General features: G+C 28.3%; 2 protein-coding genes across 3 annotated transcripts; one reads left to right on the top strand and one right to left on the bottom strand.

The window, feature by feature from the left end:
• The first annotated feature begins 19,959 nt into the window (after positions 1 to 19,959).
• LOC129960237 (putative hydroxypyruvate isomerase) lies at positions 19,960 to 47,730 on the top strand. 2 transcript variants are annotated; one of them, XM_056073499.1, is made up of 10 exons: positions 19,969 to 20,082; positions 26,398 to 26,571; positions 26,875 to 27,096; positions 34,250 to 34,373; positions 38,276 to 38,378; positions 40,185 to 40,260; positions 40,344 to 40,393; positions 41,623 to 41,692; positions 45,910 to 46,044; positions 47,485 to 47,730. In XM_056073499.1, exons 3-10 carry the CDS (start codon positions 26,898 to 26,900, stop codon positions 47,529 to 47,531), a joined length of 804 nt encoding a protein of 267 aa, XP_055929474.1. In that variant the 5' UTR covers positions 19,969 to 20,082; positions 26,398 to 26,571; positions 26,875 to 26,897; the 3' UTR covers positions 47,532 to 47,730. The 2 variants fall into 2 exon arrangements, with proteins under 2 accessions (XP_055929475.1, XP_055929474.1); XM_056073500.1 differs by lacking the exon at positions 26,398 to 26,571 and having other exon boundaries at positions 19,960 to 20,082.
• A 15,876-nt stretch (positions 47,731 to 63,606) lies between these two features.
• On the bottom strand, positions 63,607 to 141,308 carry LOC129960429 (L-asparaginase 1-like). Its single transcript, XM_056073854.1, has 14 exons — positions 140,938 to 141,308; positions 118,390 to 118,510; positions 99,712 to 99,823; positions 97,519 to 97,644; positions 95,577 to 95,660; positions 94,507 to 94,633; positions 89,575 to 89,687; positions 80,848 to 81,033; positions 76,332 to 76,445; positions 72,975 to 73,085; positions 71,923 to 72,018; positions 70,550 to 70,797; positions 70,351 to 70,450; positions 63,607 to 70,257 (listed from the first exon to the last, which is right to left on the bottom strand). The coding sequence occupies exons 1-14, from the start codon at positions 141,140 to 141,142 to the stop codon at positions 70,096 to 70,098; spliced, it is 1,905 nt and encodes a 634-aa protein (XP_055929829.1). The 5' UTR covers positions 141,143 to 141,308; the 3' UTR covers positions 63,607 to 70,095.
• Positions 141,309 to 144,179: the final 2,871 nt, after the last annotated feature.

Here is a 144,179-nt window from a genome sequence, read left to right as displayed (position 1 = left end):
ATCAATTCCCATCTCCTTTCCCAGTAGTAAATATCCGAAAATACTGTCATCTGCAATCAATCTTTTACTAATCTTTATATTCCTTTCGCCTAAAACCTCTGAAATATAATCCGAACCAATCAAGATATCAATCCTCTCAGAAGTACTAACATCTGCTAACTCAATTTCCTTTTCCAACGCTATGTTTCTAGCAAACTGCGATGGAGTATGAATTTTCGCCGAAATAATCGAGGCAAAAACAACCGCTTGTATTTCAACACACCGAGTCGGGTGTTACACATTCCTTAACGTAATCTCTACTATATCGTAAACACGACGCTCAGCGGTTTCACTTCCGAAAGTGTGAATAGCTATAACTTCCCTGCTCACTGTTTTCAATTCCAATTCCTCGACCACCTCTCTCAAGATGACGGATTTATTGGCCCCGCAATCCAACATACAACGCAAGTGCGTCCTTCCCCCCTCTGCCGCACTACAGCTGAAAATGTTTGTAATAAAACCGATCCACGGACCCTATTTTTTCCTTTTATTTTATTCGGTGCTGAAAGATATCATGGTAGAAGCAGTATTATTTTCTTTTGGGATAAAAGTCCCTACTTCGACTGGAGGGGAAATATTCTTAGTTTCAGTTTCGGACTGCGGTCTTTCGCAAATTAAAGAATTATGTGAAAAAGAACAACAGAGCTTACAATTTTGATAATTACTGTTGCAGAATTTTCTTATATGATTTTTAAAACATATGAAGCATTTTCATTTAGCCATTAACGATTTTTTCTTTTCATTAATACTAAGTGAGCAATCATGACTCATGTGTTTTTTAGTACAAAAGATGCATTTTTGATTACTCAGGCTGTCATTGGAAGAAGGATAATAGTTTCTTTTTGGATTAAATTTACGATTTGATTCATATTTATGGTGAAATGAGTCAGTGTGTGTCGTTAAGGCATTCGTATGCGAAGACCATCTATTTTTGTAACCTTGATCAGTTTTGTTTCTAAATGAATATTCTTTTGCATTAGAAATTTTTGGATTTGCTAATAATAACGAAACTTCCCTGCATTCTACTTCAAATCTTATGAATTCTATTAAATTAGTGATATCAAACAATTCACTTGCCTTACGTTGACGATTATAATTTAAATTTAATTCTTCGGGTAGCTTTTGTAGTATTACAGGGCACAATAGGTTAAAGTACCTGTAGCTACATTTAATGATTGCAACGATCTAATTTGAGTTTCTATTGTATCATACATTTTGCATTAATCAAAAATCTTCTAATTCTAGAAATGTGTCGAGGATATTTCTTGCTGATAGCAAAAGTGTAAAGTGTATATTGTGTTCTGAAAATAATCACCCTTTATATAAATGTAAAAATTATATGGCGTTGCCTGTTTCTGAAAGAGTAGAAGTAATTAAGAAAAATAGTTATTGCTTTAATTGCTTTGGCAAACATTTAGTAAATAATTGTAAATCCCATTTTTCATGTTCTTAATGTAAAGGAAAAGAAAAAATGAAGCTCATCATTTTTCTTTACATTTTTTTAGATGTTCTGAGTCATTGCGTAATGAATATGAAATCAATGCGAGTGGGCTGGAATTTCTTTCCCACCTTCGAGAGTCTGCAGTTCCTCCCCTCCATCAAGAGTCTGAGCTTTCACCAAACGCTCCGATGTTTCAACCAGCTATCACTTATCAAAACAATAATTCTGTACTCTCTACGAGAGTAATAAATCAATCAAAAACTGTTTTGCTGAGTACTGTGAATTTCTTCCGAAGAGATGATAGAGGAAATACTAATCCAGTGCCCGCGATTTTAGATCAAGGAGCAGTGAATAATTATGTGACTTCAGACTGTGCGAATAGTCTTCATTTAAAAAGAAAGAAAACTAATTTAACAGTTTGTGGTAGTGGAGATACATGCACAAAAATTAAATATGTTGTTAATGCTGCGATTTCTAACTTTGAGGGAAACTTTGTAAAAGAGTTGGAATTTTTGATTGTATCTAAAATAACGGATTTCATGCTGTCAAAAATATTAAAGATTAATATGCCACAGTTAAAATATATAAAACTTGCAGATGAGAACTTTAATGTGCCAGGTCATGTAGATTTGCTTGTAAGTGCCGAAATTTATTATGAATAGTTGTGGCCAGGTCAGATTTGTCCGGCTAATAATAATCTAATTTTCCAAAATTCTGTTTGTAGATATGTAACTAGTGGAAGTGTTCCCGTTGAAACTCAGAGAAGGGCTTCATTGAGAATAATGCTACTTTAAATAAAACTATACAGAAATTCTGGGAATTAGAAAACGTGTAGATTGAGGTACCCAAAGATGAAGAAGCAATAATTTGCGAAGAGCGTTTTAAGAAAAACGTTAAAAGAGATTGTACAGGAAGGTACGTTGTAAAATTGCCGTTAAAAGATGACCCAATGTATTTAGGTAAATCTAGAGATTAAATTCGTTAAAAATTAAATTCGTTGTGGAATCGGTTTTTAAAGAAACCTGAGTATTTAGCATTATATAAGGAATTTTTACGCGAGTACGAAAATTTGGGTCACATGACAGAGATTTCGGAATGTGAGGAACAAAAAGGCACATATTATATACCACATTTAGGAGTCTGGCGCCCTGATAAAAGTACTACAAAGCTTAGAGTGGTTTTCAATGCCTCCTCACAAACACCATTAGGGAATTCCAACGGTGGGGTTATTCAGAAAGACTTGTTTAATATAACAAGATTTCGTAAACATATTTATGCATTCACGACTGACATTAAACAGGTGTATAGGATGATTTTAATTGATCCGATCCAAACAAAACTTATGAAAATTCTTTGGAAACAGGGAGTGAATGAACCAGTTAAAACCTACGAGCTCAAAACTGTTACTTATGGAACTTCCAGGAAATGCAAGTTCTATGAGTTTATTGGAATAGCAAAAAGGACAGCCTTTACTTTAAAGTCAATTTCAAGGCGTCTCAAGGAAAAGACTGTCGAGTCACAAAACGTTGCGTTTTATCCACTATAGCAAGACTTTTCAATCCTCTTGTATTACTAGAACCTGTAGTGACAAAGGCAAAAATATTTTTTTACTACAATTATGGTCTTTGAAGCTGGACTGGCATGAGGTACTGTCCGAGAAACTAACTAAAGAGTAGTCAAAGTTCGTCGAATCATTACAGAGTGTTAGTAGCATTGAATTTGAAAGATGTATACAGTAGACTCTCGATTATCCGCGCCTGTCGCACAAAGTTTTTTTTTTTTTTTTTTTTGACTGATTTTTTCAAAAAGGTGCAGTTTTACAGTTATGCTTTTGTAATTACATAATACATTACAGTATTAAAACAGTACATATGTATTAATTTTTCTGTGTATCCTTGCCGCCTCTAGTAAATACAAAACACTTTTCCGTTTTCATTAACAAAATGCATTTTAGGTTAGTTTTGAGTGATATAATAAAATATTAAGCGTTAGTTAAACATTTCCTGCTGTTTACTTTACGTTTTATTGTACATAAAATGATTTTTCAAAGTTGGAATGACTGTTTTCTTTTTTGCTATACCTGTTTTTAGCTTTTTTCGGATTATCCGCGTCAGCCAATTCCGCGGATAATCGGGAGTGTACTGTACTTACTGAGGAAGCTGGCATGATAGAAATTCATGGGTTTATCCGTTTTCCGTGCCTTTCTCCAATTTTAGGACCAAAGACTGATAATCAGAGAAAATGTTTTTGCCAATAGATGTGGCTTTTCAGATGATTATTATTTTTCATTTTCAGAAAGTAGTATAATATTCGTACAACAATTAGGACTTTTTTCCCCCACTAATGGTAAGTCGTATTGTTGCATTCGATATCAGTGAATACTTTATTACTTACAGTTATGTTGAGTACTTTAATGTGAAGAATTAGTTGTGATATTTTTTTCAGTGTAAAAGAGTTTAATATCAAAATGTGTGTGTGTATGTGTGTGCGTGCGCGTTTCAAATTAAATTACGTTCAAAGAATAATTTCTTAATCACTTGACTTACGCCTTCACTTTAACTTTTGACTTGCGAGGGCTATTATTATTTTTCCTGCGGAATCAAAACACTATCTCGCAAAATTCTTTTCAAAAGTTATATAAGTTCAGAATATTATCTCAGGCTTTCTTTTTCTGGCTTTCTACTTTCCTATTCTGTACGCTACATTGTGCTCGTCTTGGCTTGGACAAAGAAATCCTGACAAAAGATAAAAATTTGACTATTTCTTTGAAATTAGGAAGATTAAAAATCGTTAAAGAACTTCATGACTATTTCTTCAAAGCATGTTTTACAAAAAAACCGCCAGGATTATCACCTGTGTGGTAAAAAAAAAAAAAAACTCGGAATGTCGGTTCTATTGACCGACCATACCCGGAAATTTTTTTTCAATGTGCTGCCATCTCACATCTTCAGTGTTGTCAATGTTTTAATAATATTAAAAGAAATCTTAACTGTATAGTTAAAGTTATTCAGATAAGATTAGAATTACGACGACGCCTCATCGCTTTTTTGCTGTCCTCTAAGTAATTCACAAAAATGTATTGATATCAAAGAAAAATATAAATAATTCAATGCCAACAAGATATTAAGTAATTTCTTGTATAAATGAAACTGATAAATATTTACTTCAATATTCTTCAGAATTTGTATGCCAACAAAAATGAAATAGTTTCTTCGATAAAACGTATTGTATTCAAACCCTACAGTGATATATTCTCACGAACATACACATATATATATGTGTAGCATAATTTTGGCAGATGCGTGACCAAAAAGAAAGCACTTTTCGGGTAAACTTCAATATATTTTTCCTCGAAACTCATGTTTTCTACATGGGGAAGAGCGATAAGGCGAAGAGTCTGTCTAATCGCTACACAAGAGCAGACAGAAATTTTCCCAGAGCGTAAATTTTCCCAGAAGTAATTAAATAAAGAAGTGGGACCTGGATCAGGAATTAAGAGAAAATCCTAGAATAAAGTAATATGGGCCAGTGCAAGACAAAGACCAGGAAATCAATCAAGATTTAAATTAAATCAAGAGACATCGTTACAATCTCCCCCTCCCCCCACCACACACATCAAGACATGGAACTGCGCCGGTGCCTTTCAACACGCAACCCTACCTTACAAAGGTGCCCAAGTAAGAGATTAAAATTTAAATGTATATTAAATGTGATACCAAAGTTTCTTTTACCTTTATATTAATATAAAAATCTATTTTAACAAAGATATTAGAGATATAAAGAAGATAATTATGAGTTGTACTTATAAAAATATTAAGTAAACATAGATGATCAATTATTATTAATAACTATTAATAAAATAGAAAGTAGAGTATACAAATGTGTTCAATGCATTTTTCAGCAGAAGCTCAACTTATAAACGTTACTTCGTGAGGATAGTCTGTGGTATATTTACATAATCCTTAAATATTGAGAAATTTGACTCAACAAAATTATCAACTTAGAAATAATATAATAAACTATTGAATTAAATACCAATATAGTTATGATTTCATTTAAATAAAATATCAATATGATTTTATATAAAACATTTGGAACTAAAAATAATAAATACAAGGTTCAAAAATTTCATATAAAGCACTTGGAAATGAAAATAATAAACACAAGATTCAAAATACTATTATAATAAACATTAGTTTTGTAATAAATGGTAAAAAAATATTTGTTTCTGTTTCAAAACGAAATATTTGTGTTGTGAATCATGAGCGTATTCTGAAACAAGAGATAGCACAGGATAGTTTAATTACAATCAGAGGTGGAAAAATTTCCTCTGAGAAATTCACTACCTTATTCTGATTATCTTCAGTATCATTAGCAAGTATTAGAACTTAGGATTATCATTTTTTTCAATTAAAAGGCTACTTTCATTTTTATCTTTAATGTCATTAATTTTATTTTCTTTTAAAACACTGAAGTTTAGGTAAATCTAATTTAGCGAGATCAGTCATTTTTCCTGATCTTAATATAAATCACAGTTAGAACTAATTTTAAAATTATAGATACAATAAAATGTGAATTATGAATTTGCTAAAAAATTTAGAAACTCACAATATTTTAAAAATAATAATTAAAAAATATTTACAATTATAGTATAATTTAGATATGCTATTTAATAATATAATCAATAAAACACAATATAAATCTTCATTTGATGAAAGGGCATAGTGATATTATTGTATGAATTCAGAAACACTATTTCACTGTTTGAGTATACTGGAGATTTCTTTACTTTCTTTTTTCTTTTCTTTCTTTTTCGCATTGTAAAAATTCTTGAGCATTTGAGTCACCACAATCACAGAAAAACAACAAATGTAGAGCACCTTTATAGAAAGTAACATAGGTAAACTCCAGCACGGCGAGGGATATGAATACTTCATGATGTCGACATGTGGTTGGTGGGAACTCCATGTCGACATCCATGTTTCTCCAAGTTGCCAGGATCCGACTTAGCCCTAATTGGTGCCCGGGGCAACAACTTCTTTGGGGCCCCCCTCTGCTTCACTACTTCAGTAATGAAGAACCGAATTCTACGGAAGTATTCGAAATTTTCACCTCATTATAAATAGATATGTAACAAGAAAATTGACTAGAACCTAAAATAGCTATAAATAACATAAAATAAACTTTCTATTCGATTTGGGGCCCCCTATGATGTGGCGGCCTCGAGCAACTTCCCCGTATGCCCTTGTCTTAGTCAGGCTTTTCAAGTTGCGAAACTCGCAACAGCACGTGGAATATTCACAGCGGAAATGCAGCGCAGGAAGGGATACGGATAAATTAGGGACTCAGTCGGCGGTGGAAGCTAGTATGCACGGGCATGGACGTTCGTACGGGAGGAAATCGAATCTCTGAAACCGCCATGTTACTTCAGGCAAGCGGGACACATGACATGGCTTCAGCTAGATAGACACGGCCAACCATGAATAGGGGCTTCTCCAGCTCCACGGTAAGCACTCGGTGAGTCGCTGTACAATTATAGGAGTGGATCGTTGAAGAGCTGTGTTTTGTTTACACTTCTCCTGTCGAAATTTTATCATTAATCTTTTAAAGATTTTTTTAAAAAGATATTATCCTCTTGACTCATCTTATTGTAGCATAACTTTGATAGATATACAGCCAAAAAGAAAACAATTTTGGAATAAACATTTTTTATTTCACGGGAGGTATAGTTTGTATAAAGGGAACAGTGAAAGGATAAAACGTCTTCTATATCACTACACAAGAGCAAAGTGACAGAAATTTTCCACGTTTGTGATTTCATCAAAATATTCCGAAGGGACCTCCCCGACCCAGGAAAAGAATCTCGGGTATCTTTAAAAGTAATGTCTTAGCGCCAGAGTCCCCCATCTCTTCAACCGCGGTGTGGGATCTAAAGCATCAGCAATTTCCCAGAACATGTTTCAGAAATAATTAAATAAATCAATGGGACCTGGACAGGAAACCAGAGAAAATCCTGGAATAAAGCAATCTGGATCAATTCAAGGAAATCAATCAAGATCAACACACACACACGCACGCACGCACGCACGCACACACATACACACACATACAAGTGTTTATCATTCTCAGAAATTTCTAAGTAACGTCATGTCACTGATATGTTAACAATTATGAAAAAAAAAAGTAAAATTGGAATAAATTTACTTACTTCATAACAGAGAAATAAATTGCACCAAAGATAATTAGTTTAAGTGACTATACATTTAGAACTTTAAATGATAAAGAAGATACTGCTAAATATTTCTGTGCAAAATTTAATTTAAACAGATGAACTATCAAAACCCATGGATGGTATAATCATCAACAATTAGAAGAGTTTACAGATAGCTTATTTATTATTCTCTAACAAGTTTTCTTAGTAAATGCTCCCAGCTCCCTCACAGACTAGTTGATAGCTGCAACTAAAAAAATGAAGATTTAAAAAGTTATGATATCAAAATTGAAAATTCTGGCTCTAGTAAAAGTACAAATTTGTTTTTAATAACTTTTGTTTTGTTTCAAATCACTTTCAAAATAAATTGCCACCTACTCCTTGCAGACTTTGTGAAAACCAGTGGATTCAAAATACCTATCACTGGGTGCAGACTTGTCCTTTCAGACTACCTAATTAGGGATTGCAATACCAGACCAAAATTTCAATACCGGTATTCGGTATTTTTTAAATCTTAATACCGGGATACCGGTTTTAATACCGGTATTAGAAATTTTAGAAAAAGAAAGAAAACACAGGTGTTTCTTTGTTTTATTTGCCAGTTTTATTAGAGAGTGAAAATATCACAAAAAATAATTTATAACTTATAAATTATAACAGTATATAATCACAAAAAAGTAAAGGAACATCTTATTTATTTAAATCACAAAAAAAGTGTAAATATGACTATTCAGTCTGTGGTACTATTACAAATTTTTGAAATGTGATCTTAAAAAAACATAATGTATCCATTGTACTGTCATTAAGCCTGAAAAGTAATTTTGTGTAAAAATGACCAGATGTCGAAAACGCTCTTTCGGCATCTACGCTAGCTGGTGGTGCTGTTAGCAATGCGCGATATTTTTTTTTCAAGTATTTACCTCTAAATCCCTCATCTTCAAATAAATCGATTTCTTGTCGGATGGTTTTGGATATAGCTGGTTTCTGTATTGAATTTTGGTTCGTTGAAATTTTTTTTATTTATCACTAATTCTAATTTTTGTTCAAGAGACAATTCATTTTCACTATCGACAGTAGTGACATCCTAATCTTCGATAATTGAACCGAATTCTTCTGAATGTGGATAGGTTTGTGGGTAAAAAATTTTAAGAAAATTTACTCTAAACTTGATCAGATTTGATCTGGTTATTTTTTTTCTTCTTTTTTATTTTCCTTTTTAAAATCATTATAATTATGTAAATACCATAAGACATTTTCTATTTCGGTATGCCTTTCTTTTGTGCGATTTTTCAATGTAATATATAATTCTTTAGATAATGATGTGTGCTGTTCTTTCAGTGATTGCAACATGAAATTTATTGTTGCATTAGCTGTTATTAAAATCTCTCCTACATAATGCCTCAATAGTCAGTTTTATTGGAAGTAGAGCTGATATAGTTCTGGATATTAAGTCGCATTCGCTATCTGAAAAAAATAATTTACGGGTTTAAGTCGATTATTGCTTTTTGGATTGGATTTCTCAGTTTCAAAAATCGTTCCATCATTAGGAGTAAACTGTTCCAACGTGTTTTAGAATCTAATATTAACATATATTCTGTTTTATTTTCAGTTAGTATATATTTTAGTAATATATCCTTTTTTATAGGGGAACGTTTAAATATCTTAACAATTTTTCGAACTTTATAAATGACAGGAAGCAATTCTTGATAGATTAATATTTTATCATCATTAGCAATATCTTCTTCAACAATTACATTGTCATTATCTTCACTGTCAATATCACTCTCACTCTTACTCTCTTCAAAGTTGGAATTCAAAGTTTCTATATCCACAGTATTTGGATTCTTGTGTTCTTTATTTATTTTTATTTTTTTTTTTTTTTTGGTATAATACATCTATTACTCCTAATTGAATTCCATGTGCATAGCACAATTGCTTATTTGCACCAATCAACTTTCCAACTTTTTTCATAATTGTTGCCCCATTAGTCGCTATGGATACAATATCTTCTTTCATTAATAATCCATGTTTCGCTAATTTAGATTCAAGCAATTAATCAAGCCATTAATTAGCTAATTAATTCCTTCGTTAGGGAGACATAAAAACAAAAACGTATACTATTTTGCTATGTTGGCGATCTCTGAACATATAGTGGAGACCATTTTAAAAATACCGAAGTAAATACCGAAAAACCGGTATTTAAACTTGTGAATACCTGTGTTACAAAATTGTACAAATGGCTCAATATACCGGTATTTGGTATCCCGGTATACCGGTATTGCAATCCCTATACCTAATGCACCACTAAACCCTCCTAACTCCTACTTGATATAATATTGACCCTACAAAGAAGGAAAACCAAGATAGACAATTATTAAAGGAATCCGGATAAAAATATTAAAAGTATCAGTATATATAAATTATTAAAAATATTCATAATAAAAATAACCCCCTACCATGCATCCTAGATACTAGCTGGACAATTTTCATCATACCACAATATTCTGTCGGAAGATATCTGAAAACGACAAATGTATAAGTCATAGCTGTATAGTAAACCGATTGTACATTTAACCCGAAAAGGACAACTTCGTTTTTTCTAAAAAATGGTACCATTTCACAGAAAGGCAGCATAAGAAAATATTCTGTGTTTATACAATTTTTGAAAAGAATTTCTCAACACAATTTCGTTGATTTCGTGGGAAGAATAATAGCCCGCATAACTCAGAAATTAAAGCTACAGTGAAACACTGAAATTTGAGTAATTAGGAGAGTATTTTTAAAACTTCATTAGTTAGGAATTTTTATACACACGCATATACATCTATGTAATGATATTTTTAAATCTAAATTAAATTTTAATTAATTTCCTAGTTTTCATTCCAATTTAGCTTATGTTAAAAAATGCAATTCTAAAATGTTCTCTTATTTCCCGATCCAATTCCCACTTTTATTTATTTAATTAATTCTAACACTCTCTTAACAAAATTGCTGATTTCGTCGTTCCCACACCATTAGCGAAGGTATAAAATTCTTTAACACTTACACATACTTTTCAAAGATACCTAAGATTTCCTTTCCTAAAACTACTCGTGTCAAAGATATCCCCCTCAAAATTCTCACCCATTGGCTTTTATTCATCTTACAATGAAAATAGAAAATTAAGATAATCAACGAATTAATTAAAAATTATTTTAAATTCCATTTGTATTACAAATATATATTTATCTATATATTTTACAAATGTATTACAAATATATATTCATCTAAATATATATTATTAAGCCATAATATTTCTGAATTAAAAGACAGTATTGTTTTTTTTTTATTTTGACGTTAATTATTAGATCTTTTCTTTTACTACTTTTTTTGTTGCATGTTTTCGTGTATTTTTTTATTTTTTTATTTCATGATCCCCTTAAAAAGACGATACCCTCTGGTCGACAGCCATTTCTTTAATTTAAAAAAAGTGTTATCAATGCAAGGGGAAAAAATATTAAACATTATAAAAAAATTCTTACAGACAAATTAATTTCGATAGTTATTTTATGTCGAATTGCAGCACATGAAATTAAGGAAAATTTTAACTATCCCTATCGTCAACATAAACTGCGTTTAGGTGTAGATGAAGTTTATTTTCTACAAAGAAGTGATACACTGTTGCTCGAAATTCGTTAGACAGCGATTCTTTTTTGAACGAATAATCTATAGCAATCATTAAAACTAATTTTATTAGCTTTTATAAGGGTTTTTATAGTAGAATATGACTAGGACTTTGAACAGCATTACGATAAAATTGTTACCCTTTCTTAAAAAAAAATGCATCAAATATCAGTTTGCATAAAATCTTGTAATGGCCGTTAGCTTATCTGCCCCTTTTAGTTACGCCACTGCTGTTTACCACTGTTCGTTTCTGTAAAGATAATTTACTACAGTAAAATAAAATTCAAAATTTTCATCAATGTTCCAGGAGAAACCTAAAGGGGGGGGGGCGAAAATCGTTGCTATGACAAAATAAAGCAAAATTTTTTTCAAATGTGACGTGCTTTATTAAGTGAATTGTATTGCTCTCATTTGTAACTAGTAATTTCATTTAATACTATCATAACAAATACTAATTACACAGATCAACATTGATTATACTTTATTTGGATACTAATAGCCATTTCATATTAATTTCTTTCTTGAATTAAAAAAGATCTTAATTTTTTCAATCCATTCATTCTTTTTTAAATTTCAAGCATTTTTGAAAACAACGAAATAAAATATTATTGAAATATTATAGAAGAAATCCCAGCTCCATTCCAAAAATCCTGAAAATTAGCGCGTTGCAAAAATCCGCCATGATTTCGAATGATTAAAAATGTTAACGAGATAGATATGCATGCATATGGATTTGATAACAATTTCATTAGCAAGACAAAAAAAAGTTTTGAAAAAAATTAAGAAAAATTAATTAATATTTTATTAATGATATAATTTCATGATAAACATATATACACTCTTATTTTCTAACGTTTTCATTTACCAAAGCAAAAGTACGATTTCGAAAAGTACGAAGATTATAATTACACATTATAATTCATTAATAATTATAATTATATTAATCACATTATAATTCATAATTATAATTCATTAATAAGTACACATTAATTATAATTCATTATACCGGCGATGGAGGACACGTGCTATCAGGAAAAGAAAAATTGTATAAAAATAAAAAATTGGCAAGCTATCCAGCATTCAATAAATTTTCCCCAAAATATGTACCTTTTATAGGCTTGTGAAAAAACTTAAGCATATTAACTTCACATACAATTTTGTTCAACGGAAATAAATCGTTGAAAATAAACAATCTACTGTAATATTAATTTTCAGAAATGTTTTATACCCTGTCATAATACCACCCATATAAGTGAATGCACTTTAAACAATATGGCCGCAACAGCAGGTTAAAATAAATATAATTCATTTTTCTTTCCAAGTTAACTTCCTGTTTCAATGCGAGACAAATGACTTCATATATCTGTTTGAACAATTTTTGACACCTTGACCTGATAGAAACTTTTCATTATTTGAAATTACATTTATCAAACGTCAGCCATTTTCATCAAAAAAATGAAAGTATTATTTACCATTTTATTGCAGGTGATATCAGGCTACTAAATTTGCTATAGATAATTCTTTAGAATTAAATTTTTCTGCGTATAAACAACACAATCTTAAACGTTTCTCTGAGAATGGATTTAAAACCTTTTCTAAATGAATTTTCCTTTCTAAAATTCCTTATAGTTTTTGATACTTCCGTTGCAATAAAACGCCGGGAAGAAATTCTGGGAAATCGGAGCGTCTAAATAATTGCAGAGGAGATTCGTCGCCAAGCTAGGAGAACGTTCGCCAAATGTCGCCATCACTTGCTGATTGCCATATTTGGCAAACTATCGCCAAGAAAAATATTAAGCTTGATGATCTGATATAATTTTAAATATAATCAAAGCTATCACATAAGAAAATTTCTAGAATTTCCGTATATGTAAAAGTAAAAAATCCGAAACACAATTACTCCTGAATATTTTCTAAAATGAATTATTTATTTTAAACTCTTTAAATAATTCATTTGACTAGGTAATTCAATGAGCTTACACGAGTTTGTTAACTGCTAAAGATTGTTATAAATATTAAAGTTATTTTTAAAGTTCAACGCCCAATTTTTTTTTTTTTGTGTTCATTAGTAGCGTATAGTTCCTTGAACATGGAAATCAATTTTTTTAATAGTAATTATCCTGATATCCTGTACATAAATAGCGCGTTTGTTCTTTCTGCCCTAGACTTTCTTGTATACTGGGAAAACAAAATGGTGTGTTTTAGCATTTGCACCTCTTTCTGTTGTTTGATATATACTAAAATTTGATACAAATCTAAAATTTTAGTGAAAAGAAGGCATACCAAATTTTGTTTATCTAAATCGTAGTGCATTTTATTATCGCGTTCCCATATGCGTGAATATATAGACTGACAAACAGTCAACCTTTCAACAGATTTGATCTAAAATTTGATAGATATTTTCATTTCTAATGATAAACCCATATGATATGTTTCATCCCTCTAATTCTGCAGTTTTTAAAATATGTGTACATGAAAATGATTGGATATACAAACAGACTCTTCGTGGAAGAATTTCATTTAAAATTTGACTGAAATTAAAAATTTTGGTGTAAAGGTCATATATTAAATGTAATTCTTCTAGATTTTTATGTTTTTTGAGTTGTCGTGTTCACAGACACATGAATAAATATCTAAAAATTATTTTTTTCCCGATTTAAACGGATATAATATATTTTGCAAGAAACATCATCAAAATCTTGTTGTTTATATTTCATATGCTTCTTGTATGAGAAAGAAAAAAATATTTTATGTCGATTAACTGCAGTGCAAATATTGAGATTCTATCTGAAGAGAAAGAAGCCAATTTAGATATTAATATCTGTAAAATAATAGCTGATAAAGATAGGTTTCTTCTGAAAATTGATTTAATTTTAATATTAAATGTACTTTTAAAATAAGAATCGATTTTAGCATCAAACAAAAAGCATCGATGTAATACAGGGTATTCTGTCCTAAATATTTCAATAAACTTACAGAGTTGATTTTTTTCTTCGGAAATAAAATAGAAAATAATGTTTAGCTTTTTAATACAATGAATATGATTGAGATTATGCTGCAATTTTTTTAAATAAATAATTACTGAACTTATTTATTCAATGTTTTGGGCTTTTTTTTAGTTACTTCGACTTAGATAATGATTCGAATTTATAATATCTTCAGTGATAAAAAAAATTATATGGATAAGCTGTGATTGAAAAGGATGTGAATGATAACAGTTGCTGCATTTACATTTCTGAAATAATATTTCAAAAAAAAATTATCATTTCAACAAAATGGAATGTCAAATTTGTTTGCCTATCTCTTAAGAAAAACATTCTCGGAATCGAAATTAGGAAAACAAAAAGTAAAGACAAGAGTTTCAGTTCACATAATGTTTCGAATATGTAAAAACTTCCATTTCTGATTATTCGTGTATTTTAGATTTTGTTTGATTGTAGACATCTTATCTCATTTTTTTTCTTCTTAAATGCTCATTTTGCATTGAATGTTTTTACATCCTTTTCACATATATTATCATTTAGAGTAATTCTCATTCTTATTGAAGCACATTTCCTAAAGATACTTTTAAGAACCGAAACCCTTGAACTTATCTACCATCTCTAAAAAAAAGTGCTTGATTAAACAATTAAACAATAATTAATTATTGTTAGTAACAAGTTATTGTTGTTAACAATAATATAAAATCAGAATTTGTCCAGAAATAGATTGGTTTTTATTTATACATACTGTTACGGATGAGACTAAAATTGCCGCTGTAATAAAAAATAATAAAAACTTTATTGACACACAAAAATGCAGTTGATTATGTATTCCTGTTAAAGTAGTGCTTCTTGAACTCTTTCCACTCCTGACACCATTTCAGGTGTAAAAAAATATTTCGCTACCTTACTTCCATTAGAAAATGTTTTCCTCAACCCATAAGTAGGGAATAAATAAGAAAACGATGTTCTAATTAACTTTAACAGCGTAACATCTTCCCTGCCGTTAAAGAATGAATATTTATTTATTCTTCCGAAATCACCGGAACCGTCATTATAGGGTCAATGGCCATTAAAACGAAATTAATTAAAAAACGGCTTACTTAGCAAAATTAATTGAAATATTAATTGATTTTTTTAAACTATATTTGATTACAAATATAGAAGAATTTGTGAGAAAGTCCTGGGGAAATTTTACGAACCTATTATATTTCTATGTGTGGGGGCACGAACTCACGGTTGAAGAAATCCTTTCGTGAAGTGGAAAAAAATTCAGTTCGGTCCCTTTTATGATGAGGGAGTAGGGGAAGTGCTCGAAAGGTTCAATTGACAAGCCGATGAACATTGAACAAGAATGAGTTCTGGTCCCAACAAAGAATACCACCAACTCCTCTATTTGGGGGGGGGGGGACTTGGGGATTTCTGAAACCTGATATATCGAAAGTCAAAAACAGTAAACCATCCAGAGGTTGTTTACAAGGAAAGAATTCTTTGCGAGCCAGCCTTTTAAATAAGGATCAGACGTACCGTATTTTCATTCTTAATTTTGAAATTTGAATAAATGTTCTAGAATGTTACGATTTTTAATTATAATTAATCACTCAAGTTTAAAAATATCAGCAGATTTATATTTTAAAATGTTAGAATGAAAAAGTTAATTTTACTAATTCGATATTTTGTGTTAGCTTGGTCATTCGTGATTTCAACTGATATGAGTTGATTGTTCCTCTTGTAAACATCAATTAATAATTATAAGTGTTTAATTAGATTTAATTTATTTCAGAATCTTCTGAAGAATTATGTTTCCCAATTTTATTGTGGAAGAAATATAGTCACCCTAATATGAGCAATGTAGATGAATTAGTCTAAAGGGGTGGGGAGAACATCAAAATCTGATATGTTTAATTTTTAAATATCACTTCCAAGTTTTTGAAATCTTTTAAATGGTTTTCTTTCTTTTTGTTGTTAGTTGTAAATCTTTTTAGTTGTTAAAAAATAGTCGTAAATCTTTTTAATAGTAGTATAATAATATTTTAGAATTTTTTATGTTATTCATTTATTAACATATTATTTATTTATTATTACTATTTTTTTTAATTTTTCAAACACCTCCATTTATTCCGTTATTCAGTGTCTTAGATTGAATCTCAGATAATCTGGTCATTTTAGTTGAAATGAAGTTCAGTAATTAAATATTTTGATATGATATTAAATATTTTCAATGTCTAAACTAAGTTCAGACGTTCTGAATTAGATGGAGTACTTTTTCACTTTAATTTTCCGACTTCGAACTAAATGTCTCAATTTTAATTTAAACATAAATAGATCAGATTCGTAAATAAGTAACTGTATAACATTTAATTTTAATTTTACATTTTCTGTTATCTAATGAAGACAGCAAATGACAGCACGAGTTCTGGTTCTTATAAATTTAACCTTACATAGAAATATTATTTCTTTATTTAAGGCCTAAATAAAGCTCGTTTTTAGAAAGGAAAGATTCAATGTTTTTTTAGTCAATTGCTCGAGAATGTGAATAGTTGCACAACTTGAACTTATTACATTTTTAAATACAGTGACTCCTAAAATTGGATATATTTATTTTTAAAATATAAGTTCAAGAAAATTCAATGAAAGCAGAGCGTCAGATAAGACAAATGATCAAACGTCGCAACCCTATATGTTTAAAACATGTGATCTTCATTTCTCCTGAAGAATAATAACATATTAACTCGCATATAAATATCAATTAATAAAAAGAATAACAAAAGCTTGACTTTACTGAATTCAGAGTACAGATAAATGTGTTTTTGTATAAAAGTAAATAAGCAAGGAAATATTTTATTAACTACTTTTAATTGTCATAACATCGAAACCCCCGATTTCTGGTTATTTCAGCAAAATTTTTCTCCCTGTCTTCTAGTAATTCAGATTTTAAATGGTTTTTGTGATCTGATGTTTTTGCCAATTTTTTCTAAGATAGAACCACAAAATCTTTGTAACATTAAAGTCAGGAGACTGAAGGGATGCTTATTTCTGTAATGATGCAGCAGCTATTCTTTTTATAATGTATATTATACGCTTCAGAACATTTTGCTCCTACGTGATATATGATTCTAGTTCTAGTATGGCAGCATCATCTTTCCAATTATGTTTTCAATTAAGGCATACCATTTTGTCCCCGATTCCCTTTCACAAACATAATCCCCCTCACCCCTGATGATGTCATACACTTCCGAAGTATTAACGACTCCCCTCCATGCTTCATGTTCAGGGTGGATTAATTTCTTTAGGGGTTCCTGAAGCAATGCAGGTATCGGATATCCCATTTTTTCCCTTGCCACTCTCCAAAATAATTATTTTTATGTGGATTATTTTTATTTTAATCTCTATATAAGCAATTTTAAGTAGAAAATATCGAGAAACTGATGTAGTAAAACATTTGATTTGGGGTCACTTTCAATAATGTTGGTTTTTATAACTCGCTTATAAGAAATTCAAAATAAGAATTTAGAAGTAATTTTAAACAAAGTTGTAAAAAAATAGCAAACTTTTTAAACATAACCCAAATACTTTTTAAGTTGATGTTATGACATTTTTTTTTAGTTATAAAACTGCATAGCCTTTTAAACTTGAAAAAGTCATTAATTAGGAATACTATTCGAATAGTGTTACAAAATTTAAGCAATGATTTTATATGAAGAAGTTCAAATTCACAACCATTGTAAATGAAATAAAAGCATAAAAATAAATTCATCTGAAATCCTTCCCCGAATTACGAAACCTTTAGGCCGGTGCTTAATTTACATATTTATTAATACCTCTTTGTTCACTAGTAGATTTTTTAAAATCTTGTGTTGTGATTGGCTTACGCCACGTCATATGACTATCGCCAGTTCCAAAATATTGAGCTTACTTTCATCTATGAAAATAATTCCATTTCAGAGCTATTTAGACTTTTAACTATTGCCTTTGGAAAATTGCATTATCTTCATTCTATTCCTTTTATTAATAAAAGGGGTGGTATATTCTGCCATTCCAACCAGCATTCCTTAGGTATTATATCTGCAGTGACAGATTTATTCAAAATTCTGCAAGCATTTGAAGTAATTTTTAGATCAAACATTAAGTGCTGTGCAATCTTTTTAATGTCAATCTAATTTGTGTACCATTTTTTAATGTACCGTCGATTAAAATTTATAGCATTTAAAGATTTAAAAAATCTTTGAAGGCTTTTAATTTTAGTTGATTTTACATGTTAGATTTAATATGCATTTAAACTTAAAATACAGTAAACTTTAGATTAGACGGAATAATTGGGGCGAATTTATGTCTGTAAAATCTTGAATGATATAAATGAAAAATGTCTATATAAAATGTCTGCAATATACATAGTTTAATTTTCATAATGATTCAAGATGTGGATTTTAATTTTAAATCACATATTGCTGTTCATTAGTGAATCAAGTCATATATCTTTTATGTCCAGAAAGCAGTATGAAAGAATGATTGCGGTAATCAACTGAAACGGTTTGAAAAAATCCTGCATGTAATGACAATACCAATAAAAGTCAAGATTATCAATCAAGCTATGAAGTAGTTGTAAACATCTGGTATATTTATACAATATTTGCGTCTTAAGTAAAAGGAGGAAAATGACATATTTGATCTGTGTAATTTTAACAAACAAGATATGAAAGTACTTGTAAACATCTTGTGTATTTAAATGATTTTGGAGATTAAAGTAAAAGAAGAGAAGTGACATATTTGGTATGTGTAATCCTAATCGGAAGTGTGTTAAGAATCATCCGTGTTATCCTGATTCCCGTCGAATCCTCTTTCTGCTGATTTAGCATGGTATGATCTTCTATTGCAATTCAAAAGTACGAAGCTCGTTCCAAGATAGATTTCGCATAGTTTCAAAACAGGATGTTAATCTAGCTAAAATTGTTTAAAGGTATTGAATTAATACTATTTTCAGAAGAATAAGAAAAGGCCAAAAAGTTGCTGATGTATGGAAAAATTTCCTGAAAAGGAACGAAACAATAATATACGTATATGAGTATATTAAAAATAATTATGCATATGAGTTTTTGAAATATGATTAAAAATAAACCTTTATAAAAACAAAGTAGAATCCTTACCATTTAAAGCTTGTGGTACAAATTAAAATTTCAAAAAAACACACAATCAGTTCAAAAAATACGATCAGTAATCTGTTTCAAATTTACAAAAAAAAATCACACATAAAGATTAATCAAATGAAAAATGCTTTAATCTTATTTTAAACTTAAATTTTAAAAATCATGTCTATTTTATTTAAACAGCGAATCAAAAATTAGTTGAAAAAAGATTTTTCTTATTTCAAGTTCGTTTAAATTCTTCTTTTTATAAAAACTCATAAACTATAAACATATGCAATACTTCCCTTACAATGAAATCTACTACCAGTTGTCTGGAAAGGATCTAAAAACTCATATTTTTAGTTTGCGACCTTGCAACTTCTTTTGAATATGTGATATCAACTGATAAACTCTCAGAAAGATACTGAAAATGAGATTACCAATCAGATAATCTAACTATTGAATGCTAAGTTCATTTTTATTCAGTTGTTGGAAGACAGATTGAAGATCGAATAAGCAAATTCATTCTCAAATGCCGATAAAACTCCATAGTAGAAATTTAATTTTTTTATATTAGATTTTATGTTACGAATTTGAAAATGACTGCATAAAATTACGTGAAAAGTGAGTTTTGTATTTTCATAATATTAGATAAAATTAATCTATCAGAGAAGTATTAATGCGAAAGTAAATGCAGTAATCTTAAACGGATTTATTTCTTTCCTTTCGAAAACAAAACAGTAGTCTTTTAAAATCTATAAATGTTAGTCAATAATTTTTTTAATTCGTAAGAAAAAGCAATAATCTTAAACGGATTTCTTTCTTTCTTTTAGAAAACAAAACAGTAGTTTTTTAAAATCTATAAATGTTAGTCAATAAGTTTTTTTTTAAATATTTTATTTTACAAGTTAGAATAACGGAAACTTGATTACAAATATACAATATATCAAATTATCACCCTGAATTAAATTGGCAAGAAAAAATTATCCATATCGGAGATTAAAAAAATATAAATAATGTATAATAATATAGTGAAACTTTTAACACCTTCAAGGCACAACTCTTAAACGGCATTTTAATGAGATTGGTAACTGTCGAACCATGGATCAAACTACTATAATCTATTTATTTTTGCCATATCTACTTTTTCGTAATCATTTAAATACATTATAATACTTATGAAATCAGACAATGTTAATTAATTTAAAAATATTTTAAACTTTTGAAATTTCAATTTTTAAATAAACGGACGATTTGTAATGATAATTTAAGTACTTTTATTCCAATAAACAACCATAACAGATCCACAATAAATAGAAATTAAAATAACTTCCAACTAATCTCTTTTAATCTAACTAACAACTAATCTCTTTTAATGAGTTTACAAGAATGTGTTTAAATTTTAATTTTGTCTGCTAATATATAAAAAAAATCAAGCTTCCTTGGTTGTTTTGTTTCAAATTTATAACGAAATTATTTTCATTCAAAAAGCAGAAAATATCCACTTAATATCACCTTTATCCACGCTTCTTCGATCATATACGGGGTTTTTTTTTTTTGCTTATAATTTCTATGCTAGGAATTTTTATTATTAATGAAATTTATTCTCAGTTCGTCCCATTCAGTTTTGTTTACAGTAATTCTAAGCAATTTTTGTAGGTATTTCAAAACGTTAATAATCTTTTCTGATTGATAATAATGTTTAGTGAATAGGAATATAACCGTCTGAGCTTATACTAAGCCCGATTTCACTTGAGTCTAGTTTATGAAATATTACTCGTATGATTAGCTTACATTATGAAGATATATTTGTCTTTACTAATTGATCAAAAAAAGTATTTTCAAACATTCATGTCTGGCTTGTCTAAGTCAGAAATAATGCTTACATGCTGAACTTAAATAGTTAATTTGTTAATTAATCGAAATAATTGAATTTATATAAATATTAAAATGAGAGAAAAATATTCATTGTTATTTTTAAAAAAGTTTTATTTTAGTTCTGGGGAATAAAATATTTGTTTTTCTTTTTTTTTTTTAATTCGGATAGTTTATTCCACGATTTTGCTCCCCCTGGTATAAGTGGCCAGGCCCTGCTTGCCTCATTCTAGTTACGCCAATGGCCTCTGCGTCTGTGTAAAATAAAAACGATAAATCTATCCTCATAAATAAAGGAAACACAAATAAACGAACTTAAATTAGTATTGACAGGCGATAAAGCGCCAGATATAAAGTTCGGAGAGACATAAAAAATAATTTTTCTCAGAACGTGTTAGGATCAAATTTCTATTCACGGAATTCAGATAGAAGGCGGGAAAAAAATCTAAATGAAATTAAATAACATTTTATTTGAAAATAGATTTTTATTAGAGAAAATATACGTAATCAGATGTAGGATTATTGCAGAATTATATTAAATCCAGCTTCCAAATTATTTTTGTTAATCTAATTGAATTAGATTTATTTTAGCACCACTTTTAAATTAATTAAGTTAGGTGTATTATTTTGTTCTTCTTTCGTAATTATCTCTTTCCTTTTAATAGATAAGTGTTTTAGATCGAACGTTCATTGTTTTTGAAATATTTAAGTTCCTAATATTTAAAAACAGTTTTGGCCATTCGTATGCTTTGCATTTACAGTTTAGGATATATTGGCAGCATAATGAATTATTCAATACGGAAATAATGGAATAGACTATTTGATTGGACAAAATGCTAAGATCTCTAGCTTTTACTGTAAAGTCAAGAAAACTTGTCTTGGAATTTAATGTAGTTTAGGGCAGAGCAAATTTTGTGTTTCAGTGCCAGGAAGTTTTTTTTTTTTTTTTTTTTCCCAAAACTTTTTGAAATTTTTAATAAATAATGTTAAGGAAAATGTTTTTTTTTTAATTTTTCATACATTTGCATGGTTTTTAACCTCATTTTGTATGTAAAACATTTTTAATGCGTTTTAAAACGAAGAAAGTAATCTTTCTATTGATATTAAAGTTAGAGGGGTTGAGTATTTGGCGAATTGTTATTCTCTACGTAATATTACAAAATTACAAATACCATTGATAAGTACTACTGATAGGGACTGGACCAATCTGGCAGGATCTGGTGCAAAGGTGATTTGCGGGGTCTTGAAACAAGTATTTTATTTCATTTCGTTGTTTATTGCATCGCACAAATGAATGTAATGAAGACTTAAGGAATAAATGAAAGTTACAAAGTTAATACTTTTTTCACAAAAGTAGTCGTTGATAAAACAAAAGACAAAAGTGACATTATACAGTACAACTTGATATGCGAATTACTAGAATACATAATAATTGTATTATTTTCTTACAAGTTTTAGGTAATTTCATTAATTTAGGGGAGAGTTGTCTGATTCGAATCCGAGGTGGCGATTCGCCTTTGACTAATGCTGGATCTCAAATACTTTTTCCTTCTCGAGAAAGATCCTTTGGTAGATGCCGCAGTATTTGTTAAGGCCATTGTAATTATCAGAGCAGTAACAAAATTTAAATACATTTGAATCAAATTATTTTTAAACAAATATTGTGATCCTAGAAATCACAAATCGACGACAAACTTTGATTTAGTTTTGATTTTTTTTCTTATGGTGTAAAAGCCACGAAATTGACTATGCTGTGCAAAAATAAATCAATATAAAATGTATGGCCAATTTTGATTTCATTTCATAAATCAATACAATCGGTTTTATGCGAGAAATGTGCCTTAAGTCTCTGCAATATTTGAGAATATTGTCTTCAATTCAATGTCTTGAATATTTTCCGAATTATATTTTTAAAAAAAAACAATAAAAGTCACATATTTGTGATAAATTTTGAATTTTTCTTTTCAAAGAAATAATGGCACTTTCGATTATGACTAGAACTAAGTAGTCGGTGCTATCTATTTATCTACTTTTATCTTAGATTAGTGGACGTCAGGTACTGATAATATTCAAATGCATGCATATTCGGATTACAGTAGCAGAAAAAAAGAAGGCTTTTTTTTTTTTTTTTTTTTTGTTAAATAGTCAGTGATGTGAAGTTCTCAAAAATGCAATCCACTGTGAGCTCCCGCCGGCTCTGGACAAACAAATATAATGCAGTTATCAATACGAATTTAGTGACAACTTTGTCGATTCTTGATACAATCCATCGGCAAAATTCGATCTGTTCAATCTGGTTAACCTCGCAGACAAAACTCTGTGGATGTTTAGGAGATTATTTTTCTCAACACAGCCCTTACTGGTTCACTTTATTTATTTATTTTGTTATCTTATCATTTCTTTTTTTTTTTTTTTTTTGCCCTGAAGTACATTATATGCCGAACGATTTTTTTCAACAAGCTCAATTTAAATACCATAAACAAAAAGGAATAGATAATTGGACAATAAATTAAAGAGGGATTTAAGTAGTTTTTGCTCATGTATTTTCTGATTGTACTTAATTTTTTTTTTAAATTTTGCTTCAAGTTAAAAGTATTATTGCATTTTTTTTCAACTAATGCCTTTTAAATTTTTATGCTATTTTTACTTCAAATTAAAATGCGTTTCAAATTGTTTTAAGAACATGACAAAACGTTCAAGTCATTATTCGATAAGTAAGAGCAAAGAATTCAATTATTTACAATTTTGTGAACCTCTCTCTATATAAAATGCTTTTCTGGACGCAAAATGAGGGCGAATCTATTAATCATCATTTGGTAGCAGCTCACACATTCGGTATGTTCGTGCTACATGCTTGCTATGCCTTTTTTTTTTTTTTTTTTTTTTTTTTTTTTTAGTGATATGAAAAAATGAGTATAAATCGAGCAGTTTCGATTAGAAATCGAAATCGTCGTAAACGAGAAGTTAGGGCAAATAAAAGTATTGAAAAATCATTTACAAGAAGATCCACGTTAGTCGGGTGGAAAGGTCTCGGCTTCGGGACAGGAGGGCTTCAGGTTCGAGACCCGATTCCATCGAAGAACCGTCGTGTAAGCGGGTCTGGTGCACGCTAATCCGTCGGAGCCAAACGCCTTCCTGCTGGTGAGGTGTGGACGTTTGTAGAGGGGTTGCCACCTCAGGTGTCATCCTCGTCTTTTGACCGCGGCTCAAAATTACTAAGTCTGTTCCAAAATAGCCCTAGTGTTGCTTTAAAATGGGACGTTAATATAACTAAACTAAACTAATTAAACCAGTCGGATTGAAAAAATAAATAAGAGGTGTATATGCTTTAGTTTATTGAACGAAGTTTCAGAACCACAAGAGCATCGTCAATTAATTTCGCTTCGATTCGCGCGATATTTTTTAAGAAATTTAACTTTTAAGCGTCGTGCACTGGCACATGTTCTAATAAACTTCAGTAACATTTAAATTTAGGATTATTATTTTTATAGCATTCCTAATTAATTACCGTTTGTAAGTTTTGTATTGAATTTATTTTAAGATTCTACCATGATAATTTTTAAATTATAAAACAACATTTTAATATTATGTTGCTTTATGATTTAAAAACTATCCGATCATTAATTAAATAGTATTTAGATTGTCAAAAAAAGACAAACAAAAATTTAAAAAATTATTTTTAAGTTTTAGTTTAGAATTTTTTTTATGAGCGAAAGCAGAAACCAATTTTCTTGAAAATAATCAGAGATTAAATATTTCGTTATTTCATTTTATCAGACATTTATTACTTAAAACTGCTTACATAGAAATCGTAATTAAAATCAATAAAGAAATAGCTCGCTTTTACATTTGAAGAGAGGAAATGCGCCCGGCGATTTGCATTGCCTTAGTATTCCTAGTGCGTTTAATCCGACTCTCCTTACAATCATTGTATATTTTAAGTTAATTTAATTTTAACTACAAAAATTTTATCCAGTGTAATATTAGAAAAGATTAATTAGCAATAATGAATTTTATTTATCAAAAAAAGCACTGCAAAAATTAAATCTAGATAAATTTATTGTTTAGCCATTTTTCTACGTATTCAAATGTCTCCGACATCTTTCTCTCTTTTTAATCTACTTTGTTTTATTTTCCCCTTATTAAATTTTTTTATTATAAAGAGCATTATTTCTAAATGATAATTACTTTATGATTTCAGAAATAGAGCTGATATTTCAAGAACTATAATAAATGTCTGCTGCTCTGTATTCATTCACTTTTCTTTGTATTTAGAAAATGTATGAATTTATAGTAAGTAAATAAGTTAATGAACTAAATGTGCTCATTAAAAAAAAACTGCATTTGGGATATTTTAAAAGCTGCCGCAATATGAGATAATTCCACAAATTATAACTTAAAAATTTCAAAGTGCTTTAATCGAAATTTTATGAGCTTTAGTTGTTTCGACCTATTTCTCTCTTTCTGATCCACTTGGTTTTGTTTTGCTGTAATTAATTTTTTTTTTAATAAAAAGCATTATTTCCTGATGATAACTACTTTATGATTTCAGAAATAGAGTTGATATTTCAAGAACTATAATAATTTATATAATTAATATTTTCGAGACAACGATTTTATTACCTCTGATATCATAATTGTTAACAGAAATTTTGGAAGAATTTTCCATAGGTTAAAATTAAAAACAAACTTTTCATTTATAATAAAAACTGTCCTGTCGCGAAATTCTAGGGATACCATTTTTATTCAATTTTCTCTGAAGATTTGAATTCCATGATATTTTTTTGACGTTAATTCGAACATTTGGTACATTTATTAATAAAGAGCTATGATGCACTTTTAAAAATTTGCTATTCCTAATTCGGATGTTATGTACTGCATTGTAGTCAATTTGGGAATGGTATTTTTTTCATTAAAATCAGTTAAACCAGAAAATTAATTGTCATATACTAAATGTATTTAATAACTCCAAATTTTAGGACTTTTTAATGATTTATTTCAATAAATGTTAAAATAATTTAAGGATTTCCATAGCTTGTTTAACGTTAAAAAATTTTTTTCCAGCCAGAATTATGATCCGCATCACATTGGCGCGGAATAATAATCTTGGCGACTTACTATTCTTAGCGCTAAGTTTCTTGTGGCAACCCCCTCAGTTGTCAGTTGAACGTTCCGCCATTGTGTGACATATTGTAGTTAGAGCGGTAGTGTGCTGGTGAGAGGATCGTTAAATTTAAGGTAATTATCATATATAAGCAACTTTTGAAATAATTATTTGCTTGGTTGGCTTGCTATTGTAGTTTGACGAGTGAATTTCCTTAATTTTATTCTTTAAACATTAGACTTGTATCTTAACTCCATTGTTTCTATAAGAAGCTTTGAAATTTCTGGCAACATGAATGCATTTTACTTTTCGATGCCGGCCTGTTGAATGTTATAAAATGTTTATTTCAAAAAAGTTTTGTACCTGCTTCCCGATTCGAGTAAAAAATGTATTTTTGGTAAGTTTTTATAATTACTAATTATTTGTTTCGATTTCAGGTCTGCAGATTGAGTTTATCGAAATGCCATTTATTTATAAATTTGCTGCAAATCTGTCGACTTTGTTCGACGAAGATGATTTTTCTGAACGATTCAGGCGAGCCAAGCAACTTGGGTTTCAAGCAGTAGAAGCTCAAAACTTATATCATCTGAATCTTGACGATTTAAAAGCTGTGAAAAAGGAAACTGGCTTGGAAGTGGCTTTAATCAACTCTCCTAAAAGTATTATATTTTATTCATTGTTTAGGTTTTATAATATACATATACATTTCAAACACCAGGAAAGGATTACATTTTTTTATCATGTTAATTATTTTTACTTCAGTTAAAGTAGCTGTATTATTTTCTAAATATTCCTATATTTACTAGTAATTATTGAAATTAATTCTGTATCAAAAACATGTAGTTAATATCAAATTGTTTTTTAATTTTTATTTTGAATTTTAAATTTCAAACATATTAAATGGAATAAAAAATTAAAGAAACTTAAACTATACAATTTGAATTAAAATTAAAGTTGATACATGATGCAAAATAAAGTTGGTAAAAAGAAAGAAGGCAAATCATTTAAACATGTGGAAAATTTTAACTTTAGATACATTTGTTGAGGAAAACAAAAATATTGTTTTCACATATTAAGGTATAGCAAGTCTAGCTGACTTGCAGCTTTTGATGTCATTTCATTCCAGTTCTTCTGTTTTACAGAATTAGTTCAGATTTACTCTAAAGATGACAGGGTTTATAGTTTTTGCAATATGATTGTATGAATTTTGTGAATGCAATTTGATAGGGAACAAGTTTTGGTAATTCCAAATAATTGGAATACATACTTAAACTTTGCTAATATACTTAGGTGTTTATTTTTTAATAGAAAATCAGAAAAGAAACATATACATAATATGAAAACAGAAGGTTAATAAAACTTAAGTTGTGTAACTTCAGGAATTTTACCTCTGTTTTTTTTATTTTTTTATTTTCCCCATTACACGTACTTTCTGCAAAAAAAAAGTTTTTTTCATAATTTGAAAAATGATTTTAAAAAACTAAGATATATGGATTGTGGGAAAAAATTGAAAGTTCCCAAAGATTGCTGTATTTGGACAGCAATCTTTGGATAAAGATAAAAATATGGATAGAGATTTTGAAAAAATAGTATCAGATATATAAAAAAATGTACATATTCAATATTCCGTGTTAGTGAAGTATGCTTTTAAATTTTAAGAGGCAGTTTTTAGGTTTTCTGATCAGTTTACTTTAATACTAAATTTTTTAAAATTGTTTATCTGTTAAGAATGATTATTATTTAGTCTTAAATTTTAACTTTATTCAATGGGTGTATATGTTTTTTAATTTTGTATTGCAAAACAGAATTCTATCATTTGAAAGAACCAGGTCTACCACTTTACATGTCTCAGGTTCTTTCAGTGCAACTCTAATATTCTTTTGCGATGCATTAATAAAAATGTATCAAGTTACTTTAAGGTTATATCATTTTAAATCAGGTTTTACTATTGGTATTTCTTATTTTTTCAACAACATTTTGTCATTCATCAGATGATTTAAATTTAACATCTTTTTTTCAACATTTTATTCAAAGGATGTCTAAGTTTAGCATATTGTGGAATAAAGTGATTATAAACTTAACAAAATCTAAGAACCTAGTTTCTATGTTAGCATTATTTGGAGTAACTTTACCTAACTCAATTTCATTACCTAAAAAGTTAATTTTAATTTCAACAAAAATACATTTAGATAGTTTTAACTCAATGTTGTCTTTGATAAATATCAGAAATAGTATTAAGATGATTCTTATTCAGATGAAGACAATGATATCCTAGAAATAATTGCAAGCAAAATCAAATTTGTTTAATATTCTTCAATTGAATCTTTTAAGAATTGAATGAGTTACTTTAATACCATTTAAAGAGCTGGTCTACACCCAATAACAGGATTTTATACCCTGTGGTTTCCACAAAACTTGCTGGAAGTAGGTGGCAATTTATTTACAAAATGCATATAAGTTTTGGGAAAAAGCTTGATATTTTATCTGAGTGTAAGTGTTGATTTGAAATTATGTGGTTTTCAATGTTAATGATTATTTGTGTTTGAGATTAAAATTGGATTTTTATTAAAGTCAGAATTTTCAATTTGGTTCCTTGAATTTTAATAAATTTTGTTGTAACTGTTAACTATTCTATGAGGTTTTAGGGAGGATTTACAGACAGAAATTGATAAATAGATGTTGTATATTAACCCTTTGAATACCATTGATGTAGATAATTTCAGTTCTCTGCCTAAACTAAGTATTCTATGGGAAGTATTCAGCTATATCTAAATAGTTAGGCATGTTTTAAAAATTGTTTTGTCATATAAATCAAGTTGCTGGTATTTATCATTAAAATGTCAGCCAAGAATTTATATCCACGCTATTATTAGAGTTATAGAAAAACTAAATTAATGGACTAGATTACTAGGATTTCCTAAATTATTTTGATCTTCATCTATTTTAAAATCTTTATTTTTTAATGTTTCATAAACAAAAAGTATTTTTAACAAGACTGAAATTAAAATAAAGATTTCCAAAAGAATACAAATAATTTTAAATATATTAAAATTTAAGATATCAAAATGTAAACATTCATAATAAAGAGTTTGTTTTTTTCAATTAAATATGTTATATTTCAAAATTTAAAACATACAATGTAATCAGAAATTTTTTTTGAAAAAAGTACTATTTTAATGTTTCAAATGTGAAAACTTTATATCAATAGATTTCATAAACATAAATTTAAAAAATCAATGTGTCAGATAAAAGGAATTCAAATGTTTTTAAAAGATTACAATAGTATTGGACTTAACTTAGCAGCTGTATTTTTTTTCCCCCATTGCTCTTTTTATGCACACCACTAATTTTGAAGATATTAGAAATAATTTTTCATTTATTTCTCACTTTATCTTGATAAATTACCTGCAGTATATTTTTTGTTAGTTTTCTTCTCTTATTCTATTTTTTTTAAATACATGCTTGAATAATTTTAAATGTTTTAGGTTTTTTTTATTTGTAAAATGTATCACTTTTTAAAAACACTTGAATCTGAAATGCAACACATTTTAATAAAGTTTAAAGAAAATGACTTTTTACTTGTAAAATAAGCTCTTGTTGGAATAGAAAGGCACTCACTTTTCCTTGATATTGATGGATTTTATAAAATATCTGGAAGGAAGCAGAAAATGTTAGAAACAATTTTAAGTTTCATGAAGTTGCTGACGAATCAGCAAATTGAAGGAAGAAGGTCACTGGAGTTGAATTTCCTAGGGGTTTCCAAGCAGGTCATATTCTTGCTTCTTTTTGTAAAACATTCATTGGAAAAAAAATTGTTCAATTCTTTAACAATTTTTATTCTCATTGATTTAAGGATATAATCTAATTTTTATCTGTTAACAAGATTTCTTTTTTAAAGCCACTAAGAGCACAGTCTAGAAAACTAAATAAGAAGGCAAAAAGCAGGAAAAAGGGATTGATAGAAAGTATTTTGAATTTATGTAGTTTTAAAAAAAAATTTGCCAACTTCATTTTGGTCACTGTGAGAAAATTATAGCCTTAAACTTCAGAAAGCTTCAATTCACACTTTCTGCTTACCAAAAAGAAAATAGTACATGTAACTAAATTCCTACAATCAATATGATGGGAGAATCAGCTAGTGAACACGGCAAGTAAAGGCAGATATTAAGAATAAATTTTTTTTATTATTTGTTAAGAATAATTATTTTGATTTGCCTTCTCATATCATTCTTTTCAAACCCAAAAGAACTTCAATTACATAATAGCATATTTCGAATGAATATTTTTAATGATAATAACATATTCAAAATTAGCTTTATAATGTAGAATGAAAATTTACTTTATAATGTAGAATTGAAAAGTATAAAAATTGTCTAAGTATAATGTATAATAGAATGGCTCAGATACACTTCATGATTTTAATTTACATCTTCTAATTTTTAAGCCTTAAGTTTTTTTTTGGAAAAATCTCAATATCTTTAAGTAAATTAATACAAGCATGAACTTTACATCATTTAATATTTTACTTGAAGGGGGTAATTTGTGCTGAAAAGGAAACTTATTTAATTTAAAATGCAATTTCTGTCATCTCCTAAAGTAGTATTTCAAAAAAACTTAGTCTTTGAGTGTACAATAATTGTAATGAAATTCTTATGCAAGTATAAAACTTGTGAATAATATAAAAAAATGACTATTGTATGTATAACAAATTTGGCTGGTAAGATATATTAGTAAATGGTAGTATCTAATTCAAGTTTTTCTGTGAAAGATATGATTCATTTATGATAATTGTATAACGAGCTTGTGGTGCAGAGGAAATGCTTTAGGATTTGGCCAAAATTGAATTTTTAATAATTATATATGTATAATGTAAAACACATAGTTTGGAAGCAGAGCCATGGCCAAAGAGAGAGAAGACTTTGAATTTTTAAAACTCTGCTTTATTTTATCCCGAGTGGCATAATTTATGTATAAGCAAACAGGGATGAGGTACGTCAATCTGCAGCATGTCATAAGAGCGAAAGAGAAAAAAGAGCGCACAAAATATTTATCCTAATGATTATATACTGTGAGATTCTGATAGGAATTTCTTTACACATGTCAGTTTAGATAAGGGAATTATAGGGATCTTTTAAAAGAATTTGTTTAGATCGACAAATTTTTATCCCTTTACTTGGAGCATGAGAACCGCTGATTTAAGCATTTTTACATAGCTTCTGTAGCATTAATTAAAATAAAAAAAGGTGCAATTGGATCAAGAAATAAGCGAACATTTTAAAATAAAGTTAATATGGGTTAAATTGAGATAAAAATTAGGATTATATATTAGTATCTGTATTATATATATATATATATATATATATATATAAATCTGAAACTATTATATTCATATTTTCATTTCAAACCCTGATTTTGTAAACAAATGTTTATTAAATTTTTAAGATGTCCAACTAATAGTATACGATTCCTCCCTTTCAAATATTGTCCCTTATACATTTTAATGTAAAAAAAAAGCAAATGTTTTTGTTTTTTTTACATAGCCTACTTTATGCACTGAAAATAGTCTTTTTTCTTTTCTTATTCTTCTTGAAACCTAGGTGACTATAGATGCTCAATGTTGGAATTGAGATTTTGTTACATAAGTGTTTCTCCATGTTTTGGGGATGTGGAGAAGGAGAGACTTACTACTTTCTTTCCCAAAAAATCTCTCAGTGATCAAGGATAATACCAGACCCTAAATCAAATTATTTTGCATTATTTTTTGTCCAGGTTGTAACATTTTTCGTGGCCCAAAGAATTTCACTTATTAGAAGCTGAATGATTTCATTATTACAGACTAATAAAATGAAGCTGCAAAAAAAGGGAACAGTGGTCTGCACAGAATATCCCTTTATTGTCTCCTGACTGTCTGACCTAAGGAAATTCTTTTTTAATGAAGGGTTCCTTCTCCTCTTCCACTGCCTTGTTCAGCAATATATTTAGACATTTTGCAATCCGAGGCAATGCACATTAGGAGACTCCTAATTTACTTACTGGTCAATTTAACTACATCTTTCAACACATTAATTACTTAATCAACATTTTAATTATTTTGGTTATTTTTTTTTCTTTTAATACCTTTGTGGAATATTTTTATATTTTTTAATGTAAATATATCATGGAAAAGTAATACATTCAAGTTTTTTTTTTATTAGCCATAAATATTAGTTAATGATTTCCTTTATTTGAAAAAATGCTATTTAATATTATAAAGAAATGTTTAATTCAAATATATAAAAATTTATTTTACAGGAACCAGTCAACTGGAATATAACATAATCAATAAATGAATAATTAATATTCAATATATTATAAAGAAATAATTGCTTATTCTTTAATTAAGGATTTTAATAATTCGTTGTGAACCCACACTCTAGTTATATATTTTATAACACAAAAAATGTATTTTTTACGATTTTTTTAAAAACTAGGTTAATAACTTATTTAATTGCCGTTTGCAGTCCCCTTTTCAATCCAGTTACCCTAAGCTGTTGATTAGTTGGAAACTTGATATTTACTTGTTTGCTTGAGAAGCATCCCAAACACCAAGCTATAGAAAAGATAATCCAGTTAGTTTCCCCTCAAAGAGGTACAAATAATCATGGTTGAAAATGAAAAATTCTTTAACTTTCCTAATTGTAAAATAATGAAAACAATTGCAGTTTGGTTTTCTGATATGTAAAAATTGGAAATATTCATTTCATAATACTTTCCTACATTGATGCCCAGGGTATCAGTACTTTTCCCCCCTTCTCCTCTTAATATTCCAGTGATAAATGTAGTTGCATTTAAGTGTAGACTAATTTTGGGGTTTCTAGAAAAACTTAATTGTTAGTAAAAAGCATTGTTTTAGTTTGAAAATGAATTAAAATTTTCAACATATCTCTTTTGTTTGTGTGTACATGCTTTCATCTCAAATGTAATATCATGAAAAAGTTAGGAAATTATATTTTTGCTTTCTGTAATCTATTTGAATTTTTCTTTAATGTGGAATGCCTGGTAGAAGAATTTGAAAAGCTTTTGCAAAAGAGCCTCTATAACAGCATTTAATGGAAGAAATAGTACATTTTTCTTTGAAGTATATTTTAGAAAATATCATTTTTATTTTGCCTGCTTTAATTACTTATAGCAGGGGGAAATAGTTCAGAAAATGGGGGTGGGGAATAGTACTTTACTATTTAGGAGCTAAATAGTGTATGAAACTCTAGAAGTTTACTTCGTTTCGATAAAAACGTAAAAAATTAAATCTTATTTGAATATGAGAAATATATGATAATTGTTTGTCTAAAGCTGAATATGAAAAAAAAAAAAGTAATCTGAAATTTTTTTCTTTCTGTATGTTTAGATGCAGATCACTGTATAAAGTTGTCACCTTGTGGAAAATACTTTCAAGTGTAAAAAACATTACTGTTTCATCATTTTATATTACAGATATTAGGAATTTTTCAAAAACTAGGTGTAGGTAATTGAAACCAACTGCAGCACTGATGACTTTTATCATATGTATTTGTTTGCAAAACTTCACTCATGGATTAATTCAGATTCTTTTGAATAAATATGATTAAAATGTGTATTTTCCCTTTTTTTATTCCGTCAGTAGGAAATATTTGAAATGTAAATTTCAATTTGTATATCAATTCAATATTCTATTAAATGGGAGCTATTTTTTATCTTCATAATATCCATAATGTTTTTTACTAACAACAATAAAGGAAAAATTATAGACTTGATTGCATTGTTTAGTTGTTCTGAGTAATTTTTTTATGGTTATAGGTGGTACTGTTGATTACTTTGAAGGCCAAGGCTTTGGGCTTGCCTGTATTCCTGGACAAGAGGTTGAATTCAACAAGTCTTTACTGAAAGCCATTAAATATGCACATTCACTGGAGTGTAAGAGGTAGGAAATTATTCATTCTATATTATCTAATTCTTGCAAAAACATTTTTCTGCCAATGTAATAATTTATATTTTTCTTCATTTAATAGTGATTTAAAAATGACTTTTTTTCTCCCCGCCTGAAATAGATAAATTTGTAGGTTGGATTTATGTTTTGAATTCTGATGTTCGTATCACTTTATTAACAGGGCTATTTTCCTATGGGTTTATTAGTATATATCATTTTGTTATTTTGGGAACTGTAAATAGAATTTTTTCCACACTCTTTTTGTTATTGTTTTCCTAGTCAGTAGATTGTGACCATAAATTTATATGTTAAGTATTAATTTATTATTCAACTCTTAATTTTTTAAAATGTGAAAAATCATGATTAATCCATTAACATCAAAACACCAAAATATATTTCTGTGGTTATGTCAGAAGTAAGTATCAACAAGTGCTGATTAGTGCTAAAATCTCATTTTCTCATTTATTAAAATATAATTTTTTTTTTAAAGATTTAGTCATCTCTTTTCTTAAAGTTTGCTTTTATACATGACTGGAAATGAAAATGTGAATTTAAAATTTTGGATGTCTCAGTACTTATTTTATGGTTATCAAAAGCAGAAATTCAATTAGTTGTGATTTTTTAAAATAAACTCATTGTAGGAATTTATTATGATTGTCAATAGCAATATGCTGATTATTTCCTATCTAACTTTTTAAACTTATTAATGTTAATGTGTTTAAAAAATTTCATAAATATCCATTTATTTCATTTTTCATTAATTTTTTCTGCCTTGTTGGATTGATTTTGAAAGAATGAATATACAAAATGTATTTAATGCTCTTTTAAATAATTTACTGCTTTTATAATCTGATTAACATAACCAAATTTTGTGAATATCTGCTTTTATTTATATATAAAAGCTATTTCCCTTGTACTGAATATTATTATTACTATTTTATTTTAGATGCATTTATCATTAGTTGCTCAAAAATTATTTTACTCCAACAATAAACATTTGATTGTCAGTTATTCCTAGATTTATAATGTACCATCACTTCGACTTGCATTATTCTCTATCAATGATTGCTTCCCATGCTGAGAAGCTGGTGAGTTTTGCCTCCATCAAGATGCAGGCAGAGAGAAGGGATGTAAAAATGACCTTTGGAAAACTTCATTAATTAGATTGATATGATCTTTTGTGTAAATAAAAAAGAATTCAAGAATAAACCTTGTGTGGCTTATTAAAATTGTGGATAAATCAAAAATATTTTGAAAAATATGTACAATTTGTAATTTATTTACTACAATGATATATTAAGTTTATTGTGTACAAGAATTTTCATCAATATAATTTATTTAAGTTTTTTTTTTCAAGAATATATCATTTTTACTAAATTTATTTACAAAATTATAAAATTTGCTTAATATTTTATTTAAACTACTTGAAAGTAGTATCCTTGTGTGTGTGGGGGGGGGGGAGATCATATAACATCAAACAACTTTATTAACTAATCAACATCTGAAAGATATTTTACAAAATTTCTTAGTGCAATGTTTTTATATTTTGAAGATTTTTACCTAATTAGTCAGAATGTTTAAATGAATATTGTGGATTGTTTCTTAGTATTTAGTTTGCTTCGTAAGTAAGGTGATGTGCAATGAATTTCTATAGTTCTGATCTATGCATTTCTTCCTGATCTATGCATTTCTTCGAACTCTCCAGGTAGGCTAGGTGAAATATTTTTCTACTTCAATCATGGAAAAAATGTATTTAAGAATGCATATCACCATGATGATTTGGTCACAAGGGAAGTGACTATAAATTGATCAAGAAAATTGACTCATTCCCATTTTAATGATTTTCCCATTTTATGAAAGGCAAACAATGGTTTGAAACTTTCACGATGGTTTTATTTGCTTTGGATAGTATTCAAATTCATTTCTGTAAAACTAGCTTAAAAATGCAGGAAAGTATAAAGGTTTTTATTTTAAAAAATTCCAAAATTTTCCAAGAGTTTGCTTATAAATGCAAAATTTTCAATCGGTACCTTTTATATACCTTTATGCTTTGGTTATCTGCAAATATGCTAATTAGGTGGCACTGCATATCTCTTTGAAATGATGGTCTCTACACTTTGAGAAATGCTATCTACAAGTTTTTATTATTATTATTATTTTTTTTTCTGATCTGGATCAATATCTGGGTTCTGACCAATCGAATTAAATTCTTCATTACCTGTGGATTCAATCAAAATCACACTGCCCTACAACAATGAGAGTGCTTTTCTATTTTCTTAAACAAGAATGACATGCAATTCCTGTGGAAATATTCCAGAGAGTTTGTGAACAGCCTTCTTTATAATGCTTGTCTAGGGATTGCTGCAAGAAAAAATGACTCAATGTCATATGAATAATTGATGAATTTGTAGAATTAGCAAAGTATAAATATGATCAGATACTTTTATTATATTGTTAAAATTTTAATATTTGTAGAAATAATAGTCAATAATGTAATAAATTTTTAAGATGCCTAATTTACTGCAATTTATGAATGTTGCCTAATTTATAAGTATGAAGTGTATTTAGTGCTTTTTTTTATAGAATTCAATAATAATTATTCAAGTTTAAAGAATATCACTTCACTATGGCTTCTCTTGGAGAGAAATTGAAAATAAGCTCTTTGCAATGTCGACATGCTTCTGAATATTAAAGGTAAAAGGAATGGAATTTTTATATAAGGTGCCCCATATATGTGACTTTGAATTTAAAAAGAGAAAATCTGAAACTTAAAGACAATTCATCCAACCCTTTTTGGAGAATATTTTGCACATGGTACAGTTAAAAATTATTTATTAATATACTTATATTTTCTTTAATATTTATAAAATTTGCTTTAGATTTTAATATAATGCTTAAATAATACTTTGATATACTCTGTAAGTGTTGTTTAATTTCATAGAAATCTTGTGATAAAGTTTGGGCTTTTTGATGAAAAACCTCTTATCTTTCTGAATTTTCTTGCTGGTTTTACAGAAATGTATGAATAAATTTGTTGAAAGTTTCAAATCCTTTTCTGCTTTCCTGAAAGCCTTGTGAGCCAAAATCCTTTTCGTCGTCAAATTTCGGTCGTATCCCTAAATGAACTTGTAATCCAATCTTCACCATGAAATGGGGTTTAAATTTTTTTTTTTTTTTTTTGCGGTTGAAGCTTGGAGACAATTTTTCCAGCCCTTTGGAAGAATTCTGTTAATCTGAAAATGTATATGCAAAGTTCAATATTAAAGCAAAATAAGTTCAGTTAGTCAATTTCCATGTAAAGTATGATAACTATTAGAATGGAACAATTAAAATTAATCTCCACTGTGATGGATGTGTGATTTGTTAACAAGTACTTGATAGTAATTTAATTTTTTATAACTATGCAAAATTTTATGTTATTAGTTGTATTTATTTTAGGCTTTTTAATGTTTTCACCCTTTCTTAGCAGCTTTGAGTATCAAGCCAATTCAAGCATTGATTCATGCAAAATAAATTTTGATGGTACTTTCTAATTTCTAGAAAAGTCTGTGTTTTATGAGAGCAATTAATATTTTAAAGCAATACTGATTCTTGGCAGTAATAATCCAATAATATATTTTAAAGATGTATGTATTGTCATCGTTGAAATGTTTCTACTGTGCTATCAGTAATGCACCAATAAAATAATATTGTAATTACTCAATATTAAAAACATTGTCAATGGAACCAATTTAAATTAAATTAACACTGACATATTTATTAATTTGAATTGATTTGTTATAAGGTGTTTATAATACTCTAAACATATTCAGGCACAGTTTTATCATCTAAAATTAGATTTACTGGTTCTGCTTGTAGTGAAATTCAGAGTTTTCAATGCCACATTTATTGTTTAGGATTCATATACTTGCTGGTCTCAAACAAGATGGCATTTGTGAGGAAGATTTATTTCGCACTTATAAGCAAAATATGGAAGCTGCAGCTGACTGTTTAGAAGAGGTTTGAAACTTATTTTTTAATTGATTTTGTAACTAGTTTTAGTTTTTTTCACATTTGTTTGGTTAGGAAAGATTTGAAATATTTTTAATTAACTTTATAGTTAGTCTGTTGCTTATTAATATAAATTCATGTTATATTGACAAAATACATATCAGGAATCATTCTTATTGAAAAATTACATTTTAAGGACATTACCTTTTCCATGCTTTGCTCAAGACTTCATTTGTTCATTAACATTATTCGAATGTTGAAAAATGAATTAGGGTTAAATTTCATATTCAAGCTTTCATTCATATTTATTATATTTTAATCAACTATCTTCTGCTATGCAAAAGATGGTAAGATCTCATCTTAGTGATTGATAGATAACAGAAACAAAATTGTGTTCCAGAGTTTCTATTGGTGTGTGGTCTTGGTACATGTTAAAATCTGCTGATCGTAGATGTGTGGCATACACTATTTTAGAGTGACATGCAAATTTAGAGAATAATTTTTCATTCTGTTCTTATCATTTGACTTCTTTGACTAAACTGTTCCTCTAAAACCATTTCATATGCCATGTTTTTTGGTTCTGGAGAGAATTTTTTTAATAATTTTAATGCAAAACTTTAGAAACTGCAGCTCGATATAATGGAAAGTAGAGTTGTTAACTGAACTATCTTTGTAATATATTTTTTGTTGTTGTTGAAAATCCATTAAATTCTTACAGCACTTAATATACATTGAATTAATGTGTTCTAGTTTTTGCATTAACAGTCTCTCTTGAGCTTAACATTTTATTTTTCTTGAATATGTGTTTCTTAAACATATATTATTTGATATTTCTGATTCTTCAGTATTCCCTTTTTGAGATTTTACGTTCTTAAAATTGCTTTGAAAATGCTACTTGCTTTCCACCTTTATTACTTTCAAAAGAAATAACTCTTCTATTAAGAGTTTATTTTTGTTTTTAAAATTTCTAGGAAAATCGAATTTTTTTTAATAAATATGAAAAATATTTAGGAAAACATGTTTTAACATAAAATAAATGGTTTCTTCTGTCAAAAACAGTTCTTGCCTTTTGAAATACTTCAACAAATTAAGGTACCTTTGAGGGGTTTATTAAAAAAAAAATCATAGGTGGATTTTTGTTTTTAAAAATGCTTGAAAATTAAATATTACTTTATTCTACATCAAGTTTGAATGATTAAATATTGCAGTAAATAATCGTTTTCATTTATATATAAAAAATAAAATAACCACATTTGGAAAAATGTGGGCCACGATGGTTTTCAGAACATCAAAAATGCTTAATGAATAACATACTGCTAGAAGTTAGGATATCAAATAAGTAGCTTATTTGAATGACATTCTTATTAACATGACAAAATTTTCTTGGTAATTTTACTTTTCTTTAGAAATATAACCTACTTATAAATGTTATATAAAAAGTTTCAACATGTCTTTAAAATAAATATCTGGAAAAGTGACTTTTTGTGCAAGTCTTCAATTTGTGTAATTTGAAAAATTTCCTTTATACCCAGATGCATATAAGGAACACATTGTGTTAATATGGTAAATGTGAAAAATTTTGTTAACTCTTTTTTTTTTTTTTTTTTTGCTCATTATTCTGCAGAAAATATTGAGGGGAAACTTGATGAACTTGTTCATATTTCTTTCGTAATTTTAAGTCTTGCATGGAATTAAAGCTTTTTGAAGAAGAAATCTTACAACAATCTCTAACATCTTCACAGGTTTCTCAAAAATTTAGGTTTTCTTCTACTTTTTTCATGCTAAAATTTCTGATCTAAAAATATTATCTTTCAGCATAATATTGTGGGTTTAATCGAGCCTATATGCCCTCAAGTGAAAGAATTATACTTTTTGGACAATTTTGATAAAGGTAACTTGTCTTTTCATTAAGCAAACATATGTTTTATCTTGTTAACAACTGGTAACGAAATTATTTTTTTTTTTTATTTCCAGCCATGAATGCTATTTCTGAAATTGGTAGCAGCCATTTGCAGTTATTATTGGTATGTACCATTTAGATTTTTTATATGGGACTTTTTAAAATATTTTCTTGTTGGTTAGTTGTTTTAAAGTGTTATAAAAAATATTTAATACGAAATTGTTAAATATTTAAATTTTGTATGTGGATATCTCTGAATATTTTTTAGATGTATTTTAAAAGAAAATAGTGATATGAATAAAAGGCGTGAGAGATAGAAAATACCAGTGATTTGTAATCAAAATTATATATCATTTTTAACAGTTAGATAAGCACTTTGAATAAAGGAAAGTATATTTTATGTTGTTTAAATCAATAAGTCTATTTCTCTAAAAATTATGAGATCTCATGTTTTTTATGCAATCTACTAGTCTTATCATTTATCTATATTTTGTAAAATATTTTTCGATGCTGTAACATTAAAAGAAAACAAAAAACTCAATTTTTTTGTTATTTAAGCTGATCAAATGTTGAAACCGCTATTTTAGAAAATTTTTACAGAAAAATTTGAAGCCTCAAGAGTTAAGGAATTGTATGCAAATTGAAATTATGTTTTGTTGTTATTCAGATTAGATTTTTCAAATACTTTACATGAGGAGATATTACTGTTTTGAAAATATTTTTAATATATAATTAATTTCAACCAATCTTCTATTTTATTTTCTAAGGGATAAAAATCCTTAATGTATGCACCATTCTTTTAAAAATACCTAAATTTCCCATTCCTAAATCTAAACGTGTCAAAGAAATCCTTATCAAAATCTTGTTAAAAAATCATTGAAGGGAAAATTTAGGTCTCTTATGCTTTTGTGTCGCGATGTAGACTGACGTATCGCATCGCTTCTTCCTTGCACATAATGATTTCTGTGATGAAATAAATCGAAGTTAAAAATTCAGAAGTGTCTTTTTGACTATGCAACTACTAATATTTATATTTCATAAAAAAAAAATCTATCTGTCAGTCTCTAATTATTTATGTACAAATCAATGCTTCAAAGATTTAATAAAATTATTATTGTAACTCATAACTCATATAGTACTTTAGGAAGAAGTCAATTTTAACATTTAATAACTTTGTTAATAATATCTAATTTCACCCTATTTGATTTTTTATGAGTTATAGCTCTATTATTATATTTAAACTTAAAATCTACCATGTACAATCACTGTAGGTCCCCTATGATTTTAGCTACACAAACTGAAAAAAATTATCCACCTTTGATGTTTTAACTTTCTATATTACTGATTTCTTAGGATGTGTATCATCTGCAGATGTTGGAGGGTGATGTCGAAAAGGGGATCAAAAAGTATCTGAAATATGCTGGTAAGAAAAAAAAATTAAATGACTAATTAAACGCTATTTTACTTCTTAATGAATGTGGTTTCATTTGCTGCTGAGTGCAAATTGTATTAATCAAAGATCTGAATATATAATTTTTAAGAACAGAAAAAAAGTTCATTTGATTTCAGTTTCATTTTAATTATTGCCAAAAGTATGTGGAATTGTTCTGCAGAAATGTATTTAGATAACAGACTGTCAATTTTTATTAATTTATTTTCATTATGACTATTATTGTTTCTACCTTATATGAATAAAAATGTTGAATAATGTACTGTCATTTAGGAAAATTGGGCACTAATTTTGCTGAGTTTTTCTTCGCTTTCAAATGATAGTATGAGTTGGAAAACAGGACTGTAATGCATAATCATGTCCTGGGCAGATCATTAAATGATGATTTTTCCAAATAAATTTATTAATTACCCAGTATTAGTTACAGGGATGCTCATAATTACACTGCTTTATTCCCAAATATGGAAGTAATTTATAATACCTGTTTTGGCTTCTGAATGCAATAATGAACCTGATTTGAAGAGAACATATTGGAAATGTTGAGAAACTACTGTTCGATTTTATTTTATTCTCAAGTTCCCAAACTCCTTCTTACTATTTTTCAATAAAAATATATTCACTTTTATGTAATATCACCTATAAACAATAATAACTATTTGATAATGTCAATTTGGAGTTATAATAATCTTTGTTCCCCAATTTTGTTTGGAAAAATCAAGAAATGAGCATTTGAAAAAAAAAAACCGGAAATGGCTGTATTATAGGATATGATGAAATTATTTAAGACTTAGAAACACACGTTAAAATTAATAAGGATGTAAAATACAGGTTCTTATTATAAAAGCCTGGTCTTAACTAACCCATAATGAAAATTGTCAGGAGTAATTGAAAATACTATCCTGATTCTTAGGAAAAAGTTGATAAATGAAAATTGAATCTTACACATAGTCATTATTTCATATATGCCCAAGAAATTTGAAACTTATCAGCTTAACTTGCAAATAACCATTGTAAAGACCGAATAATGAGATTTGGGACAGTTTGTGCTTTCACATTTTCTAATACAATTGCAACTGAATTAAACAGTTTTGTAAATAACTGAAAAAAGCCGGAAAATATTCGTTTTTCTCTAGAGTGCGTGGTAAAATATTTACTTCCCAAATATTCCTATTTAAGAAGGTACTTAAAAAATTTATCTTAATATTTCATTAATATTACACTGATATTTTTGATGTATAGGCTGCAATGACTTATTGGCAGTTAAACCATCAAAATTTGAGGATTGCAGTTTTGGGAAATTACTCTGCTTAAGATTCAATGTGTATATAAGCATAATTCCTATTAAAAAGGAATGAAAGTGATATTATTTCATATAAGAACTAGTTTGAAAATGAAAAGTTGTGATGCTACATCAGAAATCAAGATCAAAGTTGCAAATTATGAGGTCTGTACTTCACTAGTATCCTCTTCTACCTATTACCTCTTTTCTGTGGTATCTTATTTCTTTTAATAGCAACATCTGTGTTTCATATTCTTCAAATAAAATTAACATATTTTATAATAATTGACCTTGTGTGATTTTTTAATTTCTTATATAACCAGTAAATTCCAATTGAAAAAAAAATACCATAATGATTAATGGTGAGTAAAACTTGTGTATTTTAATCATAAATGTTGAATTAATTCCTGTTGTAAAATATTATATCTCTGTTCAAATCATTCTATATAACATTCTGGAAGTAAATTAAATTATAATATATATTATGTTCCTTAGGGTTTAAATTTATATATCAATGAATTGTGTTCTGCAACTCTATTAAAGTTACTATTTCCAAAATAGAAAACGTAGGGGGAATTATATTATACATGATAATCAAAATGTTTCAACAGGCAATTCAAGACTATGAAATAAGAAGAAAGTCGGAAGAATTTAGAATCTTTAAAAATGCATATTTTTGAAAAATTGAGATTTCACAACTAAACACTATTATTTCATATATAAGTTAATTTATTTTTCGCTTTCTAACTCCTTTTCAAAATTTTAAAGAAATTTAAAAAAAAAAGGATGATTATAAATTTTTATTAAAATAGAAAAATAATAAATATTTTGTATGTTTTAAGGATTTTCCCTTACTTTTTTTCCTGCCAAATGGCTTTAAAGTTTTATAGATACTTCACATGTTTAAATAGTGAAATCATTAGGTATTGTTCGAATAATTTGTTTTTGCATGATGTGCCTTCTAACCTGGTCATTATGTAATTTTTAAAAACAGTTTTGCAAAACTTTCAAAATTTTTAAACTAAGAAATTATTTTTTAAATTTTATTTTCAGTTTCCATAAATATTTGTCAAAAGTATGTCATAAGAGAAGAATAATTACCCTGATTACTTTAACCTTGATATCGTTTTAATATTGAAAAGAGTTTATTATTCAATAAAAAATATTAGTTCACACCTTTTGCATGGTAATGATTTATTAAATGTGAATAATTAACTCTTGAAAGTTCACAGATTATACAAAACAAATTAAACTGTCTTTCATTTAATTTAGTCCCCTGTTGTTATTTTTTAGAATTTTTCTCTGAACATAGAATGAATATATGCATTTTGTTTATTCAATTAAAAATGGAAATTTGTTCTTTAAATTTCATCGTAAAGTGTAACTTGTTCTGTTAAGAAAAGTAAGCAAAAATGGTTGGGAAAGTGTGCAACTAAGTTTCTTTAATAGGAGCATTCAGGGTTTTACCTTATAACGGACTGTCTACTCTGTCATCTTGTGTAGTACATTCAAACTGACTGTTTCCAAAGGTTACCCTAATTTAAGAAACTTTCTTCTTTTCTTAAATTAGAGTTTTATAAGTTATCTTTCAATCAGATGAATACTCAAAATAAGTCACATAAAGTAATAATAATAAGTCACATAAGTCACAAAATACTCACATAAAGTCTGGAGTGGAGAAAGGCAGGTAACAGCTTACACTGAATCTTTTGGTGCATAAGATCATCCAAAGAGAACAAGATTGTTTTCTTCTATTTTTCATTATTTTAAACTACAGAAGTCTGTTCTCATGGCAAAAGTGGGAGAAGAAAGCTATAACAGGACATTGTATTCAAATTCTCTTGCTTTTGCAATTTTTGTGTATATTTAAAAAAATATTTAATCATGTTTCTTTTCATTTTTTAAAATTAAATCTTGTTTGCAGAAAAATTACCCGAACATATATAATTTCTTTTTCCCAGACTAACCATTTTTTGTCGACCAGTTTATTCGCCCAGATTGACTTTTTAGCCTGTTAAATAATAAATATGGAATGCATTAAAAAAAATTATTTCACCTTGTTATTTGATACGACTGAAAAACATGAATTCGTTTGTATCAAGTACTGCTAATTTAAAAGTATACATAATACGAAATAAAAGTGGAAGTAAAAATCTTACTTTGGAGTTAATGATTAATAAAAAAAGCGATAGAATATTTTAATGGATGAGTTTGAATCCCAGCATAGCATTTTATAAACACAGATAGTGTATAAAATTGAATAAAAAATATCATTAAAATTAAAAGATAAAATTGACGGAATTGATATAAAGATATTCTTTTGAGTTTTAAGATTAATACAAAAACCATTTTTAAAAAAAGATACTTGTTTTAGAAGATATAAACATCAGTTCCATAGGCATACGCAAGTCATTTGAGATTACCATCGTATAATGGCTAAACCAATTTTTGTGCTCGATTAAACTTTCTATCTGAAGCTTTCTTCATGTATTTTTTATAGCTTCTTCTCTCTGACTCATTGTACTTCATGGTATGTCTAGGACATTTCTGATAATTTTTTGCAGCTCCATTAATTAGTTAAGCGAAACGTTGGATTCAAGATTGGAGAGTTGTAAAATCATTCGATGAAGCAGCTTTAAATTCGTAGATACTTTGTTTAGCATTGATTATTGCCATTCAGCAACAAGTAATAAGCGCGATTTCTGTGCCACATACGTTAGTGTTATATAGGTAGAGAGAGAGAGAGCGAGATAAAACTAATAATGTGCTTTTAATTTTTGTGAGTACTATCGTGAATAACTATATTCTGCTTAATGAAATATTCGATTTATTGAAGACTGGTAAAAGCGTTTCATTTTCATCAAAATTGCCAATGAAAATATGTTTCTTAATTAATTATTTTTATTTGCAGGGCATGTACAAATTTCCCAAGCTCCTGGACGAGAGGAGCCATTTTACCCTGGAAAGATAGATTACGAAAAGATACTAGAAATGCTTGCTGATATGCAATATGATGGTCATATCGGATTGGAATACAACCCAAGTGGTAAGGAAGAAACAAAATTATTTATCAGTTCAAATTTATTTAGAAGCTATTTGTGTATTACAAAATTCTGCCAATGAGCTCTTGACTGAAATTTTTTTAATTAAAATTTTAACTTTAAATAATATTTTTATAAATGGATATTCAATCATGAATTATTGATGCATTGAAGAATTTAAAATCAGTCAAGTGCCTTATCATCTAAAGTCTGTTTCTATATACCTTTTCCAATGTGAATTTTGAATTTTTAAATTTAAATGGTTTCATATTACCTTTACTTTTGAGTAATTATGATATTTCTTCCCTAAAATTTGACAAATCATGGCTTTATTTTAACATATTTTTCTAATATTCAAAATATTAGTTATTTTTAAAAAAATTAATGGCAATCAAGTAGTGTTCTAATGTGAAACATAATTTGTTGATGCTTGGCTGAAAACAAGAAACTTTTGAAATTTACTTCAATTTATTTTACATGGAGTCATAATAGAGGCGATGATAAAATGACATCTGTTATGTTACAACACCAGAGCGAAATTCGTCCCTTCAATGATTTTACTAAGAGAATCTGATCGGGATTTCTGTGACACATGTAGACTTACAAAAAGAAATTTTGCATATCTTTGAAAGGTATGTGTTAGTGATAGGGATATTTATCCCTTCGCTTGGAATGTGAGAAAATGCAAAAGTCGTTGGTTTTCTGGAGCCCTTGTTAGAAATAATAAATTAAAAAGTGAGAATTGGATAAGGAAATAAGAGAACATTTTAGAATGAAGTTAACATGGGCTAATTTAAAATAAAAATTAGGAAATTGATTTAAATTAAATTTAAAAATATCATTTCATTTATATATTTTTACAGTCAGTGTTATAAAATTTTTACTATTTATTTGGGGATATAATTCTGAATTAAAACCGTGCAAACATTTCATAAGATAAATATGATAAATTTATTATTGTTGAGTTGATTTTCATTTATTAATTTAATGAATCTTAAGTTGCAAAATTCTTTTGAATAGATTTTATATCCTTAAATGGTCGGCTAAGACGATTTCTTGTATATAATATATTATGCCGCATTCCATGAATGAGATTCATATTATTATTGAAAATCTTAAAATCATATTACTGTTAAATTTTTTACAATCTTATTTAACAAGACCTTTGTTAAGTGTTGATCATGTTATAAAACGGATTACATGTTGGAATGAAGCAAACAGTTCTTAAATAAACGGGGGGAAAAAACAAGTTTTTCTTTTTAAACTAATGCTCCATGATTTTGGATGCTTTTCTAATGAAACCAAAGATATTTTGCTCAATTGCTATATCTAAAAGCATTTTCTTCTATTCAGTATTAATGGCTCACAAGTATTTTAAAAAAAGATTATTATAATGAACAAATTAACCTTTTTTTATATATAAAATAATACTCTTTTCTTCCCAGATCCTGAAAATGGTTTCAAATGGCTGGAAAGTTATCGAGCTGTCTAAAGTTTTCAGAATTTTAATTGAAGAATATTGTGGAAGAAAAATATTTTGCAATTCTCTCTTTTTTTTTATTGAAATTTTTATCTTAATATACATGAAAACTGAAATTTTTGGAAGCATTTTCTATACTTTTTCATGTACACAAGTCATTTTCTTTTGTCAGTTCCTCTTAAATAAACATTTGATCAGTTTATGATTTTAATTGATTGTCTTTAACTTGATTGAAACAAAAGCATTCCATATGAATTGCAGTGATCCAAAAATTAATTGAAGCAAATATATTTCTGAAAAATCTGTGTTTAAGTATAATTAGAACCTGCTAATCATTCCAAAAATAAATTGTATAAATTTTAATTAATAACAGATTTTCATATAAATATTTACAGTGTTGTTGCACGAATTTAATATTTATACATGTTTCATCAGAAAAGCTATTTTAAATATGCTTGATTGCTGGATACCTGAAAATACATTAATGAAAAGTAGTTGCCAAAAAGTAAGCGAATTATACATGCAAGTTCCCATGATAATAGACATTACTTCAGTAATATACTAAGTAAATGAATGGTTTTGATTGTACATTATTAATAAATGCATCAACATTGGGTTATGAAGATGATAAACAAGCCTTGTATTGTCACTACAAAATCAGTTCTTACATTCAAACTTATTTGGGAATTAAAAAAAAGGCAAATAAAAGTATTGCATGGGCATTAATTTGTTTAATTGGCTGCTTTATATTTATCAAAACTCTTAGCTGAAATATTAAACTAAAATATAAAACATAGATACATCAGTATTATGCAACTTTATAAGAACAACTAGAAATGTCAACGATTTAAATACTCAAGAACAGTTTTAAAGAATATTGGTGAAATTATCCTGACATTTTTTAAATAGTGCAATGTAGTAGTTTAATAGAAAATTTTCTAATGCCTATAATTAATTATTAGAGGTTTTTAAAATTCAAATATTTTTCTATGTTAGCTTAAATCTTGAATACCCCTTTGTAAGCAAGTCCTTAAATTAACAGCACTAATTATTATAGATGATAAGTAATATAACACTTCTTGGTGATTAATTATTAAATAAACTTCTGTATCATTATATGAAAATTTCATCTCAAGTTAAGTGTATTGGCTCTATTTTACTGAAGAAATAGTATTGTCTTACTAGTGAGCTGATGCTGATTTTCAGTTAACCCTTTCTAGGGCCATGGGAAGTATGCTTCCCACCAAATTCATCAATATTTGTATGGAATTATGTAGTTTTGCATAAGTTCTGACAAATTTTCAATCAGACGGAAACTTAGATGCTTCATTTCCTTATCTCACACAAAATGGTGTATCTTGATTTGTCACTTGATTATTAATTTACCAAATTAATTAATGAATCAAAAGAAATTTATCTAATAAGCTAAATGAGTCCCTTTTCTTAAGCCAATCACAATCCTAAAAATATTTTAATATATAATGACTAGAAAAAAATAGCCCTTTATAGGGTTAAATTAAATTTAAAAACTGTATTATTAGTAAAGCCAAATAAATCATTCATTATATATATAAACAGTAAAAGCTGCAATAAATGAACCAGAACTGATCATGTAAGAGAAATAAACATAATTTAAAAATACAGATAAAAACACCTGCTTTGTTGGTAAAACATTAATCTCAGAGTTTTATTTGTGCTGACTTTGCTTCAAGAGGAATGAATGGCGAAGCACTTGGAAACGATGTCATGCAGGTAACTTCTATTTTGATAATTGTACTAATATACTTAAAGAGGTTAAATGCAGTCTTTGCTATCCTTTTATCTGTAAATAGGACAAATAAAATGATTATTCGGTAAAAATATTTGAAGAAATCTGTATCAATTCATTTCATGTTATTCTGAGCGTCATTTTTAATGCATATGCTTAAAAAAAATTTTTTTTGAGTAAAGTTTATCCATATCACATGTAAAATATGTTAATGCAGATACTTCAAATACAGACTCGGTTGTTATTTACTATACGGTATTTGAAGTACTGTTAATTAACTACAAGCATGCAACTCTTTAAAAAAATGAAGAATCATAGTACATTTATACTGTTAAAATAAAATCTAGTTTAAAACATTTTAATTTCAACATACATAAATGTCTGAAATACATAAAATTTTAAAAAGACTGCAATATTTTTTGTCTAAAATAATTTATAGTCATTGTGTAATATGAACCATAAACTATTATAAAATATAAAGTTAAAATTTATCTTATTCCATGTGATATTCAACAATAAATTCAAACAAAAAGTATATTTTTAATTAAAAGAAGAGGATGGTTATAAATTATTTATGTAGGCATGCAGTTTGAACATAAAAACGAAATCTTTTTTAGACTTTTTATTTGTATTAAAATAGTCAGAAAACTTGATTAATGTATCTTAACTCATTTTTCTTGCTTACAAATGTGAAATAAATTAATACTTGGATCATTTATGAATGACTATATTTCTTCTGTTCAGCACTTTGAAATGAGTTTCATTTTCCCAAAGATCAATAATTTATTCCATTTAAAACCAGGAACAGAGTAAAATAAAAACATATTCACATTTTTTTAAAAAGTTTGCATTCCCTCTCTATGCACCTGCAGACAGGGATTGGTACTAAATGTCGAAATAAAGAAAAAACTTTTCATATTATTATAGTAAATACGTTTTTTTCAGCAAGAGGAAACCTCTAGCAACATATTTGTGTCAATTTTATAGGTTTCATTACAATGAAATATGTTTCTTTTGTTAAGGGGGAGGAGGCTTCTAACAAATATATGGATAATGACAGCTAATAATGGCGTATTTAGGCATTTTGCTACCTCAGTCAGCACACATTATATGGTGCCTATTAATATTTGGTCAATTTAACTTCATATTTCAACAATTTTAGCTTTACCCTTATGTTCATTTTGTATAGTATACCATACATACAACTTTATAATAATAATAATAATAATAACTTTTCTTCAAAAAAGCAATCTTGCCACGGTAAGGGTTAATCAACATGCCAATGATATATTTTAGTTTAGATTTTTATTTTATTAATATTGCAATAGTATTTGCTTTCATTTATTTAATAAGCATAACATGGAAAAATGTGTAAAATAATAACATTCTTGAAAAATTAAACCATAATTGTTAGTCGATGATTTCCTTACTTCCAAATAAAAGCATTTAATTCTTATGATAAATTATATTGAATCAATATGCATTTGACAGTTATAACTAAAACAGTGTTATTTTTCAGTACCTGTCAACTGGAATGTCATAGCCAGTTAAAATGAATGAATAATTAGCCATTAAATTATAAATAAGTAATTATGCTTTAATTTATTGAATAATTCAATGTAGATTCACACTAGTGCGAATATTCTATAATTCATAAAACTTGTATTTTTTTACAAATTTATTTCACAGCATTTATTTTACCGACTTACCTCCGATCCCTCTTAGCTTAGCCAAGTGGCCCTTGACCTAATCGGAAATTCGGGAGCTAGTATGGTAAAAAACATGATTGCGTAACATATGATACAAATGAAGTGCTTTTTTTTTTTTTTTTTTTTTTTTTTTTGTTAACGCTACATTTTTCAGTCATTCAGTGTCTTTGAATCAAACGAGTCAAGACATTTTTTCAAGTTATAAAGGAACACTTTTAGGTAATTTTCATGAATAATTCAATATCTGTATAAAATCACACCATTTTCTGCACCACTGATTTATATCTGTAAGATTGATTGATCAGATTGTAAATCACAAACTGTACTCTTAAACCCTATTCACAAAGACCAATGTTTCCTAGGGGGAGGGGTGATTTACAGAGCTGTTTGGCAATGAATAAAAGTGGTCGATGCGTTCAGTAGGAGTATAGCAACTCGAGAACCTATAAATGTAACTTCTTTTGTTGAAGAAATTATTATTTTTTTTATCTCGAATGATATAAAAAGAAAAAAAAAATTGAGGGATGTTTTTTATTTGAAAACATAAATTTAATTTTTTATAAAAAACAATTTTTTCAAATTTAAATATTTATTTCAGGGATATTTTTAAATTCATTTCTGAATGGAATTGACTTAACGTCTTTGATATTATATGGAAGCAAAATATTCATTTTTCAAGTCTGAAGACAAAATTTTTAAGGAAACGCAAATTAGCATATTATAAAAACATTGCCAAAATATTTGTAGAATAAAGTTGTGGCTAATTTTTTTAAATGAAATGTTAATATGTTCCTTAATATTAGGTGCTTACATGTATTTTGATCATTTTTTCACTTTAAAAAGGCATTTATTGAGAAAAATTGGTGCAATATATATCAATCAAAATATTTTTCATCATTTTCTACAACTTTTTCCCATTTTCATCCAATAATTGCAATTGTCTTTGTTTTTGTCATTGATATCGAAATCACTACTCTTAAATCGTTGAAACTCAAACCGACAATAGGGATATGACGGAGCAGCATCGCCATAAGTTTCTAAAAATGTCTGATGGGCTTCGGCAGCAGATTTCTTCAAATCAAACAAAAAGGGCAATGAATGTCGAAAATGCAATTTGGAGCATTCTATAATTGAGATCTTTATACACTGAATAACTCAATAATACTAAACAGAAAACCTTCAACATGATAACAATAAAGTAATAGCAGATTGGTAAAACCCAAAACCATTGTTGTTTATATAGATACTGCGCATATTTGCCAATAGGTGTCGCTGATTTAAATACATGCAAGCACCTAATATTGTGTAAAGTTTGCAGGTATTGATTGGCTTTCTGTTTTATAACTAAATTGGATGTAACAACAAAAGTGATAAATTAAAGAATTTTCATATTATTCAATTTTGAAGATTCTTTTTATCTATATATGTAGATTAAAAGGTCATTACTAATTATTGATGAAACTTTTATTTAAATTTAAAACGTAATTGATGTTTATTTATATTAACAAAATCAATTTAAGTCAAAAGCGTTAAAGTTAAAAGAAAAATCACATATTCAGTGAAGTGCAATGGAAATAAAATAGCTTATTGTTAGAGCAGGATAATAATACACTCAATAATATTTTAATATGGCCGATAAATGCAATTAAGCAAATAACATTTGGAAGATATTTTAATTACATTTTAAGAAATTTTACCAAATGTTATTTTTTGTATCATAAATATTTTTTTTAAAAATCTGTCTTAATATTATTAGCTCCTTTTGTAAGAAGTTTAAAATCTAATATAATTAGGTATAAATGATTTTTGGATTAATTTTATCTTATAGCCCATGAAATCATATTTCTGATCTTGCTTGAATTATCTGCATTACGTTCATTCATACAAGTTTTTATTTTGCTTACATTTTTATCAAAATTTTGTCAATCGCGATTAATTTTGAAAACAATTACCTTTTGAGGAAAGAGTGTCTTTAAGCAATAATGCTCTTCTAAAATAACAGGATAATTGTAAAGATGATTAAAAACAGTGAAAGCTTCTGAAATATCTTTAATGCAATTTACATTTTATGTTCAAACTGATTTCTCATGAAAGGATTGTGTATTATAAGTACTCGGACTAAATTTTATGCAACGAATTTTTTCAGTTTACATTAATGCCAATTGTGATGGGAATCGAATATTAATGGTAGATTGACATTTTGAAGTTCATATACTTGCTGGTTTGAAAGATGATGATTTAAGCTGTGATGAATTACTTGCAATAATTCTGTAAAAAATAAAACTGCAGTTAAATTTTTAAAAGTTTGAAGCTTAATTTTTTTTTTTTTTTTTTTTTTTTTTTACTTACGTTTTTATAATTTTTAGCTTTTTACAAGTTTATTGTTATATTGATGTAAAAATGTATTGTTTTTTTTAAATACAATATAAGAGCTGCATTGTAACTCTTGAATAACCGATGAAACTTATTCAGTAATTTAGAATTAAAATCTTAATTCAAGATTCATGAAATTTTCAAAGAATTTTTATCAAATAAATTGAATTTAATATTTTAATAATTTTAGTAAATTTTTTTTATCACAATGCAATTTTTAAAATTTTATATGTTTAAATAAACGCAAATGTGATAGCATTTTCATGCAGACACCAAAGAGACTTAGGATGGAAAGGTGGTCGTCGCCTCTAAAATGAAAGATGAGACGTGTGTTGGAAGTTTTTCGAAGTTCGAATAGCCAGGTAAAAGAGATGAAACTAAAAACTTAGTTTGGAGTTATGAAGGACCGATTCTTAAACTTTTTGTTTTACCAGTTGGATAAAGCATATGACGAATAATTTCCTTTTATTTTGTGCTTTTGAAATATTATTAATGCAAAGTTGATTTTTTTATTGGTGCTTGCTCATATATTCATATCTATTTACTATTTTAGCAATATTTATTATGAAAATTATTAGTTGGTCTTTATGAAATTATTGAATTATTATCCATTTATGATTATTTAATTATTATTTCTAGCTATTTCAATGCATGTATTTTTTACATTCATCCGTTAGGTATGTATATCGTCTTGAGTGTTTTTCAAAATTTCGTAGTTTTATTTATGTTTGTGGGTAAGTGCATTTTTCATGCTCTTTCCGGGCATCTAAGATTGCAGTGATTTACGTCTCTCACATCAGATGGCGCAGTTTTCTTTATTGTAGTTATTTTCTCCTTTCCACTTTAATATATGTAAATAAACAGTTTTCCTTCTGCTTTATAAAGTTGCAGTAGTGTGAATTTCTTTCTCTTCTTATAATGTATCCCCCCGGGGGCACCTCGAAATGAGGATGAGAAGCTTCCAGCATGGTGGTTAGTTCTCGCCATCCTGGAGGGTACACAAAAAAAGAGGGGGAGGGGGTCTGACTCCTCCCATCGATGACGGGATGTACTTTCTTAGGCAAGGGTTGTACCGTGGCCGGTGTTGACCCTTAGGACTCAACCACAGTTCCCGCCAGTGTTGCTGTTGCGGCGATCCAGTCATTCAGTTTTATTTATCCTTATGCCTTCGGTTGGGTTGGAGAGTCAGTGATATGACTGTTTTTATAATGTAGCATAAACTGTACCTCCAGGGATCGGACTATCAGAAACGTTTTTCAGTCTAAGCATATTCCATTGCCCTCCCACTCTGCTATACACAGATAGAATGCCAATAAATTTTTAATTCTTTGATTACATTTTTTTTTTTTTTAACTTTTCCTACCGATATTCAGAAGTAAAATTTTCTTCATATTTAATAGGACTCACTTTCAATTTTAAGCAGAAACCTCCAAAATCTGGTATCATGTAAAATTTAAAGAAGATCGCATTGCTTTTACGGAGTAACATCTTAAAAATGTTCCTTTATATGGTAGCTTACAATAAAATTAAAGCTTATGTAAATGTAGACAATGAAAATCATAATACTACAACGTCGTTGCTTGTTTAACTTTAAGTTAGTAAAACTTTATTTTAGATAGAATTTAAAACAACGCATGAATGCATAATTCTTTTGCAAAAAGACGTAGTGAAAATTTATCTAATTATATATTACTATCACAGCAAAATATTGGGGGAAAAAACTGGAATAGAAACTGATTGAAATAATTTACAGTTTTAATAATTTTATAATGCTTTTTCTGTTGTAATCATTTTCAGTATTTGGAAAATCGAGAGAATTATTTTACTTAAATAATGTACTTATAGAATGAATTCTATTTTTTCTTCAGTTGATACTTGATTATTTTTTTTTATTACCGTAAGATTTTATTTCATAGAAGTTTAGAAAATTCAGTAGCTCAAAATATAGATAAATTTCACTGCAGTCTAGAATTAAAACTTGTTCAGATGAGAGGATTCAGCATCTGACTTTGATTTTATTAAAACTAATATAACACACTCCCCATTTAACGACCTCAACTTATTATGTCAGATATATCAATTATATTTTGCAAAATTATTTTGAGTTTAAATTATTGTTAATGTTTTTCAAATAGCATAAAACGTATGTACTGACACAGAAAAGTTGGCAACCAATATATATATAAGCGACAAATGGTTGATAAACAAGCTAGGAAGCTACAAATTCTAATATTGCCATTAATAAAGTTCGACATACCATTGTTTCTGACGTCTGCACTCAGGTACTTTACTTTGCTCAGGTATTATTTTGTCAAAACTGTTGCTAGCTATCATTTTAAATTTCTTTTGATGTAAATCTTCATTTGGAAGTAAACACTTCTTTTCTTATTAAATTTATTTCATTTTATTTGATAATAAATAATAGGTGTTTTTACTTTTTCTTTCCAAAATTAATTTTGAAATTTATGGTAATTTATATAATTTTCGATAATGTTTCATTAAACCGTGGTATTAAAATTAGAAAACCTCGACCAATCAATTAAACATCAATATTTTGTTCGCATCTCAATTTTTTTTTTTTCTTCTCCTTTAATTAAGCTTTAAATATGTTGATGCCCGGATTTTCTATTACTTGGATATTACTGATAAAATCAAAACCGAACCCGAAAGTGAGAAATGTTATTTTCTCTACCGAAATTATAATTTTGTTTCAGTAATATAACACCTTTTCAGTCATCTTCCTGTGTTTATTATTTTTTATTGTGTCATACACAGATGTTAAATGTCCTTATATTTTATTGTTATCTTATATATAAATTACTCGATTCTTTTGTTATTTATCGTAATGATGATTGAAATTGAGTTTGTGTACTAAATAGATACAGGAACACAAATTCTTGTTTAATCTTGTTAATATATTTGAAACTTTTATAATATCTAGATGTAAATGCATTAGGTAGGTGTAAGTATTTACGATGTCAAAATTTCTTATTTTTATTGGGAAATAGATGGTTATTTCTTACAATATGAAAACACTATCCTTGATTAGAATATGTTATATTAAATTTCAAAGCTGATTTATGTCATGAAAAACGAAATTTATTGGAGGCGCATCAGATCTCATTACTGATTAAAAATAGGAGTTATATTCTTCACATTTGTTAGACAACCACTAAGAATTTTTTTTTCTTTTAGTCAAATATTACAAAATATAAGAATTCAAAGGATAAAAATTACAGAGGGAACTGAACATAAAAATTAAAAGTTTAAGCAAATGAGTTTTAGTTAAGAAAATAAGTCTGAAATAGTTTGACTTTTTCTTTTAAAGTTCTCCCCAAAACTGATATTTCAATAATTCTTATAAGCTTCCCTAAATTAAGATATAAAAAGAAGGACTCTCAAATTCTCTTACTTACATATTTCCCAAAAAGTCAATTCTAAAATTTTTCGTTTTAAAGTAATAGTATAAAATTTGCAACAAAATTTATCTTAGTGTTCTAAGTATTTTACTCCTCAAGTTCTCGGCTCCTTTATGCGAGTATAAGTGTTTTAATCTCGAGTTAGCCTGGGATCTTTTCTTTCGAATGGTTTTTAGTAGGAGCCACCCACTCGTAAAGGTTTCAAAGCCATCATATTGATGAAAAATGATGTGGTATGTAGTTAATTGTGAGTTCACGGTGAGGAATAACATAGAAGTTGTGGATTGTGTGGCGGTTGCAAGGTTTAGTATCAGCTACGCACCAGAAGTTGGGCTAGAGTTCTGCTTGGCAGGAAGTAGATTTTTACATTGCGTCTGCGGTAAGAACTGTTGATTGAGGTTTGTGATTTTTCTGGTAAATAAGTGGGTCGTATCCACCCACAGAAAAAGTCGCAAAGACCCATGGGGATGAGTAAAGTAGTTTTTCGCCACGTAATATGGAAGGTGACTTAAAAGATTGTGTTCAACTTTAGCTTGAGGTCCCTGCGTTAAAAGTTGTAGGTGATGAGGGCCGGTAAGTGCTGTGTCTAGACTGATGTGAAAATTTTTGATTAAATTTAATCTGATGTGTTGGTTGAATTAATCGGAGAATGAGTTAATGTAGTTTGGAGAGTTTGTTGTGCTGAATAACAAAGAGAACAACAGGTTGAGTTAGTTAATTGTTCGGAACATCCTGTACGTGGATAAAAAGAAATTAGATTGGAAATTGGTAGGCCGGAATTCCTTCCTTCTTTCGTTTCATTCCTTTTTTTCCCCATTCCTTAAAAAAAAAAAAAAAATTACTATTATTAATAAACAAGTTTTAAATAACTTTTATTCTAACTTCTTTCATCTTATGCTTAAAAGTCTTCTAAGCAATAATAAAAGAAGTTTTTAAAAAGACTTTTATTATAGTGTAATATAAGGAATTTTTAAATTTCATATATTCTGATTTATTTTTAATTCATCATTGTAAATATTATGTAATATTGTAATCAATTTTATTTTGCAAATTCATCATCAGTTGATGAAACACTTTCGTGGAATCTATTAAATTCATCAATTTATTGAAAATGTTAAAATAGTATGCTTTGCTTGAGGATATACAAATGTACAAAATTCATGCACAGCAAAAAGCGAGTAAAAGATCAATCTCAAAATCCCATTTTTACGAATATCAAATGAATAATATTAAATAAAAGTATGTTTAAATATATATTCAAGTACCTTCAAACTTCTTCAGAAACTAAATGGAAAATAACTACGACGAATGCTTTTTATATAGATACAGTACCTGATAATTAGAATTAAGGTTATTTGTTCTTAAACTACAAATGATATTATAAGTGAAGACATTAATATTTGAACAATCAGTTTCACTTGATCCAATGAAACCAGACAAGTGTCAAATATCAAAAAAATTTGCATTATTCCCAGGGTGGTCATCCTCCCAAATACTGATCCAGCTGATGCTCTAAACAACAGTGACAGGAGGAGAAACAAAAAACGACTGTTTGCGTATTGTTCCTACAAACAACATTTTATATTCGTAGGTACAGTACTTGTAAATAACGCTATCGTTTTTTTTTACTACAAAAATTATTAATAGTAAGGTTAAGCACTAATATGTATACATAACTTTAATGTAGTATTTACAAAAGCCCTAGATATTTAATTGTCCAAATACACCTTGTGTTTATTAATTTCACTTTTTATTTATGGTATATAAAACCGGATTAACTAAAACAGCTAATTGAACCTTTCATCATATTGTTCATTCCACATTATTTGGATTAATAAAATAATGCTCGTAATGCCTGAAATGCTCGTACAATTTGTATTAATTTTTTTTTTAATTATAGAAATTACTTTTTGGAGCATTCCAAAAACTTTATTGCCAGATAATTGTTTTGAAAAACTCCTTTATTATTGAAATAGAAATATCTTAATAGGTTTTATTTTCATGACCAAATTTCAACCAAATTAAAATTAGAATAAGTTGCAGTATTTTTGATGTTCGATTGACTTTTTTTTACTAATCAGAATTATAAAATAAAATGGTCAGGGGATTCCTTAATCTTTACATTTCATTACATTTTTAAAGATGTCATATATTATTTAATTCATTCATACATTTATAATTTTTTGGTTCACTTTTGAAACTATATTCACTTACAGTACTTTCTTTTATTAGTACTTTCTTCAAAACTATTCAAAATCGAAGTTTATTTTGTCTAATGAATCGCAAATTTCATATATTTACTACAACCATAATAAATTTCTTATAAATTTTGCATGAACTCTTCTAAACAGATTTTTGTTCTCTTAAAAATATTCCACCGATAAAAGGAAATAATGACATTAACACTTAATTAGTAATTTTTGGCAATATTCAAAAACTTTTATTTTCCTGCTAATTTATGATATATTGAAATAATTCTCTAAAAGAGCGAAAATTAACAGTGTTCTGAATCTTTTTGAATTTCATTGTGTACCTTTAGAAATACTAAACAAAAGTGATTAGAATTTTGTAAAGTGTTTCATTTGTTACTTCATGTATTGATTTCAGAATTTTTTGTATTTTTGTTCATATTTTTAAGATATTAAACCAGTAATTTTTAAAAAAAATACAAGTGCTTTAACTTAACAAAAAATTAACCTTTTTGCGCATTTTAATGTAAAGTAATAATTATCGATATTTATTGATTATAGCTAGAGACATACTGAAAAAGCAAAAACCTTTGTTTAACATCAAGAAATTTATATTTCGAATATCCATACTTATTTCATCAACGGTATTTTTGAAATGACAAAGTTTTAAATATATTTGAATTAATTTAATATGGTTCAATTCCAGTTTTTATATTAGGTACTGCCTTTGAAATGCATTTTAATATGAAAAGGACTTCTTTAATAAAAAATAAATATACAACATAGATACTATTAAGGCAACAGGCATTTTTGGTTTTAAAGACCGATTATCAGCTCCAGAAAAATGGACACCTGTACGCATATTAAATAATTTTCTTATTGTTTCAGGCTTTGAAATTAATTTTGAAACATTTAATTTAGTAGAAACAATAGTATAGATTCTATATTTAAAATTTAATTAATAAAAATGCATTCAAACATTTGAAAACTTCTATTTTATTTGGAACTAGATTGTAAAAAATGCATTCATAAGGTAGATATTAGAATCAAAGCATGCAATTTTTCCAAAAATTTGCGACAAAATTTTGAAACGCTTTCAGCTAATATTTTTAATTTAGTATTTTTTTTCTTCAGAAAAATATCTAAGTTATATAAACTTACAGCAGTAATTCATTTACTGACTGATATACTAGAAAACATTTGATTTAATGATGATATAAACATTTAGGTTCAACAAGGTAGTTATTATTTTCATTTCTTAAGTATTCATTTACCTACATAAATACTGGTATTTTGCTTTTTAGGATACATTTTGTAGAACTACTAAGGTTAAAATAAAATAATAATAATAATATAAACAGTGAATATTACTACTACTTTATAAACTGAAAATGATGAAATGCTCTTCTATATACGCAACATTGCATTCGTCTTTGGTTATTTCATTTAAAAATTCTTGATTTAGAGACTTAATGAATAAATTTAATGAGTGAAAATTGTTCAGTCAAATCTAAAATAGTCAAAAAGAATCTTGTGAATTCTGCACTAATACTGTATTTTTTTCAGCTATGTATCATTTATTCTTATTCATATTTCATTAACTCTCTTTTAATACTGTACCTAAGTAGCATTAATTATTCTATTCTGTAGGATGCCTAGATAATACAAACATTGTCCAAGAAAAGTAAATATAATGTTACTAGCAATGGATGAAAAAAAAAAGCATTTTATAAATTGCCTGTAACATACATAAAAACCGAGTAATGAATGTAATTTTAGCAATACATAAATTATAAATATAATAATTTCCTTCTTTTTCCACTTAAGAAAAAAAAATTTTTTTTGAAACAGTTACAGAAAATTTATCTATCTTTCAAATGTCGCATAACCACTAACATTACATGAATTTTTCTTGATCATATATCAGTGAATAACCAATTGTTAAACTTTTGTTAGTGTCATTACAGTTTTTAAATGCATCATGCATTTTGATATTTTAAATGTATAATATAAGAGATCGTTAATTTATCTTAGTTAATTTGATAAATTCTAAAAAAATGCAGCATAAAGGAAAAAAATTAAAATTTTGATTGAGATTTTGAAGTGGAATGACAAAGTATTGTATATTATTTTCATATGTAAATTATAAAGATCAAAATTTGAATCACTGCTGTAGGAATGTTCAGAGAAAGTCAATACTAAAATTGTAGTGAACAATTTAAAATACTATCGGAATTAAGCATATTTGTCAAGCGCATGATAGAATGGGCTTCAGAATTTACTTTAGCTTTTGCCAAGCAGGATTTTATTATTAACATGCATCTTTTAAAATAATAAAGAAAGCGAAAAGAAATAATTCTTAGGGTAATGTATGATCGATAAAGTTTCTTCAAAAGAAACATATATTTTCTGAAATAATAGACTGCCCTTTCCCCCTGTATTGTATGTCATGGAATTGTTTTGTTTTATTGAGTTCAGGACATATTCAATTATGAATCCCCCCCTCAATAAGAGGCGGGTGCACGAATGACTTTTGTAATTGGAAAAATACAACGTCAGTTTTCTGATAAGTTTTTGATAAATAGCCAGGTCTTGAAAAGATAAGGTATAACCTGTCTTTTGTATCTAATTTGAGAATGATTGAACATAGAAACAAGAAATTTGGAGGAAATGTGCACTAAACAGTTCTTTAATTAATGCAACAAAGAAATTTTTTAAAATTCAACAGACATGACTTACAGCAACAAAAATGCACTATTGGCAGATAACTCAATTCTTGGAAAAAACAGTACATTATAATTTTATGTGAGAAAATGTTGCAGAAATATTACAAAAATGGATTCTAATTAGGAATGTGTCCACCCCTAACTGCGATGCATTGGTTGCATCGACTTTCCATGTTGAGAATTAAGTTGGCTGACACCGAAATGGGAAGCGAACACTAGACATGGAATAATCCTTGTTCCAGCTCATCTGATGATCTTGGAGTAGAATTTAAAGCAGCAACCTGTTTCCCTGGGTTGGATTCAAGTCTTTGGATCGAGCTCGCCACTCCATTCGCTCCATAGTATGACACTCAAAATAGTCCTCAATAAGCCGAACGCAGTGTGGTTGTGCATTGTCGTCCATCAAAAGAAAACCATTACCAATAACAGTGGCACATTGGTGAACATATGAATCAAGGAACTCGTCTCGATATCTCATACCGTTCAAAGTTCCCCCATGGCACACATGCAGGCCAATGTGAGCACCGAAAGAGCTCCCTGACCAAATCATTCTGCCATCACCTCTGTAATTGTGGTTTCCAACAATGTTGGATTGGTTGTATGTGGTGCGTTGTTCCTTCCAATTCACCTAACAGCCTGAATAATTTTCTTGTCTGAACCTGGACTCGTCTGTGAAGAGTACAGAAACTCATTGCTGACTTGTCCCGGAAACGTGATATCTTGCCCAACATAAACGGGAAGCTCTGTGTCCTGGCTTCAAGCAGAGATACACAACTGATTGTCTTGCATACAGAGCTGTATTGTGAAAACATCTTCACACTGGTGTAGCGAAGATTCTTGTTTCTGTTGCCACAAATGATCTTCCATGAGCTTTTTCCTTTCCTCCATCGAGCCGAAAGAGCAAAATAATGGTCTCCTGCAGGTGTTGTACCTCATGATCGGTCTTAAACATGTCTTCTAGATACAGTTTAATCGTATTGAAAATGATCCCATATTCGTTTGACCTCACTACGAAACGAATTAAGATGTCTATGGAATCAACTCGGGAAAACCCCATTCCCATCTATCGGTCTGCCTGCAACCTGAAGCAGCGTATTCAGTCAGTGCATGACAATTCCATTAATGACGAAGCAGGAGTTGAACTTTCATAGGATTTATTTTCACACATATATGGACACGGACATTTCTAAGCTACTACACTAACACATCATAACACAAAAGACGGGAGAGAGAGTATGTACATGTCGCCGCGTCGGCGTCTCGAATACATCTGGTTAGGGGAACAGAATTTCCCCTTTTCTCCACCGGAGGGAGTCAAAACTCTAACACAGCGAATGCACTGCAGTGTGAGGTAGATACATTTTTTAATATAATCTATTTTTGTAATGTTTCCGTGAACATTTTTCCATATAAAATTGTAACGTATTGTTTTTTCCAAGAGTGAAGTTCTCTAACCAACAGTGCATTTTTTTGTAAGGCATGTTTGTATTGAATTTAAGAAAATATCTATGCTGCTTTCTTTAAAAAACTGCTTAGTGCAAATTTCACCAAATTTCTTGTTTCTATGTTCATTCATTCTCAAATTAAACACAAAAGACAGGTTGTACTTCATATAATACACTGACCTCCAAAAGATAAATTAAAAACATATCTTTAAAATTATGCAATTAACTATATTTCTTGTTTTAAGTGTCTTTATACTTCATATAGATTATTTTGTAGTAAAAATTCTGGATTTTCTCATTTTTGTGCGCGTTGGTTTTTATCATGCAAATAAATCATCAATTTTTTTTAAAATTTTAAACTAACAAGAGTATTACTTTAGGATTTATTATAAAAAAATTATCAAAGCAATTGTTTTTGAAAAGGATTTATTGTTTAACAAAATGTTATACCCTATGAATATCACAACAAAAGTAAACCAGATAATTTATTACTAATAAGATACAAAATTCAATAGAGATTCTACGTTTTTACAGACCCAATTACAATTATTTTCAACTTAAAAATATGCTTATTAAAAAAAAAGGGGGGGGGGGAGGACATTCTTTTCTGAGGCAGATTCTAAGAATGGCATAGTTTTAAGTAGAAGATGATTGGGGATTTAAAGTGGTGATGATGCATTATAAATGACAAACATGTGCCTTATGCTTTTCTTTGTAAAATTTGATAATATATTATTTCAATTAATATACCAAAAGGAGAGGACATATATAGAGCATATTTTTTTTCCTGTAATGAATATTTATGAGCTTTTTAATGTAAATTAGTATTGATGTTTTTTAAAAATTTATTTAGTATTGGAACAGCATTATAATTGCAATATATGCTATAAAAACATCAAATCCATTCTGTAAAATATCATTATGTGAATAAATATATTGTATCACCTTTTATTATTCGTCCTGTTTTTAAAGGCAAATGTTTATCCTAAAGTCAAATTTGCTTGAAAATAGAAAAGACTTTTTAAAAGAAATTGATTCTATATTCCTTTTTGTAATGGGATTAAAAAAATGTGAATATAATAAATCCATCTTTAATAAAATATCTAACTTAATATCACATAACTACAGAGAATCAAATTATACTTTAGTAAAATATAAAATCAGAATTTACATTAAAAATAACTGATGAAACAGCATTTGAGAATATCGGAAAAAGTACATACTTTCAACAATGACATAGTATGAGTAACTGATACCTTGGGCATGCAGTGTTTTCACCGTATTTCACATCAATATTTCTGTTACTATAAACGGTGTCCGGGGTATAGCATTATAGTTTCGTTCCCTTAATAGTGTGTCTATACCACTTTTAAAGTAAAAAAAAACGTTTTGTTACTACTGTAAATACTACTGTAAATAAAACTGGTGCCTGGGACATTTGCACCTACAGCACTTGTTTTCAAATAAACTTTTAATAATAGCACATTTAGAAATTGATCCATTAAGACTAAGATAAATTTAAAAAAAATGTATATAATGTCTCTACATTGTCCCTTCTTTGCAGGTCTTTGAATAGAAACAAATGTCCACAGCAAGTTACATTCAGAAACTTTGTAATTAGTCAGTCCAAAAGTACTTTTGAATGAAACTGCTTATCATAAATGAGATTTGCATATAATGATACAGAAATTTCTTTTGTTGAAAACAATACAATATATATGTTCCAATCAATGAACCATAACTTGTTCTTTATATATACAGTAGAATTTCAAATATAATTATATCAATTAGTTACAAAACAAATATTATAATATGCAACAGCTTATTAAAATAATTTTAATACATGATTATTAACTTAAGAGACACATCACTTTGTTTTAGTTAAAAGGACAAAATATAAATCTCAAACTTTTCACAAATTGATCAGTGATACATATAGAAGGAAAATAAGCATTAAAAATGCATGCTTTTATCAAAAGAATCTAAATCAAGGAGTTGCTCTATAGCTCTATCAATATTGATGAAAATATTTCAAAGAAACTCGCATTTTATGAAAGCATTATCAGACGGTCATTTAGTGTTAATGAAATCTTGATGGATTAGTATTCTTTTATATTTGCCTCTGGTTGTATATGCTTCCAAAAAAGAAAAAAACCCTTTTCAAGTAAAAATTATATACAAAAGTAAATAAATATTCTAACAAAAATTCTTAACAATACATAATATATTCCTTTGAAAAAAAGAGTGAGAATATGAAGAATCACAACTAGTTTTACAATGTATTCATAACAGTGAAAACTTCAATTCGAAATATTAGTTTTGTTGAATACATAAAAAACCCCCCATAAAAGTAAATTTTAACAAACATAAATGTTTCTGTACAAAGAAATAAATACATAGTTACCTAAAAAACACAAAATAAAACATAAAATATATCTAAAAATGTAAAAGGCACACAATATTAAAAATAAGTTATGATTTTATACTGTATGAATTTTGCAAACACATAGTTGATATAAAATGATCGTTTTAATTTCAAAAATGCACGAGAAACAATCTACATAACCACTGAACTGAAAATAAGCTTGTTTTATAATTCAGGAATTCTAAAAGAATTTACTTTTTAACAGATACTAAGAAATGATTTCAAAATTGAATACAACTACATAAAAACAAACTTCAAAATTATGCAAAATTAGGATACAAAAATTAATTAGACTTTTCTGCACAATTTATTTATAAAAAAATGAAAAAAAAAAAAAATGGAAAAAAATAATTAATAAACAGTCTTGACTTTATACAGCTTTCACTATTTATAATTGCTTAATAAAAAATGTTTTATAGTATGTGAATATTTAACATATAACTAGATATGCAAGATTATATTATTAGATAAATGTTTATAACTTCTGCAGCATTTTTGAAAAATTATCCATGCCAAAATACATTTAGAATATTTTCATAGAAAATTCAAAATGTCTTTTTGTGTGTTCATGTTAAAAGCATATATGTATGATTTGAGCAGTTATCATTATTAAAAATCTCATTAGGCTGAGTTTTTTGTAATTTCACATACACTATAATGTATTGAAACATGTACAATAAGTGCTAATGCAATTAATAAATTAGTTTACAAGCAATAAAATTTTAAATGTATATGGAGTTTATTTTTCATTGTTTTTTAAATTTTCTTTAAAGTGCCACAGTTTAGTTGCATTATATTATTCCACCGGATGTATTCAAAATTGGATGATTCATTATTATAACTTAAAATAATTTCATTTGTCGAAAATCAAACTAATATAATGGCATAGGAAAGCAGAAATTTATCAAGTTCTTACATAATTTCAAACTCAACAGGTTAAAGGAAACGAAATAAATTGTTGATTATTTAAAGCAAATACAAAGTTATGTTTAATAAAACATGTGCTATGTAGAAATTTATAAACACAATGTATATTTTATAAAATTAGTACTTCAGTAAATTTCATTCTTTTCTTAAAGCAAATATCTTTCATTCATATATTCTTTAAAATTTGCATAAGAATTTCATACTGAGACATTTTTAAATAGTACGGTTCAAAAGTACCTGTAACCATGCGAAAATATCAAATGATTTTAGATTATAATAGCTAGGGCGTAATTTAAGAAAAACGTGGATTAAACTTTTTAAACTTCTTTATTACATTTGAAAGACTTTATAGCAAAACTTCTATTAACATCTTCCATACGCGTATTATTTTTATCCTATAGGAGCCAAACAAAATATTCTTTTGGAAAGTCTTAAACTTTTGACAGGATGGTATTTTGAAGTGTAAATACAGTAAACAGGTAGTCTGAAATATAATGATAGAACAATCAACACATTCAACTGTTTTCTGAATTGAAACACTGCTGGGTTTTTCTTTTAACTTCTCAACAACAAAAAATCAACTAAATTTTTTATTTTGTCTTTAAGATATAACTAAGTATTTTTCCTTAAGATAATTCGAATACACTATTAATAATATTAGATGAGATTTTCTTTGAATATATTATATCCGAAGCTTAATACTTGGACTTCTTTAATCAAGAATACTGGCAGAGTAGAGTACCATACTTAGATTGGGCACCTTGAGATCTTTGGATAACAAATGCTTATTTAAATTTTATGTGCTTTCAAAAATCGAAAAAATTTCCTTTTTTTTTTCTCGTTTATAAAATAATGTATAACTGCTGGAGTTGTAGTCTAATGTAAATTTGAAGCTGATAATCATGTTATTAGTGGATCATAGTGTTATTTAAAGTGTTCATAGAAATTTTATCATTCCAAGTCTATTATAAAATTAGACTTCAAATATGACCATTAAGAATTCTCAACATAATGATATATTACATTCCTGACAATAGTTCAGGATTTTATATTTTTTTAATACAATCTATATGCTTTTCATATTTCAATCCATTTACTTAACATACAAGATGTACATAAATCTCTAGTCTAATTAGAAAATTTTTAACATAAAAGTAAATTCAAAACTTTTTATGACGATCAACTAAACTCAAAGATATTCACCACCCCTGAAAGGGAGAGAGAAATCAAAATATTCTTCCATGGACAGAATTAAATCTTTTTTTTTTTTTTTGTCGATTTTCACTTTTTTTAATAGTGATAATAATTAAAGTTTCCATACATTAAAGTTTTATCAAGCATGTTGTTTATGTAAAATTTTGTAATAAAGAAATCATAAGAATAGATATATTAATTTATCATTAATTATCAAGCCGAATCATATGACAGATAGATAAGTCATAGATTGTCATTCAGTGATGCATCATGTCATAAAAAATGACCAAAAAGTTCAACCTATTAAACTAAAAGGGAAGAGAAAAATAGCTCAATTCTGCAAAACTATGTAGAAGATACAATACAAAAATACAGCAGCGCGATAATATATTTGTATATTACATCAAGCCAAAAATTGAGTTTTGACCTATTTTTGATTTCCAATATAATAGCAGCTCAGTTTTTTCAACCCACATGTTTTCTTTACTAAATATAGCAATACCCAATACATTTAGAGCATCAATATTCATTTGAGCAAATTACAGTAATCACCATATGGCCCTTATTAGAATATATGCTTCAGAATATGGATTGAGAAACCAACTACATAAAAAAAGATTACACAGCTATCAGCATGTAACAGAATAAAAGTAAGTATTATAAATTTATCTTCTGCAATGCTAAGGATTAGATATTTCTACTTTAATTTGTATTAAGATTTAATATAAAATCGCGAACAGTAAAATTCCGAATATTACTTCCCATGTCACATTTACAACCAAATACTTAAACAGTAATAGGGGCATCTATAAAAGATGCATGTTCGGAGAAATTCCACAAATTTTTAGAATTCATTATTGTATGCCTAATATTGCAATGAAATCAAAATTACTTTTATATTATATCGAATTATCCATGAGTTTTCAATGAATTGTTAATGTAAATTGAAATAAAAAGGTAACAATTTAGTAAAAAGGGAAAGGTAACAATTTAGTAACAATTTAAAAAAAATAGGGAATAATTATTTCTCTATATGTCCCTTAGCTTTTGAAGTCCAAATGCGCTCTCATTTAATGTACTTACAAAATAAAATTATGGAAATTCATTAGTAATATTTTTTATTTTAATAATCTTGTCTTTAATCTAATAATCTAATCTTTAATCTTCAAATCAAAATGACTGGAATTATTACTTTCTTAGGTATAAGCCTTGCTGAAACAGCTAGGGAAGTTAAATTATTATTATGAAGGCCATCTGACGAATGATAAAAAGTATTTCAATTCATGACTGTTTATCAAACATGGGAGTTTACTTTAATTCCTTCACACAAATATTTATGCAATCGTGCTTTAATAGAAATGAATTTGATTGGCTTAAGACAACCAAAATGCTTTTCCCAAAATAAAGAAATACAATTATTAAATTTATAAATATAGTATAATCGAAATTTGAAAAATACCAAATGAGGCCGAGTGCAGATTATCATAATGCTTTTGACAGATAAAAGGATAGCTGACTTATACTTCAAAAATCTACATGTATATGTTATTCTTCATAGGCAATAAAATTACAATGCTACTCATGCTGAGGCAACAGAGTTCATAAACTTTTAAAAATGCTAGAAAATGTAACCTGAAAGACCTTTGAAAAAGCAGCATTATAATGAGGATTCTTAACATGCCATAGAAGATGCACGCTGCACAAGCCTCAATTATGATTATATAATTTCTTTTCTAAACAAATTTACAATGTCTTACAAAAACATTTCTCATAGTTGGTCTAAAACTTTCACATTTATATCTTGTCATTTTCAAGTACTCTTCTCTGTCCTAATTGCTAGGCAAATATTAAAAATACATTTTTTAATTCATCGCATATCGTAACATGCCATCAAAACAAGAGAGAAGTAAATTAAAAATAATTTTTAATGTAATTTAACTTAAGGTATCTCATTTCTCAGATATATTTTGATTTCCTACTCAATTGTTTTGCCTGCAATTGAGGTCATTAAAAGAATAATGATGCTCAGTCAGATATAGATAAAGTATAATAATAACAAAACACTTTTTTCATTCCTATCTTCTTCAAATTACTTCCCCTTTTAAAACTTGACAATAATTTTAATCTGTGTGTTGAACGTTTTCTTAATCAAATGATTTGTATTATAAATATCGGAATAAAATGGAAGGTGCAAGAAATTTATATATTTTTAACATTAGGAGTTATTGAGCAAATATTTGCACCGAAATTGAATTTAAAGCAAAATCCCAGAATAAATAAATACAAAGCAACAACGAAAATATCTTACAAACTTTCAAGCTGGAAGTTGAAAAATAGTCTTCAGTAAAAAGGCAATTTTCTTTGACTAGAAGCCTAAAATTTGAAATTAAGACTAAAAACCTTATTCAGAGTTGGAAATTTTTCCTAAAATTTCCATCAAACTGTCATGTTTTAAAATCTTAGCAATATCACAGACATTGTTACCATAAAGGTCGCGCTGAGTAAAATTTACTCCATGTTCCAACAAAAAATTAACAGCATCTTCATTATTCATTTCAACAGCCTAAAAAATAAGAAATGATTTAATAATTAAAGGAAGTTTATTATAACTACTACAAAGATTATATAATATAAAATGCAATTCTTTAGTACTCACATAATGCAGAGCCGATCTTCTTGTAGTATCAATTTCATTTAGATCTGCACCCGCCAAATACAAAGATTCAAGTCGACGCAAATTATTATCTTTTGCAGCACTGTGCAGTGAAGAATTTGGAAAAGTTATTATTAAAAATATAGCAATATAATGGGTACATTTTGTTAAATTATATCTGAATGCAAAATATAATATATACCTGCATATCATATCGGCTATGATTGAAGATGGCAAATTCAAATAACCTCCAGCCTTTACAAGAAGTTTAATTACTTCATGATGATCATTTTGAACTGCATTCATTAATGGAGTCCTATGCTCTCTATCTCTCATATGAATACTAGCGCCATGTTTAAGTAGATATTCAACAATGGTTATATTTCCGTCGGCACAAGCTATATGGAGAGGAGTTCTATAATCGTAATCACAAGCAGAAAGATATGCACCCTGTAAAAATATGACTTTACAAAATAGCTCCATTTGCACTGAAAATCAATATTAATATTATATGGAACAATGTATATATATTGAAAAACTCCAGTAACCAAATTTCTGTTCATCAAATATATTTATTAATCATAATTAAAGTATGTATTATATCTAAAATACCTTACAGCTGCTGTTTCTATCCATGAAAATTGCTCTTTCAATCAAACATACAGGAAATGTTTTAACACATCAGAAATTTCTAAAAGCTTTTGAATGAATATTTTATTAAATCAACCATAGCATTTTTTAAATATTTAATATACAGAATTCACTGAAATCAACTCAAATTATTCATGGCATTATTGTAAAATATTTAAAAAACATATAACGGCCCAGACAATATACAATCTTTTATTTTATATAGATTACATAATCCGAAAAAGCAGATTTCAGTGTTAAATTCACAATAGCTGCATACACTGAAACAGTGAATTCTTCTATAACGTTTTAAATAAGTTAATTGGTTTGAACATAACATTTTTAAGTCCCCAAATTCAATGTAGTCAAAATATTAAACAGCTGTCTTCACTAGTCATCTAAAATATGTTTAAAATAAAGAGATTATCGATTGAAATCAAAATTTATCACAAAAAAACAAGTCGGTAATTAGAAGAAAATGTCAGGAGTCTATTTTGATTTATCTTTTAATGCATTTCAGGAGACTAATTTTTCAACGATAATAAAGCTTTGAAATTAATAGAATTATAAGTTTAGAGGAAACAAAATAAATTTGAATTAACCAATAATTAGCATGAACGGAGCTGGGATTTCATATGTTTGATATCATCTTTGTATGTTTGAAGTAGTTTTATATAAATTTCATTTAGATTTTAAGATCTTTCTGAGAAACTACAAATCGACTGATTATATTTCAAATTATAATTCATAAATTAAAGGGATCAAGAGAGCAAAAGTACTTTAAAACGGATGAATGAAGACAAGAAAGAATATCAATATAAGTCAATCAATATTATTTCAGAAAAACTATATTCCAATCAAAATTCCAGTAAAAACATTTAAAATTTCCCTTCTCCTAGAAATAATATTTCCCTTTATTATAAAATTTATTGTAACAATACTTACAAATTGTCTCATTATTTCAAGTTTCTCTAAATTTCCTTCAGATACAATACTACACAATATAGCAGGAGAAATAGCATCTCTTAAAGCATCCACTTCCTATTAAAACAAAAACAAAAAAATTATTTCAGCTTCAAAATAATTTAAATATAAAACTACTGATATTTCAAATATACACATAGTTTTTAATGTGAAAGAAAATTCACAAATAAATAATAGGACATACAAACTAAAATAGATTATTATTGTAAAAAATTTTGTTACTTGTGTATTAATATAGTTGTTTGCCATATATCATCACAATTCAGCTTTGAAAATCTGAGTGCCAGTTAAATAAATTTATTTATCCATGATGAAGGAAAAATCAAATGTTAAGAATAAATATCGCAACTCAGAAGTATAAGCAGTTACATTATAGTAAATGAGGCAAATAATAATAGTTAAACATATAACATGATATTGATATATATGCTGTCGAGAGAATCATAGGTACAAAACTAATTTAAAATTTCCGTTACTGTGCTAACTTTCATTAGTATTGAATTATTTTTATTGAAAAACTGAGCTGAAAGTGAAAACATTACAAAACGAGAAATAATTAAAAATCAAGTTTATACTATTTAAAATAACGTTAAAAATGCAGGAATTATTATTATTATTTTGCTACATACAAGGTAAAATGATTGCAATAATTTTTTATATATTACTTTAAGGGCGAATTATGGAAAATTTAGAGAATCAGAAGATGGATCAATAATAGAACTGCACTGAAAAAAAAGCATTTTTAACTTTGGAATAACAGTTACCACAGATAAATTTCTTACTTTATAAATTATATCACTATACATTTGAAAATTATATTAAAAAATTAAATATTCATTGCAAAGGATTCATTTTGTTTAAAAAACTTCGTAAAATTTCAATTTTTATTCTATGCTTGCAACACTAATAATGAATTTATTGCATGATATTTTTAAGTAAAAGTGTCAGTATACAGTTCATTATCAGTTGGTTTGAAAATCATAAAAGTAATGCATATGAAGAAAATAGATTACCTCTGAAGAAGACAATCTAAGAGTTTTGATGACGGCAGTCACAACATCTATGTCTTCAAATTTCATGTCTTTATAAACAGTTAGTTCTCCTCGTAAATTAGCCTTCATCATCTAAATAAAAATTACGACTGACATAATTAAAAGTAGATAGCATTAAAAATCACAAAAATGCTCCAAAATCAAAAGGAACCACAATTAAGTTTAAACAATATTAAAATTCATTTATAAAAGAAATACAGCATAAATAATAATTATGACACCAAAAGTAAAACAAGACAAATAATATGAACCATAAATAAATTTTTATGCAAAAACCTAAACTTCGGCTAGAACCAAATTGCAAAGAAGTTCGATGAGCAACTATAATATCTCTTGACATCAGAAATAGAGAAATAGGAATGTTTTAGTACTGAAATTTCAAATGAAGGTTGCTATACTTTCAACGGATTACTTAAATTCAAAAGTCATAAAAACATTAAATAGGCCCTCAAACTTCTTTACTACGAAATTATCACAAATTCTACACTTGGAGAAATATTTTTTAAGCGTAAAAAACTATAATTCCGCAATCCAAAATTTTATAAAAGAATGAAATATTAATATATATATTGGAAATAGTTATTCGTTTGATTTCATGGAATATTTGCTTGTTATTTGAAACTGATAAAACCTGCATATATCAGGTTGTAAAACTACTTGCATTTTACTGTAGAATAATCGTCATCATGTTAAGTTTTTCTAATGTGTATGTGTTCGTATGTGTCAATTAACATACGTAAGAATCTGTTAACATAAAATTAGGGATCGGGAAAAGTAAAGAGAATGAAATTATATCTGAAATTTACAATGCTGTTACTACACGTGAATAAAATAAATACTATTATTATTAATTAGAAAAGCTAAGAAAACCTTTTAATATCCAATTTGTTGATCTTTCTATGATAGAATTTATTAAATTTACTAAATCAAAGGTAGCATATTTTTACTGATACGAACTAACTAGTTTTCCCAACATATTTGAGAATTTTCTAGACACGCTGATTTTAAAAATCTAAGAAACATTTGTAGCACAATTCAAGTCATTAGTACATTTTTCAGCAAAATAATATGATTCTTTTCAGTACACAAAATGTTATTTTTTTTTTTTTAATACAAATTAAAACCTCTGCCACAAACTTCAAATCTTTCATTTCAGAGTCAACAAATGGAATATTAATAAAAGTTCTAAAAAATCATAATGGGTTTCGGCATTACAAAAAGGAGGTAACTTTTCTTTTTAATGTTATAAAACGAAAATGAAGCACTTCAAACTAGTATAATAGAAAGAATCTTTTTTAGCGCTTATCGAGAAAATTAAACATTTTTAGGTGGCGTTTTTCAAAACTGAGCACTTTTAAAGAGCTTAAAAGTGGTTTTTCACATTTAAGTACTTTTCAGGCTATGAATCCCGTGGATTTCGGTCGGAATTGGAAAGAAATCTATAAATTTGGTTATAATTCAATCTACCGAATTTCAACCTCTAAGTGAAAGCATGCTTGAGTACAGTGTTCACAGACAGACAGACAGATATAATGCCAAAAATATACAGACAGATATAATGCCAGTTTTATTAACTCATAAAACTCAGAGGCCTGAAACGTAGAAATTTGCCAAAATCTCGAGTTCGGTTTTTTTTTTTTTTTTTTTTTTTTTTTTTTGACGATTACAATACATTTCTCTATATTTCGTATATGAGAAGGGGGGGGGGGAAGGAGAAGAAGAAGAAAAGAAAAGAAAAAGGGGAAAAAAACTGACAAAACAAAGGTAATAACAGGGGGAAAAATCATTTGCCCGTGCTTCAAGCCCAGTCGGCTCGAAATGAAGCTTTGATACCTCTAAATTCATAAGGGAGACAGAGTTACTTATAGTTTTAAATCAATCAATCAGTTGTGTGCACAGTGGATTTTCATTGTCAGACGACGATCAGCCCAACATTTTTCTTATTTGTTGATCCATATTCTGTATTCTCCTCAAGTTTTTACCTACCCCTCACATTTTCACTGCTTACCGGATTTTCTGAGTGAAAAAATAAACACAGAGTATTGCACTTTCAAAGTGAAAAAGTAAATTTAATAAAAATAAAAATGCAGCCATCAAAAATAATTTCAGATGCTGCAACTCTGTAGCCCTATTGGATCAGTTGCCTCTGAAATAACGATATATATTGTTATTTATGATGCCTCATTTACTGCAATTTTTGTTACTTGCTTAATTTATATAGAAAATATATTCAGTATGTTTATAAACTTTTATAGGAACTCCCTATAACTGTTTGAAGATTCAAGATTCAAGAAATCAATTTATGAAAAATTTTTTGCCTTTTAGCTACTTATAGAGAGTATTGCAACATCGACATCTTTCTTAATATTAATGGTATCCCAAAAGGAATGTTTATGTAAATTGTCTCATGTATTTAGTATTCAAATTATGAAAGAAAAAAATGTTATATTTTGCACATGCGCGGTTAAAATTTATCTACTAAAATACTCATATTTCGTCGAATATTTATAAAATTAAATGCATTATAATATTTCAACAAAATTATTATATACAAAACTTAAAGAACATATGCTATACATTTTTTTTAAAAAAACTGATTTCAAAAAAAAAAAAAAAAAAAGCCACACAATTTATGATTTTTTTTAAAAAAAATGATCTTTTTCAATATGCTTGCTGTTTTTATGAAAATGTACTCAAGTATTCCGCACAGCAAATAAAATCATTGATGTTATAAAATATTGCGAGTTTTTTGAGAAACGGGAAATGCAGCCACAATCATTTTTTCATAAATTCCTGGTTGATCGCCTAAATACTCTCACGCTGAATCTTCAATGTAAAATGCGAGCTAAAATATATTTTGTACACGGTCTGAAGATATCTGGAAAATGCTTACATCTGAAAGTGTTTCGGACACTTTTGATCGCATAGTGTAGTTATGGAGTAGTTTCTTGAATAACGTAATAAAAAGATTTTATAATCTATATAAATATCTTTTCTTTTAAGAATATTAATGTAAAACCATGACAATAAAAACCAACCAAACTTTTGCTTATAAATATTAAATAAATAGAATTTTCACATAACTGTATTTTTGTCCCAATGCCGTATATTTAGCACATTAGACACCGTGTCACAGGGCTGTAATTATAAAATTTTTTTCCTGATATTAAGATCTTTAAAGGAGGGAACAATTTATTAAAAACGTTTTATGCGTTTTAAACGTTTAATTTTCTAACTGCACAACCGCATTCCTCTAAATATTTAAAATATAGCAAAACTTCATACATTTATCTAAATAATATTTAAAACAGTACTCACAGTTCTTTTTGTTTGAATCGTCCATTCTTTCTTGCTAAGTACATAACTTAACTTAGTTAAAGCTGCTTCAAGTGTCATATCAGATCCAGGAACTACACCTACATCAACAAGAGCCTGAAAATAAACATTTTAATCATTTTACTCCATGTACATTAGGGAGGAACGAAAAAAATCAATTTTTGATTTTTAATTTGCCTTTTGGTGCATATAAAATAAATTATAAATATTAAAAATATTGGAGTAGGTCTTGAGGTGCGGCAAGGACGTTAAAGTTTCATAAAAAATGAAATTTTTGCTACATTTTAAAAGTTTTTTGACGAAATAATCAAATTTTGATTTGTAATAACGAGGAAAAGTTGATTTGGTATAGATAAGATAAACAAAAATTATAAAAAATATTAGACTATATCTTGAAGTGCAGCAAGGACGTTACATAAAAACACACTTTTTGCAACTTTTTAAGGATTTTGCTCGCCTCAATTATGAAATAAAAAGCTTTCATTATTCATTGTCATATGAATAAAAGTACAAAAAGAGTTTTAGTATTGCAGTGGCATGGCACTGAGTCGTCGCCGTAGCGGTTGTTATTGAGATAAGGCGGAGATTTGTCTGCGTCCGGTGACAAGAACAGAGCTGGTTTCAAATCAGTACCTTTGCCGAGTTCAGTTGAGTTGGCGTCTCCCCTCCGTCTATTGTGCAACTGATTAACGTAAATGTTTTTTTTAGTTTGTGCTTGTGTGCGTTGCTGTGAGTAAAAATGGCTCAGTCTAAATTAGTGAAGACAAAACAAATATCGGAGTGTTCTATTTTTGGGAAATTTAGGGATTTGCTTGAAGATGAACACACTACTGACGAATCTAGTGCTACTGTTATATTAGACATAACCTCAAAATTGCTTCAGAGAAGGGTCCTTCTGTAAGTGAAATATGTGACACTTTAGTTCCCATAATAGAACAAATATGCCCGAGAGCTTCTATTCCTGTTGCTTCTAGTAAAAGAATTTTCACAAATGTTAAAAACTTATCAAGCTAAATACAGGAATTTATTAAAAGTCTAAAAGCAAAAAATATTCAGATAAGTTTAATTTCAACCTCACAGAATTTAGAGAAAAAGTTAGACGGCGTATTTTTTATATATAATGCTGACTTGTATAAAAAAGGTACCAGTTATGGACTGTTCTAAACGATCAACGCTCTAACAGGAAAATGGTTATATGTAGTTAATAGTGATATTGCTACCACAAGCACTTTGAGGAAGAAAGAAGCAAGAAAGAGGAAAGAACTACAGATAATAGTTAAGTTTAATCAAGAAAGGCAAAAAATACTAGGGCATCAGAAACGATTACTGGCGACAATGACAACGCTAAAGAACAACAGTGTTCTTTGCAAAAAGAGGCAAGCCTACCAGATCTATCAAATAGACAAGAAGCGATAAAACTACCAAGTGCCTATGCGATTTAATATTAAGTTAAAACTTGACACACAGAAAGCATCCGAAGCTGAACTAAATAGGATAGGGGACTTGGTTATCGACTTTCCCTGGCTTCCTTGTCACATGCAAGCAGTGGAAAGAACTGTGAGACTGTTGACCGAATCGGCTCAAAACGTTCTGCGGTTCAATCGCAAGAGAAGGATACATAAGAGCAAAAATTGACTCACTTGTGAATATGCCAAAATTGAATTTAAAGAAACTGTTTAATGTGGCAATAAAGTAGAAACAAACATTTTGCAGCTGTAACATTTGTAATCATTAAGGATACAGAAGTAAGAAACGCAAAATTAGACATAAAAATATTTTTTTATTATTATACTTTGTAATTAATAATTTTTTCCGATTGTAATGCTTATATATGTATTTAAAATCATCTTTTGTAACACTATATGAACGAAAAATTCATAAAAATATTTTATGAAAGTTTGCAATTTTTTTTACAAACTTTAAGCTCTTTGAGGCACCTTGAAATATTGTTGTAGTGCAACTAGAATTTTTTTATAACGCCCTTTTTAAAAATTTCCTTTTTTTTTTTTTTTTTTTTTTTTTTTTTTTTTTTTTTTTTACTAATTTCAAGCCCTTTGCGGCACCTTAACATAATGCAATATCGCAACCAATTTTTTAAATATTGTTTTTGAACCTAAAAGCAATTTTTCTGCGCTATTACCAAAGTAAAATCTAAGAACAAATTTTAAAGGCCTTTTTTCAAAATTTCCATTTTTTTAGAAATTTTATGCTCTTTGGGGCACTTTAAGATAATGTAATATTGCAATCAAATGTTTTAATATTGTTTTTAAACCTAAAAGACAACTTATCCGTATTATTACCAAACTAAAATCTAAAAAAAAAAAAAAAAAAAAGGCTATTTTCGTTTCATCCTAGTGTACATGTACTGTTAGTGAATATAAGAGAAAAAAAAATTATTTATATGTCATTAGCAAGCACTGAAACTATATATGTCTAAATATTTAATTTTTTTATGTAAAGCTTAAAGAATAAGTGTTTTAACATCATTAAAAATGAATCTAGGTTAGAAGTATACACTCTATTCAATAAGTCTTGCATCAATAAACGCTACATTAATCGAAATATTTTTTTCTTCTTCAAGTAATTGAAAAATAATGCAGTTTGACACACCTGCATGGTTGTGTTAAAATCAGACGGGAATCAAGAAAAGACTACCTATTTTTGTTTTAAATATTAGATTAATTTTCATATGATTAATACTAGACAGGAACGAGGGAAAGGACTCATCATTTGACCTTGATAAAAGCTAATAAACATAATACCCAATATGAACTAATTACCGTCTAAATTTTAAATCCAGCTAATACGAAAATTTTCAAGTTATGACATTAATTATCAAACAGCACCTCTATAAGAACAATGATTCGTTAATTATTAAATCGTAACTGACATACAAATACTACAACATTTAGGTCCCTTAATAACTTGATTACTGTTCACCAATGTGTAATATGAACAAAGGGTGAGTGAGTAATTCTTTGGAAAAGAATTATCACATCGTAGGTGCAATGACAATGAAAGAGAGAGAGAAAAAAAAAAAAAAAAGGAAAACTGTAGCAATGGTTTGTTAAACTGCTGAATATAACTATAACAATAAACTTTCATTTTAATCGAAAATTAAATTAAAATTATTTAATTATAGTTCATATAATACATTTTGGATAGCTTTTTAGCTTCAATTGCTTTATAACCTCCATATCTCAAATTATTTGCAATTATTAATTTCCAAGTAATATAATTTAAATCTCGAACAAATATTCAAAGTAGATAAAAACTTATATCCAAGTCTTGTTTTTTATATAAATTATTTATCAGTAATTAAAAATGGAAGCTATATAGTAATTAATCAATGTAGTAAATCAATTACAGGCAAAGCAGATTTTTTCTCTAAGACAATAAGCTTAATTCTTAAGTTTCTTCTTTGTTATAATAACCAGTTTTTATGCTAAACCATTTAAAACACTAGTTTAGGATTTCTGACTAGGCAGCTGTCTAGGAACGTTTGGTTGAGAAAAGGTCACAATTAGATCAATTAAAAAATTATTTATTTGGAAAATAGAAAAATAAATTTGTAAAAAACACATAATTCAATTAAAAAATATTAGGTCTTAATAACACTTTTAGAGTATAATTGATCAGATTCTGATCTCATTACGTTCACTTCTTTACTAGAATATTTATTAACACCGATACACAACATGCTCCACCTTCTGTCATGGTGTACACAAGGTTCAGAGAACATTACATAGCTTTCAAAATAAGATGATCAAAAGAAATTAAGATTGTTTTCTCAGTTCTCATGCATGATTCAATTAAATAGATTCTTTGAAACCAACCGGTAGTCATTTAGAAATAATTAAAAACTAATTTATTAAACTAGTATTTTGTGCACGTTTAGAAACAGAGATATATGAAAGCTTTGTCTTCCAATTAGGCTTATAAGGCTTTGGATCCTAGCATATCCAGTCACTGACAAGACTTCAAAAGAGTAAGGCATAGAACTTGAAGGAAAAAAGACGAAGAGTGTGTATGGGTTTTTCAATTTTGTTACCTTCTATCTGATTATAAGCTTTTGACCCGTGAACCAACAGCCTTTAATAAGATCTACCGAACCAAGATTTAGCAAGTCAAACTTAGGTATTCATTTAAAAAACATGTAAAACGAATAAAATCCCATGATTTTTCATCTAAGAAGACACGGAAATCCCCAGACAGTGATTTGTCATTTTAGGAGTCGTCAAATTACCAAAAATTACGAATCGGATCGAAAATAACAGGTAATGTAGTTTTAATTCAAATATTTGATTACAGCGCTCTACATTCTGCTTTATTAAAGAAGTTTTATTACTTTTTATTTATTACTTATTATTAAAGAAGTTTATTACTTTTTCTGAGAAAAATCAAATAACCCTATGAACAAATAATACCAAAAGAAATTATATTTACAAGTTGTTTAAAAGATATTGTACAAGAAATAAATTCATATAATTAGATATACCCTTCCAGTTTCATAGGACGGATCCACTTGGCCAAGAGAGCATTGTGTGCAGTTTACAATTATGACTCCTCTCCGATGTGCTCGTTTCAATTCATCAAAAAGATCCTTCCTTTGTGAAGGTCCATTTCCAGCACCATATGTCTGCAAAACAACTCCTTCGATTGGTGGACTTAAGAAGGCACGAACCTGTCAATAATAAAAGTACAATTTTTATGTATTAGTATCTCCCTTTTTCCTAACAATAAATACAAAATAACAACCACCACAAATGACCAATGACGACTACTCAGCTTCGAAATTAGCAATGTGGCGAAAATTATTTTTTAAGAGATTGTATTAAAAAAAATTATGTGAATATGAAATCATAATAGTATCAGAGCCTTTCTGCTCACACACTTCCCATTTCGCGCAGTCAGCTCGCCATGCTTGTTCAAAAATGAATGAGATGCTTTAAATTCAAAGAGTTGCCTTTTTCATCAAATCAACCAATCAATTGCGTGCGCAATGGGATTTCATGATTGGATGAGGAATCATCCTGATGTCTTATTTTTACGTTTTTATTGTTTTCCTCCATTTTCGATGATTACCGAATTCTTAGAATGACAAAGTAAGCACAGAGAATAGAGATCTCAAAATGTGAAAGTCTCAAAGTGAAGAAATGAGATTAAAAAAAAGAAGAAGGGGAAAAAACAACCTTATTTTTAAAAGTTCAGAAGTTGAAGCAGCTCTGCAGCCATAATGGACAAGCCGTCACTGCAAATGACACTTAAAATACATTATCAAAAATATTCCCCTCTAACTAAAATCATGAATGAAAATAATTAAAATTTTCAATAAAAATATAAAGCAAAACAATGGTTTTAATATATAATTAGACTTACAAAAATTTGATAAATAGATTACCATTGCGGTTACTTAAGAAATTTTCACCTCTTGAGATATATATTATAAAAATACATTACACCAGAATCATTATGCAATGTTTCGTTTAATTAAAGATTACTGCTACACCAAAGTTCTTCATTCATTACTTAAAAATATAATGGGTAAATGGAGGTTTCTTTATGCCCAGTACTGAAAAAAAGAAATCCTACATTTGGCTTATCGGCTCAATTCAGGAGAATAAAGCGTTCACTTTATTAATTTATAATTTTGATTCTTTAAAGCATCATATAAACTACCCGATTTGCGTAGGCGAAACTTGAATTTCTTTACAAAATCTTCTTTATTCTCAAATTTATATTTGGCAGTATTTTTATATACTTGTTACTCAGCTGCTTAATTCATTTATTATCTATGAAATATAGCATTTTAAATGGGTTATATAAGACTATTTCTATAGATCATTCGTATATATATTTTAGCGATTCTGAGTATAATTTGCTATTAAGAGAACAACGAATGAGCTGTTAGAAGTTGAAAACCTGACAGACAAACAAATTAGTCTAGGTAGTCTCTGGTCAAGGTATATGTGATTATTTAATATAATAGTAACACAGAGTTTCGTATCTTTTTATCAACAGTCTCATTAGCCAAGAAATTTCTCAGGACTCGTTTTCCGACATAGCGACGTATCAAACTTGGTTCAAATGGATAACCAATTAGATTAGCTGAAATATAGAAAAATAGTGTTAAACATGAAATAAATGGCTCATTTATTTCTTCCATATGTAATTCAGGTAGGCAGTATAAGGAAGCTGAAAATTGTTGAAACATCCCCTACTCAACAGTTAAGTGACAAATTTCAAAAGGGTATTTCTTACTTGATATTACATACCAAATCAAGTTTCAAAATTTAAATCACAATGAAATTTTATAGGAGGCATTTTTCGTGTTAATTGAAAGGTTTTAAAGGTTATCCTATTACATAATTTTTGTCTCCTTGCCCCCCCCCCCTTTTTATCTAAAAATCAGTATCAGTAATAAAAATCATAAATCTCAGATCATAAATTCTCAGCTACCTTTAGAGAGAAAATGCAACATAAAGAAAATTTTAGTACACAAAGAAACAACTAGAAGAAAAATTACCGAATATTATAACTTTCAAAACAATCCAATTTTAGCATAAGTCAATTCCTCCACGCCACCACTACACATACATACATACATGCACGAATAAAAACAAACATTAATTTGTTATATATTCAGCGACTTCGATACAACTTTCTATCTCGGTCACTTGACTTCAGCAACTGCACGTAATTAAGAAAATAGTTCATTTAATTATTACATCGAAATTTAATTGTCTAAGTCAAGTTAATAAGAGAATAGGTTACAAGTGAAGCATAAGGTATAATCCGTCAAAAAATATCCGAACATTTCTTATTATTCGCAATTGTAAAATTCGAATCACATTTCTTATTGTCACTTACTATTCGCAATTTAATGTTAAAATCAAGCAAAATGAGCAATTTGATTCAGTAATGTGTTTATTTAAATACGGATAAATCGTATTTGCGTAAGGATTGTCTTCATCTTAATTTTTATTTCATCTTCAAATTTTCAACCGACAATTTTTATCCTCCATCTTTTTAACTAATTTCTCACGTTGAGAAACGTCCGAATGTAACATTTTATGTAATATGACGCAAAATAACCGTATATATACAAAAAGAAAAAAGATCTGAGCGGTTACCTCATTATACACGAATGTAGAAAATGGCCATTTTTATAATTCTTTTATTTACTTTTCACATTCCGTTTGATGATTCGATCATTTAAACTGGACCTTTCATCTGTTCTTCAAAAGATGAACACCGAAAGAAACAAACCCAGAATATTTGCCGAAATATGAATCTATATCTACATATTAATATTTTTATATTCATTAATGAAAATTTTTTAAGAAAATGAAATATTTAATATTAACAAAAATTCTTTACTTTCATTTCCTGACCAATAAAACAATCTTTTTATAAATCTGTTTGAAGTTTACATCCTTGTTACCAAGATATATAAATTTAAGAAAAATACATATTTATTATATCATTCATATATCTTTACATTTCATTATACCTTTCTTTATATGTTGTTTAAATTTTAAAGTAGTATCAACTCTTTTGAAAAATTTAAATATTTGATATAAAATAAAAAATATTTCATCAGAATTGTTTTTAAAGAAGTGAAGATAAAAATAATAACTAGATGCTTGCTATGAAAAACTTCTTAACGAATGTAACGCAGTTTTCAAAATGAAGTTTACACCAAAAGAAAATTAATATCAATAGTAAAAAATTTTGATATTGCGATCGTAATGAATTTTTGAACAATAAAAAGGGCAAATAATGACTCATACGGCTTTTAAAAATGACCAGCCGAGGCGATCTTGTGGGAAGGAGAAAGGGATATCTCGACCGCCACTCTTAGGAAAGCATTACAGAACCAAAAAATTTGCATATTCATCTAACCTTTTAAACGCGATGAAAGGACAAAAATAAATAAATAAAAACAACATACATTGAGCACCATTTATCTATGCTAAGCTAATGAAAATAACACATTCAAGTCTAATGACAGTCCAAAATCCATTGCAGATTTAAGATTTACTATATTCTCATTTATTTCTATTTCATCATATTTTTACAATTTCGTTCAAATAGCTTTTTTAAAACTCCGTTTTATTATTATCATTATTAATTTAGAAATCCAGAACTTCCTTGAAATTTTTGCAATCTAAATCAATTCTCATCTTTTCTGATAGTTAATGTTCAAAAACAATATCATTCAAATGCTTGTAGATCGATTATGTTTATTGAAAAAATTGTTCGCTTCTCTACCATTTATATTAAAACTTTTTTTTGAGAAGTAATCAATGACTATCAATACTTAATTATTAATCTAAATAAATATCCAAAAATCTACTTTATTTCCTGTTTCATTTTTGCAATATTTTCCTTTTAGCTAATATATATATTCACGCTAGCGAAAATGCCGATATTCAGCGGTTTTATAATTTCGTTGCATATCCTCTGAATTATAGATTGAAATTTTGCGAAGCAGTTACTTTTATTCGATCATTTTGTGATATAAATTTAATAATTAAAATTATAAAACATTATTTAAATTTGAAAAAAATGCACGATTTTCATCTGTGTTAAGTAGCAGTTAGCATTAAATGGAAAACAAAAATTACTGCAACTGATAAGTTTTATCTAAAGATGTATCAAGAAAACAAAAATAGATGTATGAATATTAGAAGACCTGAATTTCAAATCTCATAATTCGATGTCCATTTCTTTGAAAAGTTTTAGATACATTCGAACAATTTTAAACTAGAAAATTTGAATCAGCATTCCAGGCCATCGCCATTTTTTAAAAATACAAACAATGCGAATTTTAATATGGAGATGACCCCATGCATAAACAAAAATTATATACAATTTTAGAGATAATTCTTCAAAGAAAATAGGAGGACAAGGATAAAGAGGACACAAGGTGCGTAGTGAGAAACTGCTGCAAAAGTTAAGTACTTTTAAGCACTTTTTAAGTACCTTAGCCGAAAAAATTAAGCATTTTTGTATATGGTAAACCTGCGCATTTTCTAAGCATATGATATTTTCTGTTTTACAATAATGCATAGTTTTTACTGAAAATTTTTTTAAAGTTAATTTTAAATGTGTGTTCTCTAAGTTTTAATATTTATTTCTGTATTTGCACAATATCTTCAGTTGTAAAACAAATTATGTCTTTTTGGTTTTTGACAAAAACAAAAAAGATTATAAAAAAAAATAACAATACTAAAAAATAAGTCAACTTTTATAAGATTAACAATAAAAATCTGTGATTTTTTTAATATATTTCTTAAAATTAACAAACTACCAGTTTACTTAGTTGGATACATCATTTCTGAAAATGTCAACAATGATGTAAAAGCAGAACATGACCAAACAGTTTATATTTTATTTTTATATATGTAACAACAAATAGGTTTGATGTAGCTGAAATGGAAAGTACAAATTTCCTTCAGTTCTAACTTGCTATGTTTAGAAATTTTAGTTACAGTCTTATAAAGCTCTGAACAAAATATTCCGCAATGGTTATCATTTATAAGGGAGGCAAAACTGTCATGAAATTGATGATAATACAATGCCATGTTCTAAATTAGCTGTAAAAAATTGCAGAAAAATGTGATTATATATTTTGCGAAGAAATGAAAATGCTTTAACAACTTCTAGTTTTCAGAAATAATGGAAATAAAATAAATTTCTATCTATAAGTTAAAAAAACGAGTCAATTTTGCGGTTAGAAGCAAAATTAAAAAAAAAAATGTTATTTGAAGCATTTTTAAAAGTATTTTTTGAAGTCTGCACGAGACAAAACTCAAATGAATAATGGTATTCAATGAACTGCTTAAAATTTTGTTAAGTTTAAATAAAAGCAAAGAAAGCATTTTTCTTTCTTTTATCATGACTTTAACAACGATAGAATAATGCGACCAGACGATTCGAAGCATTGACACTGTTTTGAATTTCACCATAATAAAAATTATTATTAAAAATTGTGTCCAAAACTAATTTTTTAAAAATTACTGAAACAAAAGAAAAAAAATGCATTCATTCAAACAAAATTTTTATCATTGAAAAGGTCTATATTCAAACCTTTAAAACGTCATTAAAATAATTTTTGTGAGATAATATGCTTTGATGTTATGGTGAAAACACGTTAAAATTTTGTTCCATTTTTTAAGCTTCGAATTAAAATTTTGAAAAATCTGCGTTTAGTTACCCTCTAATATCCAAAAAATAACTTCCCAAATTTCATGTTCCTAACTTTTATGTTGCGCGTTGCTGTCTCAATTAGGTCAAACCTTTAAATGTAAAGAGAGATTTCATTGGGGACATAATTTCTATAACAGTTATAAAAAATCGTTATAAAATTATAGTATCTAAACCCTGTAACAGTAACAGCAACTTTCTATGTGAATTATATATAAAAGTACATGTGAAGACACTATTTTTGATCATTTAAAAAAAAAACTTTCAATGATTTCTCAAGTTTAATAATAATAAAAAATCCTCGTTTTCTAAGTTTCAGAAAGCTATTATTGAATTTTTAAAATTCAATTCTTAATTAGAAATTGGTTAGGGAAGGATTATAGTGTATTAACAGTAGTCTCGGCATTGGGATTGGAAAAATCACATTTAAAAAACTTGGTTCCAAAAGCGATCCACCATGTATGTGGGCCAGGTGGATCATTAATTTATTACATTATCATATGTTGAGGTGGCCTGGATGTTTGGAGAATATTCTACCAGGCTCAGATGTTAACCACACCATCTCACCATCACCTAAACTAACCACTGTATTGATTCAGAAAGGGATGTCAATAAAAATAAACTGAGCTAACTGACTCAACCAGGAAAAAGTTTTCTTCAAAATGTATTTTTATTATATATTTTAGTTTGTCAAGCTTAAATTTACTCATTCTGCAGAAATGCATAAAAATAAATAAATACAATGGTGATCATCTTCAGGGTTTGGTATAAAAAGATTCTTTTGCAGCTTTGAGCTGCAGAAGGTGATGATACATTTTTTTTTTCAAAAGCAGTTCTGATATATAAGATTTCAAATTTTAAAAGATTAAAAAACTTAACATTTTTTTACATAAGAAAGATGACTGCATTAGTCTTCTGTTCAGTGATTATGGTATAATTTTACAAAAAAGGGCGAAATAACTACACAAAATTAAATAGAAGTGCTAATCAGTTTATTTCTTTGAATCTATCAGTTAGTTTATTTTGAAATGATAGAACATTCACAATCAGCGATAAACATTTTTTATAATTTATCTTCCAGAATTGTGTAGAGACAAATTAAGAAATAAAATGATATTATTTCGTTGTTTTTTTTTTCCTTTAAATTTAATTAATCTTTTGCTTGATCTAAAGCAGAGCAATTTAGTTATTAATTTTATTAATGAATTTATTCTACTTTAAAGCATCTGCATCAGTCTTTCAACATATTCTTAGTTTTATATTGTTCAATATATTATGGTCAATTATCAGCGAATCAAAATGGTATCAATCTTTTAAGAATAAAGTGGCAGTTTGGGTATTGCACTGAATTAGGGGATATGTTTTAAACAATTTTTATGCTACTAAAAAATGTCATAAATGCAACAAATGTTGCAAACATGTCAATTCATAGCTTTTTATAGTCTAACTTTTAAACCTTACTGTATAATATACTGAGTTTGCAAGTGTTCATAATTGGGAGCTTTTAAGATTGAAAATATTTTCAAAATGCTCTCAATAAAAATTTACAGAACACTGATAAATTTATTAGAAATATAAGCTTACATTTCACATACCAGCAAACAAACCAGTTAATAACATTACAATAAAAGGATAAATTAATGCGATCTAAGAAATAAGCAATTGAATATAAATATTACATCAAAAATTTTTTCCCATCAATATTAATTTTCATTCAGTGAAAATTTAATAATGAAAATTATGTTCCATGGATAAAGAAGTTTATTAAAAGAATCAATTTTCAGATTCTCTAAAATTTATCCAAATGAAATAATTTTTTTTTTTTCCAAATTGACTACCTAAGTGTTTCAGGATATTCGGTTATAATTTTAATCTAAACAACATAATGAAATGTCAGATCATTGGTCTTGGTAATCAGGCTTTATGTATCAAGAATAAAGAAGCTAATTTTAAATTGATGCATTTAAGATTTATAGATAAGATATTATTGATAGATAAGGAAATGAATATAAAAAAATTTCATTAATTAAAAAAAATTGATTTGCTTTTACTTGATTTTCTTTCCAGGCGCATGAAAATTAAAATGTTGTGTTGGATTTGTAATATGCAATTTTGCCTTAAAAACTGCTGAAAGGTTCATAATAAAATTATCAAATCAACAAATGAAATGTAAAAAGTAAATTAAAGAGTCATAAGAATGATCTATTTTCTTCATTTATAAACACTGAAAAAATCCACCAGATATCCTTTTTTTTTTTTTTGCATCTAATTAACTAAAATTTCATATTCAGATGGCTTTCAGTGTGATGATTCGTTTAAAAAAAGTCTGAGGGTTGCTATCATAAAAATTAGAAAATAATATGAAAATAAATATGAAGGCAGCTTTTGGCACCAATACAATCTACATGCGTTTAAAGAGGATATATTAATAAATCAAATGACAAATTTTACTCAATTTCAACACCCGTAGATTTAAAGCAATAAGAAGCGTCCAAATACTTTTTGCGAGACTGAACAAACAAAGCAATGCAAAAACGAATGAGAAAAAGAGCTATTGTTTTAAAAACAGTAATAGGCAGCTAAATAATATTGAAATCGTAGAGCTTAATTTTAAGTGCAATTTCATGATTAACACAATATCAAATTAATTTCTAGACGCAAAGACCATTAACAAATTCACATTTATAGTTACTTCAATGAATGCATCCTAAAAATTTTCGAAGTAAATATCAAGACAATTTAATTCCAACAGATTCCATGAAATAATTATTAAAAAAGGGTTTGCGTTTTTAGAAATGAATCTGCAAAACGGCCTCTTTTTATTCGACAACCAAGAAGTAATTAATTATTCTTTAAAGAAATAACCTGTCTCCACGAAATTAGCTACTATTGTTTGATAATATCTTTTTAATGCAAAGTTTTATTCACTTTCAAGTATTTTGTCACAATGTTGCATTTTCTCAAAAAACGAAGCAAATAATACAAAAGAATAGTGTCAAAAATAACTACAAACCACTTCAACAGTAATGCTAGGGAACAGCCTTAATAGTCCAACATTGTGATTTAGGGAACTGTGAACACTAAACTTTTCAATGCTTGATGGACGAAACACATTTCTCCATTCAACTATAAAGAAAAATAATTTTTAACTTAGTTGTTTTAAAAAACTATTCATTAATATTAAATGCTCATAGTTATTTAATGATTCTTACAAAGGCATATATATATATATATATATATATATAGACAGACATGTACATATATAGATGTGTTGCAAGGAAAACTTTTTGCTGTTGTAACAAAACATATAATATTCCTTTTAAGCCCTTTAAATTCAAAACGGCGTTTCATACAGCCATGGAAGTAACGTGAACCTACAGCAGTCTATGCTGAATTTATTGAGACAGGTTGCAGCGCTTCTAGCTGCGATATAAGGAAGTTCGCTAAAAAGTCCAATTAGAAAAATGTACGCTATACCATATTAAAAACACGGGAATTTTATGAAGTTATATGTAAAATTGGAGGACATATTTGCGATTAAAATTATGAATTTCCCATGTCTTGAAAACGGGTTAGATTGAAAAATGCATCCTCTGATCCGCCCCCAACCCCCTCGCCGAGTTCATTTTTCAGCTTCTTCTTCTTTATTATAATTTCAGTTTACTTACTTCGTCAATGAAATTACACTTCACAGTTGCTTAACTCGGAAGAACTGTGTGATAATACCGGAGAATGCATTTTTCAATTTTAGACGAACGCTTTTTCAAGTTAAATTTATAATTTTAACTGCACATATTTCTGCCAATGTTACAGATAACTCCATTACACTTTTTTTTTTTTGCGTTTTTATTATGGTATACCGTACATTTTCCAAAATGGACTTTTTCTGCCGATCTCCTTAATTTTTTTTAGTTACAAAAAACAACTTCCTTATAGCGTCGGTAGGGGCGCTGTAACCTATCTCAGTATATTCGGCATAGTCACTTTACTATAGGTATACGTCTCTTGAATGGCTATACGAGACGTCGTTTTGAATTTAAAGGGCTTAAAAGGAAAATTTACCAATCACTCTGTGTATATAATATATTGATACACATTTCCACTGTTGTTCACGAATATGATTATGAATATTTTAAATAAAATTAATTGGCTTTCCGGTGATCATCTTTGAAAATTTCGGGTAGGTTTATCCACACGCTAAAATGATCAATTAAAAGTATGGCGTGGATATGAAGATGGCAATTAAAAATATAGGGAGCCACAGATAGAGTCAAGTTTGCATTTGTAATAAAAGTTTAATTCATCAGTGTGTTCAATAAATGGCTCTCCATTATTATATTAAGTAGTTCTCTTACTTAATCTACTGGGAATCGGAAGAAATATAAATGATCTCAGAAAGAACTATAAATGATCAAAAGATCTTAAAGCACTTAAATGTCCAAAAACAATCAAGCAAGAATTTCTAAACTATAATACAAGCCATTTTTTTTCTTCAGCCACTGCATATTTTAAATGCTTTGTTGAATTTGAAAAAAAAAAAAAAAAAAAAAAAAAAAGCAAATATATGATTTTTTTTTCTTTTTTTTCTGAAATGTAAATCCTTTTTTGAATAAAATTATGTGAATCAAAAGTAATCGACAGCATATTGCAAGGTCTCATAGAAGGCCATATAGACAGACATAGAGAAGCATCGAAGTAGTAATGATGGGAATGCGACCCCCTTCCATGATTTTTCTTGTTCTTTCTGAGTTGGCATTTTTTTTTTCTTTTCATCATTCAACAAAATTTGAAGCAATCGTAATATTTTAATTCACACGCGATGATGTTTTGACAAGTATGACTGCTATGTTATAAAAAAGAATGTGAAGTTTTATTTTTCCAGTCGACATTTTTGAGAATATTAACTGATATTATTTGAAATGATTTATTATTCGAAAAATTGCGAAATGAATTTTATTCTCAGAGTCCAAAAATTAATTATTTCTGAATTGATAAGCAGATAGTTCATACTACTATTTTAAATATACATCGATTCTCCAGAGTCATCATGTGTCAGATTATATAAGCAATGCAATTAGTCGATAAACGATAATAATGCTAAAAAAACAAATAAATAAATGGGTGTGAATTGTATGAACATTCTTAGTCGTAGAGGCATACCTTAACGACACCAGAAAAAATTCCGTTGATAATTATTTGAAATAAATTATATCTAATTTTCAATAAACTAATGTCAGAAGGCGTTAATAAACTAATATCAGAAGCAAAATTGCCAGGTATCCCAGGTATACTTTAATTACTAATTACTAAAATCATCATTCAATTATTAAGAGCATTCTGTTTACGGTGACATTATTGGGACATTTTAAATTCAAATTAATCAATAATTCGAATTTTTTATCAGGTCTTTTGAATTTCCAATCGAAATAATGTAATGACGTTGTCTAAAATACGAATATATTTTGGTGAATTTGATGTCAAAGCTAAACATTGTGTTCATTTCATAATTGCTTTTTGTCTAAACACCTTTCTATCATGTGTCTTCAGGGATAATAAGCGAATTTTATAAGACCTTAATTTACTCTAAAGTACTTACAAATTTTGTAAATATACATTAAAAAAAAAGGCAAATGGAAGGCTAGAGCAAAACTTTAATTACTAGAAATTCAGTTTCTGTTAAATTTCAAAGCCCCCTCTCCTTCACCTTAAGTTTCCTATCGACTATGAACATCGGTGTTCAGAGTTTGTCTCTGTAGAATAAGTATAGCAGTTAAATTAAAATTTCGCCTATTTAAAGTAATTATATTCTCTTATGTTAATTTTCATGAGAATTTTAATCAGACTTGTCTTGTACTATAGTGCTACACAATGCTTTAATAAGATTTTTTTAGAAGTTTTAAATTGCAATTGAAGTTGGTTTTATCTTTTTAAAGTTTATGGATATAAAATAAAATCTTAAAAGATTGCAAACATTATTATTTAATTAAATTTCGTTGACATATTAAAATTTTTTTCAATAAGAGTTTCCTTTAAAATTAAACAAAATAAAATTAGGATAAAAGAAAACGATTTCAAACGTCAATATTGAATTGTCTCTCATACATTCCAAATTACATTTATAAAATCCAAACAACCCTTCCACTTTTCTTTTTAAATATCAATTTTTCAAATAAAGTAGCAATGTCTCTGCATATTGTATTTTTATTCATTTGCACAAGTCTATCATGTGTCAGGTTTTGTAAAAGCTATATTTAAATGCGCTATTATCGTAATTTTATCATTACTCTAAACATTAATTTTCTCTCTGTTATAAAATGCGATGTCTGTGATTATCCTTTTAGAAGAAAAGCTAAAATTTCTTTTTCATAATTCAATAATCTTCTTTTTTCTAATAAAAAAGTAAGAGGGCTTTAAAAATGCTTTTAAGTAAACAATTTTACAAAAAAAAAAAAAAAAAAAAAAAAGCAGAGCAGACACAATAAACATCTAGCTAATGAATCTCTTTAAACACAGAGTGTTTATAGTTAAAGCTGGCCCATTCAAAACTGCATATAATTATTCTCCATAAAAAGTGTAAAACTTAGTGGGGGGAAATATACACTTTCAAATATTGTCCCCAAAGAATGTATTATGGTGAAAATCCGTAGAGTACATAGGAACAGCGTGATGCAGCACCTATATGAAACCTAAAAACATTCAAGGAAAACTTAGTATTAGTGTACTTACAACTCATAATAGTCTTGAGTTAACGAAAGTTGTTTATTAAGCTGTTATTTTTAAACTGTTTTATTATTATTATTTATAAAAACGTCGGTTCTGCACCAGCTTTATTACAGAAATCTTGAACTTTAAATTAGTTCCGAAAACATCCAATTAATATTAAAGGACTCCAAAAAATGATTATAAAATTTGAAGGAGCAATGTCGTGTATGTAGCCATTTTTGCGAAGTAGTGGAGGAAAGAGCTTACAATTTTCAAGCCAGCATTCTCAATAAGTTATTAGGGAATATTTATAGCTACTGTTTTATAAAAACTACTGCATCATATTGAGAAGAAAATAGCATCCGTACGGCAGGTTTTTCACAGCATTTTTTTATTTATTTGTTGAAATTTTTTTTTTCTATCTTTATTAAGTCAACTACAACATTTCAATATCAGAGTTAAGTCACTGATTTGCTCAAACAAATAATCATGTAGTAACATTATCACTAGTCGATAAGGGGAGGGGGAGTTGGAAATGGTTCAATTAATTGTCACTGTGTTGCTTTTTTACGAAACTGTAAACACACACACACACTGTTCATAATCATAATCCATTTTAGAAGGCCTTAAGGAATTCAAAAACAACAGTGAAAAATGCCAAAAGTGTAATATACGCTAAAATATCTTTCTAAAGTGAAATTCTCTAAATGTGAGCAATATTCTCAGCTTATTATTGTGCCAAGCAGATACTAGCAAATAAAATCAAATTCAGAATATAATAAAAAGATCATCAATAATTAAGATTTTATATCGATAAATATAAAAATTAACAATTTGACAATATATTTGAATTCCAAAAGTTCATTTCAATGAAGTAATATAATGCGATAACAAAAATAATTATGCTCTTTTAATTATCTTTGATTGTGGATTATATTTTCATTTCATTTTTTTTTAATATTTCACTTCATAACTGTAATTTACAGAAAATAAAAGTTAGAGAAATTTTAAAATAAATCAGAATTTAATGAAGCACTAGAACCAATTATACTAATCAGGGAATATATACTAATAATCTATTTACACAAATCATTCTAATCAAGGAGTAATAAAGAAAAATTCACATCCCAATATTAAGCCAAAACAAAATATCCTTACACATCTAATATGTTTAAAAAATAGCAAATAATTATACAAAATATTTTTTTATATTAAGATGAAAAAAAAAAAAAAGGATAATTACCATGAATCCCAATTCCCATTTTTACAAGGGGTGGCAAGTTCGGTGAACTAAATGCATCTAAACTGGATGTGCTGATTTTACTGGTTCGGTTTCCTCTGAAGAGTTTATTATTAAAAAGAATAGTCACCTATAAATAAGACATTCAATTTCATATCAAATTTATGCTCTTCCTATAAATAAAATACTAAGCAAATTATATACTTTTAATACACAACGAGTGTGAATGAAAAACTCTTTTTACATGGATTCCTTCCTTCACAATTCCGAATCCGTTAAGAAAAAGCAGACATCGATTTAATTCGCCATTAGATGAAATATTTTATAACAGTAGCAAATATATCATTTAACTTAAATTCGATAATTTTATAACGTTCCACAAAATGATTCCGATTTTTAGGTACAATTATTTATTCTCCTGCGTTCTTCTAAATAAGATGCAATAGTAAATGACTCAATAATTAGCATATTGTATAAATAAAGCAGGATAGTGAAGCGGTATGGGACGCGTGAGGATAGAACCTGGGACCTTTAGGTTAGCAGTCCAGTAACTTAACAATTATACCAAAACGATCGTTCGGGTAGAAGAGTTGTTACTGGCTTATATGCGATTCACCACAGTACTCTCCCTCCAGTGAAGTCGGAGGTGAGACGAACGATATGGCGTTGAGTGGTGATGTATTGAGTAGTAGCTGTTGTCTTAATGGGCCTGTACCCAGTTTGAATAGCGCCAAGTGTTATGGCGAGCGTTTTGTGGGTGCTGATGCGCCAAGTGTGTCTGGCGACTTTGGGTTGCTGCGTTACGTGAGTCTGACGACTTTGCTGCGCCAAGTGAGTCTGGCGACTTTAGTTGCGGGTAGATGGCGCCACAACAGCTGTATGAAGGTTGAAGGTTCAGCGTCCGAGGTCACCAATGAAGCGGTATGGGACGCGTGAGGATAGAACCTGGGACCTTTAGGTTAGCAGTCCAGTAACTTAACAATTATACCAAAACGATCGTTCGGGTAGAAGAGTTGTTACTGGCTTATATGCGATTCACCACAATAGATAACAAATAAAAAAAAGCAACTTACTTCCGGAATGCAATAATTTCCAGCTATTATTAAAGAATTCATCAGATTGTCTCTACCGTCACTTCGTGCTTCATATAACGGTATCTAAAACATAATAGGTCAGTAAAAATGAAATTTTAATTAAATGGTAAATAATTATCTTCACTTGAAATTCGACTTCATTTTTGTTAAAGAAATTTTGTTAATTTTTACTGTTTTTTAAATTCTGGATTCAAAATCAAAAATGAAGCTACAATAAAGTCTTTTTTTAATAATAAAAAAAGTGTTGTGTTTATTCGAGATATAACTTGTTGTCAAATAACTAAATACAAAATTTTTACTGTTTTCTGTAAAAAATTTTTCAAAACTTGCAGCATATATAACGTGTTGATCAACAACAACAACAAAAAAATCTCTTATCCTATCAGTCGTATTTATATATATATAATAAAACATTTTGCAAATAAAAAAATAACATAATATATTCTATCAATGTTAACCTAATATGATTGCTGTAATGTAACATCTATTTCATAAGTTCAGCATTTCAAAAAATAAATTTAGTATAATCAAAACAAATTATTTCTCCAGACATTGCTGATTACAATGCAAACCCATTGAATATTTCTCCTATTTTATATTTAAAGATTATTATTTGGTATTGTTAATTAAGTGAATGTTAGTTAAAAGGAATGATAACTATATAAAAATCGCAAAACAAAGGAAACTATAATAAAACATTACTATTGATTATATAAATAAGTTTACATTACAAGCACCAGAGACTTCATGTAATAAAAGTGCATTACCTTTCAATCGAAATCAACAAAGGAATTTTAAGTTTCGAATATACACGAAAAACAGAAAGGATGCCAATATTTTGCAGAGAATAAATTAATAAAATTGTAAATTAGTAGAAATTGTTACTTCATTATTTTAATGTCTAAAAACGCAGAGAAAATGCAATTAATTATGATAGTAATTAAGGAAGTATCTACAATATTTCTTTGGAAATTCTTCATTCCTTACCAGGCTAATATGAGCTAAATATTTTCAGTTTAATTACATCAAATTTGCTGTTTGGAAAAAGAAATGCAGGACGTATAAAAAGTTATTCACTTATCGAGAGAAATAGCTTAAAATATACATTAAAATGTTAAATGATGTGTACGAACATTTCAAATTATATGCAGAAATCCTTTGCTATACGAAAAGTTCTTATTCATTACAAGGCTGAAATTATGATTAGTTGTTAAAGTAAAAAATAAGTGTCCCCCACCCAAGAAATATAGATGAATAATACAAATGATCTGAGCAATAAGAAATTGGTCATAAATCTAATAAAAGACCAGACAAGGAATAACTTTATTTAAAAATGCTTATTTACAATCTTCTGTATAATGATAAAAAAGACGCTATGGAATGCACATTTTTCAAATAAAGGAATCTATATTTTCATTAAGTCACTCCACTAATTAAAATAATGGCAAGCATCCCCTTCGATAAAATGATCACTTCGAATTTTCATTCTTTGACAGTTATTTGGAAAATTAATCAAATAAATAACCCAAGTCTCATTATTGCTTATTCTTCGTATAGAGACTGGTAATTCTATTATGTACAACTACTATTATGTCAATATTCAGTTACTGATTAAGGTAATATTGTTCTAAACAGTTTATACCAAGTTATTAATATCTTCTCATAAATCTTTATTTTATTTTTTATTTCTTGATGAAAGAGGAGAAAGAATTCACTTAAAAATTTAGATGATGAAATAGTTGCATTTAAATTAAATGCATTTAAATCTTCAAAGCAATTCAAGGGTATACGAAGAATTCCTATCTCAGGACTTAACAGTAAAAATAATATTTTCCCATAAATTTATTTAACATAACAAATTTTTCATTTTATATCCATAGTACAACGAAAATAGTAAAATATAACATACTGAAATACATACCTGTGAACCTGTAATGATAACTGTTTTGCCTAAATTCTCTAACATAAAAGAAAGCGCTGATGCAGTATACGCCATAGTATCAGTTCCATGTAACACTATGAATCCGTTGTATTCTTCATACGCTTTCTAATTGGAAAAAAATGTTACCATTATTTCATTAAAGAAATTAAAGTCTTCAAATGATTGTTTTAAATTTATACGAAAAAAAAAACCCTAATTTAAAACAACTATTTTATCAATACTTCTTCTGGATATCAAGGAAAAGAGTTGTAGTGTACTAGGCAATCGAAATGCAAGAAATATATGCATGTTTGTGTTAAGTTTTAACCATTGAAAATTATAGCAATAAATTCTGCATATGAATAATAAAAATTTAATGAAATATTAAAAAATTAATACATATCTTATCAAAAACCTTTTATAATAAACACATTTCTTTCATGCCCAGAAAAGAGTTCAGATGGCAAATACAATAGGAATTTGATACATTGTGAAACGTCTTAATACACAGGTGTGTGTGTGTGGGGGGGGGGAGAGTAGCTTTGCCACTTAACAAAAAAGAATATAATGCTTTAAATGATGCATTATCAGCATAATCCAATGCAATTTTCCATACATCGATGAATTATGTATTTCAGACTAATTTTAAGGGAAAAACTTCATTAAAAAACGTAAGAAAATTTATTGATAGTTTGTTAAATCACAGAAAACAGAAAAAACAATTCTCCGAAACATTTATTTATTTGCCCTTTGAAGATAAAAAAGCTGTCTCATTATTTTTAAGAACATCATTTTTTAATCTGTGGTAAGTGAAATAGCCTCAGAGGGCAAGCAGTACAAAACCCGTAATGGTGGACATTACATAAATAGTGGTATTGGAAATTAATTACACCTCTTGCTGTAGAGTTGAGGTATGTGGAGTAGAGACAAGGGTCAAAGGATAATACGCAAGTACAAAATGTTGAGAAAAGCTTCTCTAGAATATCATTGATTATGCTCTATTATTTTGTCATCCATACAAACGGCTCACAAAAGTTTTCTTGCTTCAACTAAATTTCCAACTCAAGTTAAAAAATTCAATAAGCAAATTTAGCCTTTTAGTTTCCTCTAGCATGGTATAAATTTCTTTAATCATTTATTGGCAATTTTGAATTCTGTGTCATATCTTGGAAGTATGTAGAGGGTGATCAAGAAATAACAGGAGGTGTTCAGAGCCCTGTAGCGTGTTATGTACTGAACGAAACATAACAAAATTTGGCCACCATACACATTAAAGTATGTGGTTTCGATATATCAAAAAAAAAAAAAATAGTACCAAAAAACGCCGATAGGGGAAATCTTGGCGCTGCGATCAAAAACTTTATTATGTAATTTGCTTATACGAGAACTTTGTGACATAACATAGAAGATAAAAGGAAGAGTTGAGGGAATTCATGTCATTCTGCTGGAATTCGTCTGTCGATTGCGTTGTCACTACGTGAACGCGCCTTATTAAACAAGCTGTTTTATCAGCGGGATGAAAATGCCAGTACTGCTCTTCGTGAATACCGGCGGGTAAAAAAGTTACGTAGAGGACCGATGACCATAACTAACTTATGAAGAATGGTTGAAAGATTTGAAACAATAGGAATTCTTGATGTGCAACCATACCGAGGACGTAAAGTTATCAAGCAGGAACAAGTTGATGAAGTTGCAATTGCCGTTATGGATCAGGCGATAGCTAATAAGCGGGTTATAAGAAGTGCACGTTCAATATCACGACAGATTCCCCGTTCTCGACGATGCAGAAGATATAGCACAAGATCCGTATAAGATAACACCCATTAACTGATGACACTGATCTGAATCTTGGCAATTTCTGGTTGTGAGGCGGTTCTGGTTCACTTGAAAGGCGTTGTGTATCAAGGAAATGTTCCTGACATTCCCAATTTAAAAGATCAAATAACGTTACATGTCAGACGAATAAATGTCCAGGAGTCACAAAATAGAGTTGCCTGGATAGCCGTCAACATATATATATATATACACACACACACAGATAATCAAAAAACGAAAGAGAGAAAAATAAAAATAAAAATTTAAACACGAGTAATTTTTCGATTTCATTGATTTCATTTAATGAAATCAATACATTAATGAAGAATTTGCTTATAAGCACAATTTTAATGGCTAAAAGAAAACGAACAGTCTAACCTTTATGTCCATTGCTATTCTTATCCAGTCATCCATGGTCATATTGGAGGAGTCTAACAAAGGATTATACTCTTCAACTGTATAGACTACTCTACATGCTTCTCCAGTATCACTGTTCCGTAAAATAAAATCAAAGCACATAAGATACTTTGAATATTTTTAATAGAAAAAAAAACAACAACACAAGATTAAAAAAATAAATAGTAAAATCAAAATAAAATTGAAAAGAAATCAAACAAGAATAATTGCAAAGCTTAATTAAGAAATCACAGGGGCAGGGATTTTAATAAAGAAATGGAAGACATCAGAGTGGAACAATATCCATATTGCTCTGCATTTGGGGTAATCGTCTTCTCATTGGGTGGGTTGTGGTGAAGGGAACAAATTGTTTAAAAAGGCATATTCAGGATTGCCATGTTACGCTGGAAATATTCTCGATATAGATATAGATTCGGAGATATGCAGTAACTGTTAGGCATGTTCTTTACTAAAATAGGAAAGGAAATCATTTGAAAATGTTAATCTTCTTCAGTCAAGGTAGGCTTCAAGGTTAGAAAAATTAAGAAATGGAAATTCTTCTGCGACATTACAATTAAATATGTCCCAGGCATAGTTACTGTAGTTTTGGTATGGAAATAAAGAGAGCCATTTCACGTGTGAAATAGTACTTTACCCGATTTCAAATATATCGGATATTTTGCGTTAGTAAGTACTGATGCCCACTAAGAAGTTTGAAGCACATATCTTTACACAGTATTTGAAATCAGTCATAAAAATCGTATTAAACGCGCTTCATTATTATCCTACTTTTCCTCAAAAATGGACAAAGAGAACATATATCAGAATGATGATAAAATATGGTCAAGAATAATGCTCTTCCCTAAGTGCTGGTTCCTTTATTATTTATTATCTAGTGTAGAGAGAAAAATATACCTGGTTTCATCTCAATAAGCTCAAGAAATAAACAGAGTTTGTATAATAGTTTCATGATACAAGATATTTCGAATATGTTGAAACTAACTTTTTCAAAATGCTAGTTTCGAATACAATACTGAATTGCGATTTTAATTTTTGTTCATATTACAGTCAAGCGGCTCATCTGCAGTTGTTCCTGATATAAAACTTTAATTGTACGTTTTTAAATTTTTCTTTTAGGTTTCTTCGAGAACTTTGCTTAAGTTCTCTGTATACAATCTTATCCTTCAGTAATAATAATAAATGCTTGTCAAACAATGGAATATCTATAAATTTTAAAATAATCTGTATCTCTTCATTAAATTTTTGGAAAATTAATGAAAATTGATTGAAAAATTGAAAGAAAATGACATTAGTATTATTGAGGTAACATCTTGAATTTTAAGAAGGCATAAAAAGGTTTCATGCATGATAATTTGTTCCAAAATCATTGCAAAAGTCGAAAATTTTTTGTTAATTTCTAATTAATTGAATATTTGAATAACTTTTGCACTCGTACCTGCATTGCTGCAACGTTATTATATATAATGTCATTGAGAATCATTAAGAGACTTTCCAGAACTTTTAAAGCCATAAATTGGTGTTTTTTTTTTTTTTTTTTAAGTTTATAAAATTTCACCTAAATGGGTTTCAAGATAGTTCAAGTAGGGAGATGCGTTTTTGCATACATGCATCTTGTTTCAGGCAGTCTATAACGGATTGCCCTAAAGGGCACTTATTGCTACTAATTCTGTCTAATGCAATTTTTTTTTCATAAAATCCAATTTCAGACCAGGTAAATCATAATATTTTTTTATTGAATATTTATTTATTTTTCATACTTTTATTTTATATTTTTAAAATCATTTTCCCCATCAAATATTCAAGTTTAAACTTTACAAAACACGCTCAACTTTTCTAGAGTCAACTTTTTTATTTTAAGAGTATTTTATAAAATTTTCTTCTTTTAATTTTTTAAAATTTTCATTTCATTTTTTAAGATAATTGATGCCAGCTGAAAATTCTGAATTACTTTCCTTTAGATCATAATATAATCTTCGAGTCGGCATAACGGTGAATAAATTTTTCAGAAGAGTGAAAGAACTTGTTTTATGTCAGATGTTTACAGATGAAAATACAATTACAATAAATTTTAAATTGCAATCAATACTAATTCCTAACTTAATATTTAATATAAATAATCTAAAAAGGGGAAGTCGGTAAATAGAAATCTGGCAATCCAAAGCGCGAAGTTAGCTTAAAAAGACCAGTTAAGTTGCTTCACTTGCTACTTCAAGAGTTCTGCCCAGTTATAACTACTACAACAACTATAAGATTTTTAAGAAGTTGGAAAACGTTCGACAAATAATTTTTCATGAACAAAAAATTATTCAAAAATTACCACAAAAATATAATTCATATACATGCCTAATTCCCAAAAGTAAAAAGATTTACCTTATTTCAAAACATTTCAGTCTAATTATACTTTTAAAACTATAGATATATTAAAATTTCATGGTGAAATCAAAAAGCAAAAACTGTAGTAACTAAATTTGTATCTCGAGGGATAAAAACCATTGTCAAACCAAAAGAAATGTCTATCGAAATGCGGAATCTACATTTTATATTAAGACATCTGCTAATGCAAAACTTTCAGGTTTATTGAATTTGCTAGTGAAAAGAATTCCTTCGTTTCAAGATGGTGTTCTAAAACCCTACTAGTTAATTACTTAGCAGAACTAAATATGTTACGTAATGCGGATTTGGGAGCATACACCATGTGCAATATGGACTGTTCTCCAGATCTCATAATGTTTAGTGAAGCCTTGTGCATTATATCCACTGGAGCTATCCTACATTGTGCAATGTAGGATAGCTTAACTTCAGCATAACTTAAAATTTTTGCATTCTAATTAATTTTGAATTAATTAGTTACTAGCCAATAAAGAATAATAATATTTTTAACATAATATTGGTAAGTTTTAACTCAGAAGTTGGTAAATTTTAATTAACTTGGAAAAATGTAAACAAATATTTCCGATAATTTTTTTTCACATTCGTTTATAAAATATTTGCACAAATGCGGCTGAACAACATAAAAAAATCACGAAACTATAAGTTAAATCAGATATATAAAAAGACATAGATAAACATATATATTATTTCCGAATTATTTCCCCCTCCCCCCCAAAAAAAAATTCATAGCGCAATATTTTAAATTTAAGTTATCGATAACTACCCTTCAATTTTTTAAATTTATAATCAAATTTCAGGTGTACAAAATATTCACTGCTGCCAAAAGGAATTCGTTAAGAAGCTTTATAAAGTATGGAATATGCTTCATTACTGTGCGAACGCAACGGTATAAATCTATACTTTTTGCAAGTTTTCTTCCAACAAATGAGAGGTAAATTTTCATTGCGTCTCCCCAGAAAGTTGAAAGCGCTAAAAAGAATGCTATTGGATTATTAATGGATATAGATATCGCGTGCAAAATTCAAATAACAAGTGATCATTTTTATTAAACAGAGGCTCTACAAATCTTCGTAGTGCCTAATTGAGTCATTTGTACAACTTTAGTTATTAATATTTGTACAAATATTAATTTAAAATCCTGTCTTCAGTCATATTTTACAGCTTCATAAAGATCATTTTTGTAACTAAAATTAAATTCTAGAATGCTAGTAAAGATGTATGATGTATACACAATCAGATAATAAAAAAAAAATATTCAGATGTAGAAAATAAATATTTCCCAGTCGTTCCTATTTTAAAAAATAAACTATTTGCATAAATTATTAAAACAGAACTGATCTTTTAAACTGCATAAACTTCAAAGTTTTTTTTTTTTTTTTTTTTATTCGTATTTGAAGCAATACTTATCTATTGCCAAAGGACATTTATGTAAAAATTTTATATCATACAAAATGTTTTACAATTTAATTATTTTTTAAATATTTGAGAATATTTTTTGCCCCAGATTTGCCCCTTCTTAAAATACTCTGTGTATGTCTCTCTCTCTCTCTCTCAAAAAAAAAAAAAAAAAAAAAAAAAAAAAAAAAGGCGGAATGGTATATCCTGCGGTATGTAAAACCAATCATGTAAGAAGTTCAGGAATAACTCAAAATTATTGTAAATTACAATAGTTTCAGAATAAAACCATTTTTTTTGGAGGGGGGGGGGATTTAGATCTTAAGTTTAAAAGATGCATAACTTTGCAGTGATTCATCACTGCAATTATATTTTGGTTCATTCCCTAGGCAGTATAATAAACAAAATGTATGGAAAATTTCAGAATGATATTCTTAATAATATTTTAATAAACGTGTTTGAAAAATCGAAATTTCGGGAGAAACTGCATTTTCAAAAAAGATTAAAATTTTTATTTCTAATTTCCCATGAAATGAAAAACGGATTTTTTCTTTCTCATAACTTTTTATAACAGTAAGTTATTCTTTCTTTTTCTTGAACGTAGTTTATTCATTTAAAATTTTTAGTATGGGAAATTTTTTTCTTTGACTTTTTCTTCATTCTAATGAGAATACATTGCGATCAGCTATGCAATGTATTCCTTCAGTTTTCTTAACTTGAAAATGTTTGTTAATTAACCTGGAGATACTGTTATAAATTAATATTTATTACAAATACGATTTAAACGTTTTCCATGCATTCATTTTTAGAAATTACAGCATCAGTGGAAAAATCAAGATACTTTAGTGATTCCGAATCATTTAAATTTGCAACAGTCATCAAAATAAAAGAAATTCAAATTGAAAATATTCTAAAATAATAACTAGCATATGGTAAAAGAAATGAAATAGGAAAAGACAACAATTTTTAAATAACCTAAATAAAAATAATAAAAAATGCTTACTAATAGTATTATTTACAGTTCCAATTTTAATGGTTAAATTCTATTAAAATGTCTTTAATTTCATTTATAATTATTACATACATAAAACAAAAACGGTTTTGAAAAAAAACAGGCTTTCAAATAAAACATTAAAAAAAATCGTGATATTTAGTCAAAAATGGGTTTCCCACGTAGGCGGGTATCTTAAATGTATTTTTAAATTATTTATCAAAATTTATAATATTTCCAGCATTTCTATGAAGCGTCTTTAGACAAAATGGTTTCTCACTCTGTTTTTGAGAGAATAATTTAAAATTAAGTCTGAAAAATAAGTTTGTTTTAAGATGTCATTGATTTTCATACGCAATTTATATTACTTTAATGGAATTATTTCTGCTTGCCTTTTTGATAAGCATTCATACATATCTCGTTACTAATCTGCTACTTGGACCCAATTCACCACGCAGCTCTTCGTTTATGTACAGGAGCTTTCAGGACTTCACCCATTAAAAGCCTGTATGTTGATAGTTCCAAATCTGCCCTTGAATCTAGAAGACAATCGCTTTCTCTGAACTATTACTTCAGGATTAAATCGAATATAAATCACCCATTTCATGATTTTGAGCTGCGCCCATTCTTGATTCGATTAGCCGAAGCCAGGCAATCCTTCATTCCTGTATTTCATAAGAGAGAACATAACATTCTTGAAGATTTAAATCAACTCTATTTAAACGTAACCCTTCAACCGAAAAATAAGTTCCCTCCTTGGAAAATTCCTGTTTTTCATTATTTAAATCCTTTCACAAGCTTAACCAAATCTGACACATCGGATATCATCTATCAACAAATTTTTCTTGAACACCGCCAACATTATGTTGACTTTATTCCAATTTATACAGATGGATCCGAATCAGCCAATAGTGTATCTTTTTCAGTCATTTTACCAGATAATGTGCTTTCTTTTAAAATTAATTCTTACTGTTCAGTGTTCACAGCAGAAATAACTGCAATTTTATATGCATTGGAGGAAATTTCTGATAGTCTGCAAAAGCATTTCATCATTTACACAGACTCTCTTTGTGTATTAAAGTCTCTTGAATCATTTCATCCTCAATTTCATAATCATCCCCTAGTTTCAAATGTTTTGGATATTTTAAATAAACTAGCGTCTCGAGATTTTAAAGTTTTATTATGCTGGGTACCATCCCATGTTGGGATTGTGGGCAACGAGAGAGCGGACAGAGCTGCCAAATTGGCGACTGCCACAAAGAATACTACTATACCTTTGACAGACTTGAAAAAGCACATAAAAATATTTCTTTTAAACAAATAGCAAAGAGAGTGGGGTATTGAAAGCGAAAACAAGCTTCATGGAATTAAACCTACCATCGAACTTTGGCCTTCTCAAATGAACAGAAAAGCGGATACGGTTTTCACTAGATTACGAGTGGGTCATACTCGATATACTCATCGTCATCTGCTGTTAGGAGAACAAGCTCCGATGTGTTCTCGATGTAACTGTATTATGTACGTCCAACATATACTTTCTGAATGCCCAAGTTTTTATACACAGCGTTTACACTTTTTTAAATCCAATAACATATTTTTATCTACTTTACTTGGAAAAATTCCACATGATAACCTTTTACCCTTTTTAAAATCAATTGGTTTTTATTCACATATTTAATCTACTGTCCTTTCTCTTTTAAAACTATTAATTATTAACTGTTAATATTCATTTTTATTCCACATTGTTTCCTATACCAAGGCATTTGAAATTTTAACTGGAAAGAATTTTACGTAGTCGGGCGCAGCATGGCCAAATCTATGGCCCTTGTGCCAAAAAAACAAACCAAAGCAAACCAATGTGCTACTTAAGAAACTAGGTGAAATGCTAGGCATAAGAAAGAGAAATTTGAATGAAATTCAGTAAACTGTGCTGTCATATCATTTTCTTGATTTGGTGAAATTTTTCGAAGCTTTTTTTATTTTGTTTTGTTTTATTCAGCTGTTATTAACTCACGCAGATTTAAAAGATCTCCAGAGAGCGCAATGAAGGGAAATTTTAAAAATATCCCACCAAAGTTAATAAATAGAGAGAGTTAATAAATTAGAGATAATTTCCTTTAAACTGCTCAGATCTGAAACTTCAAGGCAGATTTAACTTGCATCATAGACGGCGATCTTCGATTGATTGAATAGGGTCCTAAATGTTCTCAAATACAATCAAAATATTGCGGATATAAGAGATCTCGTTTACAAAAGAATAGTTTTATAAACTTATATAACACAAACATTTTTTGATCAAGAAATAAAACTTTATAAAAAAATTTCAGAAAGTAAATTATACGCAAAGAAAACAAAAGTTTATGCAATGCTACACTTTTTTTAAAACCGTAGATTTCCATAATTTTGCAAGGAAAAGAAATGTAAAATTTTAAACACAAGTTGAAGGCACAGATACACAACGGAGCAGAAATTATATATGATCTGTAAAAATGTTGGAAGAGAAAAAAAAAAAAAAAAAAAGAAAAAAAAATGAGAACATTTAAATGAATTTTTACTTACAATCTAACATATAAAAATGAAATGCCACTGAAGTGCAAGTGCATATTTGCTTAGTATGAGATAAATTTGTGATAAAAAAAAACCATTCATATTAAGAATCCATACTAAGAAGCTAATAAAAAAAATAGGAATAGCAATAAAGAAACATATCAAAACATTAAAATAGGGGAAAAAAAGCAGAAAAATCAAATTGTACAGCAAATTACTTAATATTATGGTAATGTGGAATTTTAAAGTCAAAATATTATTCATTTCCTATATGAGAATATTAAATGGGTCGAAATTATATCAAAGTGGGAAGAAAAATTATATGGAGAAATGTAGCAAGCATCAAGCATAACAAGCAAAAATACTAAATTCCAGCAAAAAAAAAAAAAAAAAAAGTACGAAATACGGCGGAATAATCGGCGATGATTTTATATTCGAAGCTGATAAAAAGATTTCTTTAAACACTTTATCCTTACTATTATGATAGAAATGTCAAAATATTTGAGTTCAAACACATGTTTTGATTAGTGTTCACAATAACAACTAGCCGAAATAAAGGAAAAATATTCGATAAGATAATGATGAAAAATAAATATATTGAACAACAACAAAAAACTTTTTAAAAAAACCAATTTAGAAAAACAAGTAATGTTGAAAATTCAGCACTCACATCGTCAATCGTACGTGCGAAACGATTTCATCAGAAAAGTCAAAATTGCGTAAAGAATATAAACACGTACTTATTTGTTGAACATAAAAAGAAGAGGAATCGTAAATCTCTTGCGTTTTCATTATTCACTACAACTACACGCAACTGAGCAATCTTAATTGACGGATCTTACACTACTAGTAACAATCTGCTATTTTTTACAGGGTGCGGCAAAAAAAAAAAAAAAAAAAAACCCTCGGACAAAGTTATTACATTATAGAATAGAAGTTAATTAATTTATTTTTAATTTTTGATCATTTCTTTTTATCTACCACTTCAATTATAACATATTTTATAATATATCTTTTAGTTTACGTATTGATTTGTGGCTTTTTTACACTGCCAAGCAAAAGATGTGCTATTTTAGAGTTGTATAAGCAAGGAAAATGTATAAGAGTATGAAGTCGTTCGTTTCCTCTTCGGCAAACAGTGTCTGATGCAATCGATCATTTCAAAGAACTTGGTAATGATGGTCCAAGTCCAGGAAGTGAATTAAAACGTATGGTGAACACTTTCAATAGCCGTAATGTTATCAAAAAGCTAGTTCAATGAAATTCGAGGGTCTACACGAGAAAGAAAGATAGCTCGTTAACGGGGAATAAGGGACCAATCAGTGCAATGAATGGCAAAAACAGAGCCATAGAAATTCCAAGAATTTTAGCTTCTCACTGAAAAAAACAAACTCGTGCGGCTCCAAAACTTTTGAAATGAATTCCAGAAATGTGTTCATCCTTTCGCATCTCTCTCCTTAATGAGAAAGAATCGTCGAAAAATGGTCGTTTCAAAATACTGAAACGAACAGTACAAGTTTTTCTAACGCTTACTGATTCTAATTTTGACATTTTGTATAGACAGATATGCGGCTTCTAAAGATGGGACATTAGAAGTGAAAAAAATTGTATACAAATAATAACAAGTAACGAATTTCAATTTATATATGCTATGCTATTTCATAGTACATCAACATTATACTACGAAAAATTAGACAAGCTACAGTAAAAAAAGCATATTATATATATATATATATATATATATATATATATATATATATATATATATATATATATATATATATATATATATATATATATATATATATAGGGAAGTATTTTCTTTTTAGGCTTTTTTTTTTCTTTTTTACACGTACAAACATTTAGTCATTTCACTTGCGAAAAACTATTTTGACGTCTGGCAATAAAACAGTCATCAAAACTATTTCGCACTGCTAATAAAAGTGAGAAGTGCACTCGCGGAGTGAAATAGTTGAATTATTGCATCATATTCACTTTCTCCTCAAAGCTACTCTAATACAATAATGATTACATGCTGTTCAGTTTTTTTTTTTTTTTTTTCTTCGTTGGAAGTTTCTTTTCTCTATTAAAGTTTCTTTTAAAAATATTCGATAAAATATTTAATACTAGTTGATACTATATCCAGAGTTTCCTGGAAAGAAATTTTTATGTTTTTTACTAGTGAAGAATGAAAACAACTGTTTAATTAATTGTTACAAATCTTTATTTAAACCTTGTTTATACTTCAGTATTTGTGAACAAAATTTGAAGTACTTATAATATAACAAATATTTAAAACAAAGGTTAAAGTTAAAACATAGAAATTAGTTGTTAAAAAACATGGTTCGTGGTGGAAAAATACATTTAACACTAGCACTCGACGGAATTTAAAAGCGTCCATAAACTAACGCTACTCAGACAACGTATTTTTAACGCAAAGTATTTTTAAAAAATATTATAATACACTTACAAATTCTTATTGTCTGCAGTCTTATTTTAATTCGTCAGTTTTATTACTTGTGGTTTTTCGAAAAACTATAGATCTTTTCCCACACTATTTTTAAAAACCGTAAAAAGCTAATTTTTTACCCCAAAAGTTATTTATAACTTTATTATTTATAACTAATTTTTCAATAATCAACAAATGTCAAGCGATTAATGCTATTTAGAACAACAACGTTTATTCCTTGTGGTTTTTCGAAAAACTATAGATCTTTTCCCACACTATTTTTAAAAACCGTAAAAAGCTAATTTTTTACCCCAAAAGTTATTTATAACTTTATTATTTATAACTAATTTTTCAATAATCAACAAATGTCAAGCGATTAATGTTATAAGTATATTATAGTAATGTTGTAAGTTATTTATAACTTTTAAAGAAAAAAAATTTAGTTAAACAGTGTGAATGACAACCGAAATAAGAGTTTACAATTTGGAATATGAAAGTATCTTTTTTCAACAGTGAATTTCATTTTCGATCCACAATTAAAAACAAGTAGTCGAATTCATTTAAAACAACATTTTTCAACAAGTAGTCAAAAACATTAAAATTTATTTTAATTATAAAATTCAAAACTTAAAAAACATTTTCTAATACCACTAAGAGAAAATGAAACTTATTTAAATACATCTCTTTTTCCACGTTCAAGTCTACTCTAAATTCAGTAAACTAAAGAAATATTGGGCGCAGTCACGTTGTAAGTTGGCACAATGTTGCTTATGTTCAAAGGTAATAGTTTGAATTTTATAGGGGGCATAAAAATAAGAATTTCAGTTTTATTTATACTAATTTGAAAAGTTTCTTAGTTTTTAAATATTTTAAATGAATATCATTTAACTATCAATTAAGTAACAGCATTGAGTGTATAACAGCAAAATTATATAAATTTTTTTAGAAGTTTTTCTTTCTAAAATTGTTAGTAATCAATTTAATTTCTTAACTTTAATTTTAAAAATATAGATAAAATTTAGTTTCTTTAAATACAAAATATAAAATCTTTAAAATTATGAATAAATATAAAAAAAAAATTGGCCATTTGGCCTATGGCAAAGAAAAAGGAGTTTCATCCTCAGCAAGGAAAAACAAAAGACAAACTTCATGTAATTAGGAGACTTGGAGGGAAACAAAATGTAAATAGATTTTTCACTTTAATAAGTTCGTGAGACAGACCTTTTTGCGTTGAAAAACACAGAAAACAAAGTGAAATTAGCTTAATTGCAATAGTTTGTTGGAGCCGATATCAAAGAACCTGACGAAGAAAAAAATTATATGGTTCATGACGTACTCTGACGTCTCGAAAATCCGTTTCGCCATCATCCCTTTAGCCACAGGCTTAAAGAAAAACATCTAAGGAGCTTAAGACAGGCAGATGTCAATTCCAAGAGAAATAAAGAATTTTCTCTTATTGCTCTGATTTTGCCACTGGTCATGAAAAGGAATAAACGTTGTTGTTCTAAATAGCATTAATCGCTTGACATTTGTTGATTATTGAATGATGCCGGTTACCGGTGTCATCTATTTTATTACCAATTACTTTGGGGTAATTTCGCTGTGCTGATTGCACATTTCGCATTATTTTCTACGATAGGCTTTAGTTTTAAAAAGAAAATTAAATTTCAGCAACAATATGTATACAGCATAGCATTTAAATCAAATGGATATTATTTCAAATGGAAATCAATAATAAATTAAATCAAAGCACAAATTTGATCTTAATCCTAAAGATTATTTGATATATAAGAAGATAAATCAATACAGAAATAACAGTAAAATGCAAATTTAAGAAAAATAAAACAATAACAATAAATGAAATAAATTGCAATAGATTAAAATAGATTGCAGTAATATAAAATAGATCAAAAGTTATTTTAATATAAATAAAAGACATTGTACTTATGTATGTATATCTCACATTTCCTCGTAAACGACTGGGCTGATTTCAACCAAACTTTGCACACATTATTTAGGGCAAGAGAAAGAATACCGTCAAATTCTTTAAAAATTAATTAATTAAATTCATTTAATTAGAAATTTACTGAAATTCTGTCGTTTATCTGCAATAACATCAGAGAAAATTATTTTACTAGAAACATTTTAATACCATCCCAAAAGTCAAAATTTTATCTTTTTAGTGACACCAAATTCCTTTCTGTATAATTTTTTCTTCAATTTTAATTAATTATTTTATAATTTAAGGTAGATGATCTTGAAATACAGTTAAATTAAGACTCTGGTCTACTCCACCGCAATTTTTTAAAATCTCTGTTTCATATATTTTGGAAATTATTTTATTGCTTGAAAGTAGTTATTCAAAGGTGGCTATGAGAACTGAAACATATAACTGATATACCCTTCATTTTCAGTGCGTTACAAGTGGTGTAATGTAATAAAAATATTCTGTGTATTGTATTAATTTATACAAAATTAGTCCTTACATTAAAAATATTATACATGAATGAATTTAAATTCCGAGCAACGCCAAGTATATCAGTTAGTGAAGCACTCCAATAATAATGGTAAGCGAAAAATACATAATGATATCGCATTAAGTAAAATAAAATAAAAACTAAATAATTTGATTTAATTAATTCATAAAAAAGCATTTTTTTTTAAACTGAAGGCACTTCAATGACGGCAGTGAAAATTTCTAACTAGAAGCTCCAGTACTAATTTGATATTTTATCTACCTTAAAATCTTTGCTCCATTACTCTAATATCCTGTATTAAAATGACTCGGATTACTTCAAAAATTTGTTTAAGTGTCTATATAGAGTGTTATGATATATTGTCACTTGTCATATTATGCAGATACTATTAATATTTTAAAAATATGCAAGATATATATATAAGACAATTCGGATGAATTAACATCAGTTACTATAACAGCACCCTCAATATACCCTAACATCCACACTTACAGCTTCCTTGACAAGATTTTTTAAACAGTGTAATTAAGTAGTCACACGACAATATTATAAGTGTTGCAGAGAGAGAGAGAGAGAGAGAAAGACGACAAGAAGACAATTTTAAAATTAACTTCATTTTTTTTCCCCTATAGGAGGGCATGATTTATGTAAGGGGATTACCGGTAAGAAACATGTTCCGTCCGCACTGATGAAAATAGCAAAGATTGCTGAGAGAAGTTTTTCCCTCAGAACTTTTACTGACAGCTTCTTATAAGGATCAAGTAAGGGAATCTTAAATATCTTTGAAAGGTGTGCTATGGGCGTTAAGGGTTTTAATTTCTGAGCTGGTACCGTTAGAATTTTATTTTTTTAAGAGCGAGTCGGAATTAATTAAATTGAAAAAATGGATTTCGACCAGGAAAAAAAAATTAGAATAAAATAGTAAGGGCTAATTTAATATAAAAAAGGAAATTAAATTAGGATTTATATTAGATTCAGAGATATTACACATTCGCATATTATATATAAGGCTAAGGTTCATGGCATAAAATTCGCTCTAATTACTTATTGCCGAATGGCAACAGTCAGATCGACTGGAACGTTTCAGACTGCTTAAATGAACGTTTTTACAGCGGCAGTGAATTCAATGTCTGGCTAATTAATGGAATTGTAAAATATTATCAGAAGTACTTTGGAGATAATTCACCGTGTCCCCTAAAATTCTATTCAGTCAGAGGAAACAAGCTGTAAAAGAAATCAAGAAATAATAATCAAAAGTAAAGTTTAATCGAGTGAGAAAATAGGCTTACCCATCTCCAGATGTGTGATCGTTACGACTTAATTATGAAAGTTGATGACTATATCTTCCACAAACTATCATCTCACAAAAATAGTTTTTGTATTATCTTAAAACTTAAAAAAAAAGTACTTTTTTAAGGATATTAATTTCATTTCATTTTTTCTAAACATTCTTTTAAAATTTTATTTAATACGCAATAGTAACAATGTTTTTAATGATGATAATTCAAACTCATAAATCAAAACATTGCATTGTGTGCTTTTGTCAATGTTAAAACTAAAATTTTAAAAAAATCACTTTCTTTAGAAATTAACTCCGAAATGGAATTTTCACTTGCACCTACTGTAAACTGTAGCAAATTCATTAAATTAAATTCATGTTTTTCAGTCATATCAAATAAAAAGGTGAAATTATATATATATATATATATATATATATATATTATATACTTATATATATATTCCATATTAATCGTTAACAGCACCAACCCAAAAAAAATCAATAATCTGAGCGAATAAACTGGTCGCCAAAGGCGGCTAACATTGACTAAAACTTGAATCTGTATTCAATTAGGTATTATTTGTTATTTATTTTCTTACTCTCACTGTCAGTTGTTGCCGAGTCGGGTTTATTGGAAAATGCGCAACAAAATTCTACAAGTTGACATTGATAGAAAAGAACTGCGAAAAGTTATTGGCATTAATACGTACCCACCAGATTCAAACTCATAAAAATATATTCATTCCTGAGGTATGTTTACAATAAAGATATCTCTCAGCAAGTAACATCTCTCTTTCTAGATACAACAGATTTTCAAAAAGAAATATATTTTATAGTTTACTTAAGAACTCTGTACCAAATCTCAGAACCGATATCCAAATATTCACGGTTTTTATACAACAACCAGCGCATGACCTAAATTCAGTTCGATTACGCACCTAACGCATTTCATCTTTTATATTAATATCTTTGTTAAAGCACTAATAAATATTTCGAATAAGAACCCCCACCACCACTAAAAAAGGCAAGATTTAAAATAACAACACACATACACCGATTCAGCTTATTTTTCATTTTCATATCTAACTCTTCTACATAGCAATATATTCTTTTATTAATTCTCTACTGTACAATAATAAAAAAAAGGCACATAACAATGTTCCATATATCCATACACATCAGTATTTGGTTCAATTACATTAAAAATTCATTTCCAGGCTACGAGTATTTTATTTTGAGACGGACTCGTAATTTTGAACAACAACCTGATGATGAGGACAGAACATGAGCCAATAACCATTCTAAAAAACTTCTGAAATACAGGAGGACGATGACTTTCCATGTATTTAACATCCACTAGGCCCGTCAAAATCGATGATCTTTTTTAATCCCGTCTAAATATTTTGTGGAATCAGGCCCCGAAACCGTCAACTTCGAATCTGAAGTTTAAAGCTTGCTACGAAACCTCTATTGTCATGACATCCCAAAGAATCGCACATGGAAATCGACATGGGTTCTATGCGTTGCACCAACCTTGCACCTCACTATTCGAAAGTAAAAATTCCTAACAGTTTCTATATATGATACAAATGAATTAACTAATATAACATACAGATGAAGGCAACCATTACTCTTTTAAAGGTCATTTTTAATACAATCAAATGCCACCCTAATTATTCTAAAAGATGATATTATTTTCGTATTACTAATACCCGAAAGTCAGAAGAAATATTGAATCAATCATATAAATTCCAGGTTATCAAATGCGGCATTTTCAAACCAGTTAATAAATTTAATGGACAGGATTTTAAATTTCGTAATATCTATTATTGATACATTCCCGCTTCTATTGAATCTATAATAATAATAAAGAAATAAATAAAACGGAATTCAGAAAATAAAATTTTGCTATGAAAAAGCACATATTAAATGATTTGAAAAGATTGCAATAAAAATGGGCATGGATTTTTTAAATAAAGTCCTTAAGCGAACATGTATTAACGGCGATATAAATAAATTTTACCAAAATTTATTATGATAATTGGTCTAATACAAATAGCATTAATATGAACGTAATAAACAAAACCAGCTAATGAATAATGTAGAATATTTATGAAAAAAAAACTAAAATGAACTATTTTTTGATATAAGCTTGTTGTTCGTAAAATGTTTAAACCGATCCAATTTGGATTTTTTTTATAAACAAGCAACTTGAAAAGAACTTGCAATTTTAAACGAACGGTTTTATCATTTTTCGTTTAATTCATTATCGTTGAACAAGTGAAAGGAATATTAATCGCACAATAATGTTTAAAAATGCACTCCGAAAACAGTCCTTCCTCTATCATAAAAGTTGTAAATGATGCATTTCATTAAATTATATCTATCCAATTCTGATGAAATAAATTTATTTCAATCTATTGCCAGAATTTATTATTCCTTCAATGATACAATGTTTATTTTTCCTGACATGTATCATCAACGGTAAAAGCAACGCAAAAAAATTGTTGTTATAATTTTATAAGCATTCATCTCCTTGTAAGTTTCATCAAATAAAGAAACGGTTTTTAAAAAAAACATAGCAATTTAAGTAATCAGAAACATTAAAAGAACGAATAGCATTCCATCCAGATATATTCTTATTTATAGAGAAAATGTCAACAAAAAGGTTCAATTTGGCCGCGGAAGCTCCCAAAATTATCAAATGCAACAGAAAAGGCTAAACTTGACAATAATTCAAGCGTTGATGGGATCCCCCCCCCAATAACAATTTTGCTATGCAATTATTTAGATGGGAAAACTAAGTATTGTTCAGAAGTACTGCATGCATTATTCAATTTAAACGTCACTTAAATAAGCGTGAATCATTAAAGAATTTTATTGTTGATAAAACAATAGTTTTGAGGACTACAGAATAAAAAAAATATAAATATGAGATGAGCGGTATGACTATGTTGTTTTATCGTAGAAGGCCATTGATTGGGAAATTAGAGGTAATGACAGTTTTAACTATATTAGGCCTTTTTTAAATTTGGCTTCTCCAATTCTTTTACATATTAACCTCTTAATCTCTATCTACTGAAATATTTCACTAATTGCGTTCTACAGTAGATATCGATGAATCCTGAACCATCATATTAGGAATTTTAAAAAATGCTTGGAACACTCCCCCCCCCCCCCAAAAAAAAAAAAAAAATAGAATCATTGAATACTTTGCCGAATTCTTTTTTACACTGACTTCAAAGCAGCTTTTGTCTAGTAACTCTGAACTAGCTACAGGTCAATTTTCAAATTGGTTTACGTTATATGTAAGAAGTACTCTATTGAACTATTTATTTAACCAACTTTTCATCCTCATACCTTCAGAATAAGGATGAAAAGTTGTCGGATAAATAAATAGTTCTTGCATCATTAACTGGTATAGTAATGGCTTGGAGGTTGAGTTATCTCCATTACGATGATGAAACATACCTCTCGAGAGGCCGTGGTCGTGATGTCCATTAGGACTACAACTTCAGCTTCCTATTACTGTCAAAACAAAGATCATTCAACTCCCACTGATGCTAAGGCAGGATGGACGTAATTCTTTTATAGTTACAAGTGTGAAAAAATATATTACAGTTGGAGAAGTTATTACAATATCGTTTTTTGTTGTTTTGTTTTCTTAATGATGTCCTGTTTATGTCACTAAATGAGGTTTCTCTTTGTATTGTACATCTTTATATATTGCTTCGGCTCATTTTTCTAAAACACTGATATCCTTAGGTAGATAACTACAATGGACTATCAAATAACGCGAGTGTAGGAGAAGGGGATACATTAAATGCAGTAGGAAATCGCGTTATACGGAATCTGCATTATTAGACAAATTTATGTAAGATTCATTCACGTCTCTAATTTTCAAATGCATATATTGCTAATGAGATATCACTTTTTTCCAAATCTGAGAGTTATTGTTCATATAAATATCAGGTAAGTGTATACATTTGCTTTTCTGAAAAAACAAATATGAAAATATTATACACGTATAATATGGAATTGCTCAACGCGCTGTATGTGAAATAATTAATGGCAGCATTTGTCTTGAGCAGCTAGGCTGAGAGAAACCGCAGACAGATCGATTAAAAAAAAAAAATTGACAAATATGTCAAATAAATAAATTTGTAAAAAATGCAAATTTTATTAATTATAAAATATTAAGAATACAATATGTGTCTACGCATGTTGGATTATTGCAACAATTTTTAATTAAAATAAAACTAATAACTTATTTATAAAGTATTAGAATATTATTTATTCATTTAATTGGTATATTATATTCCACATGACAAGTCTTTTTAAATAATAATTTTAATTTTATATTTGTTTCAAGTTTAATATTTCCTTACAATTTATTATAAATATTAAATGCTTTTATTTGTAAGGAAATAATTAACTAATAATTAAGGCTAATTTTTCAAAAATAAAACACATAATATTTCATTAACATGTAGATAAAGTTCATGTGTTGTAATGAAACTGAATCGATTAGTTATTATAAAAAGGACCTCGTAAAGTGCACAGAGTACTGCTGCAAAACGCCTGAATGAATCACAGGAAATAATCACAATCATTTTCGTCGCGTTACACGAAGTCATGTTTTACAAAATCCACTGTTTCGCTTTTCTTACTGCATGTTGCTATGGATTATTTTTTTTATAATATACATAGGGAGGTATACACTAAATATCACAATTATGATTTCATTTTTTTTTTTTTCTTTTTCTTTTGGAGAAACGGCCAGATTTAAGTGAGTTATCTTGTAAAGCTTGAAACATTTTTTTTTTTTATTCACAATGTACTACTGCGCAAAGCACTGGGTAAATTTGAATTGATATTTAGTACATTATGGTTACTCATCGCATCTAATGCACATGGCAATAATATAATTCAGGTTTTCGATGAAATATCAAAAAAATGTATTGACAGTCGTATTAAATCAAATTAATATAAAATGTGCATGCAGAATTTCATCGATACATATTAATGGAAAATCTCCTTTAAAAATTCGCTGACTAAATAGACATTATTAAATAATCAATTTTTTTAAAAAATGTAAACAAATACTTACGGTAAGACTAGAATATTTTCATCGGGAAAGAAAGGTTGAAATTCTTCTGCAGCAGTAGGATCATGAAGTTGAGGATATGTTTTTATCTTCTTTTCCATTAAGTTTGATACAGATTCATAAGCTATAAATTACAACAACACAAAGTAATTAAAATTTGCAAAATCGTTGTCATGGTCTTAATTATTTACTTAAAAGTAGTTTTAACATTGTACATAATACTAAAAGTAAAATGCATATACCTGAAATTAGTTCACATATGAAGCTCTATTTGTTTGTTTCATATGAGCACATTAAGGCACCTTTGCAACCTTAATAAACGAGCCGCCATTACACACAAGCCCAAGTTAAGTGTACGAATTCCTCATTTATGCTACACAGACTACTAATAAGTGTTTTTTTTTTTAAATAATTTAATAAGGCTTTGGTAAGAAAAGAAGAAACCCACGAATTAAAAAGAAAATCAACCACCAAATAATATACTTTCGCATAAATTCATGAGATTTGAAAACTTTCTTAGTTATCTCCCCCCCCCCTTCATTTATAAAAATGCTTTTACTTAAATTCACATGCTCAATGATTGTCAGGAATTCCGTAATCGATTTTTCATTCAATTCCCTGTGTACTAGAGCTCTGCAATTTAGCACAATTATTGATTTTCGATGATAACAGAATATTTTAATAATTTTAGAATTCCTAATTATCTGTTAATATGTAAATTAAGCTAAAAACTAATTTTCGCAGAGAAAACGTAGTCTGGAAATTCATTTCAGAAATATTAATTTTTAGATTCCAAGCTATTTATAACCATGAAATTTGAAATATGTCAAAGACTAAAAAGTAGAAAATAATAACGTTTTAAATATCGTTTTATTAATGAAACAAAAAGAAAGAAAGAAAAAAAATATCAAAAATCTAGCAATATTATAAACAAGATAAATGCAGTCATAAAAAATAAATTCTTAGATAATCCTCATATATGATTGAACTTCTGTTTTAGAGTATTTCGACAAGAATCTCACATTTTTACGATTTTGTTTTGACATCCCTATTTTTGATGAAAAATAACGAAAGAAATTAAGAATATTGTACAGTGATACGAATTTTAAAAATAATTTACTCTTAGCATGGGAATATTACGAATGCGAACTAAAATGTTTATTATTTTAGTAGGATATTAAATATATCGATTATATACAAATGAGAATATTCATTGTAAGAAATCTAGAATATTAAAACGATGCAATTTTCTTCACGATGAAATATTATATGATTGTTCAGAATATGGATGCAAAGTTAGGCCTAACCGACCTATTAGGTATAATGCTTTCCATGCAGCGTTGCAGCAATAATGTTACCCGAAGAAGTTATTTTACGTTATTTTTTAAGCCACAGTGAATAGTGTACGACATAAAGACAAAAAACTACAAAATAATAAATATTTCAACTAATATGTAAAATATCCTTCAATTACGTAAAAACATCTCCATAAATGCTTTCTCTTCTGAAATCATTAATACTTCTTCACGATATTGTTCTTATGACACTATTTAATGAAAATATGAATCACACTAAAGAGATCACGAGTGAAATGATAATTGCACATTTGTTTTAAGTCGAAAACGCCCAGGAAAACTTCTGTTTTCTTATTTATGCTGTGTCTTTTCTATTGCTTAATTCAATTTTCTAACGATACGTAACATTCTGATCACAAGTTTTGTTAGTGCTACAGATTTTGTAGCAATAGAGTAGTTGTATTGTCTCATACTCAAAATATTTTCTAAATTTTCTCAAGTTAACGTCAAAAAAAAAAAAATACTCGGGTTAAATAAGACTAACTAAAATACATCTTATTTTAATCGAGGTAAGTTTTTTACTCTGACTTCGACAAATTTTTCAGTGTCGTTTCTTGATAATCACGTATCAAAAGACTCCGGAAACTACTAATTAGTTACATCTAGATTGTTATTCCTAAGAAAGCGCAAACTTCAAGCTTATTTATTAAAAAAACTGGGTAACAAGTAGGTTGTACGATGTCAAATATGAAGTTATATTTTAACATACAAAATAACACACAATATGAAGACAAAAAAATTATTTCTATAATTTTCTTATCTTTAAATGCAACAAAACAACATCATTTTGAAAAATGGTAAGTTAACATTCAGGAGGAAAAAGTCGAACTTTTCACATTTGATTTAAATAAAACTAAGCATTGCACACGTTTTTATGAACTAGATACTACATATCTGTTAAATGAGGTAAGTTAGATTCGAACAAAGTTATGATAAAAAAAAGAAGAAATAAATTTAGTAGTTAAGGGACATGTAAATGGCTTGTATAGGGACCTTTAGCATGTATGAGATTTAAACCAACTATCAACAAATTCATAAATCGTTATTCTAATCACTAAACCGAAGTTGTGAGTGGACCCCAGACATAGCAAATGCAACACCACTTAATCTCACTTCTTATAAGTAACGTGTATGTAGATATGTATGTATAGTCCAAATTGTATCATTCAGTTGGAAATACATGACATTACAATCTGATGATAAGTAATTTCAATTTGAGGTGTAGAGTGTGAAATCATTCGACATGCATACATTATCGACATCGAAATTACTTCGTCTGATTAAGCCTTCTTTCCCCCTGAAATAAAAGGGGAAAAAATGCAAGTGCAGAGAAAAAAATGAATTTATTATTAAAAATTACGTATAATCATGATTACTATTTTGACACCATGTTCATGGAGATTCAGGCATTTGTCATATCGATGAATTAGGTTTCCGATACCCTTTTCAAAAAAAGTTGCTTTAACGTTCCTTTGAAGTTCCTTATTAGTCAGGAATAATTATTTTGACATCCTACTCAATTCTTTAATTTAGGGAAGAAATGAAAATCACTTGACTCTAAGCCGCATTCTCCGTGAAGGGGAACAATGTCGAAACACTATCGCAATAGAAGTACAAGGAGTTGATCAAGTCTATCGAAAGAAATGAAGGAAATCCCAGAAAACGAGCTGATGGAATTTCAAAGAATTTCCAGATTAATTGGGAGCTTTAAAAGAGTGTTAAAGTCTACCTCACATAACTAGCAGCAACTGTTTTCAAAAGGGATATAAGAAATCTCATCCACCGATAAAGCAAATACTGAATCTTCAGACCAATTTTGTCCAAGAATAACTATAACTTTGAACAACTTTTGGCAATATATTCATTTCGTTCTCTACACTTGTTTTTTATGGCCCATCGAAACCTGGGGGGGGGGCGAACAGCCCTCGCAAATTTTTGAATACGGAACAATATTGTTTTACAAGATTACAAGCATATATCGGTAGGTTCACAGGCATTTATTCATTATTCTTAACTATTTTACCAAGCAGTACACAGTGATTTAATTATGAAATTGATATGGAAGAAATTTCTTAAGGATATCACGAGTAGAAGATGCCAAATCCTTAATGTTATTAGTTGACATCGTTTTAAAATCTGATCGATAGCAGCGATTGTGCTACTGTCACTGCTTTAATCGATTTTTATATTTTAAGAAAATCGTTTTTAATTAAATAACGGTTGGCTGGCAGTGCACTAGATGTTTGTTTCTTTTTAAGTGTTAATAAATAGAAATTTTTGTATTTTGCCCTTTTTCTTGAATCAAGTCTTGTCCTTTTTGAGATTTCAGAGGATTTTTTTCAATTTATGTTTGCGAAATGTGTTCGATTTTGATGGAGAGGAACTTGAAACTAATGATTTCTGATATTTAGAAGGTTTGCTAGACCTCTTTGTTATTAAAATATAACCCCCTTCAGAATTTGTATTTGGTATTTCTGGAGGTACATTTATATGATCTTTATGTAGGAGGTATATGATCTTTAGTAGGTAGAGAGAGATCCTTTGGAATCTATCAGATTTCCAGTGTTTGCGAAAGATTTTACAAAGTTGAGGCATACACAATTCCGTCCTTTGATGTATGGCTTGCAACAATTTCCCTTGCTTCTGGAAATGATATATTATTTAATTTTAACGGACAAGATTTCTTTTTCAGCAATCCATCTAAACAATTTCTATAATATGAAGGATGGAGATTAGAGCAGTTAATATACTTAAATGTGTCAAGCACGCAGGAATTTTGTTACGAATTTCTAATTTACCACATATTGATAAATCACAGCAACTTGTACGCGAACTTTCGATTCATTAGCGCTTAAATAACCCAAGAGGATTTGGAACAAATTTCAGAACATTCTACGAATTTAAAACGACTCGCTGGGTAGGTATTTTGCTGTTATCACGTCTAACATTTATCTTGCGTATGCCACGGACTGTTTGACAAGAAAGCTCTTCGATAATTTCAGATTCAGGAACAAATTCTAGTGTTGAAATCGAAATGACACAATGCGATATGTTAAGAGAAGATTGAGGCGTGACTGTTACTGGTAAATTGATCAACTATGTTGCTAAGAACTGCGACTTGAGAAAGATTTGCTCTTTCGATTAACAAGTCACCATAACGTAGTTTCTTTATATTTTTTTATTTCGTCACTGTTAACAAGATAGATTTATGAATAAGAAATGGTGAAACATTGTGAAACAATGTTAGTAGTCTGCATGATAAAGAATTTAATATTAATAGAAATGTCTGAGTAGTCATGCACGTCCAAAAAAGAATTCGAGTCCAAACGGCCTTTTCTGTCAAGAAACCCAACAAGGAAAGATAACCACCAATCCAGTGCATTCTCGCCGTCTTTCATAATACTAGTCAGAACCTATACACTCAGCCACTTTTGTTAACACTAACCACCCTTAATGTCAAATCCCAGAAGTTGATCACTGCCGCTTGATCCTTAGCAAGTAGTGTCTACGTAACCAAACGAAATGTCATACTGGGGATTAAAAATGAACATGCTCGTCTAAGAAATCGCTACGCAAGTCAGTACGTGGGATTTTTACTATCCCTGAGAAAGAAGAAAGAAGTATAACGTCAACAGTATTTCATGGAGAGCCTGTCACTTGCCGTCAAATGAGGAAAGAAGAAAAACCATAAGAAGCTGAAGGGAAGGATTGGAGTGGAAAGAAACCAGATCATTAGAGAACCTCAGGTTTGTAATATCTGTCACAACTAATGAAGATGTGCCTCTGACAGCATATCAAAATTATATTTTATGTGTGCCAGTAGCGCCGTTTGATATATAATACAAAAAATTTTAAGTACTCTAGTTTCCTCTCAGCGTCTTTTTTCTCCCCCCCCCCCAATAGCAATTAAGGTTTTGTTTCGTCACTGCTTGTTGCAACGAGTAGAGGAAAAATTTATTCCCTGCAATAAGGAAATGTAAAATTGAATTTGTTTTATCAATTGTAATTTTATTACGTTATACTTAAAAATGAACATTTGTACTGGAGATTAGATATAAGCAATGAAATGATCGTTAACATTTTAACGGCGAAATAGACAAAATTTTAATGTCTTCAATTATTCTTATCATATCACGCATATCGTTTGATTCCTTTTTACTTTTACTTTAGATTTTATTTCCCCAAAAGACGCAATCTGTAATAGAAGAAATTTACACGTAACCTTAGTTTCTCAGAAGTAATAAAAATACGTGGTTTAATCTTCCGATTAAAACACCTCTTCAATACGAAGGCAAGATGAATGGACAGCTTTCTATAGCTGGACTACTCCGCGTAAAGAAAAGAAAAGGTTAATTTGCATAATAATGGAATTGTGAAGGACAGGAATTTTTTAATGTAAGATCCTGAAAAGCACTCTGGAAGTCAAACGACGCGTCAGAAGAAAATATAAATATACTCTACCAGGTAAAAATGAAAATTCAGCTCCGATTTCTTAGACTGATGTCACATGACCATGCAGGTGTAAAATCGAACTGCTCTAATTCTATAACATTCAGATATTTTTAAATAAACAAGACATACATTTAACGGGTCTGCAAGACAAGCGAAATATTTTTAGACCACTTAAAGAGGAGATGCATGCTGAAAACTCAAGGGGAAAAATAGAGACAGTCGTAGACAAAAATATTAGAATATAAAGAGAATACCATAGTTAAAATATTGAAATGGTATACAGCTTGCCTGCATATTTTCAAAATTTTATTTAATGTAGAGTCGAGAAATATAATGGAAAGATATCCGGATCAATTCCAGGTTTTTCTAACATTAAATCATATATTATATGCATGAAAATTTTTAAATGTTCGACTGAAATTCGATACCATGAAGAGAGTTTGCATTAAGAATTAGATTACGGCGGTATTCGGAATCCAACTTGGTCTAGCATATCTTGTCAAATCCGTAAGTCAAGGAATCATGATAAAGAGGAATATGGCTTCTTCTGTCGGTCAAAGGTACCTTGGAATGTTTAGGTAGCACTTAGGGTATACATTTGACTTAGTTCAATATACAGGAGTAAGTTGTCTTCATAGACATTGGAGGACATTCGTTTCAGAGAAAATTGGCCCATATCTGTGCTTTACTTATAGCTAAAATTGAAGAATTTCTAAAGCGCACATCTGTCTACTAGTTTTAAGTAATGTCAATTAAGAACATAGACAAAGGTGAAAATCCTTAACATTCTTCCCTTAATTTACATTCCTAAGCCATACATACCATAACCTAGCAGATCACAGGTGGGATAGGATTTGGATCAAAATATCTCATAAAAGAGAACCAACCATTCTTTACACCGGGTTTGCGAATGTGAATTTTAAATTCTAAGAACATATAATTTTAACATACTATATATAATTTTAACATTTGTATCATACCCTGAATCTTTTCTGCATTTAGCATCCACGAGAGATATACTGACTTTTTTTTTTTTGGCATGAGTTATGTCTAAAATTAAGTTCCCAATGGAATGACGACTCAAATTTTATTCCGCACTTCGTAACCAGACATTTTAAATCAGACTGAAATAGTATGTGTCGTGTCAAGATATGTATAATGAACCTGATTCACAATTAAGTTTGAAAAAATTAAGATATTCAAAAATCTTTAACTGTTTATTGCCTCTTGAAATGCTTTACATAATTATAATGCAAGCGGGTGGGGAAATGATCGAAAATGTTTAAGGATTAAAAACAAGGAAAATTTAGTTGCAGTATCAACGATACTATCGAAGGACGCTATCTAACCAATAATAACGATTTTCATCATGTGAACAATCTTCATCATGCATGTATTTAAATAATGGGAATTGAGTTGCGGCTGAAGTATCTTAACATTACAGTAATACTACAGTTAGAAAAATATGGAAGTAACACAAATGCCGTCCTTAGCTGACAATTCTTCAAAATCATGATATGAATCCCTGATGATTAATTATAAAATTTTCCGTTAAAGGCGTTACGTGTGATAAAAATGTAAAATTTTAATAGCTTAACATACAATAAATGTTTAAAATTTTTTTCATTCATGAAAACTTATTAAATATATCTGAAAATAGCAGTGGGTTCCAATTTCGATAAAGGCAGATAAATTCATCAGAATCAGAAAGGCTGTAGTGGCCTAGTGGTAAGGTCTCGGCTTTCAGGTTGGAAGATTTCAAGTTTAAACCCCGATTCAACTAAATGATCTGTCGAGAGGGCGAGCCTGACGAGCGCTAATTCTGATGCTGTCGGCCAAACGATCTCCCACTAACCCACTGAAATACTCTATTCTATCAAATATTTCATCAAACACCTATTCTTCACAGTTTTACTTAATAACGAGTGAAGAAATATTGGCATTGAGGTATAAGGAAAAATAAATAAATAAATGTCATCCATTTTCGCCGCAGTTTTAACTTACTAAAACATTCAAGAGAAATGATCAAAACTGAGTAAACTAATAATAAATTTAGTTAGAGCTATTATGTATAATTATTTAATTATACATTTCTTCTCATAAGAGAGTTTTTTATACGTCTATATATTTACTGCTGAGATTATTTTATATATTTAGTCAGTTTTACTTTTCCGCATATAAAATATACAAAGATTAAGCTCTGTTAAGGATAAAATTTCAACATAAATTTATAAATCTTCACGGCGTAATTTTTTTTTTTTTTTTTGAGAAAGAGAGACAGAAAAGGCTTATTCCTTGGGTGAGTAGTTATTGCAACCTATATCTATAAGAGTTATCTTTTCTAATCGTGGTTTAAGTCATAGAGCTGAGATACTAATAGAGGGAGTGCAATCCTATTTTGGTGTAGGACAAGATAAAATCACGTGACTTCGGGACAGAATTTGTGTTCACTGTAACCGCATTCTCCGTTCCCCATTATATTTCAATGGCAGATTTTTTCTCGCTTTTAACTGTTGGATTTTAAAACTTATTTAAGCCATGGTTAACTATTGCTGTGCAATTGGATGCAAAGAAAAAGCTACTAAGGATAGTTCTGTATCATTTCGCAGGTATGTACAATAAACATATTCTGTTTATATCCATTTTAAGTCAATTTAAAATTTTGTAACCTCCATCACTCAGTGATTTTGGTGTTAAAACTGAATAATATTTCATAGTTTCGTTTAGTTATTGTATTAAATTTATTTAATTTGTTACTAAGCTTCATTTAAACTGATGTAACTGCATTATATTTTGTTACTTGCTTTATTTTAATCTCGAATGTGTTGCAAGTGCTTGGCTGCAAGCTTGGCGTGATTTTTTTCTCGCCATTACAAGTGTTTACATAAAAACACTATTGGTAATGGTAAAAATACACTATTGACCGATTAATAATTGTGTATTTATTTTAGTGCAAATAAAGTTCCTTATTATTTCTAATATGTTTTTTTACCATAAATATTCGAATCGTATTATACCGTAAAAGATATTAAATCACCATTGTGAATGAAATCGTGAAACTAAAACGTTTTATTGAAAATGTTATATAGTAAAATTTCATAAATGTGCTAGCAGTAATTGCATGTTTTTATAAATTTTAATTAAGATTTAATAAGAAACTAGTAGATATTCTAAAGATAAACTATTAAAGAAAGAAATGCTATCTTTACAGATAAAAATTTTGTCTGGATGTTAACATTTATTAATAACTTGCGATATGCACATACCCTAAAATCACCATTTTCGTAAAAATTTCGAATTTCCTTATTATTTTGTATTAAATCAACACATTTAAGATTCCAAAAATGATTTAATTTTGTTTCTGTGGTAGTTAGAAGCAAAGTTACCGCCAACACTATGAACCAGAAGCGAAATATTTAAAACTGATCTTAACAAGGAGAAGGCACGAGGTTTAAAATTGAGTTCGGAATGAGATTTTGTATAATGATAGTATACATTTAGAATGTTTATTAATGAAAATATTAAGACTCAATAGTCAACCTTAAAACTTTCAAATTAGCTTATATACTAATAATGGGTTACCCGAACGAGCGCTCGAGTAGTGTAGTGGTTAGGGCACTGGCGTAGCATTCAGGAAACCTGGGTTCGATTCTGAGCTAGCGTTTTTTTTTTTCTTTGTAAATTATTTTAAAATAATTTAACAGTTTTAATCAATATCTGTTTCATTATTTATGCACAAATGAATATTATTCGGAATATTCAAGAAAAAAAAAAAGACCTGGGTCACTTTTATAATCTGCCTTTATTATAAAAAGCTTTTTTTTTATCTGCATGAGATAATGATAAAAGTATTTGAACATGTAATGTAAAATTAAAAGATGTTTTGGGGTAAAGAAAAGAAATAAAATGTTTACTTAAAGAAGAAAAATACTCACTTTTAATTAATGCACAAAAACAAAATAGAAAAGTAAACATAATTTAAATCAATAAACTCGGCTACTGATGTAAAAAAGAAAACATTATTTTCGAAACCAGTTTGCTTAGCTTTCAAAGATTGAATATATATATTATTTGGGAAATGTTAACCGGAAATGAAAACCGACCGGACCCAATGCCGGGAAACAAAACGTTGCGCGGCAGTTTTTGAGTATGCCAAGATTTGCGATATGGCGCCAAAAAAGGCCAGATTTCTCACACGTGACTTGGCTCATGTTGCGTACACGTGTTTAGACTAGAAACAAGGCCAGATTTCTCACACGTGACTTGGCTCATGTTGCGTACACGTGTTTAGACTAGAAAAAAGCGACTAGCTTCCTCCATTTATATCAGCTCTATGGTTTAAGTCGACGCTCCAACGAAGCATCGTTCGTTAATTGAAGGATCTTCCTCGAGGCGGTCATTGAAATTGTTTAAAATAGGGAAGAATGAATTTTTTTTTTCTTGTTTAAAATGTTAGAGTATCAAGAATATTTTTTTAACTATGACCAACACCGCAAATGGAAGATAAAGAAATTAAGATATCTAAATTTCTTTAACAGTATTATTATTGATTCAATATATTATATAATTCTTAACTCCATTTAAAGTATTTTTCCAATTGAAAATATATGTACATATTCGGCGGTTTCGAAATTAAGTATTGGGCGACAATTAGAGTGGGCACTAAGTATATTTTTCTCTTTATGCAGCATAAATAATAAATCGCCAAAATGGACATTTGAAAAGATCTCAAAAACGTTTACTAAGTCCGTGCAAAATTGTTTGCATCATAACTCTCGACAGTTATAAACGCTTTTTGTTTATAGGAAAAATATTTTAATTCGTAAAACAAATAACTGTCGAAGAAATAGAAAAAGTCATGATAAGCAAATTATGATTACACCGTCAAGGATTTTCCTGAAAAAAAAAATGTAATAAACTGAGCCTTTTTATAGGTTATTGAGAGGCGAACCTCCTCATTTTGAGTCGGGCTCAGATGACGAAGACGACACATGAGTGATACTTCCTCTCCAAACTTCCGCATCACACCAATGGGAAGGACGTTTGGCCCCGAGATATTTAATATGCACCAGATCCGCTTACAAGCAGGTTCTTCGATGAAATCAGGTCTCGAACATGGAACTCTCCAGCCTCGTAGCCGAGACCTTACTACCAGGCCACCGCGACCCGTCGATGTCATGGAGAAATTATATTACTCTTTAAAAAATTAAGTTATCAGTGGTAAGTACAGACAAGATTGTTAGGAAAGTGTACTGTTACCATATTCATGAGAATTGCAGAAAAGGATTCATATGATAACAGACATGGCTCGTCAATTCAAAAATGAGCAGTCCAGCAATATACATTTTTTTTACAGATTTTTATTTAATTTATCCAGCTTCAAGATTGCAAAAATTGAATTTTGTAACTGATTTTTTCGCACACTTCATGCTGTGATAGTATTTTGAAGTTTTGCACATTGTGGATTCTCTATGATGATACACTATTTTAATATTTTTAGAACTTACTTGTCAGTAATTCGATCGGTGATAATTTAATAAATTTAGTAAATTTTTATATCATACAAGTAGGTCATGCCTGGTAGTGCAGATCAGAAAAATTGATTTCCAAGATTTCGAAAAATTTTAACACGGATTAAAAATTAAAAAGTTAAAAATCATAGTTTAAAAAATTATATTTTTAGTACTCAATTAAAAGTATATATTTTTAAAATTGTTTTTATTACATTCATTTTATAAACCTTTTAAGTTCTATTAAAACAAAATTCTTAAATTAAAGGAGAAATCTGATAATTTTTTTAAAATAAGATATCCAAAGAGAAGGCAGGATTAATTTAAAGCTGAAAACTATTTAATTATATAACTGCAAGATTCTTTCAAGAGTGCAGGGATATGACGTCAGAATTTCAGCTTTAAGATCCAAAGATCGCGGATTCGAAATTCTATTCTGCCGTAGACTCGATCAGTAAGTGAGCGAATTCTATTATAAATATGTTGTCAGTATCATACGTCCTTAGGTTGGTATGATGTAAAAGTTTGGAGAAAGAATTGCCAACTCAGATACTGACTTTGTCACCTAACAATTCAAAATTACAAGGCCTAAAGAGCTATCGAATAATTATAAAAAGTCACATTAATAGAACAAGTCATCTTTCGCTTTCCTTTCAAAGACCCTCTTTGACGACTTCAAAATCAAAACGACGGAATATATCAGTTGCCCAAAAATATAGTTTAAAAAACATCATTTAATTTCTTTAAAACATACAAGCCATCTTTATTTTGATTTCGATTTCATAAATAATAAAAAATTGTACAACAAAACGTATGAAAAAAAACTGTGCAGAATTAAAATTTTCTTATTCCGTATGATTAATATTCTGTTGGTATTTTATGTTTTTACTTAGAACACTCAAAAACATTTGGAAAGAAAGAAAGGAAGATTCATTAACAATGACAAGCTTTTGTATACTGCTGTACATTTCTGTACGCTGCTCTAATTTCTTCAAAGGATCGATATATTTAAACAGCTTCTATACGTTTATGAGAATAGCGAAAATCATTTGCAAAAACATTGCCAATGAAATTTCCACGGTCTTTTTTTATTTATTATTTTTTTCCCATGCGTGTGTGCACAAATATTGAGAAATAATATACATCAGCTTCAAAGAACAGTTTACACAGTAGTATGAAATCTAAACAAAGACATCAAGTAAGATGCGATAAAAGCAAGATGTGATAAAACAACAAAACATTTCGAAACAACAGATTTGTAGCGAAACCTCTAAGTTAATAAACTTTCAAGCTAAACATACATTTAATAGAAGTGTTGAAATATTTGTTTTTGAATCGGTAGCAAAAATGTAGTCCAATAAGTTGTATTAAACTTTGGAATTTATCAGATAAACAATTCTACTTTATCCGAAAGAACGATTTGAAATTACATAATGAAGTATTGAGAATGAAGCTTACAATTCTGAATTAATGACAGATAGAAGGAACAATGCCCAAGCTGACATACTCATAAATCCCATAATAAACCAACGTGAAAGCATTTGAATTGCTATTCTCTGAATTAACGTGCCGGACGCTTTTACAATATTTAATGTGTTTTGTTTCATGTTTATAAAATGGACTTTTTTTATAGACGATTTTACAATCACTTCCTGATGTGTTAAAATTTTCAATTTCAGCATAGCTACGTGTTCCGACGACGTTACAATATTTTCATATTTTCAGAACTTAATTATCGATTAATAGCTTAATTTCAGTTAATTTGGTAAAATACTGGAAGTGTCATTAAGTAATAAAGTTCAGAAAAATTAATAAAAGATTTTACAATAATTATAATGATGAATTTTAAAAATTAAAAAAATGTAAAGTAATAAAGCAAGTGTCAAAAAAGCACGTTTTCATTAACTTAATAAATTGTAGAAAATTCTGTTGACCTCCAATTTTTAATCAAAAATTTGGAAGTCAAATTCAAAGCAAAATCGTAAAAGCGTGAGACACTAACAATAAGGATATAAATGTGCAATACATGTCAAAAGAAAGAAATTCTTATACATCCATTAAAATTTAGAATATATTACGAATGTTATTAAAATTCAAATTTATTTAGAATATTTATAGCAGCGTCTCAAGCCTTTTCGATATTTGTTTTGGTCTCTAGAGTTTGTAGTGTGTGTGTGTGGATTATTTTTTTTTCCCCATCGAACCGAAATGCAGAGTTTAGAAATTCTTTTCTAAAATTATATAAGTTCAGAATATTTTCTCACGCTCTCTCTCTTACTCGTTTTCTGTCTTCCAATTCGGTTCGACGCAAAGCGCGCTCACCATGACTTGGGCAAAGAAATCTAGACAGTAGATCAAAATTATACTATTTCATCGAAAATCGTAAAAGAACTCTACACATGCTTCTTCAAATCATGTTTGGCATTTTATATAACTCTAGTGCAGTTGCAGAGTATCCTTCAGTTAATTCTAATAAAGCCTTTCACCACGACTAATTCATTTTTATCCAGAAGCACAAATAATCTGTTGAAAAAGAAAGCTATTTTTATTACGTTCTTTTATTTAGACGGAAAAAAAAATTTACAAATCTTTCTTCTTGTTATTATTTCGATTAAACAAAATTTTTAAAAAAATTAGCTACGAACCCAGGAGAAAGTAAACTTGTCAATAAAACATGCTTTTTAAAAAACATTTAACATAAACAAAAAAATTTTTAAAAAGCAAACGATTTAAAAAAAAAAAAATTCCAGTAAGATATCTGAGTTAAAGAATAGAAAGTTCCGAATTTCCTTTCTAGAACAGAAACAGCCACCTAAAGTTAGAGATTTTTATTTTGTTTACGGGCAGATGGATTTTTTTTAATGATAACTCGAAAAATATTTAGTTTTAGGAGAAATCAATTTTGGGAGAAGTCAGTCGGTTTGAGGAATCTGTTAGGAACAAATGAAACGTTTAGAATATCAAGTATCCCTTCAAAAAATAATAAATTTTTCTCAATTCTAACAGTTATTTGAAATTTGAAGGTAAAACAGTATTGATCAGTTTTTAAAGATTTAAAGAATAGTATTTACTTTTAAATTTTATTATTGTAAAATAGTTATATTTACATCCTCGCACAGATTATAAATATGAAGTAGTTGCAATCAACTTCTGTCTATATTGCACTGACGTTAGACGCACTACGAGACGGTATTCCCATGCCGTCATTTCCATACCGGATCAAAACTTGAAATTCCTGTGATTTCACCATAAATCGAAATTTAATCGCTTTAATATGAGCAAAACAGTTTGAAAAATATTCTAAATAAATACACGTTTCGTAGAAAAACCGCACATCAAAATAATAATAAACAAAAAAAGAGTTCAGTTTTGTATTACCATGTATGTAAAACTTTTAGTTTTCTACCTTGAATTGAAACTGAAATAAACGCAGACATAATGTCACTTGCTTCTCAGCTTAGTTAAGTTACATTAACGTCCTTTTTTTCTTTCTTCCTTGAAGCAATGCGAGAGCTATTTTAGGGCGAGCTGCAGACAGATGGCGTTTGTCTACAGTGAGTTTAAGTTAAAAAAAAATAATAAAACTTGGAAATGAAGGTGAAACTTAGATTAACTATTGCTCGTTAATTAACTAAAAAACTTAATTTCGTTAATTAACTCGTTTCCAAGTTAACTATATATCATAAGAACTCTCCCTTCATCAGGAAATAACACAATTTTATCACAAGCTGACGCTATCTTTCATTGCACAGGAGTATCCGTGTAAGGAAACAACTTTTACAGCGTTTTAGAATCGTCTATTTCTATTTGAATGTCGAAGCAAAATTTCGAAAATAGGAGCCTTTGTTTAGACTAAGTTTACTTAAGAGTAGAAAGAATACACACAGAACGAATGAGCCGATGACGTTAATAAGGGAATAACTCCAGTTCGTTCTAATGATATGTAACGGAAACGTTATCCATTTTAAAAGCTGTTTTAGCAAATGAACAATTTTTTTCTAAGCTCAATTTTTTGTGGAAAAATTTAAAAGTTAATGAAGCAGGGGGAAAAAAAGAAATACTACTTTAAAAAAAAGTTTAACAATACTTGTTTCTTTCAGAAGTAGTCTCTACGTAAGAAAAATCTGATCATTAATATAATTTTAAACGAAAACTCTAAGAACAATCGACGATTTTTATGAAATCAAATAATCAAAAGCAAATGTGCAAATTATGAACAAAAAAAAAAAAACCCACCTAACAAGGAAATTATAGTTAATAAAATATTGCAAAATGATTTCAGATAGTGCGAATACAATAACCGACCACTTGTTGGGTATTTTACCCATTTCTGCAAATAGAATAAATTCATTCCACTTATTTTAATCTATGAAACGGTGGAGTGTGAAATAGATTCCCGGGTAAAAGATCACTTTTGCATCGTGTTTGTGGCAACCCTTGAATTACACATTGCTGAAACAAGCACGCATAAAAAAATTCAGACACATGGAAATAAGTTATAAGCCATGATTATTGATAGCTCGGAGTAATTAATGAAAATACAATAAGTGATTTCAAGCTTTCTTCTCTCAACCTCTTTTTTAATTGAAGTAATTTTCTAAGTAAATTTTCTAAATTTCCTAGGAGTTATTTTCACTGCACTATGCTCTAATCATGAAGGATTTTTTTTTTCTTTAAAAATCATATATTTTGAAAGTTTCAATCCAAAATTCATTCAAAAATGCCTAACTTTGTCATTATCTCCTAAACTGTCGGGTTTAATATGATTAGCTAATGTTTTATCGGCTTTCTATCATTTTCTTTTCTATAGCAAGCATTATTGGGGATTAAAATGCCTTTAGATGGAAATTACCAAATATGTTTCATGCTCGTTTCATTACATGTGGTCGGAATATAAAAAATAATAATGATTCAAGTCAAATGTTTTCATCCATTTGTACACAGAAATAAATAAATAATACAAAATTTTATTAAAAATCATATGATTACTTTAAAATTGAATATACTTTGAAAATACTCGAATTATATTTTGCTTAATCCATTGAAAACAAATTCAATCCATAAAACATTATAAAAGAAAAAAAAATTACTCTGGCTTCAAAATACTTGCCACTAAAACAAAATTATCTGAGAATGTATGAAGTTAAAGAGGTGTTAAATATATTTTGCGTTATTCCATCTGTTTTTTTAAAAATTATTATTATTTCATTCACAGCTAGCTATTAAAAGATATCAAAATAGCGCATAATTATGAAATAAGTTATAAGACATCAATAGAGATCAGAAAGTGATTTCGAAAAACTTGAAGAAATTTCTTACTACATTCCTGTGTCTACTATTAATAAAATTGAACAGCGTTCTAATTAGAAATATGGATGAAAAATACAGTATACTCGTGTAAAGAAAAGAATCTATAGTGGGTACAGGGTATGAATAGACAAAAATTAAAGCTCCTTTGTCTTAGAAAATAACAGAAAATCAATGTGTTTCGAATAATACAAAATCACCAATTATTGCACAGAATTCAATATAAAAAAAAACTTTTCCTGAGAGTATACTTCTCTAAAACACTAAGTAACCTTTAAAGTAATCCATAATGAAATATACAACATATATCAAACAGATTGATTTAAAATTTAGAAAACTGTTTTAAAAACTGAAAATGGGGGGAGGGGTGCAGCCCCAAAGATATAGAGGAAAAACAGTTTTCTAATTTAAAAGTCTGAAATTAAGAAGTAAATTAATTTAAACCAGGAAACAAAAACAGCATCAAAACAAACTACGAGATCTTTTAATTAGAATGCATTTGATTTGCTAGAGAAAAGAGCAATTTGTAAATTATACAAAAGCTAATGAGATGAGAAAAACGTCAGGACATTTAAACATGACAGAAATTTAATGCATATCTGACCCTCATAACACGAAGAATCAGACTGTATAGCATCTCGAAAAAGAAAGTTTCCAATCTTGATGGAGGAGTCCATATGTTAATTCAGAATCTTTTTTGGGGAGGGAAGGGGGTATTATTCATAAAATAATAATAAGACAAGTATAAATTTTTGTAGGAGAAAACTTTTTGTTCGGGGTATTGATGTCACGATAGAAATCATCTTCTCTAAAATATCCCTTCTCTCATGAAATCTCCGTAGTAACTATTTTTAATATATTAAAGTACTTATTTTACGATGTCACATCATTTACATAAATATGTAAAAGAGAAAAATAAGAAATGCAAAGAATTAATGTAATATAAGTGTCATCGCACTTTCCTTTTAAAAAGTTACACACCAAACAACCATATTATATCCGACTGACATAATTTACACTTTCTATCTAACATATACATCAGAACATCAAACAATCACACTGAGTAATGGAGTTAATTCAGAATTCTTGAATTCATTTTCGCAACTCAAATTTAACTGAAAGGCAACAGTAATGTTCCCTTTTATATCTCCATCATTTTTCAAATATTTCCACAATATGGCAGATATTGTGTTTAATTTTGTCGAATAGTGAAGAAAATATAAAATACATTTTTCTTCCCTTTGACCGATTTTGTTTAAAATTTGATCATGATCTATTGAAAATATCGCATATTAAAATTCTTGACTTAAAATTTACTAAATTTTCGAGTTATCGTATTCACATACAAACGAACTGAGACATACCAACTGAGAATCAATCTGATAGATTTGTTTCAAAATCTGAAACATATCTATAATTTTGGGAATAAAATAATTTATCAAATTCCATAGGTAGAGAGACAAATCCAAACTTGATTTTATCGGAATCAGGGAGATCTACTTAAAACGAAAAAATTCATCAAAATCTGAAGGATCAGATTTTTTGTAACGATTACAATAATTTTTTTCTATACTTCGTAAAAGAGAAAATATAAATGTTAGTATAGATACTAAGACAGAAATGTAAAAAAACATACATAGGGGATCTGCAATTTAAACCAATGTAAACTTTTGAAGTAATAAATATTCATAATGTTTATTATTTTTACGCTGTACGTGAGTTTGGATTTCATTTAATACATAAAGCTTAATTCAACTTAAAACTTATATAAATTATTGTACAATTTGAAAAAAAAAATGCTAAAAACAAGATGCAAGCCTACGAGTAAAAATAATGAATGGAAATCAACAATCTTCGTTATACATTAGACAAGTAAACCAGAGTGTTCTACTAATAAAACCTCCTAAAAATAAACCGATTTAACGCAACTCCTAATGTCACTGCTTGAACAAGTCATATTTAGTTGACTTTGCTGGAAACAAGCCAAATTTGGAAAATCTGTTCCAAGCTTTATAAGAATTTCACGCAAGATCGGACAAAGTTGCAACGACAGCCGCATAATAAAATCGATTATAGGTTTAGCTTAAAATCTGCATGAGATGTCTAGTTAATAAATCTAATATATGTAATTAGTAATAATTTGTACAACTGATTCTCACACGAGTATCTAAAAATAATATATAACCAAACGAATTGTCGATAGCCAAAATGTTTTAGGGAGGAAATAAAATGCTGAAGGTTTGTTGTTGAAATAATTACATTTTTTCTTTAAAAAAATCTAACAGACTAGAATAGGAGGTTGCAAAAAGGAAATTTTCACTCAATTTAGTGCTTCGATTTTTTTTTTATTTATTTATTTAGTTAGTTAGTTAAAGTGCATAAACAAATATAAATATTTAAAGTAAATTGATAGTACAAATACCAAAAAAAGGTATTAAATATGATTGAAAAATGCAAAAATAAAACTTTTTGAACCAATAGTTCATATCACATTTCATTTTACAATATTTCATAAGAAAAATTTTCATTACTATAGACCAGTAAAGCAAACTGCAATCATGTTTTATCAGATGTTTTTTGTAAAATTTCTCTAAATTTCTACTTTTATCTGTCATATCTCTTAATTCAAAAAATATACCGAGAATATATTTTTCTCCCTTTATAAAAAATTTATATATGGTTTATTAATGCATTACAACGTTCCTATGCAAGAATGGATTTAGAATAGTGACTTGGAATAATGCTGGGTTTCTTCCATGCCATAAACTGCAAATAACTTTTTGTTGAAATAAGAAAAATATAAAAAAGTGGATATAAATCTATAAACTTTCATCTGGTTTCAGACAATGATATTTTTTAATCATTGAATCAATGATTGAACTGATTGCAATCAATTTAATCAAATAAGCATGAAAAACCTACAGTAGTTGGAAATAATAAATCAGACAACTATACAATTAGCAGGTAAGTTTGTCATATAGACATTATTGTCTGCATGACAAACATAATAGATGAGTATAATGTTAAAATGCCTTCTATGAATCTTGCAGGAAGGAGAGAGCGAATATTAGTGTATAATGTCTTATTAACCTTTTTTTTTTTTTTTTTAATTAACACTCTAAACATATACACTATAAACCACAAATATAAATAATTTTCTTCACAAAATACATGATAGAAATATGTTTTAGTATTGTTCACTCTACATTTTTAATTAGATTTTTACACTAAATCTTGATTATCAGAATCTAATCTTTAAAAAATTTAACATTTCAAATTTTATGCAGTATGATACAGTATATACATTCTAACCATCACTGTATTATTATTATTAATAATAATAATAATTTAGAATAATATAAATAAGAATAATAAGAATAAATAAGAAATATAAATAAGAATTTAGTTAACAGTCAGTATCACCATAAAAGCACTAAATACTTTTTTTTCTTTCAAAAATAACATTCCTTACAAAATAAGATTAATAAATTGTGCTTTCCATCCTTTTTTTCAGTATAAATTAAATTTACAATATGTAAAAATAAATCTGAATCAAGGTAACTTTATCCATTTTTTTATAACTGAAAAAATCCTATTTATTCTGGCTAATATTTTTAAGAAAATCTTACAAAAAAGGAATAACTAACTATGAACAGAGAATGTTACTATAAAAGCACTCAATAATATCTAACATATGGGTCCAAAAGAAATTTGTCTTTCAAAATACCTAATAAATTTTGGTTAAAATCATTTCTAACATAATTTAAAAAGTGGAAATTAGGTACAAAATAGAAATTTTAATTAATTATGTAATCAATTTCTATAAAAATTTTTTTAACTAATTCTAAAACGCTGGAATTAAATTAAGGTATTTATGCCAACATATAGCTTTAATGATGAAACAGCACAAATTTCATTGCATTGTTACAAGCATTTTTAGCATAAACAAAAGCTATAAAACTTTTAATTTGAAGTTACTTCACTTAATAATTTTCATTGCAATGCAGATGAAATTATGGAAGTGAGAAATATTCACGATAACTTTGATTATATTATTTCCTTTAGCAAACAAAGATTTTTTCTTTACTGAAAGTTATATTCATTCTTACAAAGAGTCTCGCTGTATTAAATAAAATTGCACTTATAACATATGAAACATTCGATGCTACTTATGTAAAATTTCTTTTCATAGCTCTTAAAAAAAAGAGGATGATTATGCTGAGTAGTAATGAGAAGTTGTTAAAATAAGTATTTGGGCTCTTTGCATCAAATCTGCTTATATATTTTAAAACAGGAAACTACAATATAATTATTAAAAAAATACTTCTATCAATATGTATTGTATTATAGGATAAAAACATAAGGCACAGATTTTGAATTTTCTTTTCTAATCAAGGTTGATCAATTTAAAATATATGTTTTTTCCAAATAACAACTACTACTGACAATTGCAAATGAATATATAAAGAAAAGTACTTGTTTGGCGAATTGTTCAGCAGAAAAAAAAAGGCAGTTTGTTTTCTTCGTTTTAACTAACCTGTAGTAAAGATATATTTTGAGATCTGTTATTCTTCTTTTTGCTTTTAAACTTTCTTAAAATACTCTTAATGAACAGTTTTCACTTTTAAAAATATTTATCCTTATATGCTAAATAAAAGCAACACAATTTTTTAAACAGAGCAACAATAAACATAAAATAGAATTCAATGTTAGGTTTTTAAAACAGTCTTTTAGAAACAACACAATCATTATAAAAATTATTCCTAGACAAGAGGTGAAGCTTACATAACTATTTTGGGATAAATTATGTTATGTTCATTATCTTAAATTATGATTAGTTAATATCTGCATATTTTTATATTAAGTTATGATTACATTTCAGACTTACCATAGATTTATATAAAAGAAATAATGTAATGCATACATTAGTTTTTATTGAAAGATGAAGCAATGATTTATAATTTTTAAATAAAAAAATGCATGAAAATTCTCCAAATTTTTCTTCATACCTAACTGATTCATATATAAGTTTTATTTTTACAGATATGAAAAAAAAAAAAAAAAATGAAAAAGTATATATATTATTTTTATACAAGTAAATAAATGTATTTAACAAAGCTTTATTATATAACAATACAAACTGATACATAAAAGATATACTATGAGTATCATTCAAGCAACATAACAGGTTAACTATTCATATATTTTAATTATCATATTAAAATCATGATGTGCAACTAATTATAGTAATTTAATAAAAAGATAGATTATTCAAACAGAAAATTTTCACAATTATCATTCAAAATAATATGAGAAAATATACTTTAAGTCAAAGGAAATAAATTATGCATGTCATAAAAAATTTCATGATATATTTATTATATTTTAAAAAATACAGCCTACAAAAAACAACAAATAAAAACTTATACCACACCATTCAGTATGAACTTTAATTATCTTGAAAAGTTCATATCTATAGAACTTTTATATTGATTTAATTATAGAAACAGTATAAAATGTGATGCAAACAATAAACCTTAATTTGATTTGTTGCAATGACAGAAAAAAAAAAGACTTTTTCAATTCAGAAAAACATTTGAAATCAATGAATTTGATAGATGTTTTAATGATAATTTGCCAATCAAAAATATCTATACCACACATGCCAGAAAATTTATTGTAAAGAATAAAATGCACTGCTGCATGTAATGCTAAGGGAAAATCCTTTCAAGCTAAATGAAATACATATTAATATCTCAATGTTTATCTGCAAATTCTAAAAATGTAAGAATACTGCATACTTAAATATTTTGTTATATTATTCTCATTCGAGCTGTTCAACAAGAAGCATCATAATGCGAATGATATACTTCTTAGTTCAAAATTTCAATCACAAATAATGTAATAAAGTTTCGATTTGCACTTACCTCCTTTTTCATTCTTAATCATACCTATCGTTCCACCTGTATATATAACTAAAACTTTAGAGTAATTTCTTTCCGGTTTCATTTTATGCAAAGAAGTACTTTTTCTGACCGGTTTCCCATTTACTAAATCCTGCAAAAAAGCAGCTTCTGCATCAGAATCTAACATTGAATTCTCATTAGTGAAATCTTGATCAACGGAGCACATGCTAATAAAATTACTATAATCACTTGAAAAGCAAAGCAATTAATTGATTTAACTGTAATTGAAGACCTTGGGCGATAAAAGCGTAAATCAATAAATATTGAAGAAGCTACACTACACACTGTGCTCCTTGAAACGCGCGTTCCAATTGTTTATATTTTACATTACAGAGCCGGTAAGAAACAGGAACCTGCGGACAGGAATAACATCATTTCTGAAACGATTAGAATGAATCGAAAGTCAAGCTTGATATTATTGGCTTGTCTAATGACGTCAATACAGTTGTCTGAACACGTGACATGGAATCATATGTTATGATGTTGATCTATTATTTTTTTGGGGAAAAAAAGACTGAAAAGAGATAATATACAAAGTTATAGGAGGAATATGACAGATCTTGACGTAAAATATATGTTATATAGGCTGTAATGTCTAGGCATAAATCGAAGATGTCCTCAATGAATGCCAATGAAGCTCTAGTATGATTTTAGTTCAAACGAAATCGCATCAATAAATCATTCTTTTCAAAGATCATTTTGCTATATGTATGATAAATAACAACCTTGTTGCCGGCATCCTTGCTTAGGGGTAGCGCGTCTTCCCCGTGATCTGAGCGTCCCGCGTTTGAATCCCGGTTCGGGCATGGTTGTTCTTCATCTGTGTTCTATTCTGTGAGGTGTGTGAATGTGCCCCCCCCCACTGTAAAAAGGGGTTGCGCAAGAAAATGTGTGAGTTTCATCTTCATATGAACTAGAAGTCAGATCTCTGCCCTCGGGTGCTCAGGGGTCTTTACCCTCAGAAGCTACTGTACCCTCTTTTCGTGGTAGGACATCATCAACAACCTTATTAAACTCTACATATGGTGGAGAAAATTAACCAGAGGAATACCATGAAATGCGTGATAATCAGCATGTATTTTAATCTCGTGTCATAAGAAATTTTGTTAAAATATCATTGAAAAATGTATCACCCAATCGAAAAAAGAATGTATTTTGAGATTAAATGAAAGGCAAGTCATGGAATAGTTTGCTTTGATTATATAATCATTCATTTTAAGTTCGGATAACACGACTGTTAGGATTTCTTTATTGCATATTGTGTACATTACATGTTAAAATCCAAAACAATCCGTGAGATCTATTTTTCATTCTATTGGAAATGCTGAAGTTCATGAATAAAATATAACTCGCCGATTTAGATGTGTCGAAAAACGATTCGATTCAGTGCTTTGGTATTCGAATTTCAAAATAAGAAAATGGTAAATAATTCGCAAGCCAAGGGTTACTCGTCTTGAGCAATACTGCTATATTTGATTGCATTGCCAAAGTTTAAATATTGCTATTTGCATAGAATTTAAACCTATGTACTTATGTAAAAAAATATTTTGTATATTATAATACATGATTCCTCAAAGCTGTCGTTTAATGAATTGAACAGACATGTCTGACATCTTTCAGAAATTGTATTTGTGAACACCGTGAGCTTTGTGAACACATGAGCTTTTGTGAATGACTCACAATTCAAATAAAGAGTTGAACGAAACGAACTCAATTTAAAAGCTTGAGCATTCTTTATTTTGTCAAAGTTAAAAGTCTCAAAAATTCAAATACTTGAATTTCGTATTATCTAGAGGTTCCATTTTTCGTCTAATTTTATATCTTCTAATTTCAGCAGAAAAATAACTTAATAATTTTTATGATATTACTTTGGCCAATGAAAGCAGAAAAGAATTATAGTTGAAACAAAACAAATTATGATGATGGTATGTTGGTTCTTTCGCAAAGAAAAATTCCAGGTTTAAATGGATGAACAAAACATTTATTTATAAATGCATACAAATATAGTAGAAATTGGCTAAAGAATAAAATCAATGGCATAGAAAGTAACCTTTGTCATCAGTTAGAAGGCTTTCTCTCTACAGCCGTCTCTGCATCAAAAGTAGCTAAACTCGTTGGTAATCTCCGGATCCAAAGTTTTCCTTCTTATCAGCCAGTGGAACTTGATCACCAGTCAGAAAAAATTAAATGGCCTCATCGACTAGAAAAATTCTATCTGTTCCCACTTTTCGACTCACTGCCTTATTTATTTCTAGTCAAGGAGATTATAAAACTTCGCAACTCTTTCCATTCGTGCTTGTTTCAAAAAGAAAAAAAAATCTTTCCACTAATACAATACACTACAACCCTGAAACGAAAGCACATCTTCGCTCCAAAGGAATCTTATTATTTAGTGATAACAGAGCTCCCTGAGTATTTTTTAGTATGTATTGTCTCATGATAGAAGCACTTAACAGAAGCATAGCAAGAGTAAAAAGTCTCGAGAATAACATGATTTTTTTTTCACCTTCAATTCGTCATCACTGGCTTGGAAAATACAAAAAATGTCCGAAGCCCAGTATCGTTTTATGCCTCTCTCATCATATTTGGCTCAAAAAGGGGTTAAAATCACTACAGTCGTGTCTTTGTAAAGCCCTTAAGACTGGCGCTTGGAGTATCTATATTTTTTCCCCCAGCCGTTATATCATTGGCGCCTGATACTATATTCTTTCGCAATAAAGAAAGGAGCATGTCTCTTTTCAAACAGAATCAACTTCAGACGCATTTCTGATGAGATATTCCGTATCCATTGTAGTTTTATCTATAAAAAATTCCAACCTTTCTAGAAGATGTATAGATTCACCAGGTTTAAATAGTCAACATATAACATTCTACCTGATTAGGGCATGCTTTTCTGTGCAATTTATATTCAATTGATGCAGCATAAAATTTTATCGTTTAGTTTGTTCTTAAAGAATAAGAAGCTGCCAGATTAGTTGATTCTAAATGCAACAATTAACGCATCATTTAAAACTTTTCATAAAGGGAAAATCATGCGCTCCTGTATGAGGTATTTATGTGTAACATGATTAAAAAGTTACAAGATTTTTATAATTTCAAATTTACAGACATACAATAATAAAAACTATTAATTACATTTTGTGCCTCATCATATTAAATTCGCCGGAGTCAAATATCCGCTTACTGGTGTGGTTTGGAACCTT

The sequence above is a fragment of the Argiope bruennichi genome, chromosome X2, assembly GCF_947563725.1.
Source record: "Argiope bruennichi chromosome X2, qqArgBrue1.1, whole genome shotgun sequence".
NCBI lineage: Eukaryota > Metazoa > Arthropoda > Arachnida > Araneae > Araneidae > Argiope > Argiope bruennichi.
The sequence above is the reverse complement of the archived record's forward strand: the minus strand, read 5'-3'. Positions and strand labels throughout refer to the sequence as shown.

Bases quoted from the DNA above. Each gene is read 5' to 3' on its own strand.
- LOC129960429 (XM_056073854.1), bottom strand. From the start codon at position 141,142: ATGTGCTCCGTTGATCAAGATTTCACTAATGAGAATTCAATGTTAGAT. The intron at 89,688-94,506 runs GTAATTATCCTT...TTTTCTTTATAG, and splicing joins AATGGGAATTGGGATTCATG to TTGAATGGAGAAATGTGTTT. The intron at 73,086-76,331 runs GTGAGTACTGTT...ATTTTTATTTAG, and splicing joins CGATTCAAACAAAAAGAACT to ATGATGAAGGCTAATTTACG.
- LOC129960237 (XM_056073500.1), top strand. From the start codon at position 26,898: ATGCCATTTATTTATAAATTTGCTGCAAATCTGTCGACTTTGTTCGAC. The intron at 27,097-34,249 runs GTATTATATTTT...TTATGGTTATAG, and splicing joins TTTAATCAACTCTCCTAAAA to GTGGTACTGTTGATTACTTT. The intron at 34,374-38,275 runs GTAGGAAATTAT...TTTATTGTTTAG, and splicing joins CATTCACTGGAGTGTAAGAG to GATTCATATACTTGCTGGTC.